Source organism: Microchirus variegatus (genome assembly GCF_963457635.1).
Source record: "Microchirus variegatus genome assembly, chromosome: 16".
In the NCBI taxonomy this organism is placed as follows: Eukaryota; Metazoa; Chordata; class Actinopteri; order Pleuronectiformes; family Soleidae; genus Microchirus; species Microchirus variegatus.
The window spans coordinates 24,696,991-24,826,920 of NC_139817.1; the positions used below are offsets into that span (position 1 = coordinate 24,696,991).

The 129,930-nt window shown below is 41.1% G+C and overlaps 4 protein-coding genes and 1 long non-coding RNA gene across 5 annotated transcripts; 2 read left to right on the forward strand and 3 right to left on the reverse strand.

The window, feature by feature from the left end:
- Window positions 1–9,840: 9,840 nt before the first annotated feature.
- Window positions 9,841–18,145, forward strand: lgi3 (leucine-rich repeat LGI family, member 3; the record flags this gene model as incomplete). Its single annotated transcript, XM_083902120.1, has 9 exons — window positions 9,841–10,043; window positions 10,511–10,582; window positions 11,498–11,569; window positions 12,283–12,354; window positions 12,434–12,505; window positions 13,343–13,512; window positions 15,386–15,550; window positions 15,639–15,729; window positions 17,416–18,145. The coding sequence occupies 9 exons, from the start codon at window positions 9,841–9,843 to the stop codon at window positions 18,143–18,145; spliced, it is 1,647 nt and encodes a 548-aa protein (XP_083758246.1).
- Window positions 18,146–21,749: 3,604 nt separating this feature from the next.
- Window positions 21,750–30,245, forward strand: piwil1 (piwi-like RNA-mediated gene silencing 1; the record flags this gene model as incomplete). The annotated part of the gene is made up of 20 exons (XM_083903285.1): window positions 21,750–21,818; window positions 22,924–23,023; window positions 23,650–23,778; window positions 23,885–24,099; window positions 24,765–24,886; window positions 25,060–25,140; window positions 25,483–25,680; window positions 25,793–25,901; window positions 26,200–26,329; window positions 26,853–26,970; window positions 27,220–27,334; window positions 27,438–27,625; window positions 27,702–27,774; window positions 28,209–28,409; window positions 28,547–28,650; window positions 28,767–28,837; window positions 28,916–29,069; window positions 29,249–29,374; window positions 29,457–29,604; window positions 30,129–30,245. 20 exons carry the CDS (start codon window positions 21,750–21,752, stop codon window positions 30,243–30,245), a joined length of 2,568 nt encoding a protein of 855 aa, XP_083759411.1.
- An 11,723-nt stretch (window positions 30,246–41,968) lies between these two features.
- On the reverse strand, window positions 41,969–49,305 carry LOC310938513. The gene is made up of 3 exons (XR_014593031.1): window positions 49,254–49,305; window positions 47,746–47,888; window positions 41,969–42,319 (listed from the first exon to the last, which is right to left on the reverse strand). It is a non-coding gene; the product is annotated as an uncharacterized lncRNA (long non-coding RNA).
- A 3,489-nt stretch (window positions 49,306–52,794) lies between these two features.
- LOC310938018 (uncharacterized protein) lies at window positions 52,795–56,431 on the reverse strand (the record flags this gene model as incomplete). The annotated part of the gene is made up of 5 exons (XM_083902409.1): window positions 55,894–56,431; window positions 55,633–55,776; window positions 55,390–55,524; window positions 53,930–54,001; window positions 52,795–52,860 (listed from the first exon to the last, which is right to left on the reverse strand). Exons 1-5 carry the CDS (start codon window positions 56,341–56,343, stop codon window positions 52,795–52,797), a joined length of 867 nt encoding a protein of 288 aa, XP_083758535.1. The 5' UTR covers window positions 56,344–56,431.
- Window positions 56,432–67,040: 10,609 nt separating this feature from the next.
- rflna (refilin A) lies at window positions 67,041–76,819 on the reverse strand. Its single transcript, XM_083902249.1, has 3 exons — window positions 76,235–76,819; window positions 70,447–70,556; window positions 67,041–69,634 (listed from the first exon to the last, which is right to left on the reverse strand). Exons 1-3 carry the CDS (start codon window positions 76,454–76,456, stop codon window positions 69,301–69,303), a joined length of 666 nt encoding a protein of 221 aa, XP_083758375.1. The 5' UTR covers window positions 76,457–76,819; the 3' UTR covers window positions 67,041–69,300.
- Window positions 76,820–129,930: the final 53,111 nt, after the last annotated feature.

Sequence of the window (129,930 nt, forward strand, 5' to 3'; positions counted from 1 at the left end):
GTGATCATGTGGATCACATCATGTGCAAAATGCAAAAAAAATGCTTCGCTTTAAGATCTTGTTTACCACAGATGTCTTTGATTTATTCCAGTTGAGGATTATCACCTCCATGTCCAGAGAGAAGCCAGAGCCGCTGCATTAATCTCTGGCCCCGGCGTGTTTCCCGTCAGCAGTGATGGACGACCTGCCCTTCAACTGTGGGGCCACCAGGGCACAGGAGACACATCGTCCATCAGAGAGTCAGAGTCTCAGCGTCACAGGAGAGGGGGATGCAGGTGATGGCACTCGTGATGCTGTGTGTGTGTGTGTGTTTGTGCTGCTGCTGCTAATCCTGCTCACAAATTATTACAACAGATTATTTATGGGAAGGAGGGAGGAGAGTTTAGAGCATTGGTTCTCAAAGTGCGGCCCGGGGCCCAATGGCGGCCCGCAGAAACATTTCTGGCGGCCCCTCAACGAATCACAGTTGATAGTTTTAATCCAGGAGCGACTAAGCTTGTTAAATGTTTATTGGACATTACTGGATACAGACCAATAAGTGTAGAGCTGCAACTAACGATCATTTTCGTAATCGATGAATCTGTCGATTATTTTCTCGATGAATCGATGAATCGTTTGGTTCAGAAAATGTCAGAAAATGTTTAAAAAGCATTGATCAGTGTTTGTCAGACCTGGAAATCACGATGTTCTCGAACGTCTTCTTTTGTCCACAAACCAAAATGATTCAGTTTTAATGATTTCTTTGCTTATGTGGAGCAAAGACTAAGAAAATATTCACATTTAAGAAGCTAAAACAATCAGAAATCTTGTTTTAATCATGAAAAAAGCTCCAAACCGATTAATCGATTATCAAAATAGTTGGCGATTAATTTAGTAATCGATTAATCGTTTCAGCTCTAAATAAGTGTAAACAAAAATACTGGGTATTTACCTGGTTTCTATATGGTGAATTTTAGTGTATTATTGTGTTATAAGCTGGTAATAAGCAGGTAGCTACAGCCCTCAATTACTAGCCATTTACCCAGTAAATATATGGTAACAGAAATGTGTTACTTGGTATTAACCTGTAATTAGAAGGTAAGAACAATGGCCAAAATACTGGGAAATTACCCAGTAAATTATAAAGCGTTATTATATTAATGCTTAAATTACATTATATTAACGCTTATATTACTTAACGCTAAACTGTAAAACTGCAATCTGGTCATTAAAATTATTACAAATGGGATTTATTTCTGTTTTTTACCCTTTTTTTTTCCTTTGGAGGCCCTCAGTCCAATGTTGGGTTCCTAAATTGTCCTCAGGTGTCAGAACTTTGAGAACCCCTGGTTTAGAGGAAGAAGGAGTGACGATGCAGATGAAGGGAGAACACTGCGTCTGTGTGTTTACGCTGAGGAAGACTTGTTCTCGTCCTCGCGTTCCTCACACGTACAGTTGAGACATGAAGTTACCACAGCCACGACGGAGACGCCCACCGATTACAAAACAGGAAGCATTTCATTTGTCTTTTGTTTTTCCAGATTCCTCTTCGACAATAGCCCAGATGACAAACGGCTGCTGTGGTGACGGCGGTTTCGTGTGCAGCAGAAAACAAAACGCCCGCACTTTGACACTCGGTGTCAACATTTTGTTTTTGCTGACTCTCACAGAAGCAGAGCAGGAGTGTTGACCCTGGTTTCTCTGGCTGCTCTGTGGGTCAGACATGAGTGAAGGGGGGAGCACGACCTCACGCTCACTGCTTCTCCCACTGCAGTATTGAAGGCTACATCCAGATTAGCCGGCAGAAGTGACTCGGATCTGAATGTTTCTGCATCGTGTGACTCAGATCTGATTCACTGTGATACTCATTTCTCGTCGTACGAGTGTTGACATCATTATTATTGACCGAAGCTCAACAGCAGAGTTCAATCTGACCCGCTCATTTGCTGCAGTAACTCAGATTGGCCTCACAAATGTGCCTGTCGTTGCACATGAGCAGGACCATTGCGACAAGGCAGGCAAACCAAGCAATTGCTTGGGGCCCCGAGCTGGTCTGGGGCCCCCAAGACAACGACAAATGCAACGACAAACTGTGTGAGCACCCCTTTGATAGTCAACGCAGTAAAGTGCAATGGCGCCGTTATCGGGATCGCCCTATAGGGGGCCCCTCTCAGTCGTCGCTGACAGCAGCCAGTCAGGTTCATCTGCAGCCGGCAAAATACAAAAACTCTGCAGTAATCATGAAGCGGAATTATGCATCAGGAAGCCAGAAAAGAAAGGAAGAGGAGGGTAAGCGTTAAAAGAAAAGACAGTCTCCAGGTCCATATTATGGATTACTGACGTCATTGTTGAGTAACATTTATTTTTATTTGACCATCTTTTGTCAATAGTCGGCCGGTGTGGTTTACTTTTCAATAAGTCGTGGTGTGTGGTAACTGTCAGCTGAATATTTGTATGAGTATCATCTTATAACTGACTGACAACCTAATAACTTGACTGACAAACGGATCAGAATAAATAATCCTGACGTAAATGTCTTCTTCTTCTTCTTCTTTTTTGGAGTTGACAGACTGGACGCAGCTTTGGCGTTATTCTGCCCCCTACAGTCTGAAGACGTATCTGCATTTAAGGGGTGTCCCATTTCTAAGTGACAAAATAACCCTCAACACTTGGTTTCGAGGCCAGTTAAGATTAAGGGTTAAGATAGGAATTCGGAATTGGCCCCTATACTACATGTCCATTTTGCTTGGGGCCCCCAAATCCCTTCAAACGGCCCTGCACTCACTCACAGTTATGAATCAGTGAATCAGATTTGAGCAAAGTGCCCGGTAAACGAAGCCTCATTATCCTTTGTCCTCGTCTTCTTCGTATCACCGACAACAAAAAAAAAAGTGAAGATGACTTGTGAAAATGTGTTTCAAACGCTTCTGGACGCTCTCGTTTGTAAAGTATATATATCTGACATGACTTGTGGAATATGGTATTTATGGTGTCTGGAGGCGCGGGTGTGGTCAGGTAAATGAGATGGGTGAGGGTGTTTGTTTAGTGTGGAGGCAGCAGCAGCAGCAGCAGCGATGGAGAGGGGGGGGGGGGGGGGTGTAGTGGTGTCTGCCCTGACAAGGTGTGTGTGTGTGTGTGTGTGTGTGTGTGTGTTGGCGTTGATACAAAAACTGACGCCTAAAGGCACATGGCCCCGCCTCTTTCCCACCGGATCGACTTTCTTCAGTGCAGGAATGAGACACAGACACCTCCTCCAGGCTGAGACATATAATCGGGGTCTGTCAGGGCCTTTATCAAACAGGATCAACTGGTGCGCTGGGCCTTTCTCCACCGTCCCCACAGGCAGATGGAAACCCGCACACGCATTCCTCCGACACATCCCTGTCCCGGGAGGCGGATCACCTGTCCTTTATGGCAGCTCGGCTCGAGGCTGGAGGGTGGACGGGGACGGCCGTGGCTACAGTTGCTCCTCCGCTTTGTCCCGGCTGAAAACTAAGATGGCGACGTCGCCTTTAGGGTTTAGAGGGATTCTCCATGAAGATCCATGTGTTTTGAGGAGAAGAGCGCGGAACACAGAGTGTCCACATGCGTTTGTGATGTAGAGATAAAGACATAAAGTCAAAGAAACACGAGTTAAATACAAACAAAAGTAAAATGAGACGACTGCAAACAGGTCGGAGAAGGTTTCAGAAGTGATTTCTCTGCTGTTTGACGGGATTAATGTTCTTGTCGCTGCAGCTGCTGCTGCTGCTGCTGCTGCTGTATACACACAAACACTCCCTCAGCCAGGCCACTTTATCTCTGCTCACATGCTGCGTTCCAGAGCCCATCCAAACAAATGGGATGGGGGACTTATCCTACCTGAACTGTACTAGCTCCTACTTCAAAGCGTTCCAGCAATTGAAGTCGAATGTTAGAAAACTGTGACGATCGCGGCGCTTTAGATTTATGTTTGAAGAGGCATTTTGACTGTCAGCCATTCAGTCTACTTACATACACAAGCGAGCCGTTCACGTAAAAGCGTTACATATAACGTCATGAGTATACTTTTACCGTAGCCCTACATATCTTCACGCTGACGGATAACAACGACGACATAATTTCACGCCATAACATGAAAAACAAGTTGTGATAAAATTGCTGTGTTTAAAACAAGTCTACACGCAGAAAAGTAAAGTTTATAGCCTAGTGAAATTATGTCGTTGTTATCTGTCAGCATGAAGACATGTAGGTCTACGGTAAACATATACTCATGACGTTACATATCGATATGTAACGTCATGAGTATACTTTTACCGTAGCCCTACATGTCTTCGCACTAAAGGATAACGACGACATAATTTCACGCCATAACCTGGAAAACAAGATGTGATAAAATCGCGGTGTTTAAAACAAGTCTACACGCAGAAAAGTAAAGTTTATAGCCCAGTGAAATTATGTCGTTGTTGTTATCTGTCAGCACGAAGATATGTAGGGCTACGGTAAACATATCCTCATGACGTTACATATTGATATGTAACGTCATGAGTATACTTTTACCGTAGATCTACATATCTTCGTGCTAAAGGATAACAACAACGACATAATTTCACGCCATAACCTGGAAAACAAGATGTGATAAAATTGCTGTGTTTAACACAAGTCTATACACAGAAAAGTAAAGTTTATAGCCTAGTGAAATTATGTTGTTGTTGTTATCTGTCAGCATGAAGATATGTAGGTCTACGGTAAACATATACTCATGACGTTACATATCGATATGTAACATCATGAGTATACTTTTACCGTAGCCCTACATGTCTTCGCACTAAAGGATAACGACGACATAATTTCACGCCATAACCTGGAAAACAAGATGTGATAAAATCGCGGTGTTTAAAACAAGTCTACACGCAGAAAAGTAAAGTTTATAGCCCAGTGAAATTATGTCGTTGTTGTTATCTGTCAGCACGAAGATATGTAGGGCTACGGTAAACATATCCTCATGACGTTACATATTGATATGTAACGTCATGAGTATACTTTTACCGTAGATCTACATATCTTCGTGCTAAAGGATAACAACAACGACATAATTTCACGCCATAACCTGGAAAACAAGATGTGATAAAATTGCTGTGTTTAACACAAGTCTATACACAGAAAAGTAAAGTTTATAGCCTAGTGAAATTATGTTGTTGTTGTTATCTGTCAGCATGAAGATATGTAGGGCTACGGTAAACATATACTCATGACGTTACATATCGATATGTAACGTCATGAGTATACTACTGTAGCCCTACATATCTTCATGCTAACAGATAACAACAAAGACATAATTTCACGCCATAACATGAAAAACAAGTTGTGATTAAATTGCTGTGTTTAAAACAAGTCCATACACAGAAAAGTAAAGTTTATAGCCTCGTGAAATTATGTCATTGTTATCTGTCAGCATGAAGATATGTAGGGCTACGGCAAACATATACTCATGATGTTACATATCGATATGCTCGATTGTGTATGTAAGTAGACTGAATGGCTGACAGTCAAAATGCCTCTTCAAACATAAATCTAAAGCGCCGCGATCGTCCACGTTTTCTAACATTCGACTTCAATTGCTGGAACGCTCTGAAGTAGGAGTTAGTACAGTTCAGGTAGGATAAGTCCAACATCCCATTTGTTTGGATGGGCTCTGGAACGCAGCATTAGCAACAGCAGAAATCACAGCAGCTTTAAGAGTGTTTCTGCTCTCAGGCTCATCACTGTCACCCACTGCAGAACAGAGGACATGCGTCACCGTTATAATATCAGTCGCCCCTGAGCCGTACGTCTTTGTACTCTCCTTGATTGAATCGAGTGCGGGATGAGATTGGCTGACATACCTTGTGGTGACTTACAGGGCGAGCGAGGCAATAACGGCAATTTGCGTTGGTTGTTTTCTTGGCACAAAGTCCCGGAGGTTCCCCCGCAACCTGCGTTTGCCCCTCACAGATGAAATCATCGTGAGTTTTATTGCCGTGTTTGCAGCAGCAGCAGCACGATCGCTTATTAAAGGCAAGAGACTCGTCAAGCAGGACAGAACTCAGTTTACAGGACGTGTGACGTCATCTCGTCCTCAGCCTCGGCCACGGCAGTCGCTGACATCTATCAAAGCTCATGAAGACACATAAAGAATAAGTTTTGCAGATTTAATGGCCTGGTTTACCTCCGTTAATCACACATAATGCCTCCATAACTCCACCTCTACAGTATCTACGCGACATGTGCGAACACGTCCGACTGAAAGCTTTGGCGCCTTTGTGAGTCCTGTGTGAGACACATTCCCCGGAGCTGTTGGGACTTTCCCTGAACACACATTTTTTACCTTTCTCCCTATTTTTGTTTTCCCTGCTTCCTGTTTCAGCCAAGACAAACTGAACAGACGGACGGACACAGAGGCCTTTTCAGGCTCCTTGGCTTGTGGGTTTGATGGAGCCAGCGTTTTTAAACGCGCTGGTGACGTAGACTTAAAGCTGTTCAAACAGCGCTGAGGCAGGAGGTAAAAAGCTCTGCTTTTAGAACACATTCACCTGCCAGACAGCAGAGGACATGATGAGACAGAGTCTGGCACGGGAAACAGGAACACTCTCAGAGTGAGTGGTGACTTGGCTGAACTCTCCTTTATTACTCGAGACGCTGATATGAAACAAGGCAGCTGTTAATGCCATAATACAGAGTCTGACTGAGAGATGCATTAAGCACAGCCACTTCTCCACGTGTCCTTGTTGCTGGAAAGGACACATGTTTAGTGACCTAATGACCTACAGAGGACATATGCAGGATTGTAGTTTTGTGTATGAGGTTCTTATGCAGACTCAGTTTATTGGAAACACTTAAAGGGACACTGTGTAGTATTTTTGGGTTTATATGACCCAAAATCCACTTTTTTATACATATTATGTGCTCCTGCATTGTCTAGTCGCTGTATAATAGTTTTTGTTTCATTTTCGTAGTGTTTCAAAAAGTCATGTTAAATAACATGGTCGCGCGCCGCGGTTGCATAGCCACTGTTAGCAGAGAGACGCCATGTTTCTACAGGAGCCTGTAAGGACAAACGCGAGAGAACAAATCAAGCGTCTCTTTACTTGTAGCAGAAGTCCCGCCTCCACTCTCTCCACTTCGAAAGACGACGAGGATGACATTTGACCGGCTGAGGACACCGTAGCGCTCAGGGAAGGGAGGGGGTGAGCAGAGGAGCAATTCTTTGTTGTAAATTTCAGCCTCTCCTCTAGATGGCACTATAAACTACTTACTCTACCTTTAAAGGTGCCATATGTTAGAATGTGGCCAAAAACAGTTACTACACTCAAATTCAAAACACCGAGGTCTTTTAGGTTTCGTTTTTTTGACGTAACTGACAACCCGTGGTTGCTCGGCAGCTGAGACTCTACTGACTGCAATGATTGGTAGACGGCGGTAGGTGGCGCCACATGACGCCAAAACATGATTTCAAAACATAAACATGATTTGCAGTCTGCAAAATATATTTTTAATGCAAATATTTTGTCTGTACTGTTGTTGTTGGTGAGTTCAGTTTGTTATATGAACATTATTCCTGAGTCTCTGTGACATATTAGGAGGATTTTATCATTTATTACATAATGCACCTTTAAATGCTCTTTATCTTGCAGTGAGACAGCGTTTACAGACAGAAAGTGAAGTTAGTGTTGCTCTGTAAAGGAAGTCACTGTTTTAAGCTGGTGTAGTTTTTGACTGATTTACATTGGAATTCGATCACAGATTGACTCAATTTGGTCAAGAAAATGTAACCATTGAGTTGAACTTCAATATACACAATGAAGAAATTGAAATAACAGAGCAGCTTAATGCAGATAATGCAGCAGGTTTATTGAGCTTTTATATTTTTATCACTCTACAGTAGCTTCTGTAAAAGCAGTTGTTTCTGCACACAAAGTATAATGGAAACATTTCACACTGCACATTTCCCATGTGAATTAGTGAGTGCACTTGGATGGGGAGCATGGAGTGGATTAATCTGAGCAGTGTGGTCAGATTCCTCTGCCCAGCACAGGGCATGTTAGGGTCTCCAGCTGCTGCTGCTGCTGCTGCAGCTCTCTCCAATCTCTGTGCCATGCAATTACGCTCTTTCCCAGCGGAGGTTTGCATTGGGTGGAGCTCTGCGAGGAATAAGCTCAGGCATTAACTGCTCCAACACTGAGAAACAAACCCCCCCAGAGGAGTCCAGGCGTACGCAGACAGACGTGCTGCAGCAAAGCATAAAAGAAGATAAAACGTAAAAATAGCTGCCGCACAGGAAATGACATTCCTTAACTGGATAAGGCTCGAGGAGGCACCGCCCCATCATTTTCTGACTGATTCATGTTTGAATTCACTCCAGAAATGTGCAAGAAAGAAAGACAGTTGTGCTAAAGATCACAGAATGCTCTGCGTCATATGTGACACCTCTGTTGTCTGTGACGATGAGCTGAGACGTGAACACACAGCAGTTACAGTGTCTCTGTCTCTGTCTCTGAAACAACTGAGTGGTTGTGCAGGAAAGGCTGGTGATGCCTGGCACTGACATCCAGCCTCTCACTCACTGGACTCCACTTTGGCCTCTGCACTCCACTGACTTTATCTCACAGCCGACGGCGCCCTCTGCTGTTAAAAAGTCAGTAACACTTGTAGTTGTTGTATGAATTTACTACTATGTACATAGTATTTTTTGGGGTTTTTTTCCACCCAAATTTTAAATGATTAACTGGTTCCTCATTGTTTTTTTGCTTCTAAGATCAGTTCTGTGTGAGCTTTATATAAAAAAAATATACGCTTCATGATGTCACCACTGTTGGACGCACATAGACAGACTATAGCATAATAACTTATAACATAAGTACTTTTCATTCATGTTTTACTCACAACATCAGATTCTGGTACAATGAACATTAAATATATTTTCACTGTCAATGGCTGTTTATGAAATGCATATGTTTTAAAGGTCCAGTGTGTAACATTCATGAGTGTCTATGTAATTGATGTAAATGAAATATATTATCCATAACATAAGTATGTTTGTATAAGGGTACTTTAAAATAACAATAGTATTGCATATTTACGCTAAGAAGAAGCCTTCATTTTTGCCAGAACGTGCGTTTCACATATTAAAGTACAAATACTTATTTATTTATTTTTACAATGGGCAGTTTCACCATTAGATGGCACTAATACTTCCACACTTTTAAGCAAATGAAAGTGAGTGTGTTTATTTTGATAGAACGCTCTCTCTGTCTGTGTGTGTGTGTGTGTGTGTGTGTGTGTGTGTGTGTGTGTGTGTGTGTGTGTGTGTGTGTGTGTGTGTGTGTGTGTGTGTGTGTGTGTGTGTGTGTGTGTGTGTGTGTGTGTGTGTGTGTGTGTGTGTGTCCCTTGTCTGCTCTTCCTTGATTGCAGCAGCTTAACACCTGATAAGAGCAGAACATGCAGACTCCTGGCACTTTAATCTTCCTTCAGTGCTGATGTGACCACTTCCTCCTCCTCCTCCTCCTCCTCATCTCCTCATCTCCTCAGTCCCTGCTGCAGTTGTTTTAAGGCTTTCTGCCCGTGCAACAGTAAATAATTCATTGTCAGCGACGCTGCCTACAAGTCCTGGTGCGGAGAAACAGCTTTGCTCGTCATTCCTGCAGTGTGCACTCTGGCAGCAGCTCCTCACACTCACAGCAGAGAGAAGCTGCAGCAGCAGCAGATCTCCCACTGATCCACGGGACGACTTCCACTCCATCCCTTCCCATCTCTGTGCTCAGCGTTATCACAGGTGCTGCAGTGACCACCATCGCCTCTACACAAACCACTTTCCAGAAGCAGAAACTTCACAGCCTCCTCAGGATGTTGGCGCTCGGACCCGAACGGTTGAGGCTGATCTGCTTGTCCTTCCTGTGCCTGTGCCTCTGCCTGCCGAGGGAGCTGAACGCCAGGAGAGCCCCGAAGATTCCCCGCTGCCCTGCAACCTGCTCCTGCACCAAAGACAGTGCCTTCTGTGTGGACACCAAGGCCATTCCCAAGAGCTTCCCTCCTGGAATCATCTCTTTGTAAGTAGAAAAAATGCTTTGTGTGTCTGTTCCTCACCTGCCTCAACCTGACTACCTCACTGATGTCACCCTCTATTATCTCAACACTGATTGTAGCCAATATAGTATATATGGATATGGTGCACTGTGGTGTGGAGAGGTGCAGAGCAGACAGAATGATGCTGAACTATAGTTTATGTAGGTCTGCAGCAGAGCTGCTGCTCCTATAGCTCGAAGAAAGTACAAAAACATGTTTGATAAATGGACAATGAAATGGAAAGCGTAAGCATTGTGTGGTATCAAGGGACTGGGACACAAGGGGCTGCTGGAGGTGGCCTCATTTTACAAATGAAGAGAAGTAAAGAAGTGAAGAAGGAAGTTGTGTGTCCTAGTTTTTAAAAAAAGACTGATATTTAAAGTGAAGAAGGCATTGAAATGACACCGTTAACTGTCAGTGACACCGTGTTCTGTCGTCTTATCTTGAACAGGACCATGGTGAACGCGGCCTTCACTACTATCCCAGAGGGAGCGTTCTCGCACCTGCACCTGCTGCAGTTCCTGTGAGTGCTGCCTGTGATCTGCACAACACAGCTTTCATTCATTCATTCATTCATTAAAGGTGCATTATGTAATAAATGATAAAATCCTCCTAATGTGTCACAGAGACTCAGGAATAATGTTCATATAACAAACTGAACTCAACAACAACAACAGTACAGACTAAATATTTGCATTAAATATGCATATTCATGTTTATGTTTTGAAATCATGTTTTGGCGTCATGTGGCGCCACCTACCGCCGTCTACCAGTCATTGCAATCAGTAGAATCTCAGCTGCCGAGCAACCACGGGTTGCCAGTTACGTCAGAAAACTGAAACCTAAAAGACCTCGGTGTTTTGAATTTGAATGTAGTAACTGTTTTTGGCCACTTACATATTCCTACATATGGCACCTTTAAGTTACCTTCATATGCAAATACAGTCACAATACTTACACACACACACACCCACACACACACACACACACACACACACACACACACACACACACTCTCTGTCTCTGGCTGTGACAATGAAAGGACTTGAGCTGCTTGAAATGAATGGTTATTGAAAGCAGTGGTGACATAGCAGTAATTAGTGTCTCTGTATCAGTGTCATTTGCCAATGACTGACTCCCTTCAGTTTGTGCTCTGCACAGACAAAGGCTTGTTTATTTCCTCAGATGCGATCACGAGAGTGTGTGTTTGTGTGTTTGTGTGTTTGTGTGTTTGTGTACATTTGAAATGCAGTCTTCTTATTGTTCAAAACGTAACATTTGTTTTTTCCCCTAAATTCCATAAAAGTTTGTGTGTGTTTCTTATAGATCATCTGTGAATTAAAACCAGTCGCTGGTCATTTTCATCCAGCTTTAGAAGAACATTTGCAACTTCAGAGAAAAAATATTTCATCAGGATTTTCTCCATTTTTTTTTACAGACTCTTGAACTCCAACACATTCACCACCATATCTGATGATGCCTTTGCTGGTCTGTCTCACCTTCAGTACCTGTGAGTATCTGTATCACAGAAAATGGGACTACTTTTAAATTCATCTTCCATACAACAATGTACATGGAAACTGCAATTTTCATAAGAAAGACTCAAAGCTCCTCTTCCTGTGATGCTGCTGCTGCATCATGTGATGCTGTACGTGTGCACCTCAGTGAGATGAAGTGATACATACAGAACTTTGGTGAAAATGACAGTTAGTCTAGATCGGCTCATTTGTGGATAGTGAATAAAACCCCTGAAAAAAAGATTTCAGAGGCTTCAGTGAAAGAAACAGTAAATCTTCCCTCAACTGCATCTGCAGAGTGATGAAGCTGCATATGCTGTGTGTGTGTGTGTGTGTGTGTGTGTGTGTGTGTGTGTGTGTGTGTGTGTGTGTGTGTGTGTGTGTGTGTGTGTGTGTGTGTGTGTGTGTGTGTGTGTGTGTGTGTGTGTGTGTGTGTGTGTGTGTGTGTGTGTGTGTGTGTGTGTGTGTGTGGCTGCAGCATCAGGCCTCACTGCATCACCACCATTACTGTTGCTACCCACTGTGAATGCTAATAATCAGTCAAAACTGCATATCTATCTATCTATCTATCTATCTATCTATCTATCTATCTATCTATCTATCTATCTATCTATCTATCTATCTATCTATCTATCTATCTATCTATCTATCTATCTATCTATCTATCTATCTATCTATCTATCTATCTATCTATCCTCGTCCACAGGTTCATTGAGAACAATGACATTCAGTCTCTGTCAAAGTTCACCTTCAGAGGACTCAAATCGCTGACTCATCTGTGAGTGTTTTCTCAGGCTAAGATGATTGTTTTTTTTTGCCAAATACAGACGATGAGAACATTGTCTTCTTCCACACAGATCCCTTTCGAACAACAACCTGCAGCAGCTGCCGAGAGATCTGTTCAAACACCTCGACATCCTCACAGATTTGTAAGTTTGACTTTGACTCTGCAGTCTGTCTCTGGAAGACACTGGTGAACTGTCTCATGAGGGTTCAGTGGACAAACACACTCTTCTGGATCAGATTGGTTAATGTGTCAAGAAAAACCTTAAAGGTGAAGTAAGTAGTAAGTTATAGTAAGTTATAAGTAGTAGTTATAGTGCCATCTAGAGGAGAGGCTGAAATGTACAACAAAGAACTGCTCCTCTGCTCACCCCCTCCCTTCCCTGAGCGCTACGGTGTCCTCAGCCGGTCAAATGTCGTCGTCTTTCTCCGTGTCAGCAGATGAGGTTCTAGTATTTATTCAGATGTATAAGTCTGTATTTTGTATATCGTATTAGCTCCGTCAGTGGAGGCGGGACTTCCGCTACAAGTAAAGAGACACTTGGTTTGTTCTCTCGTGTTTGTCCTTACAGGCTCCTGTAGAAACATGGCGTCTCTCTGCTAACAGTTATGTTATTTTACATGACTTTTTGAAACACTACGAAAATTAAACAAAAACTATTATACAGCGACTAGACAATGCAGGAGCACATAATAAGTATAAAAAAGTGGATTTTGGGTCATATAAACCCATAAATACTACACAGTGTCCCTTTAAGGTCACAAGGTCAGAGCTGCAGTCACTTTTTGGCAAGTGGGAATGTACATTGTATGAGTTGCACTGCTTCTTTAAGTGTATTCTAACATGTGCAATGGACTGGGTGAGGTATAATCTCTCAGATATTTGCCTGCATGAATGAAATCAAGTGATTTCAGGGCATTAAACGTGTTTAGGTTTACAAGGTCAGAGCTGCAATCACTTGTGAGTTCCGTGTGTTACTCAGAGACCTGCGTGGGAACTCTTTTCGCTGTGACTGTAAAATCAAATGGTTGGTGGACTGGATGGAGAAGACCAACACCTCTGTTCCTGCCATCTACTGTGCCAGCCCCTTCGAGTTCCAGGGACGCAGGATCCAGGACCTCGTGCCGCGAGACTTCAGCTGCATCAGCGCAGGTTTTGCTTTTATACTTTCTCCTCTAAACATTTGAATCGTTTCAGTTACATTATCTTTCTGTGTTTCTCAGTATAGCAGTATGTGTGTTTTTCTGTCTGTGGCTGGACTGAGAGTGACACATTTTATGTTATATAATGGTACTATGGCTACAAAATGCCAAGAAGCACCCCTGAAATAGTTTTAGGGCCAATTCCAATTCCTATCTTAACCCTCAAGCTCAAGCCTTAATCTTAACTGGCCTCAAAACCAAGTGTTGAGGGTTATTTTGTCACTTAGAAATGGGACACCCCTTAAATGCAGATACGTCTTCAGACTGTAGGGGGCAGAATAACGCCAACGCTGCGTCCAGTCTGTCAACTCCAAAAAAGAAGAAGAAGAAGAAGAAGACATTTACGTCAGGATTATTTATTCTGATCCGTTTGTCAGTTATTAGGTTGTCAGTTAGTTATAAGATGATACTCATACAAATATTCAGCTGACAGTTACCACACACCACGACTTATTGAAAAGTAAACCACACCGGCCGACTATTGACAAAAGATGGTCAAATAAAAATAAATGTTACGCAACAATGACGTCAGTAATCCATAATATGGGCCTAAACTAAGATCATTTTTATATCTCTATTAACAAAGAAAATACTTCATTTGTATCGCACTTGCTTCGCTGCTTTCGGCGCCATCTTTGTTATATTATATAACACGCAAAGCATTCTGGGTAGCCCTTGCTCCCAAGGGTGGTCTCTGAAAATCTCAATATTGAGGGCGATACAGCCCTTAAACTTGGCCTCAACTTAATTTTTCTGAGAATCAGGACAGAACTTGGACTAGAGGGAGAACATTTTTGAGATTGAGGGTTAAGCAAAGGAATTGGAATTCACCCTTAGATTCTACTGCTAAAAGTAAACCTGCATTTGTCAAATAAAGCTGCTGCTGTTCCTGCACCTCACAGCTCCAAGTTTCCTAGCTGCAGTCTACGTAACGCTGCGTTAAATGACAGATATCCAACCCGTAAAAGAACATAGAAGCAAAAACCGAGTGTCTTGCACAGCAGAAGGCAAAGAGCTGTGTGTGTGTGTGTGTGTGTGTGTGTGTGTGTGTGTGTGTGTGTGTGTGTGTGTGTGTGTGTGTGTGTGTGTGTGTGTGTGTGTGTGTGTGTGTGTGTGTGTTCTTGTACTTGCAGCATACTGAGGACCAGTGAGGGTTTTTAACCAACAAAGTGAGGACATTTTTACGGAGTGAGGACATTTTGGCCGGTCCTCGCTTTGTATTCATTGAAATAACTTCCTTAGGTTGCTATAACATGCTATACTGAATTTGTAAAAAAAAAAAATTAAATTCAAATTTCGGACGACATAGTATAGTATGACGTTTTTGTCAAATTTTAGACCAACATTTTTTTTTTTTTTTTTTTTTCAAATGTGTTTTAAATATTTTTTTCAAAAAAAAGTTCACATTTTTTTTTCATTTTTTTTTCAAATTTTGGAAGACAGTATAGCATGACGTTTTTGTCAAATTTTGGACCAAAAAAAAAAAAAAAAAAAGCCCATTTTGCTCTGGGGCTCCACCTGCAGACATCTTATGGTACTGCAACCACTAGTTCTTTGTAGATATTTGTAATTGTGTTGATTTATAAAGTGGAAATGCTGGTCCTCACTTTGTCAGCAACCCAGTCCTCAGTATGCAGCAAGTACAAGAATGTGTGTGTGTGTGTGTGTGTGTGTGTGTGTGTGTGTGTGTGTGTGTGTGTGTGTGTGTGTGTGTGTGTGTGTGTGTGTGTGTGTCATGTGGAGACGCTGGCAGTGGTTTGGTCATTACTCAGAATTCCACAGGGTATGATTCCAGAGTTCCGCGCTCTTCTTTCTTCCTGCAGATTTTGCAGTTTATGAAACCTTCCCTTTCCACTCCGTGTCTGCCGAGTCCTACGAGTTCGGTGGAGATCAGTACGTGGCCTTTGCTCAGCCCGATACAGGCTTCTGTGCTGTGTATGTCTGGGACCATGTGGAGTTGGTTTTCAGGAAGTTTCACAACATCACCTGTAAGTCGCTTACTATGACAATCTATCCGAACACTGTTTTCATGAGGACAACGATCACGATTTCTATTGGTGGGTGTTTGTGTTACAGCTCGCTCTGCTGTGTACTGCAAACCTGTGGTGATCAACAACACACTTTACATGGTCGTGGCACAACTCTTCGGTGGATCTCATATCTACAAGTGAGACTTGATCTTAATGTTTAAAGCTCATTTATTAATGTGGAAAATTGCCTTATAGGCAATAAATATTACAAAAAGGACAAATCTGAAATACTGTTCTACTGTATATACAAGAGTATGTGATCAGAGAGGAGTGTATAGAAGATTAAACAAATAAGAAATAAATGATATAATAGTAGTAAGAGTCACCTTATCTAATTTCATTATACCAATGTGTGAATTATATGAGGATTAGAGAATAAATCTGCCTGCTGTGAAAAGCTTGGCTTATTTTCAGCACTATCATTTAACGTTGGTGATAATGGTGTTGTTTCAAGAGCTCAGTGTTTTATTTATAAGTTTGAGAACCAATGATTTAATGCACACATAAAAGGTTTATTCTAGTGCTACAAAAATCCTATGATTTTTATTATTATACAGTTAAACAAGCATACTATATATATATTCAATTCTGGCCAATAAACCTGCCTTAAAGGTGCATTATGTAATAAATGATAAAATCCTCCTAATATGTCACAGAGACTCAGGAATAATGTTCATATAACAAACTGAACTCACCAACAACAACAGTACAGACTAAATATTTGCATTAAAAAAAAATGTCTTGCAGACTGCAAATCATGTTTATGTTTTGAAATCATGTTTTGGCGTCATGTGGCGCCACCTACCGCCGTCTACCAATCATTGCAGTCAGTAGAGTTTCAGCTGCCGAGCAAACACGGGTTGCCAGTTATGTCAGAAAACGAAACCTAAAAGACCTCGGTATTTTGAATTTGAATGTAGTAACCGTTTTTGGCCACATTCTTACATATGGCACCTTTAATATTACACACTGGTCCTTGAAATTAAAAAAAAAAAAAAAAAAAAATGTCCATTATGTCATGGACTAATTATTAGCTAGCCTGCTAAGCTCATCAACAGTTGACTGATGCCAGATTCTGACACACATAATAAGGGCGCTTTCACACCACTAGTTGGATTATTTGATCCGCACCAGGCAATACAAGTGTTATTATGTAACATATGACTCCAGTGTGGTCCACTTTCACACCAGCAAACCAACCAAAATTGGCCAAAATTGATGTGTTTATATCTTCCGGTAGAAAAGCGCCAATTTTGACTCACTATGGAGCAACACGTTCACACATTGCTACTTGCTCTGATCTTCGTTTATTACATTCTCTGTATTGGCCATTTTTGGCAAAATATCCAATTTGAGAATGAGTCGCGTCTGGAGAACAATCTGCTGATGCACTGGAGTCGGCGAAGACGTATATCGCGTCATTTCAGGCAGAGGAGACGCGCTATTTTCATGAATGTGGTCGTGCTAACTATGAGACGAAGATTGCTCCAAAGACCTACAAGGTAGACTATGTCCATGGCATTTACTGCAGAATATGGTTTGGACCCGAGTTGGCGTTCTCACCAGAGGGACCGCACCAGAGTCTGACATTTGGTGCGGAGTCAAGCGGACCCAGACCACCTCTTTTTGGCGGTCTAGGTCCGCTTGATTTTGTGCGGACCCGAGTGCGATTGATGCTTTCACACCAACGAAAACCAAACCAACTAGAGTTTTTGGTTCCAATGGATCGTTTGGTGCGAACCAACTGCTGTTGGTGTGAAAGTGCCCTAAGAGTGGTGTCAATCTCATCCGAGCAAAACTAATGAAATGCAATGTTATCACAGGTGGGAAGAAGGTCCACTGCGCTTTGTGAAGATCCAGGACATCGACACCACTCGCGTGAGGAAGCCAAACTTTGTGGAGACCTTCCAGATCGACGACGAGTGGTACTTTGTGGTCGCAGACAGCTCCAAGGCCGGCTCCACCAGCATTTACCGCTGGAACAGCAATGGCTTCTACTCCCACCAGTCCCTCCATCCCTGGCATCGGGACACTCATGTGGAGTTTCTCGACGTGGCGGGAAAGCCTCACCTCATCCTGTCCAGCGCTTCCCAACCACCGGTCGTGTACCAGTGGAGCCGCAGCCAGAAGCAGTTTTCCTTCTTCACCCAGATCACTGAGCTGCCGGACGTTCAGATGGTTAAGCACTTTGTGGTGAGGAGAGTTCTTTACCTCTGTGTCACGCGCTTCATCGGCGACTCGAAGATCCTCCGCTGGGAAGGTCAGCGTTTCACGGAGATCCAGACTCTGCCGTCTCGCGGCTCCATGGCCGTGTATCCCTTCACCGTGGGCCTCCTCCAGTACCTCATTCTCGGAAGTGATTTCTCCTTCTCCAGGGTTTATCTGTGGGATGACCTCACGCAGCGTTTCCAGCCCTTCCAGGAGCTCAACATGAGAGCCCCGAGATCGTTCAGCCTGGTGACCGTCGACAACAAGGACATTCTGCTGTCTGCTACCTTCAAAGGCAACACCCTGGCCTACCAGCACCTGGTGGTGGATCTCAGCGCCAAGTAGACATGTCGCTGTACATGTAATGTGCCAAAAAAAAAAAGATTTGTTGTTTCTCTTGTTGTTTTAAGCGAGGAAAGGAATTAAATTATGCACTATCCCTTAAAATTTGAGTGAATGCCAACATGGATTTTGTGCCACTGTCATATATATTACTGCGTCTGTACAGCCACAAACTGTAGGACAGTTATTTAGAAAACATATTCTCTTGTTTAACTTTAGAATTGTGTGCATGTGCACCTTATTCACTGGATGAGACTGGAAATGATGACTAACTTTAAAACTATGATGATTTTGTAAGTTACACAGTGAAGTTTAACAGTGGAACGATTTGCATGATACAAGTAATGCAGTTTGCATGTTCTCCCTGTGTGTGTGTGCGTGTGTGTGTGCGTGTGTGTGTGCGTGTGTGTGTGTGTGCGTGTGTGTGTGTGTCTGTGTTAGTTTAAACTGACACTCTAAATCAGAGGTCTCAAACTCGCGGCCCGTGGGCCACATGTGGCCTCCCAATCGATGTCCTGCGGCCCTGCACTTACTTTAAAGTGATAATGAAAAGTTTTCAAAATGATAATAATACATTAGGTTGCGTTAATTATATTGTTTAATATTGTTTAATACATTCAACATTTAAGTGTATATAATCGTGTCCTGTGTTGTTATGTTATAATAAATAATTCTATTAACAGATTCATTTTGCATCATAAATGTTTTATTTTTTGTGAACTACATATCAAAACAAACACTTTTGCTTTGAAATGGTAGGCAATTTTATCCTGGATATTTCTTGACTTTGACCGATGCCTGGCCCCGTCATGACCAGCCTAGAAGTTCACTGGCCCCCAGGACATTTTGAGTTTGAGGCCCCTGCTCTAAATGAACAATGAGTGTGTGTGTGTGTGAGTGAATGGTTGTTTGTCTCTATGTGTGCCCCTGTGGTGGACTGGCGACCTGTCCAGGATGTGACCCCACCTTTCGTCAGCTAAGATTGGCACAGCGCCCCCTGTGACCCTCACGTGGAGGATAAAGCAGTAGAAGGTGGATGGATTACGACAAATTACGGTGGCCCTGAGGTGCAAAACACAAACGCAAATCACAAAACACAGCGCAAATCAAAAACACAAACGCAAATCAAAAAAACACAAACGCAAATCAAAAACACAAAAATATTAACTCAAAACGCAAACACAAAAGCAGAAAACACGAAAACATTAACTCACAACGCAAACACAAATCACACAACGCAAACACAAATGCTGAAAACACAAAAATATTATCTCACAACGGAAACGCAAATCATAAAATGCAAAGAAAAAAGCAGACAACACAACAGAAAGGCTTTTCTGCATTTGTGTTTGTGCTGTGAGTTAATGTTTTCGTGTTTTCTGCTTTTGTGTTTGCATTGTGTGATTTGTGTTTCCGTTTTGAGTTAATGTTTTTGCGTTTGTGTTTTTTGATTTGTGTTGTGTTTTTGATTTGTGTTGTGTTGTGTTTTGTGATTTGCGTTTGTGTTTTGCACCTCAGGGCCACCGTAAAACAAATGGATGGATTCTTACAAATAATGCAACTATTTCAAAGTTAAAATCCTTCCTGATGTCTGTCTTTATATTTGAAAATAATCTTTCAGTGTGTGTTTGTATGAGGTTATTTATCACTGACTTTGCCAATCGTGCCACCAAGCAAGGTGGGAGCAATGCGTCAATACCTAACACATCAATAAATCTGAACTGTCCCTTTAACATTTGTCCTTCAAAAATAACCCATAATTAACTGAGTGTATTGTCTGTTTAGTGTAATACTTTGACTGTTTGTTTTGATAGAACATGGGAATGTGTGGGAGCTATGAGATTAAGGAATGTACATAAAAGTTATATTTAAAAATAGTTTTTTGTGGCATCGTCTTTTTAACGTTTAATTTTTGCTATGCACATGAAAGGTGGATGGAAGAACAAATCCAGATGACTCGTGTCCAAGAGAAGACGAACACTCCGCTCAGCGCCATGTGGGCATGGTTACACATTTTAATTTATATTTTGTTGATATTTGGTTTATTTAGTGTTTTTTTCACTGTACATAGTTGCACATTTAGAGATAATAAACACAGTCAGAGATTTGACTTTTTTGTCAAATTAAAATGGGTCTTTTTTATTTTAAAATGATGTATGCCTACTTTCCATGTTACGTTTTTTAATAAATCCATATAATATACATATACATATGCATTATTGTATTTCTTTTTTTACAGTAATTATCCATTTTACACATCATTTGGTAATAAATTAAGCCGGAATTCCGGAATTCCCATCACTAACTGTATTCCATGCTCTGCACAGACATATGGGGTTTTTGGCTCGTCCGATCGACCAATCGTAGCGAACTACAGGTAGTGATGAAGACCCATGATAATAATGGAGTATACTGAAGTGTGTGTTTTGTCAAAGTTCCGCCATGTTTGATACAGTGACTGTGCTGCATGGTTCATTTGATCAGCTTTGGGCCGTAACCCTGTATATTTATGAAAGTAAATAACAAAAACATGCCCTTCAAAAACAAATGCAAACTTTCTATACATTTTTCAAACTGCTTTTTCACTGGAAAACACCACCATGTGTGGATTTGAGCTCTGAGTTTCAGTGGCAGAGAAAAGGGAAGTAAAGTGTGAGCACTGCTGCCATCTAGCGGCCGCAGTTGAGACTGTAGTGATTGAACAGAAGCAGACACAGAACCACTAGGTCAAACGGATCAATCCGCTTACAAAAGTAGTCCGCTGGCATTTCGGATTTCAGAACTGCCCACAAACGCATTAATCGGAAGCGTCCAGTTGGAACTATTGCACCTGTTGTAAACAATAATCAAACATTCAAACAGTTTTTCATTCATAAAAAACAAAAAACAAGTTGGGTGGAAACTGCGGAGGCGCATTAATTTTCTCGGTGAAGTGGCTTTGACACTACGTTCGCGGTTGCAGGTTCTTTCACCGCCTGCGCACCTGGAGGAAGGTTGTCAAACTGAGGAGTGAAAGAAAAGAACTATCTCAAGGGTGAGCAGTTCTGTTAAAATTAACATTTTTCGAAGGCAACTAGTTCGGGAGAACTCAACATATTCTTTATCTAATTTGCATAAAATGGAATCATAATTTATCAGCCAGCTAGCTAGGCCCTGTCGCTGCTAATCGATGCTGATTGGCTCAATATCAATCCGGAAAGTCAATATTACAGTATTTCAGTCTATTGCTACTACAGTGGGTCTCGTGTTTCAAATTAACGTGCCACATAAACACACCATTTTCGGTGTTGTCAGTCAAAGATGGTGGAAAAAAACGTGCAATTTGGTGGTAGCATTTGTTAGCATGCTAGTCTGTACTGGATGCGCAGCGCCCTCACTTAATTAGCAGGCGCCATTTTGTCTGCAAGAGGAAAAAACGTCATTTCTGTTACAACTCAGGAACGTTTATAGATCTTGTGATTAAAATCAACGTATTCAATTGTAATTGTTTCATAGAAATTATGAAATGTTTATTATTATTATGAATATTAATAATCATAATAATCTGTATTGTATTTGCTAAATGTTTGTTTTTGGTGGTCGCTGTATTATTTGACAGGATACCAAGATGACTGGTCGCGCACGAGCACGATCCAGGGGCAGGGCACGCGGTCAAGAGATCACGGCACCTGGAGCGGTAAGAGCAGTCTTAATTTAAATCTGTGCCGATGGATAGATTGACTCATTTAAAATGTGCATTTAGAGTTAGAAAATAAAGTTTTAACTGGAATTGGCACACGTTTTTATTATGAAATCAATGTAAGCTTTCTCTTCGTTTCATTTATGTAGTTGTGTTTATAATTCGTGAAGGTGTTCCTTCATAACACAACCCTCATCTCACTCTCGTTTTCGCTCCAACATTTCAAGTGCGCCTTTATTGCTAATTTTACGGTAAATGCTTTGTCTAGCTTACTGCAGCTCGTGGAAACTTCCGGTTTTCAAAATAAAACGTGGGTATTAAATGTTTATTAAAAGAAAACAGTGTTAAAATGTATTTTTTGGGGCGGGTTGAAAAAAAAGAAAATAAAGATGTGTGTCTCATTAAACAAGTGTAACCCTGCATTGATTTTGAGCCAGCTGGTGAAATAACCTGGAGGCTATTGAGCTATAATTCTCATATGTACCTGTGTGTGAATTTTTTTTTTTTAAGTGTTGAAATGTGACAAAAAGAGGTGTGTCTGATACAGTACATGAAGCTCTACTGTTCTACACTGATTTTGACCCAGTAAGTCACATGACCTGAAGCTATTGAGCTATAATGCTCATATTTACTGCATGAAATGTATAAATAAAATCATAAAAAAATTGAAATGTATTAAAATGTGGTTAAAAAAAAGGTGTGTCTCACACAGCACATGTAGCACTTCTGTCCTTCACTGATTTTGACCCAGTAGGTCACATGACCTGGAAGCTATTGAACTATAATGCTCATATTTACAGTATGAAATGTAAAAAAAAAAAGTGTTAAAAAATAGGTGCGTCTCATACATCACGTGTAGCACTACTGTTATACACTGATTTTGTAAATAAACACTCGAATCAACTTCATAACAGTATTGTGTAGGAGAGGTAGCCTTTAGCAGAATATTATGTTATTGCTGTTGGTCAAGATAGATTATTTGCTCTATTACAAAAACCTAAAAGGGAAGATCCTGTAAATGACGCCGAACTGATTTATGTCCCTTTCAAAGCATCCGACTGCCTCTGTATTACCAGATATTTTTTCTTTACTTTCCCTTTAGAGCCAAGCTCGAGAGGCTGAACCTGCACCTGCTCCTAAAGCTGAAGGAGAGCTTGTTGGTCGTGGGAGGCAGAAAGGTCCGGGGCCATTCACTGCAGAAGGTACAGTCAAAACCAGTGTGAAAAGCCTTGAGGAAATGCAAATAAACACTAACTTACTGTGATAGGCAGTGAACTATAGAACTAAATAAGAAGATATATTAGTTTACTGCTTTATACTGAAAACTGGTATTCGTATAGTGGGAGAATCCTCCATCAAGGCAATTCTTCACTGTCAATATACTGACTGCCAAATCTGACTGCCCCAAATGTTGGCTGTTGATTAAAAAAAACATTCTTAATCTGGATTTTGGCCAGATTACCACCAAAATGTAACCTTTTCATCATTGGCTCGTAACTGCATTCCCAGAAAATGTTATATTAAACATTATTATTATTATATAATATTAAAATGCATCTTTTATTCACCAAGGTAATGTACTCACTGGAATAATGTTTGTACTGAAACTGCACTGCGTTATGTTCATGGATGTATAATATGAACTGGATAGAGCTCCGCCCCTTCGCTTCCGTTCATCCCTATGAAGCTGCTCACCCAACGCATATGCCAAAAAAGTTTTTGTGTATATATATATATAACATAACATATGTGTGATGGGACCACTCTATGGCCGCTTTAAAGTTTTGTCTGAATAAGGGTCTTTACCGTCTCGATTTCTGTTCATCAGCTGTTGTGGAGATATCGGCTGGGTTTCAGCAGGTGAAACTTGGAGAAAGAGGTGGACGCCGTCGTGACTTTAATGATGTAGGGGTCAACACCCGGCAGGCTATGGTGCATGTGAAGGACTCCAAGTCTGGTCTGTCAACACTTGCTATTAATATTCAGAAGCACTTTCAGCAAATAGACATTTTGTAACTGTGGAGTTAGTCAGTCACTTATTAGACCCGTGTGTACCTCTTCAGGAACAAGTGGAAGGCCTATTCACCTGTCAGCCAACTTCTTCCGGATCATGTCCCGTCCCCAGTGGGTTCTGTATCAGTACCACGTGGACTTCAATCCACCAATGGAGTCTCGTCGTTTGAGATCTGCTCTCCTCTTCCAGCATGAGGAAACTCTTGGCTCAGCACGGAGCTTTGATGGAGCTCTGCTCTTTCTGCCTCACAGATTGCACAACAAGGTATAATAATACTTAAACAGGGTATCTGCTGGGTCTTAAAAAGTCTTAAATCCAATAATTTGAATTTAAGGCCTTAAAATGTCTTAAATTCCCCTAAATTCTTTTAAAAGGTCTTAAATACAATTTTGAAAGGTCTTAAAAATCTATTAACGTGACTTTTATTTAAAACATGCATAAACTTCAGTCTCGCTTTGAAATGTTTCTATTATTGAGGATGCAATAACAGAACTACAACACGGAACTAAAGTAGGCCACCTGTGCTGCCCGGTGAGAATTTATCCAGCACCACTAGCTAGTGTGCTGTGCGTGCGCCATGGTGTGTTGCAGTTTAGCATAGCAGCGGAAAAAACTTAATGAAAGCCCACAGCTAAACCGAATTGCAAGTTCAACTATTTGTGGCTCCAATTTTCCTTCATGTCTTTTGTACTTTTTTGCCAGTAAGGATGTGAAATGGGTCATAAATTGTATTCATTATGGTCTTAAAAAAGTCTTAAAGTCTTAAATTTGACTTGTTGAAACCTGCAGAGACCCTGTTAAAGCAAAGGTTTACCACACATTTCTTACCTTCTTGTTTCTTTGTAAAGTGAAGAGTACTCTGAAAAAAGCACAATATGTCTTATGTTAATAGTAATAAAGTGATAAAATGTCTTTTGCTCAAATGTCAGGAGACTGTGCTTCACAGCGAAACAAGGAATCAGGAAAAGGTTAAGATAACTGTCACACTGACGAATGAACTTCCACCGACATCACCAGTATGTCTTCAGTTGTACAACATCATCTTCAGAAGGCAGGTCGCCCCTCTCAAAATAAATACTCCACAGTAAAGTGTGTAGTGGTTGCATGTTGATACAGAACTGTATTATTGAATCCAATAACAAAAGCTATGCTATGCATACATTTTCTCAATGTTTTTGTCAAAATATCAAACATTTCATGAAGGATGTCATTTAATTTCTGCAGGATCTTGAGGATTCTCAACATGCAGCAGATTGGACGCAACTACTACAACCCCAAAGATTCACTCAACATCCCACAACACAGGTTATTTAGTTTTCTCTGTTATTTAGAACCATCTGGAACAGTTGTTCAGGGTTTCCCCCAGAAAACCTGCCAAGCCCCCGTGGTGGGGCCTCTCGGGCAGCCCACGTAGGCACGGTTTTATAAATCTGACACTTTACTGACACCTTACTAAATTTAAATGAACATTTTATTGTAAAAATGAGGAAATTCAATCAGACTTTGTGTCTTGAAAGATAATTTGTGCTTTTTAAAATTATTAAACTGAGATCCTGCTTTTGTTTCCTTTTGATAGAAAATAAGATTTGAACATGGCCACTTTTAAGTGCTTATGGGCAGTATTTGAGATTCAGTTTTTTATTTCAGACTGACCATCTGGCCAGGTTACTCCACCACCATTCTGGCATACGAGTCATCGATCATGATGTGCACTGACGTGAGTCACAAAGTCCTCCGCAGTGAGACGGTCCTTGACTTTATGATCAACTTGAGGCAGCAGTGTGGAAGTCAACGATTCCCAGAAGCCTGCACCAAGGAGCTTGTTGGACTCATAGTCCTCACAAAGTAGGACAGTTCACACAAATATGTGTATCAGTATTCATCATTTTAAATACAGGGTGCAGAATGCAACTCATTGTAAAGATCTGTGGGGTCACTCACTTTTTTCTTTTTTTAGGTACAACAACAAAACCTACAGGATTGATGATATTGCATGGGATCACACGCCCATCAACACATTCAAGAGGGGAGACACAGACATCTCCTTCAAGAACTACTACAAGACTGTAGGTGTCATTTATTCTATAAAAGTACAACTGGGAAAATAATAAAATCTACCATGTGCTGGATCCTTTTTTCAGCACAACCTTTAGGCTGATGTGGAAAAAAAAAACTATGCAAACAAACCTGAGCAAAAAAAAAAATACAATTATGTCACAGTCCAGTTTGCTTGGCTCGTTTTTATGAACAAAAATCCGCTCGATTTTGCGAGTTCTGCACAATTATCGCTACTCTTAAAAAAATTAAATATGCGGTACATAATTATTCATAACGGACTTGACACATAATTTTTTTTATTTACAGCAATACAACCTGGACATCACTGATGTGAACCAGGTGCTACTGGTCAGCCACGTGAAGAAGATGGTGGGTCCTCCAGGAGCTGCTCCACCTGGTCCTGCCATGCTAATCCCAGAGCTGTGCTACCTTACAGGTTACTGCCTTCAGGGTTTCACACTGACTTTTTTTTTTTTAGTAACATTTGGGTGCACCCAAATTCTTCCAACGTACTGCCTTCACCGCCACAATCTCAAGGCCTGCCTTTTTGTCATTTCCCTTACAAATTCATACTTACTCATACTTGTTATAGACCTACAGTATTTTTCAACTTAAAGGGGTGGTGCAATGAGCTGCACACAAACACAATGAACAATAATTGGCAAATACTCAACTCAGTAATTACTATTGAATATGTGTCTGTGTGAGAGGGAGAGCTGCGGGGCAAAGGCATGAGTGAATGTAATGATTCGTTGTGGGTTTTTTTTTTTTAATCTTGTGATGGTCAGTGTTCACTGTGTTGCCACATATTAATCAATTTATAGGAAACGGTTCAACCAGTGTGACCAAAACAAAATATTTGATTTTTATTTTTTTTTGGGAGGCTCATTATAGTTGGTTCATGTCCATGGTGAATGATGTTGACCATCTGTGATGAGTTTCATTGGTGTGTTTGACAGGGCTGACTGATAAGATGCGAGCTGACTTTGTGATCATGAAGGACTTGGCCACTCACACCAGACTGGGCCCAGTGGACCGAGAGGGACGCCTCACCAGATTTGTCTCTAACATACAGAAGTAGGTGATGATCATTGTCTGAATTCACTGGGTTGTATTTGTTGAATATCTCACATGTTCACAGTGATACAATTTCAAGGAATATTATGTTCATGTTAATATAAATTCAGTCAAGTCTACATTTTCCTGCCAGGGAATTCATTTCAGCAGTTTTGTGTATTCAAATGCTGGGGAAAACACATTCTGTCAACACCTTGAGACATCAAAATCCAAAGCTTTGATTTTAAACCCTTAAAATTATTTTTGCAGGGATGCTGATGCACAGTTGGAGCTGGATAAGTGGGGGCTCAGCTTTGATAAGCAGCTCCTCAATCTGAATGGCAGAGTTCTCCCGGCAGAGAGGATTTTCCAGGGCTCAAGATCGGTATACTATGCTTGTAGTTTTTTAATGTGTCTTTTTAATGTACTAATCTGAAGTGTTATGTGATCCTAATTGAGAGAGTGACGCAATTAATTATGTCACCTAGTATGAGTACGACCCCCTGTCAGCTGACTGGACCAAGCCCATGCGTGGGTTGCCTATCATCTCCTCTCCTCCACTAAACAACTGGCTCCTTTTTTACACCCGTCGGAATGGCAATGAAGCCCAGTCTCTCTTGCAGACTCTTGGCAAAGTGTCAGGTCCACTTGGTATCCGCATGCAGAGAGCAACCATGTGAGTGCTAGCTGGAATATTGGCTTTATTTGTCAAGGCAGAGATTTTTTTTAACTTGAGCTGGTCTTGTGTTCAGGATTGAGTACCAGGATCATCAAGAGTCTCTCTTCAGAGCTCTGCAGCAGAATGTTGGACCTGACACACAGATGGTTAGTGACTGTTAAGTTACGGATATTTGACAAGAATATCCTTATGAAAAGTTCATGCTACAGTGATATTCTACCATGAAAGCAGGGCATTTAAGTAGAAGGATGCAATGGTAATTTATTTATCTCAAACAGGCTTTTAGCCAGCAGGGCGTCCTGCTTTGAGCTGTTAACTAAAGCGATCAGCTCATCTGATGCATCTGTTGTTCCCTTAATTACAGCGCTAAAGCGACTTGAGGCCACGGCATGAAAACAATAAAAAGTGCGCTCTTCAGATGTCAACACATTTTTCTAAGATCTACTTGGATCTGCTGTATTTCATCGCGACTGTACTCGATCCTCGTCATAAAGAGCATTATGTACCTGTCATATTATATGGATGTGTGGATGTATTCACAAAACAGTATGAAACCTTCCACTGTTTTATCATGCGTCAGGTGGTGGTGGTCCTACCCAGCAACAGGAAGGACAAGTACGATGGTGTCAAGAAGTACCTCTGTGTGGACTGTCCCACTCCCAGCCAGTGTGTGCTGGGCCGTACCCTCAGCAAACCTCAGGCCCTCATGACTGTGGCTACCAAAATCGCCCTTCAAATGGCTTGTAAGATAGGAGGGGAACTGTGGAGTGTGGAAATCCCTGTAAGTAAAAAATAATAATAATGATGATTTCTAGGAAAATGAGAATTCATTTCATTTTATTTCTTTTTTTCTTGGGCACTGTTGGCTGAAGAAGGAAAAAAAAAGCGATGTAATACTGTTCTCACCTTTTTGTGCAGCTCAAACAGCTTATGATCGTTGGCATTGACTGCTACCATGACATTGCTGCAGGGAAAAGGTCCATTGGGGCTCTGGTGGCCAGCCTCAACCAGAACATGACCAGGTTAGTTTCTGCAGCAGAGCCAACTGACTGACAATTAACCATATCTTTATTTACAGTCTACGTTAGGTTGTTTACATTTACAGCTCTGTGGTTGTTTGTTTGTTTTCTTTGTTCAGATGGTTCTCAAAGTGTGTGCTGCAGCACAAAGGTCAGGAGATCATGGACGGACTGAAGATGGCTTTGAGTGGTAAATTGTTAAACATTTTTCAAATAAACATTAGTTCTTTGTCAACATTGAAGAATAACTAACACACCTGTTTTCTAGCTGCACTGAAAGACTACCTGAAGTTCAACAGCTGCCTGCCGTCACGCATTATTGTGTACCGAGATGGAGTCGGTGATGGCCAGCTGGCTAGTGTGGTCGACTATGAGGTTTCACAGATCATGGACTCTATCAAGTCCATGGGGCAGGACTACATGTGAGCTTACCATGTTCAAGTTCAAGTCTACAATTTGAATAATGTGACAGCAGCCACAGAAACAATCATGTAAACTACCAAGTAACTGATTTTGATGCTGATTTGCATGTAGTTAAGTGGGAAAATTCACACATCCAAGTAATTTGACCACGAGTTTTCTCTCCTTCTGCTCCTTGTAGGCCAAAGCTGAGTGTGGTGGTGGTGAAGAAACGCATCAGCAGCCGATTCTTCGCCTTCATCAATGGCAAAGTCGCCAACCCTCCCCCAGGCACCATCATCGACATAGAGGTCACCCGTCCTGAGTGGTATGTTTCTCTGCTGATTCTATATCGTTTCACCGTGTGTGTGTGTGTAGAGGTAGTGGTTAATTGTCGCCACATTTGTCAGGTACGACTTTTACATCGTCAGTCAGTCTGTCCGCATTGGAACCGTGTCCCCAACCCACTACAATGTCGTGTACGACACCAGTGGACTGAAGCCTGATCACATGCAGCGGCTTACCTACAAGCTGTGCCACATGTACTACAACTGGCAGGTAGGCTGAAGTCGACATCACTGCTGTTAATGAACCTGTGGGTGTGGCAGAAGACATTTTCACAACCCAAATTAAAATGGGTGCAATTTTACTGAAATGTGTATATGTTTATTGGGGTGCAACAGTTCAACAAGCCCACAGTTTGGTTTGTATTGTGGTTTGGAATTCCAGGTTTCAGTTTGTATTTTTTTGGGGGGGTTTTTTGCACACAAGAAGAAAAACATTTGAAAAGTTCACCGTTTGTGATAAAATAACATGTTCTGTTCAGACATGATGACTCATGAATGCTTCCACCAGTGTTCACAACATAAAGAGCAAAACAAATTCAGCCAGTAGTGGCATTACATCTAAATGAAAGTGACGTTTATGGTTTCATACACATTAAATGTACTGAAATATTGCAGTTTACGCCCCCAAGCTGAACTGTGGCTTGTGTATTGAACGGTTCAGTTTTGCACCCCTAGTGCATATACATATATGTATGTGTGTGTATAATAATGTGCTGTACTTTCAATGGGCTTTAGGGAATCATCCGAGTGCCGGCTCCCTGCCAGTACGCCCACAAGTTGGCGTTCCTTGTGGGCCAGAGCATCCACAGAGAACCCAACATGCATCTGGATGACCTTCTGTTCTACCTGTAAGGGCACAAAGATGACAACTCTGAAGTTCTTGAGTTATTCTGAGTTGACTCTAATAAGTTGGTGTTTGAAAATGTTTTTGTAAAAGTTTTGTATTTATCTTTTCAGTGTGAGTTAAGAGAGCTGTGTGTGTGTGTGTGCAAGCAGCAGAGCATTTGCATTACATGTTGGGGTCTAATGTAAAGACAGTTGTGATGTGAAATGTGTTCAGAGTGAAATGGAACACAAGGAACCTGGAATCCTTAATTTAATGGTTTTTGTTTGTTAACTGAAGTGTTAACTTTTTTTGGTGGAAATTTTGTTCATGAGACTTGTTCAAGTTCCTGAAGCTGTTTGTTTGGAGCAGTTCTAATAAAAAGTTTTGTCATCTCTTCCTGATAAAGTAAGCCCAGACATATGTTATAAAATATCAAATTTATATACACTTTCTCCATATATATATATGAATGTTGTGTGTATATATAAATGATTGCACATGCACACCCACTTGATAATTTGTAACCATCAATATAGGCTGATAGTTCTTACCATACAGCAAGCACACACATCAGCTGTGATTCTGACAACATCAACAGTACATTGTGTTTGTACATGGGCGGAATATTTGTTTATCAAGTTGCCATCTAGTGGACACAAGAAGGACTGTTAATCACCTAACAACAAATTGATACTTTCTTCCTTTATGCACTTAAAAATTATCAGAAAAATAGCTTTGTAGCCTTTGTTCTTTAGATAAAAGGCACCATGTACACTTTGATATCTTTGCCGGCTATGATACAAAGAGGCATTGAGAGATATGTACTGAGAATATCTAGCAGGTTAGGGCTTATGTGTCCGTTTTAGGTGTACTAAGTTAGGTGTAATATGTGTTTTTGACCATCAGGTCACTACGTGATATTGGATTACGTCGTCTTACTGTTTGAACCTATTGATCGTCATTCACAATCTCAAACATTTAAAGGAATATTTCTATGCATTGGTGATAACTTCACGATTGGTACCTACGAGTCAAGCCCATTGGAACCTTACTACAGCTGAAGACTTTCAGTGGCTTTGGAATTAAGTGTCAAAAACCTCACAACGATTTGGATCTGGGTGCGGACACGATCACCCAAGAAGAAGGATTATACTGCAACGAGAGCAAGGAAAGCCAGAGTCAGCTGCCGGATAAGAAAGGAAGCCGGTGAGTGTGTTCACTCCCTGCTGTTACTGACACGAAACCAGCAATGGCAGATTCGCAGACCGGCGATGAGGAAGGCTCATCAGCCACGGGGATGCGCACATCTACAGAAAAGGGTCCCGGCCTGCTTCAACGCATCACTGCAAGAAGATCAAAGCTAAGATCAATAACCACAAAATCGAATCAGATAGAATGTCTTACGGTAGACGACGGCCACGTCAAGCAAGACGAAATGAAAAGCTACAGAAAACTCCATGATGAATTTACTGATCTAAACCAGGACGTGATCCAATACATGGACGATGACAAGCTGGAGGTAGACCAGACATCCTGTTTTGAGCCCAAAGCATCCGGCTGCCGAGACTTTGTGGCAAAAGTGGAGGCCTGGGTCGAAGAAATAGAACTCCGCGAGGACTTGATTATTAGACGAAAATCCAGCAGGGCTTCCGGTCGCAGCAGCCGAGCGAGTTCTCGCATATCCTCCATTACTTCAATACGCATGAAAGTGGAGGCCGACAGAGCAGCTCTTGTCGTAAAGGCAGCAGCATTGAGAGAAAAGCGGGCGATTGCAATGCGAGAAGCCCAGTTACAGGCGGACAAAGAGCGACTGGACATCGACACAGAGCTGGCAGCCCTGTCTGCACGACTCAAGATATATGCAGATTACGACGCTCCTGAGCAGCGGTCTGGTGGAGGCCAGGTCAGGGACGAAGCATCAGCTCCCAGTCTAAGACGCCAAAAAAGGCCATTACCCTCAATGAAGGAACCAGTGGTCAGACTTAAAACACGCACTGACCAGGGACCAGGGTCCGTACCTGCAGCAGAGCCGCAGCAGCAGAATGACGGTGTCGCGGAGCTGAGCCGTGTGATGAAGTTGCTCGTGAGAAACCAGCAGTCGTCACGCTGGCCACAAATAGACATTCCTCTGTTCCATGGTGATCCACTCGAATTTCGGCCCTTCCTAAAGGCTTTCAACCACACTGTCAAGTATGGAGGCGACAATGATGTGGACAAATGGTACTTCTTGGAGCAATATACAAGGGGCGAGCCACGAGAGCTGGTAAGGAGCTGCCAGTACAAGCCAGCAAGGCACAGATATGACTGTGCGATGGAACTCCTTAAAGAGGTCTATGGAGATGAGACAGTGATTTCGTCGCTTGTATTAAAAAAGGCGTACGACTGGCCCAAAGTCAAGTCGGAGGACAGACAGGCCCTCCACGACTTCTCCTTTTTTCTCTTGAGCTGTCACAACACCATGGAGGACCTCGAATACCTGGAGGAGCTGGACACCCCCGGCAACATGAGGACAGTAGCATCAAAGCTGCCATACATGCTCATGGAAAGGTGGGGGAGGCGTGCATATGAGACGGAGGTTAAACGAGGAAGCAAGGTCAGGTTCGCTGATCTCGTGGAATTTGTGCGCCACGAAGCCAAGGCCGCCATGCACCCGATATTCGGTGGTCTACTGGAGTCCTCATCGGCCAAAAGCGAAGACACGGGTAAACCCCGACATTGACACGGCGCACAAAACCAGAAGGAAAAGCCAAAACTGAGCGGTTCAACACTCACCAGTCAAAGGGTGATGGGTCACGTCTCAGCAGTGCTTCCTGTAAACAGTGTCTGTTCTGCGAGAGAAACCACACTTTGGAAGAGTGCCCCAAAATGGATCTGTGTGTGGATTGAAACATCCTACCATTTTACATGTAACTAAACCAGAAGGTTCCAGCAACGAAAGAGAAGGCGATTTAAAGGTGCAAGACGACGCTGCCCCAAACCCGACAGCAACAAACAGGGGGTTGTTGTAGGCTCCTCTTGCTTTCTTTTGAGTAATTGGTAGCCTCGGTGCCTCCCAATTAGGGGCTGGGAAATGTAGGAGCCAGTGAAGGGGTTAGGCTTTGTTTGGCGGTTGGTTCGGGTGTGATTTGTAAATAGTTAATGTCAACTGTTGGCCTTAAGCCTTTTATTGAAACCCTTCGTACGACTTTCTCTTGCCTTCGTGATTGATGATTTAAAACAGTACTTACGAGTCAAGCCCATTGGAACCTTACTACAGCTGAAGACTTTTAGTGGCTTTGGAATTAAGTGTACAGTGTGTGTATAGTGTTCGCCACTACACATTGTTCAACAGTTTTTTGTGCATAATGATTTTTCTTTTTCATTATAACCCACTGTATAATAGCAAGAACTGTTTATGAAACTGAAGAGATGTAAATATTTATGTGGCTTGCTTCAAGGTTTGTATTACAAAAAAGAAAGAAAGAAACATACTATACTATGTCGTCCAAAATCTGATAATTTTTTTGAAAAACGTTTTTTTGGTTCAAAACTTGACAAAAACGTCATACTATACTATGTCTCCAAAATGTGACCATTTTTGGAGAAAAAAAAAATTTGGTCCAAAATTGGACAAAAACGACATACTATACTATGTCGTCCAAAATCTGACAATTTTTTTGAAAAACGTTTTTTTGGTCCAAAACTTGACAAAAACGTCATACTATACTATGTAGTACGTCATACTATACTATGTCTACAAAATGTGACCATTTTTGGAGAAAAAAAATTTGGTCCAAAATTTGATAAAAACGACATACTATACTGTCGTCCAAAATCTGATAATTTTTTTGAAAAACGTTTTTTTGGTTCAAAACTTGACAAAAACATTATACTATACTATGTCTCCAAAATGTGACAATTTTTGGAGAAAAAAAATTTGGTCCAAAATTGGACAAAAACGACATACTATACTATGTCGTCCAAAATCTGACAATTTAAAAAAAAACGTTTTTTTGGTCTAAAACTTGACAAAAACGTCATACTATACTATGTCTCCAAAATCTGACCATTTTTGGAAAAAAAAATGTTGGTCCAAAATTAGACAAAAACGACATACTATAATATAGTATGTCGTTTTTAAGAATGTACGCACAACGTCTCCCACCTCCTGTACTGCCACCTCCTGGCCGTATAAGGGAAATGTACAAAATTAATGAGTGTTTTCATTTCACTGTAACTTATTTTTGCTGTAATGAAATGTCTAAGATGTTACTTTATATATGATTTTTCAAACGTAACTGTTGACTTTTTGGTAAACTGTTGCACGTGTGACTTTACGTGTTCTTTAAACAGAAAATGTGTCAACGTAAATGTTGTCGCGTACATAAGGTCATTTCTTCTTAAACTGCCGTCACTGTACGAACGTTCACTCCTGTACGAATGTTTACAGCGCTCTTAACGTGAGTTAAATAACAGTCTCTTTTGTTCATAACCTGCTCGTTTATTTCTTGTGTTCATCAAGAAATAAACACTAGCTCTTCTTTCATTATGTTGTAATTTCCCAATTCTGCTTATTTATTTCAATTGAATTAAAAACCATGTGTAATTGGTGTTTAAATGAGAGTTTGTGTTTGTGTCTTTCTCATTTCTCACATGAAGATCACTGTAAACTGAACACATTTACAAAGTTGTGTTTTGGAAGCAGCCGAATAAAAAAGTCTGATACTTTCTACACAGTGAATGAACTATTTCAACAATAACATACACGTTTATAATATAGTGATAAATAGAGTTTATATTGTTTTTGTTTGGAAGTGGTTTTAGTTTAAAAAGAGAAGCACGTGAGGTCACGTGGAGCGGAGGCCACGCCCCCCCAGGCGGCCAGGTGTCACAGGTGACGTAAATGAGCAGGTGATTAGGCCAACCACCCACACCTGTGTGTGTGTGTGTGTGTGTGTGTGTGTGTGTGTGTGTGTGTGTGTATATAAGTCAACTCCTTCAGATGCTTCATTCATTCTCTGCTGAGCCTCAGTGAAGCATCACCTGAGCAGCTGAGCCTGAACTGAAGGTGAAGTAAAAACACTGATCTGATCCTTTTGTCTTTAATCCTCTTCACATTTTAACGTGTTGTTTTGTGTTTTCTCAGACTCTGCGACTGAAATACTGCTCATCAACCCGGCGTGATGTCTGCTCGGTGAGTGCGAGAAACCAAACCCTGTTCATATTTTTCTGCCACTTTTGTCAACTTCCGCTTTAATTAGTGACTTTCTTTCCAAAAACCTTGTATCTAGGATTTGTTCCGGCTCCGTTGGATCAAGTTGAACAATTCGTCTCCTCGACGTTTGTGAAAGAATCCCATCTTTTACGAACATTTTAACTTTTATTACGTTCATCTCTTAACAGGTTCGGTTAGCGTGACGAACCAGTCCAGACTCCAGCGGTAACACCGAGACTCACGAAGGAGGTGTGTAGAAAATGACTTTAGATAGAAAACTAGTGGAATTACTTTTGTTTACGTGTGTTTTTGTCATTAACTTACATCATTATTCTTCACCAGGTGAAGGAAAGACGCCATGACACACGGCCTGAATCCAGCCTCCTCACTTCCGGTTCTTTTTATTCCGCTTCCTCTCAGAGTCGGCGTCACTTCCTGTTCAAGTGAACCTGAACAAGGGACGGACTGCACACAGGTGAGAATGATATAATGTTTATATTGTAATAATTCTTAAACTTTGTCTTTAACGTCTTCTCTTTGCTCGGCTTCAGAATCCTGGTTAAACTGAAGGCCGTGATAAACAAGGTCCACCATTCAACTCTAGCTCCAGGTAACTACAGCATTGTCTGCATGTTTTGTTCTAATCACGTTTGCTGTCATAACGGTGTTTTCTCTAACCTTTATCTTTGTTTTTAACTCTCTCACAGGTTTCAGAAGCTCCATCCTGAGTCACTGCAGGAGACTTTCATCAGGTGACTATTTCCCATGTGCTCACAGCAATGGAAGCTAATGTGGCTTTTAGCATCTTAAACTTACTCCCTGCACCATTTTCCACAGAGAAATGATTGTTTTTACATCATGGCACACAGGTGTTAATCCACTGCTGCCTTGAATAGTGACTTAAATGTTTGGGATTTCCTTAACGGCATTAAATCACCATTTAATAAAGTTAATTTTAATGACAGGTTAAGCTACATTTCCTCTGTATTCATGTTTTTCTCTTGATCTCATTCAGGTGCCAAAGAATGATTCTAAAGACAATCCATCTATTCAAGTCCCTGCAGCCAGAGGTATGAGCTGCAAAACTCAGTTTTGTTTTTAAATTTCACATTCTCCTCTTGCAATGTATTTTTCTTTAAAACTTGTTTTTCTTCAGGATTCCTGATCCATGTGCTGACTTTTCCTGCAGCAGTGGAAGCTTGGCCAACAATCTGACAATCTGAACCTTTTTTGTCTTTATTTCAGACTCTGATGTTTGAAGGAGTCATGCAGGAAGTGAACCCTCTCAGGTACATGTCATGGAAAGTGTTTGCAGTTGTGTTGAATAAACATTTGCTCAAAGGCATTTAAACAAAGTTACTTGTTGGTGTTTATTTTAGGTCAGGCAGTTTGCCTTTATTCAGTGTGCAATCTATTTTTCACTCGCTACCTTAGTCGTTCCTGTTGGACACAATCCAAAAGACACTGAACATTAGTGCTAATGCTGTAGGCTAACATGTAAAGATGTCCTTTTTAAAATGTAGTCTTGCAAAATTTAGGTTTAAATTGCTTCAAGTGTAACTTTAACTGCTTTAGAAATTGTCCAGAAGTTGGAGTGACTTAGTCCTTCCTGTTAGTCACAATCCAAAAAGGTTATTAGCTTTGAGTCATTCATGCAACAAGCTGCTAATTTGGAAGAAGCTAATGCTAAAATCTGAAGATGCCATTTTTAAATGTCTTCCATTATCCCCTTGCCAAATTTGGAGTAAATGGCATCTTCCCTTCACTACTATAGTCCTTGTGTCTTTCCTGTTACCAACAATCCAAAAAGCCCATTAGCTTTGAGTCATTCACGCAACAGCTGCTAATTTGGAAGAAGCTAATGCTAATATCCGAAGATGCCATTTTTAAATGTCTTCCATTATCCCCTTGCTAAATTTGGAGTAAATTGCATCTTTCCTGTTACTAACAATCCAAAAAGCCCATTAGCTTTGAGTCATTCATGCAACAAGCTACTAATTTGGAAGAAGCTAATGCTAATATCTGAAGATGCCATTTTTAAATGTCTTCCATTATCCCCTTGCTGAATTTGGAGTAAATTGCATCTTCCCTCCACTACTATAGTCCTTGTGTCTTTCCTGTTACTAACAATCCAAAAAGGCCATTAGCTTTGAGTCATGCATGCAACATGCTGGATATTTAGAAGACTCATCTTTTAGTGCTAATGTTTGCTAACATCTGAAGAAAGTCAAATTTGTTTGACTGCAGACTTGTTGTGAATACTCAGCCCTATGACTGTCATTCATCTCTATTAGTGTTCTACTAAACAAGGGTCCATGTGTCTCATACCCTTGAGCAGCTTCCACTCATTCATGCAACAAGCTGCTAATGTTTGCTAACATCTCATATCCTGGCTGAGTGACTCTTGTAGCCCTTTATCTCCCATGTTTAACTTGAATTGCTTTAGAAATTGTCCCCATGTCAGAGTGACTTATGTTGTGTCTTCTGCAGGATCTGTTGATGCTGCTCCACTTGGCTGAAGAACCAGAAGCTCCTTGAAGAGACAAGTGCACCATCATGCGAGTATGTTGTGTTGCAGCATGTCACCACGTTAGTGGTGTTTGTGTTGAACTTGTTGTTCTTTGTCTTCCAGGATGAAGATGGAGTCATGGAACAATTGTTTCCTCCAAGCTGTACTACAAATAGTAAGAGATCTGGCCAACCCCTTTCACTCCCTAGTTTAGTTAGTCTTCACCATGTTTGCATTTGTTAAGTTAAATAAAAGGTCAAAGGAACTTGATTTGTGTGTGTCTTTATTTGCTGCAATATTTTGAAGAAGAAGAAGAAGAAGAAGAAGAAGAAGAAGAAGAAGAAGAAGAAGAAGAAGAAGAAGAAGAAGAAGAAGAAGAAGAAGAAGAAGAAGAAGAAGAAGAAGAAGAAGAAGAAGAAGAAGAAGAAGAAGAAGAAGAAGAAGAAGAAGAAGAAGAAGAAGAAGAAGAAGAAGAAGAAGAAGAAGAAGAAGAAGAAGAAGAAGAAGAAGAAGAAGAAGAAGAAGAAGAAGAAGAAGAAGAAGAAGAAGAAGAAGAAGAAGAAGAAGAAGAAGAAGAAGAAGAAGAAGAAGAAGAAGAAGAAGAAGAAGAAGAAGAAGAAGAACCCTTCGAGCGTTTTTCACTAAATGTCTGGAGAGAAACATGTGTTTAGATAGTGCAATGCAGGGGTTTTTGTGTTTCAAAAATAAAAACTTCAACTATACTTTGTTTCAATTGTTCTTTCTAAACAATTCAATCACACAATTTTCTTTATGCCATGAGTAAATTTATTTAAAGACAAACTATATATTATAAGTACAAACATTTACATTCAATGAACCAGTTACAACTGGAGCTAAAGACAGAATACATTCTAACAAAGAACAACCAGAGGATCTGTTGAAAGAAGTTAAACACAAAGTGGAAAAATTATAAAGTAAACATTTACTAAAGTGACACAAAGAAAGACAATGACAGAGTTAAAAAAAAGAAGCTTAAGTACCAGCTCAATATAACAAACAGCTAGTGTCAGTCAGCAGAGAACACAGATTATCAGCTGAGACGACAAAGAAACCACAACAGTTAACTTTGACAGAGACATCTTCAGTGATCATAGTGACACAACTTTAGTGATAAGTGTAAGACTACACCACCTCTGAAGTTGTGTCACTATGATCACTGAAGACGTCTCTGTCAAAGGTTACAACTGTTACTTTGAGGTTAAACTTTGTCGTCTCAGCTGATAATCTGTGTTCACCTGCTGACAGACACAACTTCACTAAACCAAATCAATATAGCTAATAAAATAGAAATGGACTTTTAGCACAAAATATTACCAACACGAAATGTTTGTCATTAATTTTTTAGCTTTATTTAGATAAACAAATCACACTACAACAGTAAACATGTGCATTAGTTTATGGAGATGTAGGGAAGCGAGGAAGAACAGAGTTTCTTCTCCACTGTTTGGCTACATCTCCACGCTCATGGAGCAGACTAAACACAATAAAAATGGACGTGAATACTCATTGTCTCAGAGCGGTGGAAGAAGCAGCCGACGTCATGGAGAAGATGATGGACGTCTCCAGTTTCTGCAGATGAGAAGACAGGACATGGTTTAACTTGTGCTCTTTCAGAAGTCAAGTAAAAAAGGTCAGAACAGACTCGCTACATCAGTTTGTCTACATCTACTGTGTCATAGTTTAGAGGCTCACATTATTTCGATTTTACATTAAACGGCCCATTTTTACACTTTAATTTGGATATTTTGTTGTTTTGTTGCAAAAGTATATATACAAAAACATCGTAAAATTGATTATAAATGTTTATGTTTTGACAAATTTTAAAAAGTGACATTTCAGTCATTTAAAATCCGGGTGTCTACAGGTATAAACAAGTTAAATGTAAGCCTTTTTAATACCACCTCTAAACGAAAGACCAAACTTACAATGGAAATACATATCAAAAGGGGAACATTTTTACGACATATGATGCAGCTAGCTTCATACGCGCTGCAAGGCACCGACCTCAACCAACAATACTCATTATTTTTAAGCCATTTGTGATTAAACTTGCACTTTTCCATGTTGTCGAGTGGTTAATCAATGCTGCCCGCCACCTGTAGACGCTTTAGCCAAGACACACACATATGTAAGGCCTTATTTTTAGGAACATTGATTGACGACTTTTTAAGGACCCGCGGCCACACTGTTATTTTTAATGATTCGTTCAATTACATCGTTTTATCTGGTGTTTTTTCACCGCGTATATGGGGAGCGACGTGAAGCTAATAAGCTAATAGCATGCTAACTAGCCACCTGGAGCCTCGTGCTAAAGACAGAAAACGATTTAACCTTAGTTCCTCCGCTGTTCATGCTGCTGCTCTGCTGCTGCTGCTGCTGAAGTCGGAGCCACACGATGACGACGGTCTTCAAATTCGTTTAAAGTCGCTGGCAGAGATGACATTCGCTGCTAACAGCTGCTCATATGTCGATGCCAACGTGGAGACAGCTAGCAGACCTCCAGAAGACTGGAGGCGGGCGTAAACAGGGGGTATTTATAAACAAAAAAAACCGCCCCAGGTAGAAAGTGACCAATCACAGACTAGAAGAACATCTGACAGCGAGTAAAGCTAAGAAAATGAGATCAAACTAAACCGGAAACACCGTGTAGTAGCGGAACATGTCAAAATAAAGGCAACGCATTTTATTACAAAGTACAATGAACATGTCAAAAGGGATGCCGTCACTTTGCGGGTAACGCAATCGCCGTGCATTGTGGGAAATGTAGTTTATGGTCAACGCACGCCTTAAAGCAGCATAGACCTATTTTAACACAGGTTTTTAAGAGCAATTAATCACTTGCTGTGCTGTCTGTTACTACATATGCTGTCACTTTTTCTAGCATTGTACATTGTTGCCTCATTTATTTATCCTGTATTTTGATTTCACTTTGTTCCTGGTCTTATTTCTATTTTTTATTTACCTTTCATTACGTTATACTGCTTCCCTTTGTGCTGCTGTGGGGGATCAATAAAATCTTATCTCGTCTTATTTGATCTCATTCCCTTGAATGGAGCTGCCTAAGGCTGTAAAAAGGAGTTCAGTTTGAGCTGACAACAGAGTTGTGTTGTGCCTCAAACACACTGAATCCTACAGCTCCCATAATACTATGCAGTATAAACATCGTTCAAATATATATATATATATATATATATACATATATGGAAGCAGTCACAACATTTAAATAATTTCACTATTATTTTACAATTCTCAGACAAAAAAACTATGTATAATTGTCTGGTTAATTAACAATACAATATAATCCTATCAGTTTTACTGACTGTGGTATTTTCTTTTACTCTGAAGGTGTAATTACCTTACATCCGGTATCACTGTGGTCACTGTGGTTGACTTGAGTCATCAAACCTCCGTCTTCCTTGTCTCGCCCATCGACCACTGTTTGCTACTATGACTGCGGACAACATTTCCCGAGATGCCTTGCGTGTCTCCAGGGTTGCAGCAGTCACAGATCAACCATCAGCAGCAGCAGCTAATTATCTTAGCGTATATTTGATTTAAGTTTTAATAGTTGTTTTTATTTGCGTTTGTGTTGTCGGTACAGCACTTTGGTCAGATTATGTTGTTTTTTAAATGTGCAATAATAATAATAAAAAAATATTTACTGATTTACTTAGTCTTAGGTGCTTACAGCAATATAACATATATAATAATAATAATAATAATAATAACAACAACAATACTTATTATATAGCTCTGTTACCAACAACAACGACTACCTGTTGAAGCTGTCACTACAACTATTAGCCTGCTGTGCCAAATCTACTGTACTGTAGTCTACTATACTATACTATAATAATAATAATGCATTATATTTGAAGTACTATACTATGCTATACTATACCATAGATTGCTATACTATACTATAGTCTACTATATTATACTATACTATACTGTAGTCTATCAATCAATCAATCAATCTTTATTTATATAGCCCACAGTTTACAAAACATAGTTTGTCTCACGGGACTTCACAGGGTTGGTAACATCCTCTGTCCTTAGACCTTCGACCAGGGTAAGGAAAAACTACCAGGGAAAAAAAAACCCTTGTAAAAGGGAAAAAGGGTAGAAACCTTAGGGAGAACCACAGGTGAGGGATCCACTCCCTGGACGGACAGACGTGCAGTAGATGTTACCCAAAACATACAATACACAATGACAAGAATAAAAAGTGAAAAAAAAAGTCTTTAAATGCCAGGATCATCTGGATCACTGGGTTTATCACAGCCTGTAGTGAAGACTGTTGTGGTCAGAGACTTGAGGATGACGGAGTCTTCTTTCCTGTCCTGACCTCATGTCGTTCACTGGTGTCAGCAGAACTGTAAGAGATTAAAATCAGTTAGAGATGTGCTATATGTAGATTTATGTGCTACATCTCATGGGGGTACATCGGGTAAGTGGTGAGGGATGAAAAATCGAGGACGGGGTAGAGAAAGTGCGGCTCGTGCAAAGTCTGTGTGCTCATTCTAAGTGCATGATGGGAAATTCCCCCAGTAGTCTAAGCCTATGGCAGCATAAGATAGACTATTCTAATCAGGACATACCTGATCTAGCTTCGACTATAGGCTATGTTAAAAAGGTAGGTTTTCAGTCTCACCTTAAAGGCAGAGACCGAGTCAGACTGTCTGACTGAAAGCGGAAGTTGGTTCCACAGGAGAGGAGCCTGGTAGCTAAATGTTCTACCACCGATTCTACTTCTAGTTATTTTAGGAATAACCAGTAGACCTGAGTTCAAGGAGCGCAGCGGTCTATTCGGCTGATATAAAGTGATTAAGTCACAAATGTAAGAAGGTGCCTGATTGTTCAGGGCCTTGTATGTAAGTAGAAGTATTTTAAAATCGATTCTACTTTTCACTGGGAGCCAGTGAAGAGAAGCCAGGACAGGAGTTATATGGTCACGTCGTCTGGTTCGAGTCAGTATCCGTGCTGCTGCGTTCTGGACCAGTTGAAGGCTTCTCAGGGACTTACTAGGACATCCAGACAGTAAGGAGTTACAGTAATCCAGCCTAGAGGTTATAAAGGCGTGGATAAGTTTCTCAGAGTCTTGTCTTGATATAATATTTCTAATTGTCTTGATGTTGCGAAGGTGGAAGAAGGCTGTTCTACATATATGCTTAATATGTTCATCCAGCGATAAATCCTGGTTGAACAGGACTCCTAGGTTCCTTACTGTAGTGCAAGGGACTGGAGTGTTACTGCCTAGGTTTAGAGCTCCAAGTGCTGCTCTTATATCTTTTGGCCCAAGGACCATGACCTCAGTTTTTTCTGTGTTAAGCATCAGAAAATTACGAGTCATCCACGTCTGTATGTCTATGAGACAATCCTGGAGTTTAATAGATGGGTTTGGGTCGTCCGGTCGTGCAGATACATATAGCTGAGTGTCATCTGCATAACAATGAAAATCTATGTTGTGTTTCCTGATAATGTTGCCTAATGGCAGCATGTACAGGGTAAAAAGAATAGGTCCAAGCACAGAACCCTGAGGAACTCCGTAGTTAACCTTAGTGAGTATGGAGGATTCCTCGTTTACACTAACAAACTGAAATCTGTCCGATAAATAGGACTTGAACCAGACAAGTGCAGATCCTCTAATCCCAACGTCTTGTTCTAGTCTATGTAGCAGGATCTCATGATCTATAGTATCAAATGCTGCACTGAGATCCAACAGAACCAGTATAGAAGCCAGTCCTTTTTCAGAGGCCATAAGAATATCATCTTTTACTCTAAGTAGTGCAGTCTCTGTACTGTGGTGGGTTCTAAACCCAGACTGGAACTTTTCAAATACATTATTGCTACACAGGTGATTACACAACTGTGTGGCTGCAGCTTTTTCTAAAATCTTTGAAATAAAAGGAAGGTTTGAGATCGGTCTATAGTTACTCAGAATGCTACTGTCGAGAGAAGGCTTTTTAAGTAATGGCTTAATTACTGCCATCTTAAAGGCCTTTGGGACACAGCCGCTCAGTAAAGACATATTTATTTGATCTAAAAAAATATCCAACTTGTGGTAGAGCCTCTCTAAGGAGTCTAGCTGGTATAGGGTCCAACTGACATGTAGTTAGTTTAGAGGAGGAGACCAGTGAGGTCAGCTCCCGGAGGCTTATAGGAATAAAATGATTCAATACATGTAAAGCTGGAGCCGCAGTTAAGTCTAGGCTCGCTGTACTAAACTGGTTGGTAATTCTATCTCTGATCGTTTCTATCTTATCGTTAAAAAATGTTATAAAGTCATTACTACTCAGCGATCGAGGGATCGATGGATTCGTTGTATCATGGCTCTCCGTCAGCCTGGCTACAGTGCTGAAAAAGTTCTTGCATGTCTAAGAGCTTTTTTATATATATCAAAACTGTTCTTCCACAAGACATAGTGACTGTCATTATGTGTGGAACGCCACGTTCTTTCTAACTTCCGTGTACTGAGCTTTAACGCTCGAGTTTGGGCTGTGTACCATGGGGCAGACTTATCCCGGGTGATAACCTTTCTCTTAAGAGGAGCAACAGTGTTTAGAACTGTTTGCAAGGTTAAATTTGTGTTATCCACTATTCCATTAAGTTCCGTGGGAGAGATGTTTCTATAGTCATCCTCTGTGATAAAACATGGCTGGAGGGCAGACGAGAGCTGTTCAGTGAATTTTTCAACTGAACTGTCGGATAAACAGCGACTGTAATAATGCTGCTGTTTAGGATCAGTAACATTAGTAAGTACAACCTCGAATGAGATCAGACAATGGTCCGATATCAAAGGATTCTCATCAAATACTACCAAGTTACGTATGTCAATACCATACGTCAAGATAAGGTCAAGTGTGTGTCCATAACGATGTGTTGGTTTGTTAACCTGCTGCTTGAAGCCAATTGATTCAAGCAAAGCTTTAAAAGACGAGCCAAGACTATTATTGGCTACGTCTACATGAATATTAAAATCACCTACTATGATGATTTTATCTGAACAGAGAACTAAATCAGATAAAAAATCTGCAAAATCACTTAAAAAGTCGGAGTAGGAGTTCGGTGGTCGGTATACAACGATAAGCTGGAGTCTGTTATTCTGTTTAATACTTGAGTCTAACAGACTTAGAGTAAGGTGCTCAAATGATTCATAAGTACACGTGGGTCGAGAGGTGAGCGAAAGTATACAGTCAGATATAGCTGCGACCCCTCCACCTCTGCCATTTCCTCTAGGGGTATGAACATTGGTGTGGGAAGGAGGCGTTGCTTCGTTTATAGATACATAATCATTCACTTGAAGCCATGTTTCTGTTAAGCAGAGCAAGTCAAAATCCTGTTCGTGTATCAGTTCATTCACAAGCAACGCTTTTGAGCGGAGAGAACGAATATTTAACAAACCACACTTAAAACTGTTCGTTCTCGGCTGGGAGAATGTCCTCGTGTTTATTCTAACGAGGTTACTATGAATGACTCCTCTCCTGTTTCTCCATGACTGTCTAATGTATGGAGCCCTAGAGGCAGACACTGTGTTAATCCTAAATCTATGTTCATATATAGCTTTATCTTTATATATAGCATAGTCATTATCTATAGGGGGCGACTGAACGAGTGGGAGCACAGAGAAGCGTGTTAAACTGCAACTCTGTTTCCTGGTCCCGACTGGTTCCTGGTCTACCATACTATACTATACTGTAGTCTACCATACTATACTATACTGTAGTCTACCATACTATACTATACTGTAGTCTACCATACTAAACTGTAGTCTACCATACTATACTATACTATACTGTAGTCTACCATACTAAACTATACTATACTATACCCTAGTCTACTATACTATACCCTAGTCTACTATACTATACTGTAGTCTACCATATATGTTACAAGTTTCAAGCTTGTGAAACTGAAGCAGCAAAAGATAATTGTCTTCAGTGTTCCGCTCTCTCTCCAGTCTGGGAAAACAGAGTTTTGGGAGTCATAAGTCAAGAGAGCGAACCACCATCTTTTCCTCTGAATATTGATCTCATGCATTACAAAATCAACATAATGAATAAACAATAAACATTCCCTCATGTAGTCACATTTCACGTTTCAATGTCCGTTAGCTGGTTCATATAACATTACACTACAACAATTGTCTCTGTTTCAGTCGGTGACATTTTCCTCACACACACATGCCAAAAATAACCATCATTTTATGAAAATAAACACCCCTCTTGCTTCAGGTGCAACAATCCGCAACAACTAGGCCTTATTTGTATTATATTTGTATTATCTAAATAACTATATTTTTCATACCCATGTACTGTTAAACAAAATAAATCTACCATTATATTCATATAATATATAGCAAACCCGCTTTAAATTAATGACATGAAATATATTACACATAGGGAAAACATGTTCAATTTAATTAAATCAAACCAGACAGAATCTACTCCTGCCTAACTTCGGGATAAACATAATATGTGCAATTAGTAAATAAAACAAAATAAATAATACCGGGGGTGGGGACACCTGCACAGAAAGTTACACTTACACTGTCACACGCACGCACACACACACACACACACACAGACACACACAAACGGTCGCTCGCGTCGTTTACCCCTTTTTTTCTCTAACGCGATTAGAAACGTGGCTCTAAAACCCGGTTTTTCACCTCGAGAATCCGACTTCGGACCTCTCACAGATATAACATACAGTTACATACAGTATAAGAGGACCCATTTTTAAACTTTCACCGAGTACCGACCTGGGAAAACAGAGATCTGAGGGCAGAGGGAGCGGTCCCTCACCTTTGAGCTCCGGGGTGATCAGGTACCCATACTTTGGTTCCGCCTCATTTTCCTTGGTCCCCCAGCGGTTTATCTTCCGCAATAATTAATAAAATGTTACCGAAATTAAATTGTCATTGAGCTGGTTAATAAAATAATATGTAATATTAAACACTCATGTAAACAACAGACCTGGACGGTATGAAACAAAAGGTGACTAAATATATCTATAATATACTATAGTATATTAAACTATACTATACCGTAGTCGACCATACTATACTATACTGTAGTCTATTATACTATACTGTAGTCTATGATACTATAATATATTACACTGTAGTCTACTATACTATACTCTACCGTAGTCTACCATACTATACTATACTGTAGTCAATTATACTATAATATATTATACTGTAGTCTACCATACTATACTATACCATAGTCTAACATACTATACTATACTCTACTATACTCTTATTATATTACTTATTATTACATTTGGAAAAGTTATATTTTAGTCACAGCCTGACTTTCAAGTCATAGGAATAGCAAGAACATTTCAAGACTTAAAAGGGGAAGTATGGTTTTTAGCACCCTCAACCCCCAACAAATGAGTTTGTTGACGTCATATTCGACAGTCGTCTGCACACGATCAAATATCACTGTTGAAATGAGTCAATGTGGCGTTAAGGATGGGACACGTTCCCCACATCTGGAACCAGAGACTAATAAGATAAGATAAATAAGACCCTAACAGAGGGATATCCTGTATTTATGACCATACTCATGCCTCGTCTTTGAGACACAATGAACATGTGTGTGTAAATAAGAATGTACGAACAACGTCTTCCACCAGGTCTTCACAGAGCGAGTCGAGTTCCTGCGTCTGGCCATCGTCACGCTCCAAGAAAGTCGTCATCTCTGGCAGTTTCTGGCCCCCGAGCATTCGCGCCCATGTATGGACGTAGTCTCTACATCTGCGCAATCATACGTTTTCATTAACAACTCACTTTTCCCGACGTTTGAACCCACGATGGCTCTCCGGCGGTCCACCTGCAGGACATCGGGAAGAGCCTCCATTACATGGACATCAGAGAGGAGCTGCAGGACGCCACGGGGTCCGCGTGACCCCCACCTCCTGTACTGCCACCTCCTGGCCGTATAAGGGAAATGTACAAAATTAATGAGTGTTTTCATTTGACTGTAACTTATTTTTGCTGTAATGAAATGTCTAAGATGTTACTTTATATATGATTTTTCAATCGTAAATGTTGACTTTTTGGTAAACTGTTGCACGTGTGACTTTACGTGTTTTTAAACAGAAAATGTGTCAACGTAAATGTTGTCGCGTACATAAGGTCATTTCTTCTTAAACTGCCGTCACTGTACGAACGTTCACTCCTGTACGAATGTTTACAGCGCTCTTAACGTGAGTTAAATAACAGTCTCTTTTGTTCATACCCTGCTCGTTTATTTCGTGTGTTCATCAAGAAATAAACACTAGCTCTTCTTTCATTATGTTGTAATTTTACAATATTACAATTTCCCAATTCTGCTTATTTATTTAAATTGAATTAAAAACCATGTATAATTGGTGTTTAAATGAGAGTTTGTGTTTGTGTCTTTCTCATTTCTCACATGAAGATCACTGTAAACTGAACACATTTACAAAGTTGTGTTTTGGAAGCAGCCGAATAAAAAAGTCTGATACTTTCTACACAGTGAATGAACTATTTCAACAATAACATACACGTTTACAATATAGTGATAAATAGAGTTTATATTGTTTTTGTTTGGAAGTGGTTTTAGTTTAAAAAGAGAAGCACGTGAGGTCACGTGGAGCGAAGGCCACGCCCCCCAGGCGGCCAGGTGTCACAGGTGACGTAAATGAGCAGGTGATTAGGCCAACCACCCACACCTGTGTGTGTGGGTGTGTGTGTGGGTGTGTGTGGTGTGTGGTGTGTGTATATAAGTCAACTCCTTCAGATGCTTCATTCATTCTCTGCTGAGCCTCAGTGAAGCATCACCTGAGCAGCTGAGCCTGAACTGAAGGTGAAGTAAAAACACTGATCTGATCCTTTTGTCTTTAATCCTCTTCACATTTTAACGTTTTGTGTTTTCTCAGACTCTGCGACTGAAATACTGCTCATCAACCCGGCGTGATGTCTGCTCGGTGAGTGCGAGAAACCAAACCCTGTTCATATTTTGCTGCCGCTTTTGTCAACTTCCGCTTTAATTAGTGACTTTCTTTCCAAAAACCTTGTATCTAGGATTTGTTCCGGCTCCGTTGGATCAAGTTGAACAATTCGTCTCCTCGACGTTTGTGAAAGAATCCCACCTTTTAGGAACATTTTAACTTTTATTACGTTCATCTCTTAACAGGTTCGGTTAGCGTGACGAACCAGTCCAAACTCCAGCGGTAACACCGAGACTCACGAAGGAGGTGTGTAGAAAATGACTTTAGATAGAAAACTAGTGGAATTACTTTTGTTTACGTGTGTTTTTGTCATTAACTTACATCATTATTCTTCACCAGGTGAAGGAAAGACGCCATGACACACGGCCTGAATCCAGCCTCCTCACTTCCGGTTCTTTTTATTCCGCTTCCGCTCAGAGTCGGCGTCACTTCCTGTTCAAGTGAACCTGAACAAGGGACGGACTGCACACAGGTGAGAATGATATAATGTTTATATTGTAATAATTCTTAAACTTTGTCTTTAACGTCTTCTCTTTGCTCGGTTTCAGAATCCTGGTTAAACTGAAGGCCGTGATAAACAAGGTCCACCATTCAACTCTAGCTCCAGGTAACTACAGCATTGTCTGCATGTTTTGTTCTAATCACGTTTGCTGTCATAACGGTGTGTTCTCTAACCTTTATCTTTGTTTTTAACTCTCTCACAGGTTTCAGAAGCTCCATCCTGAGTCACTGCAGGAGACTTTCATCAGGTGACTATTTCCTATGTGCTCACAGCAATGGAAGCTAATGTGGCTTTTAGCATCTTAAACTTACTCCCTGCACCATTTTCCACAGAGAAATGATTGTTTTTACATCATGGCACACAGGTGTTAATCCACTGCTGCCTTGAATAGTGACTTAAATGTTTGGGGTTTCCTTAACGGCATTAAATCACCATTTAATAAAGTTAATTTTAATGACAGGTAAAGCTACATTTCCTCTGTATTCATGTTTTTCTCTTGATCTCATTCAGGTGCCAAAGAATGATTCTAAAGACAATCCATCTATTCAAGTCCTTGCAGCCAGAGGTATGAGCTGCAAAACTCAGTTTTGTTTTTAAATTTCACATTCTCCTCTTGCAATGTATTTTTCTTTAAAACTTGTTTTTCTTCAGGATTCCTGATCCATGTGCTGACTTTTCCTGCAGCAGTGGAAGCTTGGCCAACAATCTGACAATCTGAACCTTTTTTGTCTTTATTTCAGACTCTGATGTTTGAAGGAGTCATGCAGGAAGTGAACCCTCTCAGGTACATGTCATGGAAAGTGTTTGCAGTTGTGTTGAATAAACATTTGCTCAAAGGCATTTAAACAAAGTTACTTGTTGGTGTTTATTTTAGGTCAGGCAGTTTGCCTTTATTCAGTGTGCAATCTATTTTTCACTCGCTACCTTAGTCGTTCCTGTTGGACACAATCCAAAAGACACTGAACATTAGTGCTAATGCTGTAGGCTAACATGTAAAGATGTCCTTTTTAAAATGTAGTCTTGCAAAATTTAGGTTTAAATTGCTTCAAGTGTAACTTTAACTGCTTTAGAAATTGTCCAGAAGTTGGAGTGACTTAGTCCTTGTGTCCTTCCTGTTAGCCACAATCCAAAAAGGTGATTAGCTTTGAGTCATTCATGCAACAAGCTGCTAATTTGGAAGAAGCTAATGCTAATATCTGAAGATGCCATTTTTAAATGTCTTCCATTAGCCCCTTGCTAAATTTGGAGTAAATTGCATCTTCCCTTCACTACTTTAGTCCTTGTGTCTTTCCTGTTACCAACAATCTGCTAATTTGGAAGAAGCTAATGCTAATATTTGAAGATGCCATTTTTAAATGTCTTCCATTATCCCCTTGCTAAATTTGGAGTAAATTGCATCGTCCCTTCACTACTATAGTCCTTGTGTCTTTCCTGTTACCAACAATCCAAAAAGCCATTAGCTTTGAGTCATGCATGCAACATGCTGGATATTTAGAAGACTCATCTTTTAGTACTAGTGCTTATGTTTGCTAACATCTGAAGAAAGTCAAATTTGTTTGACTGCAGACTTGTTGTGAATACTCAGCCCTATGACTGTCATTCATCTCTATTAGTGTTCTACTAAACAAGGGTCCATGTGTCTCATACCCTTGAGCAGCTTCCACTCATTCATGCAACAAGCTGCTGATGTTTGCTGCTAACATCTCATATCCTGGCTGAGTGACTCTTGTAGCCCTTTATCTCCCATGTTTAACTTGAATTGCTTTAGAAATTGTCCCCATGTCAGAGTGACTTATGTTGTGTCTTCTGCAGGATCTGTTGATGCTGCTCCACTTGGCTGAAGAACCAGAAGCTCCTTGAAGAGACAAGTGCACCATCATGCGAGTATGTTGTGTTGCAGCATGTCACCACGTTAGTGGTGTTTGTGTTGAACTTGTTCTTTGTGTTCCAGGATGAAGATGGAGTCATGCACCAATTGTTTCCTCCAAGCTGTACTACAAATAGTAAGAGATCTGGCCAACCCCTTTCACTCCCTAGTTTAGTTAGTCTTCACCATTGTTTGCATTTGTAAAGTTAAATAAAAGGTCAAAAGAACTTCAGTTTTGTGTGTCTTTATTTGCTGCAATATTTTGAAGAAGAAGAAGAAGAAGAAGAAGAAGAAGAAGAAGAAGAAGAAGAAGAAGAAGAAGAAGAAGAAGAAGAAGAAGAAGAAGAAGAAGAAGAAGAAGAAGAAGAAGAAGAAGAAGAAGAAGAAGAAGAAGAAGAAGAAGAAGAAGAAGAAGAAGAAGAAGAAGAAGAAGAAGAAGAAGAAGAAGAAGAAGAAGAAGAAGAAGAAGAAGAAGAAGAAGAAGAAGAAGAAGAAGAAGAAGAAGAAGAAGAAGAAGAAGAAGAAGAAGAAGAAGAAGAAGAAGAAGAAGAAGAAGAAGAAGAAGAAGAAGAAGAAGAAGAAGAAGAAGAAGAAGAAGAAGAAGAAGAAGAAGAAGAAGAAGAAGAAGAAGAAGAAGAACCCTTCGAGCGTTTTTCACTAAATGTCTGGAGAGAAACATGTGTTTAGATAGTGCAATGCAGGGGTTTTTGTGTTTCAAAATAAAAACTTCAACTATACTTTGTTTCAATTGTTTTTCTAAACAATTCAATCACACAATTTTCTTTATGAGTAAATTTATTTAAAGACAAACTATATATTATAAGTACAAACATTTACATTCAATGAACCAGTTACAACTGGAGCTAAACAGAATACATTCTAACAAAGAACAACCAGAGGATCTGTTGAAAGAAGTTAAACACAAAGTGGAAAAATTATAAAGTAAACATTTACTAAAGAAAGACAATGACAGAGTTAAAAAAAAAAGCTTAAGTACCAGCTCAATATAACAAACAGCTAGTGTCAGTCAGCAGAGAACACAGATTATCAGCTGAGACGACAAAGAAACCACAACAGTTAACTTTGACAGAGACGTCTTCAGTGATCATAGTGACACAACTTTAGTGATAAGTGTAAGACTACACCACCTCTGAAGTTGTGTCACTATGATCACTGAAGACGTCTCTGTCAAAGTTAACTGTTGTGGTTAAACTTTGTCGTCTCAGCTGATAATCTGTGTTCACCTGCTGACAGACACAACTTCACTAAACCAAATCAATATAGCTAATAAAATAGAAATGGACTTTTAGCACAAAATGTTTGTCATTAACTTTTTAGCTTTATTTAGATAAACAAATCACACAACAGTAAACATGTGCATTAGTTTATGGAGATGTAGGGAAGCGAGGAAGAACAGAGTTTCTTCTCCACTGTTTGGCTACATCTCCACGCTCATGGAGCAGACTAAACACAATATAAATGGACGTGAATACTCATTGTCTCAGAGCGGTGGAAGAAGCAGCCGACGTCATGGAGAAGATGATGGACGTCTCCAGTTTCTGCAGATGAGAAGACAGGACATGGTTTAACTTGTGCTCTTTCAGAAGTCAAGTACAAAAGATCAGAACAGACTCGCTACATCAGTTTGTCTACATCTACTGTGTCATAGTTTAGAGGCACACTTTGAAAATAATGAATCACATTATTTAGATTTTACATTAAACGGCCCATTTTAACACTTTAATTTGGATATTTTATTGTTTTATCTCTGACGTTCAGCTCTTGTTTTGTTGCAAAAGTATATATATATATATATACATATATATATACATACACATATACATACACATATATACATATATATATATATATATATATATATATATATACATACACATATATATATACACATATATATATGTATATATATATATGTGTATATATATATATATATACATATATATATATACATATATATATGTGTATATATATAGGGCAGCTGTGGCCTAGTGGTTAGGGTTAGAATTGAATTTCCCCTTGCGGGACTTAAAGGGTTCTTAATTTAATCTTAATCTAATCTAAAAACATAGATTAAAAATGTTTATGTTTTGACAAATTTTAAAAATGACATTTCAGTCATTTAAAATCCGGGTGTCTACAGGTATAAACAAGTTAAATGTAAGCCTTTTTAATACCACCTCTAAACGAAAGACTAAACTTACAATGGAAATACATATCAAAAGGGGAACATTTTTACGACATATGATGCAGCTAGCTTCATACGCGCTGCAAGGCACCGACCTCAACCAACAATACTCATTATTTTTAAGCCATTTGTGATTAAACTTGCACTTTTCCATGTTGTCGAGTGGTTAATCAATGCTAACCGCCACCTGTAGACGCTTTAGCCAAGACACACACATATTTAAGGCCTTATTTTTAGGAACACAGATTGACGACTTTTTAAGGACCCGCGGCCACACTGTTATTTTTAATGATTCGTTCAATTACATCGTTTTATCTGGTGTTTTTTCACTGCGTATATGGGGAGCGACGTGAAGCTAATAAGCTAATAGCATGCTAACTAGCCACCTGGAGCCTCGTGCTAAGGACAGAAAACGATTTAACCTTAGTTCCTCCGCTGTTCATGCTGCTGCTCTGCTGCTGCTGCTGAAGTCGGAGCCACACGATGACGACGGTCTGCAAATTCGTTTAAAGTCGCTGGCAGAGATGACATTCGCTGCTAACAGCTGCTCATATGTCGATGCCAACGTGGAGACAGCTAGCAGACCTCCAGAAGACTGGAGGCGGGCGTAAACAGGGGGTATTTATAAACAAAAAAAAACGCCCCAGGTAGAAAGTGACCAATCACAGACTAGAAGAACATCTAACAGCGAGTAAAGCTAAGAAAATGAGATCAAACTAAACCGGAAACACCGTGTAGTAGCGGAACATGTCAAAATAAAGGCAACGCATTTTATTACAAAGTACAATGAACATGTCAAAAGGGATGCCGTCACTTTGCGGGTAACGCAATCGCCGTGCATTGTGGGAAATGTAGTTTATGGTCAACGCACGCCTTAAAGCAGCATAGACCTATTTTAACACAGGTTTTTAAGAGCAATTAATCACTTGCTGTGCTGTCTGTTACTACATATGCTGTCACTTTTTCTAGCATTGTACATTGTTGCCTCATTTATTTATCCTGTATTTTGATTTCACTTTGTTCCTGGTCTTATTTCTATTTTTTATTTACCTTTCATTACTGAAAGTACTGCTTCCCTTTGTGCTGCTGTGGGGGATCAATAAAATCTTATCTCGTCTTATTTGATCTCATTCCCTTGAATGGAGCTGCCTAAGGCTGTAAAAAGGAGTTCAGTGAGCTGACAACAGAGTTGTGTTGTGCCTCAAACACACTGAATCCTACAGCTCCCATAATACTATGCAGTATAAACATCGTTCAAATATATATATATATATATATATATATATATATACATATATGGAAGCAGTCCCGACATTGAAATAATTTCACTATTATTTGACAATTCTCAGACAAAAAAAAACACACAAAAAAAACTATGTATAATTGTCTGGTTAATTAACAATACAATATAATCCTATCAGTTTTACCGACTGTGGTATTTTCTTTTACTCTGAAGGTGTAATTACCTTACATTACCTCCTTGTTTTTAGGTCAGGAAACAAGGTCAGGAAACAAGGAGGAGCTGAAGACTGTTCAGAGGGAGCTGAGGAGAAAGATCAGGGAGGGGAAGGACAGCTACAGGAAGAAGATGGAGGAGCAGCTGCGGCAGAGAGATGTCAGTGGAGTCTGGAGAGGCCTGAAAACCATCTCCGGCCAAAACAAGCTGGACTCCCAGACTGTAGGGGACCAGAGGTGGGCTAACGACTTGAACTTATTCTTCAATAGGTTTGATCAGGCCCCCACCTCTCCCCCGACAGCCCTGCTGGAACCTCTTTCATCTGGATCACCAGTAAACTGCCCGACCTCCACCCCCCTCCCTTCATCTCCAAGCTCGTTCAACAACACACAACCCCCCTGCTCCAATCTGTCCTTCACACCTAACCAGGTGAGAAAAGAGCTCAAAAAGATCAAGGCGAAGAAGGCTGCAGGTCCTGATGGCATCAGCTCCAGGCTCCTCAAATCCTGTGCAGTTCAGCTGTGTGGGATAATGGGGACCATCTTCAACATGAGCCTGAAACTGGGGAGAGTACCACACTTATGGAAGACGTCCTGTGTGGTACCAGTGCCAAAAACACCGCACCCCAAAGACTTTAACAGTTACAGGCCGGTGGCACTAACATCCCACCTGATGAAGATCCTGGAGCGTCTGGTGCTGTCTCATCTGCGCCCTGTGGTGAGACCAGCGATGGACCCACTGCAGTTCGCCTACCAGCCCAGCATCGGGGTGGATGACGCTGTCATCTACCTGCAGGACAGAGCTCTTTCTCACCTGGAGAAGTCGGGGAGCACTGTGAGGATCATTTTTTTTGATTTCTCCAGTGCTTTCAACACCATCCAGCCAGCATTTCTGAAGGACAAGCTGGAGCATGCAGGAGTTGATCCTCACCTCACATCCTGGATTGTGGATTATTTGACTGATCGACCCCAGTATGTGAGGACTCGGGATTGTGTGTCGGACATGGCTGTCTGCAGTACAGGGGCCCCACAGGGAACAGTTCTGGCTCCGTTCCTCTTCACCCTGTACACTGCAGACTTCTCCTACAGCTCCCCCTCCTGTCACCTGCAGAAGTTCTCTGACGACTCTGCCATTGTCGGCCTCATCACAGACGATGACGACAGAGAGTACAGAGAACTTGTTCAGGATTTTGTGGACTGGTCCCTGCGGAACCGCCTCCAGCTCAACGCGGGGAAAACTAAGGAGCTGGTGGTGGATTTCCGCAGAAGACGACACTCTCCTCCATCGCCGGTGTGCATCCAGGAAAAGGACATAGAGATGGTGACATCTTACAAATACCTGGGTGTTCACCTTAACAATAAACTGGACTGGTCTGATCATGCTGCTGCGCTCTACAGGAAGGGTCAGAGCAGACTCTACCTGTTGAGGAAACTAAGGTCTTTTGGAGTTCAGGGAGAACTCCTGAAGACCTTCTACGACTCAGTAGTGGCATCAGCCATTTTTTACGCAGTGGTCTGCTGGGGCAGTGGCATCACAGCCGCAGACAGGAAGAGGCTGGACAGGCTGATTAAGAAAGCCAGCTCTGTCCTTGGATGTCCCCTGGAACCAGTGGAGGTGGTGGGAGAGAGGAGAATGGCTACCAAGCTATCATCTCTGATGGACAATCTCTCCCACCCCCTGCAGAACACCATCGCAGCACTGGGCAGCTCCTTCAGTCACAGACTAAAACATCCAAAATGTCTGAAGGAGCGTTATCGCAGGTCGTTCCTCCCTGCAGCTGTTAGACTGTACAACAAGTACTGCTCTAAGTAGACCCCCCACACACACACACACACACACACACACACACACACACACACACACACACACACACACACACACACACACACACACACACACACACACACTCCACTCTCCATGTGCAATATACTGTTAACTCTCATTGGTGTAATATACTGTATATATTTTTTCATAATGTAAATTTTTTTTAGAAGTGCAATATATTGTCGTTTTTCATACTGTCAAATTTTTTATACTGTAGTTTTCTCATCAGTGCAATATCCTTATCCTTATTTATTATCCTTATTTAATAGCTCAGCCTTGTTTCCTTACACTATAAATACCATGTGCATACTGTGTATATTCTGCAGACCGGTTGTAATGTACATTCTATTTTTAAACCTATTTTTATAGTCAGTGTTAATATCTTTATATATTGTACTTTATATATTCTATTTCTTTTTGGTAATGCATGTTTATTATTTATTATCCTTATCCTTACTGTCTTGCTGCTGTAACACTGTAAATTTCCCCACTGCGGGACGAATAAAGGACTTCTTATCTTATCTTATCATCCGGTATCACTGTGGTCACTGTGATTGACTTGAGTCATCAAACCTCCGTCTTCCTTGTCTCGCCCATCGACCACTGTTTGCTACTATGACTGCGGACAACATTTCCCGAGATGCCTTGCGTGTCTCCAGGGTTGCAGCAGTCACAGATCAACCATCAGCAGCAGCAGCTAATTATCTTAGCATATATTTGATTTAAGTTTTAATAGTTGTTTTTATTTGCGTTTGTGTTGTCGGTACAGCACTTTGGTCAGATTATGTTGTTTTTTAAATGTGCAATAATTTTTTTTTTTTTTTACTGATTTACTTAGTCTTACACACACACACACACACAGACACACAAACGGTCGCTCGCGTCGTTTCCCCTTTTTTTTTCTCTAACGCGATTAGAAACGTGGCTCTAAAACCCGGTTTTTCACCTCGAGAATCCGACTTCGGACCTCTCACAGATATAACATACAGTTACATACAGTATAGGAGGACCCATTTTTAAACTTTCACCGAGTACCGACCTGGGAAAACAGAGATCTGAGGGCAGAGGGAGGGGTCCCTCACCTTTGAGCTCCGGGGTGATCAGGTACCCATACTTTGGTTCCGCCTCATTTTCCTTGGTCCCCCAGCGGTTTATCTTCCGCAATAATTAATAAAATATTACCGAAATTAAATTGACATTGAGCTGGTTACTGCAGGCACTAATAGAATAATATGTAATATTAAACACTCATGTAAACTACAGACCTGGACGGTATGAAACAAAAGGTGACTAACTCACATTAAGGTGTACCACATATACTATACTATACCGTAGTCTACCATACTATACTGTAGTCTATTATACTATACTGTAGTCTATTATACTATACTATACTGTAGTCTATTATACTATACTATACTGTAGTCTATTTTACTATACTATACTGTAGTCTATTTTACTATACTGTAGTCTATTATACTATACTATACTGTAGTCTATTATACTATACCGTGGTCTACTATACTATACCGTAGTCTATTATACTATACTGTAGTCTATTATACTATACCGTAGTCTACTATACTATACTGTAGTCTATTATATGCTATGACTTCTATTATATAGGCCACGTTTACATGATATTTTTAAAGGTCTCACGTAAACACGGCCATAGTCACATCCAGACATTTGCCTGATGAACTCACACCATGATTGTGGTTTCTTTATCTAAATGCTGACACAGTTACTTTGTCTGTTTACTTCTAGTCTAGCCTTGATTAATATTGATTACCACTGTTAGAGTGACAGTAGAATAAGGTCATGCACATTGTATACATTTCTGTGTAAATCTCCCTTTGTTGTTGTTCTGACTGAGCTTGTTAAATTGGGGTGAGGCAGCTTAGGCCGACCTCAACACTTCCTGTGTCGGCCCAATCTGTACATTCTCACGATCGTCTCATATAGGCTGCACAACAACTGAAGTATCTTAGATGAACACAATAACACAGCAAAGTTCTATTTTTTTTACCACGTTTAAGATGTGCATTACATTGCATTAAGGGTCTACGACAGGGGTTCTCAAAGTTTTGATACCTGAGGGCCAATTTAGGAACCCAATGTTGGACTGAGAAATAAATCCCATTTTTTTTTCTATCCCAGGTTCGGTTAGCGTGACGAACCAGTCCAAACTCCAGCGGTAACACCGAGACTCACGAAGGAGGTGTGTAGAAAATGACTTTAGATAGAAAACTAGTGGAATTACTTTTGTTTACGTGTGTTTTTTTTGTCATTAACTGACATCATTATTCTTCACCAGGTGAAGGAAAGACGCCATGACACACGGCCTGAATCCCATTTGTAATTATTTTAATGACCAGATTGCAGTTCTACAATTTACACGTATTGGTCTGTATCCAGTAATGTCCAATAAACATTTAACAAGCTTAGTAGCTCCTGGATTAAAACTATCAACTGTAATTCATTGCGGGGCCGCCAGAACCCCATTAGGAACTTACTGGTCCCATTAGATGCCATTAGGATAAAAAAGTATTAGAAAAACATACTGAGAACCCTACTCCTGCAATAGAAATACAAACATGGAGTCCTAACACTGGGCACTGGGATGAATGAACAATCAAGAACAAAGTTAAAACATATTGAACAAATATAAACAGACAAATATGGGAGGGAGACTGGGACAAGGGAAGTGCTGACCCCCACTAAAAGAACCTCCCAGCGTCCCTGGAGGGAGATGAAGTCGAGCGTCTGCAGGGAGAGCAGTTCACTTCAAGTGTTGTGTGTCTTTTGGTTTTCCCTGGAGAGGAATCGAAAAAATATATATATTTTAGTCACAGCCTGACCTTCAAGTCATATAAATAGCAAGAACATTTCAAGACTTAAAAGGGGAAGTATGGTTTTTAGCACCCTCAACCCCCAACAAATGAGTTTGTTGACGTCATATTCGACAGTCGTCTACACACGATCAAATATCACTGTTGAAATGAGTCAATGTGGCGTTAAGGATGGGACACGTTCCCCACATCTGGAACCAGAGACTAATAAGATAAGATAAATAAGACCCTAACAGAGGGATATCCTGTATTTATGACCATACTCATGCCTCGTCTTTGAGACACAATGAACATGTGTGTGTAAATAAGAATGTACGAACAACGTCTTCCACCAGGTCTTCACAGAGCGAGTCGAGTTCCTGCGTCTGGCCATCGTCACGCTCCAAGAAAGTCGTCATCTCTGGCAGTTTCTGGCCCCCAAGCATTCGCGCCCATGTATGGACGTAGTCTCTACATCTGCGCAATCATACGTTTTCATTAACAACTCACTTTTCCCGACGTTTGAACCCACGATGGCTCTCCGGCGGTCCACCTGCAGGACATCGGGAAGAGCCTCCATTACATGGACATCAGAGAGGAGCTGCAGGACGCCACGGGGTCCGCGTGACCCCCACCTCCTGTACTGCCACCTCCTGGCCGTATAAGGGAAATGTACAAAATTAATGAGTGTTTTCATTTCAACTTATTTTTGCTGTAATGAAATGCCTAAGATGTTACTTTATATATGATTTTTCAAACGTAACTGTTGACTTTTTGGTAAACTGTTGCACGTGTGACTTTACGTGTTCTTTAAACAGAAAATGTGTCAACGTAAATGTTGTCGCGTACATAAGGTCATTTCTTCTTAAACTGCCGTCACTGTACGAACGTTCACTCCTGTACGAATGTTTACAGCGCTCTTAACGTGAGTTAAATAACAGTCTCTTTTGTTCATAACCTGCTCGTTTATTTCGTCAGTTCATCAAGAAATAAACACTAGCTCTTCTTTCATTATGTTGTAATTTAACAATATTACAATTTCCCAATTCTGCTTATTTATTTAAATTGAATTAAAAACCATGTATAATTGGTGTTTAAATGAGAGTTTGTGTTTGTGTCTTTCTCATTTCTCACATGAAGATCACTGTAAACTGAACACATTTACAAAGTTGTGTTTCGGAAGCAGCCGAATAAAAAAGTCTGATACTTTTGTCACAGCTGGCTCGAGGCCATGACAAACAAATGGAGACGCACCGTTAAAGGAATAACAAAACATATTTATTTAGATCAATAATAAAGATAAATCAGGAAATACAATAACGCGAGGTGTGAAAGTCAGTCAGATCAGTCATGTAAGGTGTGCATGCATGGTAAATATGGTGTGTGTGGATGTTGTATGATGCATAAAAGAAATCAAAAGAACTAAGGATTAAGGCTGCCGCGTCACCCGGGGAGACAGGCGTCTGTCTGCAAGGGGAAAAAGAGAGAGAGACACAATGAATGAGAACCTGCTTATATGGCAAACCCGAATACGGCCCAGGTGTCCCCAGTTATCAAATTGCCAAACTGGCCCAGCCCCCTGCCATCCAACAACTTACTCCCAACTACTGTCAGACACCAGCAGGAGTCGCCACACTTTCTACACAGTGAATGAACTATTTCAACAATAACATACACGTTTACAATATAGTGATAAATAGAGTTTATATTGTTTTTGTTTGGAAGTGGTTTTAGTTTAAAAAGAGAAGCACGTGAGGTCACGTGGAGCGGAGGCCACGCCCCCCCAGGCGGCCAGGTGTCACAGGTGACGTAAATGAGCAGGTGATTAGGCCAACCACCCACACCTGTGTGTGTGTGTGTGTGTGTGTGTGTGTGTGTGTGGTGTGTGTATATAAGTCAACTCCTTCAGATGCTTCATTCATTCTCTGCTGAGCCTCAGTGAAGCATCACCTGAGCAGCTGAGCCTGAACTGAAGGTGAAGTAAAAACACTGATCTGATCCTTTTGTCTTTAATCCTCTTCACATTTAAACGTGTCGTTTTGTGTTTTCTCAGACTCTGCGACTGAAATACTGCTCATCAACCCGGCGTGATGTCTGCACGGTGAGTGCGAGAAACCAAACCCCGTTCATATTTTGCTGCCACTTTTGTCAACTTCCGCTTTAATTAGTGACTTTCTTTCCAAAAACCTTGTGTCTAGGATTTGTTCCGGCTCCGTTGGATCAAGTTGAACAATTCGTCTCCTTGACGTTTGTGAAAGAATCCCACCTTTTAGGAACATTTTAACTTTTATTACGTTCATCTCTTAACAGGTTTGGTTAGTGTGACGAACCAGTCCAAACTCCAGCGGTAACACCGAGACTCACGAAGGGGGTGTGTAGAAAATGACTTTAGATAGAAAACTAGTGGAATTACTTTTGTTTACGTGTGTTTTTTGTCATTAACTTGCATCATTATTCTTCACCAGGTGAAGGAAAGACGCCATGACACACGGCCTGAATCCAGCCTCCTCACTTCCGGTTCTTTTTATTCCGCTTCCGCCCAGAGTCGGCATCACTTCCTGTTCAAGTGAACCTGAACAAGGGACTGACTGCACACAGGTGAGAATGATATAATGTTTATATTGTAATAATTCTTAAACTTTGTCTTTAACGTCTTCTCTTTGCTCGGTTTCAGAATCCTGGTCTAACTGAAGGCCGTGATAAACAAGGTCCACCATTCAACTCTAGCTCCAGGTAACTACAGCATTGTCTGCATGTTTTGTTCTAATCACGTTTGCTGTCATAACGGTGTGTTCTCTAACCTTTATCTTTGTTTTTAACTCTCTCACAGGTTTCAGAAGCTCCATCCTTAGTCACTGCAGGAGACTTTCATCAGGTGACTATTTCCCATGTGCTCACAGCAATGGAAGCTAATGTGGCTTTTAGCATCTTAAACTTACTCCCTGCACCATTTTCCACATCATGGCACACAGGTGTTAATCCACTGCTGCCTTGAATAGTGACTTAAATGTTTGGGATTTCCTTAACGGCATTAAATCACTGTTTAATAAAGTTAATTTTAATTACAGGTTAAGCTACATTTCCTCTGTATTCATGTTTTTCTCTTGATCTCATTCAGGTGCCAAAGAATGATTCTAAAGAGAATCCATCTATTCAAGTCCCTGCAGCCAGAGGTATGAGCTGCAAAACTCAGTTTTCTTTTTAAATTTCACATTCTCCTCTTGCAATGTATTTTTCTTTGAAACTTGTCTTTCTTCAGGATTCCTGATCCATGTGCTGACTTTTCCTGCAGCAGTGGAAGCTTGGCCAACAATCTGACAGAAGCAGATAAATCACTCATCTGTTTACCACAAGATGGCGCCAGAGGAGAGATTGTAATGTTCTGTTTACCTTAATTGACCTGGACAAAATGTGCTTGAACCTTTTTTGTCTTTATTTCAGACTCTGATGTTTGAAGGAGTCATGCAGGAAGTGAACCCTCTCAGGTACATGTCATGGAAAGTGTTTGCAGTTGTGTTGAATAAACATTTGCTCAAAGGCATTTAAACAAAGTTACTTGTTGGTGTTTATTTTAGGTCAGGCAGTTTGCCTTTATTCAGTGTGCAATCTATTTTTCACTCGCTACCTTAGTCGTTCCTGTTGGCCACAATCCAAAAGACACTGAACATTAGTGCTAATGCTGTAGGCTAACATGTAAAGATTTCCTTTTTAAAATGTAGTCTTGCAAAATTTAGGTTTAAATTGCTTCAAGTGTAACTTTAACTGCTTTAGAAATTGTCCAGAAGTTGGAGTGACTTAGTCCTTGTGTCCTTCCTGTTAGCCACAATCCAAAAAGGTGATTAGCTTTGAGTCATTCATGCAACAAGCTGCTAATTTGGAAGAAGCTAATGCTAATATCTGAAGATGCCATTTTTAAATGTCTTCCATTAGCCCCTTGCTAAATTTGGAGTAAATTGCATCTTCCCTTCACTACTATAGTCCTTGTGTCTTTCCTGTTACCAACAATCTGCTAATTTGGAAGAAGCTAATGCTAATATTTGAAGATGTCATTTTTAAATGTCTTCCATTATCCCCTTGCTAAATTTGGAGTAAATTGCATTGTCCCTTCACTACTATAGTCCTTGTGTCTTTCCTGTTACCAACAATCCAAAAAGCCATTAGCTTTGAGTCATGCAACATGCTGGATGTTTAGAAGACTCATCTTTTAGTACTAGTGCTTATGTTTGCTAACATCTGAAAGTCAAATTTGTTTGACTGCAGACTTGTTGTGAATACTCAGCCCTATGACTGTCATTGTCTTGCATTCATCTCTATTAGTGTTCTACTAAACAAGGGTCCATGTGTCTCATACCCTTGAGCAGCTTCCACTCATTCATGCAACAAGCTGCTAATGTTTGCTAACATCTCATATCCTGGCTGAGTGACTCTTGTAGCCCTTTATCTCCCATGTTTAACTTGAATTGCTTTAGAAATTGTCCCCATGTCAGAGTGACTTATGTTGTGTCTTCTGCAGGATCTGTTGATGCTGCTCCACTTGGCTGAAGAACCAGAAGCTCCTTGAAGAGACAAGTGCACCATCATGCGAGTATGTTGTGTTGCAGCATGTCACCACGTGAGTGGTGTTTGTGTTGAACTTGTTGTTCTTTGTCTTCCAGGATGAAGATGGAGTCATGCAACAATTGTTTCCTCCAAGCTGTACTACAAATAGTAAGAGATCTGGCCAACCCCTTTCACTCCCTAGTTTAGTCTTCACCATTGTTTGCATTTGTAAAGTTAAATAAAAGGTCAAAAGAACTTCAGTTTTGTGTGTCTTTATTTGCTGCAATATTTTGAAGAAGAAGAAGAAGAAGAAGAAGAAGAAGAAGAAGAAGAAGAAGAAGAAGAAGAAGAAGAAGAAGAAGAAGAAGAAGAAGAAGAAGAAGAAGAAGAAGAAGAAGAAGAAGAAGAAGAAGAAGAAGAAGAAGAAGAAGAAGAAGAAGAAGAAGAAGAAGAAGAAGAAGAAGAAGAAGAAGAAGAAGAAGAAGAAGAAGAAGAAGAAGAAGAAGAAGAAGAAGAAGAAGAAGAAGAAGAAGAAGAAGAAGAAGAAGAAGAAGAAGAAGAAGAAGAAGAACCCTTCGAGCGTTTTTCACTAAATGTCTGGAGAGAAACATGTGTTTAGATAGTGCAATGCAGGGGTTTTTGTGTTTCAAAATAAAAACTTCAACTATACTTTGTTTCAATTGTTCTTTCTAAACAATTCAATCACACAATTTATTTATGCCATGAGTAAATTTATTTAAAGACAAACTATATATTATAAGTACAAACATTTACATTCAATGAACCAGTTACAACTGGAGCTAAAGACAGAATACATTCTAACAAAGAACAACCAGAGGATCTGTTGAAAGAAGTTAAACACAAAGTGGAAAAATTATAAGTAAACATTTACTAAAGTCACACCAAGAAAGACAATGACAGAGTTAAAAAAAAAAAGCTTAAGTACCAGCTCAATATAACAAACAGCTAGTGTCAGTCAGCAGAGAACACAGATTATCAGCTGAGACGACAAAGTTTAACCTCAAAGTAACAGTTGTAACCTTTGACAGAGACATCTTCAGTGATCATAGTGACACAACTTTAGTGATAAGTGTAAGACTACACCACCTCTGAAGTTGTGTCACTATGATCACTGAAGACGTCTCTGTCAAAGGTTACAACTTTGAGGTTAAACTTTGTCGTCTCAGCTGATAATCTGTGTTCACCTGCTGACAGACACAACTTCACTAAACCAAATCAATATAGCTAATAAAATAGAAATGGACTTTTAGCACAAAATATTACCAACCAAAATGTTTGTCATTACTTTTTTAGCTTTATTTAGATAAACAAATCAAACTACAACAGTAAACATGTGCATTAGTTTATGGAGATGTAGGGAAGCGAGGAAGAACAGAGTTTCTTCTCCACTGTTTGGCTACATCTCCACGCTCATGGAGCAGACTAAACACAATAAAAATGGACGTGAATACTCATTGTCTCAGAGCGGTGGAAGAAGCAGCCGACGTCATGGAGAAGATGATGGACGTCTCCAGTTTCTGCAGATGAGAAGACAGGACATGGTTTAACTTGTGCTCTTTCAGAAGTCAAGTAAAAAAGATCAGAACAGACTCGCTACATCAGTTTGTCTACATCTACTGTGTCATAGTTTAGAGGCACACATTGAAAATAATGAATCACATTATTTGGATTTTACATTAAACGGCCCATTTTTACACTTTAATTTGTTGTTTTGTTGCAAAAGTATATATACAAAAACATAGTAAAATTGATTATAAATGTTTCTGTTTTGACAAATTTTAAAAAGTGACATTTCAGTCATTTAAAATCCGGGTGTCTACAGGTATAAACAAGTTAAATTTAAGCCTTTTTAATACCACCTCTAAACGAAAGACCAAACTTACAATGGAAATACATATCAAAAGGGGAACATTTTTACGACATATGATGCAGCTAGCTTCATACGCGCTGCAAGGCACCGACCTCAACCAACAATACTCATTATTTTTAAGCCATTTGTGATTAAACTTGCACTTTTCCATGTTGTCGAGTGGTTAATCAATGCTAACCGCCACCTGTAGACGCTTTAGCCAAGACACACACATATTTAAGGCCTTATTTTTAGGAACATTGATTGACGACTTTTTAAGGACCCGCGGCCACACTGTTATTTTTAATGATTCGTTCAATTACATCGTTTTATCTGGTGTTTTTTCACCGCGTATATGGGGAGCGACGTGAAGCTAATAAGCTAATAGCATGCTAACTAGCCACCTGGAGCCTCGTGCTAAGAACAGAAAACGATTTAACCTTAGTTCCTCCGCTGTTCATGCTGCTGCTCTGCTGCTGCTGCTGAAGTCGGAGCCACACGATGACGACGGTCTTCAAATTCGTTTAAAGTCGCTGGCAGAGATGACATTCGCTGCTAACAGCTGCTCATATGTCGATGCCAACGTGGAGACAGCTAGCAGACCTCCAGAAGACTGGAGGCGGGCGTAAACAGGGGGTATTTATAAACAAAAAAAAACGCCCCAGGTAGAAAGTGACCAATCACAGACTAGAAGAACATCTAACAGCGAGTAAAGCTAAGAAAATGAGAACAAACTAAACCGGAAACACCGTGTAGAAGCGGATTATCCTGTATTTTGATTTCACTTTGTTCCTGGTCTTATTTCTATTTTTTATTTACCTTTCATTACGTTATACTGCTTCCCTTTGTGCTGCTGTGGGGGATCAATAAAATCTTATCTCGTCTTATTTGATCTCATTCCCTTGAATGGAGCTGCCTAAGGCTGGAAAAAGACATTAATGAAGACAAAATTAAATGTGCGGTGAGCAGGAAAAACACAAGAAGTTTGACTCGGAACAACAGCGCTGGGGGTTGGGAATTTCATGTTTTTATTCATTTATGATATACATCTTTTTTAAATTATTTTCCTCGATCAGAACAGGAGCAATTATTGACGTAGAAAAATATAAAGAGAATTATGAAGTGCCTCGATGCCACATATACAACAGGAAACATATTTTACAGTAACAAAATCAAGTGTTAGGAAACACAAAAAGTATCTCACACAAAACACCAGCGACGTGTTAAACTCCTCGACCTCACACACAACTCTTCACCGTCTGACCATGGAACTTTAAAAGTCAGGACACAATATTTCCTCTTCGTTTCTTTTGAAAGAGCAGATTGTGCTCTGTGTTTCCAGTGAACTTCCTGTTCCCCTCATTAAAGCCCAGAGGCTCCACCTGCTTCTTGTTCGTTCTCCTCCACATACCCCCCCAAAATACAAAACCGAACAAATTCACAACCTCACAAACACCTCAACTGAGAAGTAGGGAATAAACTTTTTTTTTTTTCCAACAAAATAAAAGTGATACCTAAGAAACTGTGAGGTAAAAATCTGAAGTCTCGACATTTGCAATGTTTTCGGTAAACTGTACAGACGCGCATGAGAATGTAGAGGAAACGCTGAGTAAAAACAAAATCGTACATCTTTAACAGGGAAATCAGAGTTTCAGAGTTTATGTTTATGCTTCCACAAAACGACCTGTAACACCATCAGCTGCACCAGCAATTCTAAAAGATTAATATGTTCAGTAACCTGTGAGGACCACGTGAGGCTGTGACTAATATTTGTATAAATAACAACACGACTGAAACACCTCACACCCGAAACCTGGTGATATTTTAATTAACGTCTTTTTAAAACATGCTTTAAATTAAATGTTATTATAACACTGACTCTTTCTCTACAAATGCACTCATAAACAAGACGTATTACCACAAAGATTAGTTGTTACAAAAAAAAAAAGGTTTCCGTGGTGCGGCGTGATTTTTAAATCTTAAATAAACAACTGCGGCCACTTTATCGTACTGTGTGATGTGTTTACGAGCGGCTGGTTTTTACGGAAGTGTTTTATTTTGAGAAGCAGTCGCAGACGGTGACGGACGGGCGAGCGTCTCTGCGAGGGCAGACGACGGCACCGCGTACCTGCGATTGTTGTGAGACTAGCAAAAGAAGTCAACCTTGTCCTTAATCAGTTTGTAACTAACAGGTGATGTGGTCCTATGATGATTTAGTAGTTAATCGAGTGAGTTTTTAAAGGTGCCATATGTAAGAATGTGGCCAAAAACAGTTACTGCATTCAAATTCAAAACACAGAGGTTTTTGAGGTTTGGTTTTCTGACGTAACTGGCAACCCGTGGTTGTTCAGCTGCTGAGACTACTACTACTGTGGTAGGTGGCGCCACATGATGCCAAAAACATGATTTCAAAACATAAACATGATTTTTTTAATGCAAATATTTTGTCTGTACTGTTGTTGTTGGTGAGTTCAGTTTGTTATATGAACATTATTCCTGAGTCTCTGTGACATATTAGGAGGATTTTATCATTTATGACATAATGCACCTTTAAAGCATCACTCTCTTCATGAATTGAGACCAAATAATTATCTGACAGAACACTAATTAACATATTCAAATTAAGTTTAACCAAAACTCCACTGACCCAACACGGTGGAGCGTTTCACATTATTTTAACCAGATTCCTCAGACGCTTTAAACCAGGCTCTCAGTATTAACTCGACACAAACCGCCGAAACGAAATTGCTCGATCGAACTAAACGAGCTGTTGTTGTAGAAAGTGTCTTTAAAGCTGTCGTTCACGTTTGAGTTCAGAAACAGTCTTTGGTCCAATTCTTTTCACTGGATTTCTCCCCCTGCAAACCGCGAGTCCACTGAGCCGACTGCGATAGAAAGAAAACGAGTGCAATAAAGCCACGTTAGCAAGCTTTGCATTGGTGCGATGGGGTTTGTCCTCGCGACCGCATCATCGTCTGCGCTCCGACTGTTACCTTCACCGAGGTTAACAATCCAACTGGAAGAACGGCAACGGCCACCAATTTGTCAGCTCTTGTATTAAATAAGACATAAACCATTCAAGTGCAGCTTGAGACCACCAGAGGGCAGAGTCCCTTTTTTAAAGACCGCGTCAGTAGAAAAGTCTAAATACACTCAGGTGAAACGTCACTAAAGGTTCCCAAAGCTTCCTCCACGGCGAGCAAAGATAAACAGGCAGGGTTTTTTACAGGCTTTCAAGACGACAAGTTCCTCGTCTCACTTCCCTCTGTGTGTCTACAGGTCTTCAGTGTAGATGATGCAGGGACTCGAATCCTCGCTCGACTCCAGCTGCACAGTGGAAACAAACCAGCGGCGTGAGCCCGCGGCGTTGTAGTTGAGCGTGGTGCGGTAAGTGTTCTTGGCGTGTTTGGGGTAGATGATGGTGGTGCTCTGGTAGCTGATGGGCCTCTGCCGCGGCTCCAGGTACACCTGGGACTTGTAGCTCCTCCAGGTGCAGTTCCGCACCGCCACCACCGTCTCGCTGAAGGAGGTCGCCGTGGGAACCGGAGCACAGTAAACCCGGTCCCGGTAATGCTTGTCGGAGTCATACTTGACCTCAGAGCTGCACCTGGGAGAGAGAGGAAAAAAAAGGGGTAAACATATTTTTCGTTCACACTTTCTTAAAAGTCATGTTGAAAATATAGAAAAACAAATCTCCTGAGACGGAAACTCGGCAAAAACATCATCGGTGCACAGATATTATAAGGTAACAGATGATATTAAAGGCGCCATATGTAAGAATGTGGCCAAAAACAGTTACTACATTCAAATTCAAAATACCGAGGTCTTTGAGGTTTCGTTTTCTGACGCAACTGGCAACCCGTGGTTGCTTGGCAGCTGAGACTCTACTGACTGCAATGATTGGTAGACGGCGGTAGGTGGCGCCACATGACACCAAAACATGATTTCAAAACATAAACATGATTTGCAGTCTGCAAAATATATTTTTTTAATGCAAATATTTTGTCTGTACTGTTGTTGTTGGTGAGTTCAGTTTGTTATATGAACATTATTCCTGAGTCTCTGTGACATATTAGGAGGATTTTATGGCCAGTTGATTTAGATTTATTATTATTATTATTATTATTATTATTATTACATAATGCACCTTTAAGTATAAGTCACTTATACCTGTTCTTATAATCATAATGTTTGCACAGATGCAGCATGAGTGACAGTGATGTTTGTGTTTCTAGTTGAACTAAGTTTGTGTTTGTGCACAAGCTTCAGGTTTAATTTCTGTGTATGAAATGGGGACACCGTCTAAAAGTGATCACTAGATGGCAGCGTTGAGAAGACAAAACAAATGCCTCGAACGCCGCCCGCTGCAGCTGCAGCTGCAGCTTACTGTCGTGTCCTCGCGTGTCAGAGTTCCCTTACTTGATCTCCTGCTCTGGTTTGGGGTTGACCTCGATGCTTTCTCCGAAGAACACGGGGAGCATGCGAGTCTTGGGGTCCGTCCCCGTGGAGTTGAGCAGCAGGTAGGGCAGCTGTGTAGAAAACACACACACACACACACACAGTCACCACCACACACTGAAAGAAACATCCACCAACTGCTGAGCTGTTTGTCATCAGTCTGCCAACGTGTCCATTCAAGGAATTCCAGTAAAAAAAAAATCCCAGCATGGTTGTGGAGGGTGTGTGTGTGTGTGTGTGGGGGGGGGGGGGGGTTCAGCAGAGCCAGCAAATTAAAACCACACTCCACCTCGTCGCAGGAGAGCACACGGCACCAATGCTACTACAGGAACAATCAGACACAGCAGCCGGAGCAACACTTCCATTTTAGTTGTGATAATTACACAGTGTGGGTCGGACAGATGAAGTGTTGGCGGTGACGCTCCTGCGTGTGAGACACACACACACTCACACTGTGTGTGTGTGCGGGAACTGAAAATAGGTCCTGCATGCATGTGTCGGGGCCTACAGGAGTTCATGAAACTGGAAAATTCACTCACAAGAAGTCTGCAGAGCAGCTGTCATTCAGGATATAATAAGGATGGACGCTCTTTGAAAACGATGATAGTGCACTCACGCAGACTTTTTACTAAAGAAAGAATCTAAACACAGACGCACAGACGTCTCATGGCCGCGTAGTGTTTCTTCTTGGCTGCTGTAAGCTGTGATTTTATGGCTCTGGTTCTGGTCGTCCTCACTACGATACCTCCTTAAGGATTAGGGTTGAAGATCAATCACAAAATCATCAAACTTGCAAAGACCAAGTACAATAAATAGACTCTACAAAAATGTCTAATTAACATAAGGTTATACTGTTTGTGAATGAAATGCAACGTTGAAGGCTACAAATTAAAATACAGTGCAGATAAAACGTGGTAAAAATATCTTATGCTAATTTTAAATCAATATTATTAAACTTACATTTAATCATGATACTCACTGGTATTGACCCTATTCTAATGCAATTTCCAATTTAGTATGCTACTAAAGACAAATATGACTGTATTACCCTGTCATTTCCAAATATCCAAGTAATAGTATCTGAAACCCATCCTCCCTGATGTGTCGCACACAATTTCTTTTGTATTACCGAGCCATACCGAGTAATTACGTAATAAGATGGCATTAGTATTACATCCCAGTTTGACATATTATTACTTGTTTTGGTAACTTCAGGTCACGTCTTGGTCCCTCGGAGCTAAAACTGAAGGTTTACAATGTGAGTGTCTGAGAGTCTCAGTGTCTCTTGTAGCTTAGGTCCAGAGTTGGCAGAGGCCAAAGAACACGGGAGCATTGTTAGATACAAAGAACACACAGAACCCGCTGAAACAGACCGACAACACACAAGCTGACAGACGCTGATATCATAAATGCTGGACTTGTATCGCACGCTGCTGCTGCCAACATCATCAATAAAACAAAACAAATATCACTCAGCCCTGATAAAAAGGACCAACGCTGAATCCACATTTCATCCATGGCTGCAGTTCAGTCTTCAATAAGCTACACATAGATTTTTCTCTATTAATTTTTTAAAGCTCCCATAGAGTGGTCCTGTTGCACATATATGTTAGTTATGGAGGTCTACTTACATACATTAACTTGTTTTTATGCTCAAAAACCTCCTAGTTGCTGTAAACGAGCCGATAGAAATCCTCTTTTCTGATGCTGTTCGCCAGCCGCGATATTTCAGACTCAACTCTCTCACCCAGAAGACAGAGTGTCTTGTGATTGGCCAGTACCCGGAAGTGACATATTCAGCACCTCTCAGAAGCACAGCTCCCCCCTCTGGAACGGTGGATGCACTGCTCCTCATTATCAAAACATTGTTTTAACAGTGTTTAAAAATGGCTTCTTCACGACTCCCCGCCTCAGCCCCTTTGACGACCTTTGACCCAGAGTCAGACCCAGAGTCAGAAGACACTGTCGCTCGTGAAACACCTCCACAACGGACGTTATTCTTCTTCTGCGGTTCAATGTACGCAACCTGATGTGCCCGGACTAGTGCCCGAAGCAGGAGGATCTGCTGTTCAGGAGAACCGCTGTTTACGTAACCGGACCGGGTTTTTTCAGAGATCTCTCTGAGCCTGAGATTACAATAAAACACAGCGTTCTCAGCAGTGGCTGAACTGTTTGTTTAGAACCTTCAGGGCTTCATAAACAAGGTAATGACGCAGATACACACTAAAAAACAGCCTTAATAGGAACTTCCGGTCTATGTGAGCTTTTAAAGTAAAGCACCTGATGACCCAATGAGGTCAAAACTGTGCTCGACTGTTTGCATGTTGACCCTTGACCTCTCACACATCTACTCCAGGTACTGTCAAACACTGTGGTGACACCAAAGGTTTTTCCTGAATCTGAAGTCTGCAGCTCTCAGGTTACACAGTGGAGATGTCACGCGCTGCGTTTGGTGCCACGAGCGAGAAGAAGGCCAAGGCTGCAGCAGACGTCTGATCTACAGCACGGCCTGTAGCAGTCATCACCACACACTGTGGTGTGTCTACATAAGACGAGAGGTAAAGTGGGGATGCATCAGCACTCTATATCGGCAGCTGTCGTGACATATATGACTGAAACCTTTCCCTCATATGCAGTTCTGTTGGTTTTGTGCTGCTGCTTCTTTACGACCTGGAAATTCTGCACAGGGACGTAATCGTCCTGTGCCGCCGCAGCACGGAGAGCATGTCAGGTATTTGTGCACGCTGTGTTTCTGGCTTCTTCTTCTGCAGAGTAAAACAGCGGTAAATGGACGGTCGGCCACCTTCAGTGCAGTGGAGACACACAGAGCTTAAGAAAAGCCCTGCTGCTGGTGAAGCCTGCAGCTCAGTAACACACACACACACACAATGCACAATGTACAATGCACAATACAAATACTGCCTCTACTGGATGTTTGGTGCACAGCAGTGAAGCTGGGTTTTTCAGTCCTTTTTCCTCCCTCCATTTAATGACATATAATAGGTAGAGCTGCAATTAACGATTAGTTCCATCATCAATTAATCTGTTGATTATTAGTACTAGACATTACTATGTCTAGTACTAGACATAGTAATGTCTAGTACTAGACATAGTAATGTCTAGTACTAGACATAGTAATGTCTAGTACTAGACATTGTAATGTCTAGTACTAGACATTACTATGTCTAGTACTAGACATTACTATGTCTAGCAGATCTGAATGGGCTTTCCTTCTGAACAACCGCAAAGTCCTCAGGTGCCTGCGTTAAGTCGACAAACTAATGATTTTTTGCACTAATTTTTGCACAAAAAACGAAAAAAATTACTCCGAAAAACAGAAAAAAATTTACTCAGAAAAAAAATTACTCAGAAAAACAGGGAAAAATGTTTTCAAAAAATCAAACTGAAAATTAATTACTGAGAAAAACTGGATTTTTTTTTTTTCAAGTGAATGCAATACGCTTCCGTAGTATATAATAATAATAATAATAATAATAATAACATAATAATGTAACTGCATCTGACAAATGAAGTAACATAGCAGCATTTGTAAAGTTTCTGAGAACAAATGTGTAAACGTACATAAAAACACTCTTGTGCCTGCAGTTTAGCGTGAGAGCATCAGTGTCACACAGTGAGGCAGATTTAGAAAAGGTAATGAGATCCGTCTCCTGTCTGTCCTCCTCTGCTTAATCCACTGACAGTTGAGACACCTCCTTGAACTGGATGTGGACATAACCTTAACCAGCTCTGGACGACTCAACACGACGCGCTGTGAGACGCAAATACACAAATATATCATCAATTAGCCGGCGTTTGCATGAAGTTAAAGCTCGTGGGCGAGCGTTTATCCGCATTTCACTCAGAAGTGACAGCTCATGGAACGATTAGAGCCGCTCTGACGAGGCTGCTGCACCTCAAAATAGGACCTGAGGATTGTTCTTACACAAAAACAACACAAAAATAGACAGAGAGAGAGAGAGTGTCTCCCTCTGTCTCATCTTCAAAAAAAGATGTTTTAGAAATACAAGGAGCAGGAGGAGCTGGAGCTGAACTTTAAAAGGCAAAAACCACAGAGCAGAGGACACTAGCTACTAATCTGAACCTCCACGGGATTAAAGATCTCTCTCTCTCTCTCTCTCTCTCTCTTTTCATGCTTCAGCAAACTGATGTCGTGCAACGTCAGACACTTGAAAAGCCACCCTGACCTGCACAGACACGCTCTCACCACTTCTGAAGCTGAACCTGTCACTCGTGGCTCGTACACGTCACAGCGCGCTGTTTCAATCAAAGCACCAGAAATCGAAGTTTCCGTTGAGTTTATTTGGAGGAAACTTGTTGTTTTTTGTTGCGAAACAAGCACTAACGTTGACATATTGTGCAATTACTCTACAATTCTTTCACACTGCTGGGAAATTGTGCTACAATTGTGCAATCTTTCATTAGACAAGTGCGCGACTTCACAGCAGAGAGAGCGTTCAGTTGCAGTCGTTTTCTGCTGAGATTACAGTAAAAACTGAAGAGAACTAAAATGAACAGGATCTGTTATTTTACTCCACAGACAGAGATCTGAACATGAATAAATCATGAAAAACACAGACTTCCAGATGCTGGTGTATTTTTAGCTTTCAGCAATCGTTCATTCTGGGATGCATGAATACATTTAAAGTCTCCTTTCTCTTACTCGGCAACTCTATTTTGAGACTTTTCAGCTTCTGGATGTTTCCATAAGTGTGTTGAATGTATAATTGCTTTAAGGTTTACATAGCCTTACCTATGACTGTATAGATCATTTTTAGAACACATTTGTGTGTGATTCTCACACTGAAACCAAATCTTACGACGTCAACAAAGCGGAACCTTCCTAAAGGCCACCGTAGTTTCCTGTTTTGTTTTGTCTCACCAGTAGATGTCACTAATTCTTACAAACTGGAACCTTCAAAGTTTGAAGGATGCAACACTTTCCGGAATCACTGTCTTTAACGCGACTGACAAACGTTAGCCCGCACTTTAGTGCTCCATTGTTACGTTCCGTTGTTGTCTGTGTTAAAGGTGCATTATGTAATAAATGATAAAATATGTCACAGAGACTCAGGAATAATGTTCATATAACAAACTGAACTCACCAACAACAACAGTACAAACTAAATATTTGCAGTAAAATAAATACGTATGATACAGATGTATCCAGTCAGAGCAGTAACACAGTCTGATCACTGTGATCTCCACACACCTTTAGCCACCTTTAAAGCTCTCTGACAGGTTGAACCCCTCTATTTTCCTGCCCAGGCCTCCTGGGAGTCCCCGGACCCCAGGTTGGGAAACACAGCTGGATCCAGCCTGATCAACTCACTGACCCTGGTGACACCAGCAGCACCAGCAGCAGCTGATGCACCAGCGTGGAGACACAAGGTATTTACTGGACTGTTGGTGAGGCCAGTGATGGCATCTTCTTCTTCAACAACAGAACAACAACAACAACAACAACAACAACAGCAGCAGCAGCAGCAGCAACAGTCTGCTCTGTTGAGGAATTCACAGAGAGAGAGAGAGAGAGAGAGAGAGAGAGAGAGAGAGAGAGAGAGAGAGAGAGAGAGAGAGAGAGCTTCCAGATGTGCAGAGACTAAAAAATCACTTTTTGGACATAGTACAGATTATTTGAAGATTCTCTCGTTTTGACAAATCCTGATTTTTTACAAAGTCAATAATAACCACATGCATTAGTCAGTCACAGCGTTTCGTTCCTCACCAGTTTGCCTTCTTTGTTTTCTTTTTTATAAAATCCATGATGACCATGGTCCACGGGCGTCGCGCAGCTGCTGGAGCGCGACTCGTTCAGACCCGGGGACAGTGAGCAGAAGGGCGGACTGGGACTGGGGGGCAGTCCGGAGTCCGGGCTGTCGAGGAGCCCTTCCCGGTTCTTTCCTTTCAGACTATCATCCATCGCCTGAAGGTGAAGGTGCCCCACCATTTCTGGGACGGCGCAATTCAAAAAGAAAAAGACGGAGTCTCCCCGACGACGTCTTTATGTTGACATTTAGGTTTTTGTATCCGCTCGAAAAAGCTCAGAACAAACAATCCCAGACTCCTGCAAGCGGAGGAGAAAGCGATCAGACCATGAACAGACTGTTAGAGTCTGTTAGAGTCTGTTAGAGTCCACGCAGACGAGTCTTTCCTCCTCAAACTTTACTGAACCTGCGCGTCGAGACCAAGAAGACTTCGCGCACCTTTAATTCCCACAGTTTATTCCTCAGAAGAGTGGAAATACATAACACTTCAGACACACGCGACACAGACGCGCGATATAAACGAGTCCCAGAGTTCAAATAGAAACGAAATCACACAAAAACTAAAAAAAAAAAAAAGGCGAGCGCGCGTCTGGCACTGATCTGGATCTGGATGAGAGCGGCTCTGCTCTGTGTGTGTGTGTGTGAGTGTGTGAGTGTGTGAGAGAGAGAGAGAGAGAGAGAGAGAGCTCTTTTTCTCTGCACCTGGACCCGGTCCAGCCCCCATGATCTGGATCACTTCCATGTTCAGCCGACAGGGGAGAACACGTCCTCCTCTTTCTTCTGTGGGTGTTTATGATCCACGGCTCTGCTCACACACTCATGTCCTTCAGCAACTTCACCAAATCCCAATCTAACCTCTGCTCTTTATTTCATCAGATCAAACAGCTCAATATCAACTTAATTAGTTACTTTTCTCTTCAATGTACTTTTGTAGATGATTACATAACAATAAAGAACATATTCAGTTCATTATTCACTAATGTTTTTGTTCTGCAGAGAGAGTTGTAAGAAGCAGTCGGTAGAAATCTGTACAGCTTTGGTACAGATTGATTTGGACTGGTGCGATTACAACAGGGGTGTCAAACATACGGCCCGTGGGCCAGAAACGGCCCATCAGAGGGTCTGATCCGGCCCACAGGACTAATTTGTCTGAACTACCTGTAAAATTCAGGGATAATATTATTGAAATTGCAGTTATTTTCCATATGATTTTATGCTATTATTTTACTGGTTCGGCCCACTTGAGATCAAATTGCGCTGCATGTGGCCCCTGAACCAAAAATGACTTTGACACAAGAGACAACAATGGAGGACATCTCAACAAGACGTTAAGCTTTGTGTGAGAAACACACACTCTGTCGCTCCAATCAGAGCCTGTCGAAGAGCCTCTGCGTCGTCTCCGACTGCAAAACTCCGAAATATTTTTTAAGTGTCCGTCACTCCGTCAAGGGACAACGGAGACGGCAAGAGCTGTGATTGGTCCTCAGGACAGGCCGAGCTAACGCTGCTCTGTGCCGGCTCACAGTGAGCACTGAGCGTCCACAGAGGCGGAGCTGATCACCGCCGACAACGTCGCTGCCAAACTATAAATACGTCATATCTTAACACACACAGCACATGTTTAGACTCTAAATGGACAATTTCTCACCTCAAATTATCTTAAATCTGTTTCAACAACAACAGTCTTTCTCTCTCTTTCTCTCTCGGACACCATTGCTCACTGTAGCCTGAAGCACAACAACCTTGCGCAGCGACCCCTACTGATCGGGCGGGAAATTGCAGCGCGTGTGCGTCACCACGACGCAGAAGTACGAAGGCTCGAGTTGTCTCCGTGGTGACGCAGACGGAGAACGCATACGCAGTCGGAGAAGTATAATGTGGCCTAAAGCAGGACTGAGTGAACAATGAAGCAGACAGCGTTGATCAGAGGAGGCTGAGGAGAAAGATCTACACTCTGCGTTCATGTCGTTGCTCTCACCGACAGCAGCTCTGCCAAAAGGGAAACCAGAGCATAAATAAGTGCAGAGCAGCACAGAGCGGCACTGTGTCATGACTGGTTGATTATATCTGTGATGGTCCAGCAGCTCTCCACGGTGATTGCCACAGTTTACCAGTCTTCTTCTTCTTCTCTCATGAAAACGTAGATAAGTCTTTGTGAGCCTTTGTTGTTGTGGAGGATGTACGAGCTTGTGCTGCTGCTTGTGTTATTGTTTGAAATCTGCGGAGCTTTTACTTACTCGTGTTCTCCTGCATCACAGGTGTGTTTCCGTGTCATCGTTGTTCGTCTTCAGGAGCCCAGCCCCGCTGATCCTCAGTCATTCAGGGGATTAGTGTAGAGCTCTGGTGTAGTTTAGTTACTGGGACACAGATGAAGAGTGTGTTAGTGTTCGTGGGTGTGATCGTGTTACGATTACATTCTCGCTGCTGGAAACGACCAACTTTTACTGGCTTTTTACACAAAATGGAAACTTTGATAGTTTTCTCATATTCATTGTATGGAAACTTTGAAAAAAATGTTTTTATGTTTGCTGCTGTAATACACAGACCTGGAAGAACAGTCGTTTTCCACTATAGTACGATTTAGGTTGGTTTTCCACTACAAAATGTGGGCGGAGTCATCACTGCACGGTTGCATGAAACTGCCGTGACACACACACACAAACGAGTGACTGGTGACTTGTAAAGCAGTTGTTTTCAGTGTAACTGAATCATTAGAATCAGTTGATTAACAATATTATGTCATTAGTCACTGGACTGAAATACAGCAGTGCTGTCACTAAACACACCAGACTCCAATGTTAACTAACTCTGGGTCTGACTCCGGGTCAAAGGTCGTCAAAGGGACTGCGGCGGGGAGTCATGAAGAAGCTATTTTTAAACACTGTTAAAACAATGTTTTGATAATGAGGAGCAGTGCATCCACCTTTCCAGATGTCACTTCCGGGTACTGGCCAATCACAACACACTCTGTCTTCTGGGGGTGAGATTTCAGTCTGAAATATCGCGGCTGAGGAGAGCATCAGTAAGGAGATATTTCTATCGGCTCGTTTACAGCAACTAGGAGGTTTTTGAGCATAAAAACAAGTTAATGTATGCAAGTAGACCTCCATAACTAACATATATGTGCAACAGGACCACTCTATGTGAGCTTTAAATATTGAGATTTTAGACATTTCCCTGGTAATTGTTGGAGATTAACCCACGTTTTTAGGATTGTTACGTCTTTTCTAACTGATCTAAAGTTCGGCATTGTTCAGCTTGATTCTCGTGTCGGACACTCTGACCAATCAGTGACCGGCAGTCTGACAACGTCACCCATATTATCAGCTCAGCTCACTGAAAAACCTCGCCAGAGCAGGTACTTGTACCAGGTACTTTTACTATGCTAGAGGAAACACAGAGGGCGAGGTGAGTCGAGCCGGTGGAAACATGCCATTTTTTATTGGTACTAATTATGGAGGGAATTGAGAGACACACACACACACACACACACTTAATACGATTCAACTGCTAATGCAAACTTACACAGTCTTTACACAGTCACTGCACAGCAGGTTCTCTCATTATTTCCTTCCATAATTGGTACTTAATTACTCGTTCTCCAGAAAAACCTGCCACGAAATTTGTAGGGAAAATTACAGACATTACAGAGTAAAAGAGTAAAACTTTTCATTACAGTAATGTAATAAATGTTCACTATAGATATGAAATAAACCTTTAAATGAGTGTTAAGCTTTAATGAAATAAACTTAACAACAGCATTAGTGCAGCAAGACGTTCTTGTTCAGGAGTTACTGTAACAACATTATGGACTAAACGCCAAACATTACATTATGTTGTCATCTGACACACTTTAACATCTGTGTTGTTTGGGGTTTGGTGTGGATGTGTCAACATGCATCACGCCATATGGCTCCACACAGTGATTCAGTCTGGTGGTGAGTCCTAAAAATATATTTAAAAAACAACGTCAGAATGTTTTATCCATGTGGTCTCACCCATCACCTTCGGAGAGATGGATTATTCTTTGAAAAACTACCTGCGTTATCCTTCATTCATTCACTCTGACACCGGAGAGGAAACCACTGACCTTTCCACTGCAGATGCGAGGTCTGGGACATTATGGATATTATGGAACATGCTCCTTTACCGTTTGGCCATGACCACAGTCGCCCCTGTGATGTAGGAGCTGAAATCAGGACGCCTGAGTGTCCCAGGAGGCTCTGAGGCAGACGCAGGGGTGGAGAGGACGGACGAACTGTCTGCTGATGATTCATTTTTCACTGCTCAATCATCCTCCCTCACAGGGCAATCACTCACATCCTGCAACACACACACACACAAAGGTCAAAAACACACAAGGATACAAACATGTTTATACACACACACGCACGCACGCACGCACACACACACATTCTTGATCAGTACAGCTTTCTGGCTCTGTGTCATCACATTCATATAACTTTGCCAAGACAGCTGTGTGAACTGGTCCTGGAGACGAGGGGGCTAATACAGGTGTGTGTGTGTGCGTGTGTGTGTGCGTGTGTGTGTGTGTACTCGTCATCCTTGTCAGAACCCGTTCGTCCTCACAGAAACCAAAACCTGGTCCTGATGAGGCACAGGGGGTGTCAAACACTAAAACCTACCTTTTTAGAAAAGCATAGCTAATTTTAATTTCATTTATATTTATATGTATATCTGTATATGTGTGTGTGAGCTAAACACTACTCACTGGGGTTCAGGAAGGACAACAAGATCGGTTTGAGTGAGTACAGTCCGGTTTATTGCAACAGAAATAATCACACGAACAAAGGAAGCCAGCTGTTGCTGTGGTGTCAACCTCTCTCTTTCTCTGTCTCTTTCTCTGTCTCTTTCTCTGTCTCTTTCTCCGTCTCTTTCCGCGTGCGTGTGGACCCAGCCTACTGCAAGAGACCAGAACCAGGTTACAAACATGCTTATATAGCTGACTAATTACCTGATTCTGTCCAGCTGTTTGATCACCGGCTGAGCCACTCCTCCCTTCCCTCCAGCAGCCGCCGCTCTAACCAAGCCCCACTGCCACAGTGTGTATATATATATTTATATGTGTGTGTACGTATATGTATATGTATATGTATATGTATATGTATATGTATATGTATATGTATATGTATATGTATATGTATGTGTATATGTATGTGTATATGTATATATATATATTTTTTTAAACTGTCTTTTATCTTGTTTTTACCCTGTAGCACTTTGAGGTTTGTTGCTCAAATACAAAGTGCAATACAAATAAAATCTATTATTATTATTATTATTATTCAAATATCCAGAACTGGCCCACCTGACTGATTACAGTCTAATCATAATGTTAAATACTACATTTGTCAGTTCCAGATCCCTGTAGATCCACTGTGATGTGTACGTCGTGTAAATGGTAAAACTGAGGCATAATATTGTTTAAATTGCACTTATTTTGCTGCAGAAATGTCATGTTGTTCATAACAAAATACTTCATTAAATGTCAAACAAAGGGAAACATTTGGAGAACTTGTTGTTTATAGGTTATTATTATGCTATTATTTTACTGGTGTGTGTGTGTGTGTGAGTAGGAGGACAGACAGACTGATCTCACCCCCACGGCTGATTTCTTCAAATGTGTTTTTGCAGTATGTGGCACACATCTTGTCTGAAGCTGTGCAGTGTGTTGTGTGTGTGTCGTGCGCGCGTCGCCGTGTGCACGTGCTGTCTGGAATAATCTGGAATAACTCTCAGTGTAAACAAACCGCAGAGAGGCCGGTGTTTGGCAGCGAGGCCGTTTTAAGCTGACGGGGACGTCACTGTGGTTTGCACACACACACACACACACAGCGCTCGGCTTCACAGTCCCAGCTGTGAATCTTCTCCGTCTTACAGATAGGTGACTATTCTTCACCAATAAACAGTGGCCACTTGTTCAGTGTACTCACAGGGCCCACACACACACACACACACACACACACACAGCTCTGCCCTGGTCCCTCTGGCCTGCTTGAAAAGACATTATGAGCATGTTTTGATTGATGATGGACGAGTCTGGCAGATCCAAATATGCCAGCCAGACCTCAGAGTTCAATCCATAATGCACCTCACTTGACTGGGGCCCTGCTACATCTGGTTTTAATGTGTGGAGACTCTGCCAGGATAAAGAAGACTCGCTCTCTATCACCACTGAGCGTCTTCTCCTCCGTTCCTTTCTTTTCTAACCTTGTGCTGCAGAGCTAGACGTCGTCTGACAGCAGCCACGACACCAGCTTAATATATCTCATTTATTCTAGGTCCAACGTTGCTTTAAAAGGGACGAGAATCATTCTAGAGAAACAATTTCCAGCTTTTTTTGCTGCTCTAAGTCATATTCACTGAGGACATTTTCCTCTGGTGAATACAAATGTGTTGAAAGATGTTATTCTCACTATTATGTTATGACATTTTCAGCTTCACAGAACCACTTTAGCATGGAATTAGATTTGTGTCAATATTTTCAAATTTAATTATTATTGTTTGAAAATACACTTGTTCTTTGCTAACCCTTTACACTGTGTTTTTTTTTTTGTGGGTGGGCCTTTGGATGCTGCCTGCTGATTGGCTACTGAGTTTTGAAGCGACAGGAAGTCGTCACAGGCTTGTCCGTCTGGAACTCCAAGTTTCCCCAAGTCCCCCCCCCTCGACATCAGACAAAATAATTGTAAATATCTGTGTAGTGGCATTCTTGCTACCAAAAGGCCACTTGAGGGAATTTGAAGCCATTTCCAACGCGTGATGGTGTACAACAATAATGTCCTCCATTGGCTTGAGTTTGACACTTTTATTAGCTTGCAAATCTTTTAAAGTCAATAACAAAAGCTGGATCCCACAAGACCTAAAACCAGACTTGTGTATAAAAGACTAAAAGTACTAATACTGTGACACAAAACAATTCAATTGCTGCACACACAGACACGGTTGAAAAACTGTGTGGCTTTCCTGATCCTAATTCCCTCCACCTCCTCAGCTGTGTCTCCCCTATCTAACTTTTGTGTGACTAATTACCCAACCCATGCTCACAGGTGTGCAAGTAACCCATAACAACCAGTGCTTCACCACCGACACACCCACATTCACTCACACAAGCACACAGATCCAAATTGGCCACAACAATCTGATATTTGTCAGATTATTACGGAAGTGCATCGCATTGAATAGTTTCTAGAACCTTCAACCTGCAAGCGATTTCCCTGTGTTTAACCTGGTTTACATTTTCTGTGTGTGTGTGTGTGTTGCTCTCTGCACACTCTGTGACCTCCGTTCTGAGATTTCCCCAAGGCCTCACAGCTGTTTTGCGTCGCATGCTAGCAGCTCATCCACTCTCAGCCGTAATCGGTGATTCACCTGCTTCCTCTGACATTTTCACTTCCTCACAGCTTTGTGTGAACAGGCCATAGGTAAACACCAGCACTGCCGTTGTTTAATGTGTAATAAATCTGCTCAGTGATGCAGATGCAGTCCGGGGATCTTTATCAGCACCTAACGTCTATGGATCCATATTCCTCTGAGGAAGAAAAACAAAAAACATGCAAGGCTGCATGGAAAACATTTATCTGATTTATCTGCGGCCTGTCAATCAGTGACATAAGATCAGAAATGCAATCTGTGTTTTTCAATTTTCTGTTACAGATTGACGAACAGAGAGAGCCACAGGCTCAGCAGGGGAGCAAACACAGGCATGTGAGAGAGTTGAAGGTAGGTCACAGCGAGGGCAGAAGGATGGACAGATAAGAGCTGTTTATGTTTCTTGTCTCATTCATCTCCATTCAGATGCATTCGTCTCTACAGTCAGAGGAGAAAAAAAAAGGTTGGTGCCCTTTGCCCCCGTCTCTTAGCCTGACGAGCCAGACCCACATCAAGATGTAGGGTCTGGGAGGTTCTCTCCATAGTCAGGGCTCAATCTGAGCGGTGGGATAAACGCTTGTCCTTCAAATTCCCTCTCCACGCAATAGGACAGCGCTACAAACAATCAGAGCGACGGAAATGAGGTGTGGGAGTGCTCTGTGTTTATGTGCTGAAGACGTGCCGTGATCAAATGTTGTAATGGAGACATCTTTCAAAGATAGAAGGAAAAATAAACTGTTGCCGAGAGATTACAACATGTTGGAGTGGCGATAGGTGACACATCGGCAAAGTCGAGACTAGAGCGTGACTTGCCGGTGTACTGGAAATGGGTGGAGGACGAAAAGGACGTGGAAGCCTCCGCAGCAGGAGGTCGTGCAGATAAAAGAGACCGTGAGGGATATTTCCTGTTCTTTTTCGCAAAGAAAAGTTCAACTTCAAATCGTCCAGAGTTGCGCTCAAAGAAACTTTTTCGCCAGCGTCAGCCATCTTCCTTGTTTTCGAGTTGCAGAATGCGGAATTCTGTCACTACTTAAGGTCGTCATAACGTTAAGCCTGCCTACCGCGATGCGATTGGGCCGTCCGTTTCTCGGTTTCTCAGCTCCTAAGCTCAATGGAGCGTAGCTACGCTGCCCCGCCAGTCAAATCACATTTGCTGCCGCTAGGGGGCGTCTAGATTTCAGAGACGGCTACCCGTCTCTGTGCGTTTGAACATAAACAAGTCCCGCTCTCGTCGTCTTGAAAACAGCCCCGCGCCTGTTTGCTCAGTGTGTTTGCTCAGGCCTGTGGTGCAGGACTGTTGAGTCGAGCATAAGCCACCAAATCAAATGCAGCGGCGGGTGTGACAGCAGTGACACACACAGTATTTATTCACCTGCAGTTTGTGAGAGAGAACAAACAAGAAGCAGGGACTTCCTCTTCCTCTGCTCTGTGATTGGGACACTTCTGTCTCTGACTGAGACACCAAATCTCCTGCAGCCAGATTGACAGCTCCTCTGCTGCTCTGCCGTCAGGAAGGCTGTGTTTCCCATGGTGCTCTTGTGTTTGCCCTCTTGCCTGCAGGGATATAATGACAAGCACGGACCACCCAAGTCTGCTTAGACCTGAGAGTGTTATTGAAGGAATTCCCCCAGCTTCAGTGTGTGTGTGTGTGTGTGTGCGCGCGTAAAACCATCAGCTTAAGTTCATGTTTGGGTGCTTGTGCTTGAGCCTCAGTGATGAGCCTTTATTTTCAGAGCTTGTCACAGTGATTTAATGTGATCACGATCACTGATAACTGATATTTTACTTGTCCATCACACAGTGGTTTGTAGCCTTAATAATGATAATAATAATAATAATTATAAGTGTAGGCTTTATTTATATAGATCTCAAATTGCTTTGATAGATGAACTGAACACTGTGTACACGTGTTTCTTCGAGGAGCTTTCAGTCATATTTTATACTTGTATATGATATACAATAGCCACCAAAATATGAAATACTTTGAACCACAAGATGTGGTTAGTGTAAGTAAATATCAGTCAACTAAACTTTTTTAAAGGGTGCACGTTTAAAATGTTTATAAATGTATTTCTCTAAAATTACACATTTATGACTCAGCAGAGGTGGAAAAAGTACTAAAATATTGTACTCAAGTAAAAGTATCAATACTTTGATGAAATATTTCTCAAGTAGAAGTAAAAGATAGTTCATTTGAAATGTACTTTAAGTAAAAGTTGCTTAGTTACTTTGCATGGGGTGTGAGGGTAGTATAGAAATACGTACGTAAAGTAAAATACAAAATCCTGACTTTAAATTGTACTTAAAAAATACATAATACACAAAAAAAGTATTCAATACAGTAACTTGAGTAAATGTATTTCGTTCCACATCTGTGACTCAGTAAGAAAGAGCCGGTGTTTGAGAGGTTAAACCAGCTGACGTCAGTTAGATTTAATTGTTAGTAAATTGTTGGTGATTGGTGATTGATCATTAAGTCAAGCTGCACCGCTTCAGACCAGCGGACACAAATACACTGATTATCGCTGACATCAGGGAATCATGTCATGTTGATCTCAAAGGTTGAATTTGTTTATATGCATCTCATAAAAGATAAAATATCAACTTTATTATTTAGCAGTAAAAAGGGAATCAGTCTAAATTCACTCACGTGTTTCTCTCTGGGTGGATTATTGTACGTCGCTCTCTCTCTGTGCAGAGTCTTTTCTCTGTAGGACACTTTGCTGTAACCTGGTGACGAACCACATCCTGACTTGTCTCGTCGTCTCCACAAACTGCTGTCCGTGTGTTTCTTTTTGCAGCGTTGCCTCCTGACGTGTGTTTCCAACTGGGTGAGCGTCCTGTGGGAGACGGTGAATGAGACACTTGTGTGGCGACTGCTTCGCTCTTGGTCCTGCAACAACAATAAATAACAATAACACAACGTTATTGACATTGAGATAAAAAGGTTCTATGTCTCAAAACACATGGTTTGATGGGATACAGTCATGTAGTTACATAGTGTTGTTTGACAGCAATAGATGCTTCACTGATGATCAACAAATAGAGGCAGAATTAATAACATCCTCAACAACAGAAATCACCAAATGTTACACACTGCAGTTTTAATATCAGAGAGACCAAAAGGAAGCTTCCATCATTTGTAACAAAAAAGGAGAAAAATATTTTCACCTTTAAATGGGAAACAGCTACAGATTAAATATGATCAAGTGCTTGACATTCATGATAGAACTGTGTGTATCTTTGCCAAAAAGTGAGCAGTTTTCAAATTTGATTTTTTTCAAACACATTTTTCAAACAGAATAACAACATGAAACATGTTGTACTCCAACATACACATAATAATAATAATAATAATCTGCCACACCAGGTTCCATAATATTAACTTAAACCATAAACTTAACTTAAAATCCTTTGTGATTGTCAGTGCACCTCCACATGGAAACGTAAGTAAGAGAGGATACAGCATGTGTAATTAAATAAAGAAATGCTTATTTACTTAATTAAAAAGACAAACAAGCAGGCAAATAAATGAGCAGCACTTTTGCAAAGCTTCCCTTCTTCTCTCCTCCTCCAAAATCCTAACAAATCTGCTCCATATCTCAATAATAATAATAATTATGATAATCTGCTTGTAATCTCTGTCTTGTAGTCGAGCTCCAGAGATTGGTGACGGATTGTTTTGCTTGTAAGCAGCAATATATTATCCTTTTATCTTGGTATTGAATGTTGGTGAGTCAGATTCCTTCTCACAGTTTATCTCTCTGTCACTGACTCGTACACCACGTCTCCATGAGCCCATGTTGTTTTCACACCTTCTGTCTGACAATAAACCTCTTATTACAGTGATGCTCCCCTCCTCCTCCTCCTCCTCCTCCTCCTCCTCTTCCTCCTATTCCTCCTCCTCCTCCTCCTTATCCTCCTCCTCCTCTTCAACTCAAAGAACCAAAGTGAGAGAGCTATGCAGTCACCTGACCGTACCATCCAGGCTGTCACATGATCGGAAAATGGATCCAAAAAAGTCACACACATGCACGCACATGTACCACACACATGCACGCACAAACCTCAGCTGTTGCTCAATGCAAGTGTGGGTAAATAGGATGTGTTTGGATGCCTGTGTCTCAACCTGTACACACACACACACACACACAGTGTGGGTGTAGAGTATTTGCGGTGCCACACCAAACTCTCTTGCCACAACTTGTCAGACGTGCTGAGATTGCTGCCTCACACACACACACACCCACCCACACATACACACACACACCATAATAACACTTTTATGTCATTGCATGTTTGCATGTATGTTGTTTTCAGATGTTTTTTTTCTGATTTACGATATCACCACCTGATGACATGACACGCGTTTGACCGCACTTAACAACGTGTTTTGTGTTTTATTGTGGATGTTTCTGTGTGAGTTTAGCATGTGTGGACAGGGTTATCTTCTGTCAACACAGCTGACTTGTTTTGAATAAGATGTTCTCCTCGTGCGTTGGGGTTTCTCCAAAAATATGCAATATGGGGATTGGGTAAATTGGACACACTACATTGACTGTAGGTGTGAGAGTGAATGGTTGTTTGTCTACGTTTGTCCCTGTGATGGACGTGTCTGGAGGATAAAGCAGTAGAAAATGGATGGATGGAAATCTACAGTGTCACATCAGCAAAGACAGGTAAGATAAAGGTAATTTATTCAATAATAAACATGCGTTTTCACATCTGTGAATATACAAATATTCAAAGAAATATTGACTATGAACTATGAAAAATGTCAAATGCAGGCCACGCCCCCTGATTAGCCACCTGTTCCTCATCATCCAATCAACACACAGCATAAAAAGCTCCTGCCAGAATGTGTGGGGGTCACTTCTGACAGTTGTGTCCTACATTCTTTGAAATAAAAGCATAGAACCATATATAAGGTTCTTCGGCTTGTCCTCATAGGAGAACCCTTTTTGGCTCCAAGTGGCTCCTTTTGGAGGGTTCCACCGAGAACCCTTTGAAACCCTTTATTCAGAAAAAGGGGTTTTGAAGGGTTCTCTGGATCAAAATGGTTCTTACTGGAAGGTCTAAGGTCTAAGGACAGAGGATGTTACCAACCCTGTGAAGTCCCGTGAGACAAACTGTGGGCTATACAAATAAAGATTGATTGATTGATTGATTGACTGGAACCATTAGTGTTACCAAGAACCAAATGGTACCAAATGGTTCCAGGTAGAACCTCAGCCCTCGTAGAAGGACACTTTTGGAACCCTTATTTCTAAGGGTGTACACTTGCTTCACTGTCAGGTCATGGCATTACATGAATTCTGCAGCACTGCAGATCAAAGCTAAGGCTGAAATTGCAGTTTGACATGTAAACATCTCTGAATATCTTCTTGGAAAACATTCTTAGAACAAATTGGTGTCTGAACTCACTCGCTATACGTTACGTTCTGCAGCTCTGCTCGTTTACCTGGCTGCACCATCTGTCTTTGTGTTGTAAAGTGCATGGGTTTTTAATTGGAAAATACTTTTTCCAATTGTCACAAAGAACAATCACTTAACTGTACTCAATAATGAAGGACAGACCCATCAGCAGTTGTGTCAGAACGTGTGCACTAAAGCTAAAACCTGTCGTCTGAATGTATCTGAGTGCAGCTCATGTGGTTGTGACTCACTGGGGAAACACAACCTGTTTGTTATCTCTGATTTGATCCGTTTGTGATGTCAGACAGAACAGAGTGACCTTATCAAGCAGCCACAAAACACTGTGAGTCACTGACAAGCGACTTCTTTACAGGGCTTTTCAACTGTTTTTCATACGATTGCGTTATTTTTCTGGCCTAAAATCTTCTGGAGATATTATTGAACCAGGTTGGAAAACGATCCTCTGTCGTCCTGTCTAGACAAACTGCTGCAGTCTGGTTTCCTCAGATCTGTCCTGCAGTGATTAAAGGAGAAGGAGATACTTGGTTTTTGAGGCTGAGCTGAGGTCAGGTCCTCTCCACTGTGCCACAGGAGCAGGTTGACCTTCACTGACCTGAGGTCAGTTCATCAGCTGTGATGACGGGTCACTACAGTGAGAAAACTGGACATTCACGGGTCATTTCCATTCACAACCATATTTTCACATCAAAAGGTTTGCACATATGTGAGCCTTGAATGTTGTGGCAAGTGCAACTCTGCCGTTAAGCCGGGGGGGGGGGGGGGCCCTGTTTAAGTTGAAGAGGAGGGATTTGGAAAGCTGTGTTTCTATTTGCTGCTCTGAGTCGTGAGCCAACCAGTCCACTTTCACAGGCAGCTTTTATCCCTCACAAAGCCCAAATACCACAGAGAAAATGGTCTGGGCGGAGTTCAACTGACGGCTCAGGTTTTATGTTCAGTGGATCTAGAAATGACTTTTTAAACGCTGGTTTTCTGCTCTAAGAACTCTGTTAATGGATGTAATGTCCCACGTTTGGCACAGGCGTGTTCACTTTTCATCTTTGATTAAAAACATGTCATTGATTTATGGCTGCAGTGGGAGTCATGTGGGGACATTATTATTATTATTATCATCATTAACGGCACTGGTCTGACGGTGAAATATTGCCTTTCATTCAGAACGTGAAAGTCTGACTGACGTGTTCATGGCACTGGAGGTCTGAGACTAAAGCTTTACGGCGTCAGCACATTTCCCCGTTTCACTCTCGTGTGACCACTCTCTAAAATAGTGACTGTGTTCCATGTCGACAGAAAACAAAGACATGACTTTGCCTCCTTTAAATCAACTTCTGCTGAGGCCAAACGTCCTAAACCTATAGTTTTCTTTATTAATACACAAGTGAGTAATGACTCTGAGCTCTACTCCACAGTCACTCAGACTCCATCATGATTGTACATTGTCCTCTATGTAATTCTAATTTCTCCTGAACATTATTGTGTTCTCACCTCATCACCACGGCCTCATCATGTGTTGCAAGGATATAAACACATTCAAGTGTTTTTATATCGGTAACTTAAATATTACAATGATGCAAATAACCATCACTGATGGTTATTTAAAGATCACAATAAGGATCTTTATTGTCATCCTGCAAATGAAATTGCACAACGTGATTACAAGGTCAGACGGAGAGTCAATATTTTCAAACAACACTTTTTAAGCAGCAAATAAAATATCGATTTCATCATTCAAAAATATTGTGTTTTATTGGTTGAAAACACAGTCGCCTGCTGATTGGCTACTGGACTGGAAGTCGTCACAGGCTTGGAATCGCTGTCCGTCTGGACAAACTTTTGTAAGTATCTAACTTTCATAATCTGACAAACTTTGAAAAGTTGATCAATGAAATGTTAAATTAAATCAGCTCCACACGATTCCCTCTGTGTTTAGATCTCATGTCGCCTGGCAGCGTTCGTACGCTGCACACAGGAAGTGATTTTTTCCTGTTTTAAATGAAATAAAAACTGTTTGGAGAATGACTGAAAACACAAGGATAAGTTGACTTGAGTCACTCAGTAGTTTGAAGCTTCTTGTCCCCACCCACCCCTGCGCAGCTGCTGTATACACACAGACGCTCCCTCCGTCAGGTCTGTTAGTTTTGCTTAAAGGTGCATTATGTAATAACTGGCCGTAAAATCCTCCTAATATGTCACAGAGACTCAGGAATAATGTTCATAACAAACTGAACTCACCAACAACAACAGTACACACAAAATATTTGCATTAAAAAAAATATTTTGCAGACTGCAAATCATGTTTATGTTTTGAAATCACCTACCGGCGTCTACCAGTCATTGCAGTCAGTAGAGTCTCAGCTGCCGAGCAAACCACGGGTTGCCAGTTACGTCAGAAAACGAAACCTAAAAGAAAAGTATTTTGAATTTGAATGCAGTAACTGTTTTTGGCCACATTCTTACATATGGCACCTTTAACAGAGCCTGTGTTCAGCATACAAATAATGTGACATATTTTCCTTTCTACAGGAACAAGAACAGGCAGAAAGACCACCAACAGTTGTGCGGCTTAAAATATCCACTTACTTGACATGTTGAAGGCATAGTTTTAGACTTTTGGTGAATTCCAGTTTTGACTTTGTTGCGTTTCAGGCTGCAGCTGCATTGGGAAAGAAGAAAAAAAAAAGATGAGTCGAGGGGATTTTTAAAGACACACTCTCTCACCCATGTGCTCGCTCAGCACCAGGAGGCCATAAACATGATGAGGATTTACTACTGATGCTGCTGAAGGATATATTTAAAGGTAACACTCGCTCACTGCCAACTCCTTGTCCTGAGGGCAAAGCTGAGTGAGGCGATGGCTGCGTGATGAACAGTTTATCTGACGGCAGCTGACGGGGCCATAGCAGAGAGATCAGTCTGCTCATTACGTATCAGACTGCACACCACTGACCACACACATTTCTATTAGTTTAGTTAAAGGTGCATTATGTAATAAATGATAAAATCCTCCTAATATGTCACAGAGACTCAGGAATAATGTTCATAACAAACTGAACTCACCAACAACAACAGTTGTTATATTTTGCGGATGTTTTGGCATGTGGCGCCACCTACAGCCGTCTACCAATCATTGCAGTCAGTAGAGTCTCTGCTGCCGAGTTACGTCAGAAAACGAAACCTAAAAGACCTCTGTGTTTTGAATTTGAATGTAGTAACTGTTTTTGGCCACATTCTTACATATGGCACCTTTAAGTTTATTATGTGTATATTTCCAAATATTTTTTGTTGTTGGTGATATTATTATTCTGCCTCTGTCAAGCAAAACTATCAGACCTGACTTGTGGAGTGTGCAGGATTAAGAAGCACTAATCTTGATTAAACTGCTGAATGACTATTTTTGGTGTGATTTCAGTCAATCCAAACGCATTTTTTGTTTGTTTGTCTCAGGACAAAACATTGCGCACACGCACAACAGCTACTAACTGACCACTGTTTTGATTCTGAAGTCACGGTAAATCACGCGAGTTTCGGTGGAATCTCCTCCATGAAATTGTCTGATTACATGCCAAGTATGTGGTTCTGTGCTTTCTCAGGATTAAAACATTTAAAATCGAAGATTAGATTTGAAAAACCAGGCTTTAGCTAAACTAATTAACTGAAGATGGTGTGAATCTCCTCGTCTAACCTGTGGTAACTGTCAGATGAATATTTGTATGAGTATCATCTTATAACTAACTGACAACCTAATAACTTGACTGACAAACGGATCAGAATAAATAATCCTGACGTAAATGTCTTCTTCTTCTTCTTTGGAGTTGACAGACTGGACGCAGCTTTCGCGTTATTCTGCCCCCTACAGTCTGAAGGCGTATCTGCATTTAAGGGGTGTCCCATTTCTAAGTGACAAAATAACCCTCAACACTTGGTTTTGAGGCCAGTTAAGATTAAGGGTTGAGCTTGAGGGTTAAGATAGGAATTGGAATTGGCCCAAAGTTATTGTTTGCAGCCAGTCATGTATTAGTTTTATCGTGAGGCGACTTGTTGACTTGACTGCACCAGGAGGAAAACACACCGTTGATTCAACACACTGTTGAATATGCCCATATTTTCCTGTCATTTTTGGACCAGCATGTGTTTTCATTTGCCCTGAAAGAAATGTGGCATAATAATGCAAGTTATCTTCAAGTGGTTGGATTACTGCACCCTAATACACATTTAATTGTGTGTGTGTGTGTGTGTGTGTGTACTCAGACATGCTGGCACAGGCAGATAGGGAGTGTAGCTGTAACTGAGCTAATGTTTTTGGTGCCCGAGTCTCAGCCATGTGAGCTGCTGCTTTATGGAGCACTGATGCAGACTCTGCATCGATGTCCACAGTGTCACAGCTTTTGCATAATATGTGTTGCTGTTCTGACGCAAAATACTCCAAATAAATCGTGCTTGTTAATCCCTTGTGGCAAAGTAAGAGGTTTATACAGGGACCAAGAAGGATTTAACGGTTGCACAGGTGAAGCCTGCATTTCTATCGATTAGTCCATCGATTCCCTGAGTGATATGTCGAGCTTAATGGGCCTTGCAGCACTTCCAGAGCCAAATGTTTCCTCTACATGTGCAAACATCTGCTGATAGCATGTGGCTCCGTTTAATGGTTCCATTAAATGTCATAGACACATAAAACAACAAGCAGGAAGCATTAAAAACCAACGCGAGACTGTGAGACCTGACTCCATTCACCCTACACACACACCCTACACACACACACACACACACACACACCCTACACACACACACACACACACACACACACACACACACACACACACACACACACACACACACACACACACACACACACACACACACACACACACACACACACACACACACACACACACACACACACACACACACACACACACACACACACACATACAGGTTTCTATGACTTCAGAGGACGTTGAATCGACTTGCATCCATTTCCTGGAGATTTAATCTTACCTTAACCATAATTAATACTAAACTCTAAAACATGTCCTCAAACTATAATGTAGTAATTTACATTATGTGACAATGTAAACAGATTCAGGTCCCCACAACATAAGGAATATACACACACACAAACATACCTATTCAAGCAATTAGACACACCTGTTCTCCATATTGTAATAAAAATAATAATAAAAAATATATACAGAGTGAGGGGTGCTGCAGTAAATATTAGAATAACCACCACAGATCAGCCATATATTTAAAAGTGAATGTCCTGCGCTCAGCTGAGATGAAGCAGGCCGACTTTTTTTTTTAAATGTGCTGATTTGATGAATCCCACTTCTCAGAGATGCTTGTTTTAACTACCGTTTGACCCGGGCGCTGGCAGAGGATATCATTTATTCTGTGACACCCAATAACGCAGACGATGCCTAATGACACCCCCTCCATGGTAAACAGTCATAAAGAGCACATGATTTAGTTGCACAAACACAAATAGCGGACTATTCATAGCACTAATGAGAGCTGCCAGTGAACCCAGCAGACCTTGATACGCACGACTGCCTCTCACTGAGCTATGGCAGCTGGACCAGACGCTGGAGGTGTGAAGGTGTTCTCAATAAAGCGTCCTTTTTTTCCTTGAGTTTTCTGCTTTCTCTTCCTCTCTTTTCATTCAGCCTCTGCCCTGTAACATGTATAACCTGTGACCCCCTCTGCTCTGTTCTCTGCAAACTCATAACAGGCATTTAGGGCCAATTCCAATTCCTATCTTAACCCTTAATCTTAACTGGCCTCAAAACCAAGTGTTGAGGGTTATTTTGTCACTTAGAAATGGGACACCCCTTAAATGCAGATACGTCTTCAGACTGTAGGGGGCAGAATGACGCCAAAGCTGCGTCCAGTCTGTCAACTCCAAAAAAGAAGAAGAAGAAGAAGACATTTACGTCAGGATTATTTATTCTGATCCGTTTGTCAGTCAAGTTATTAGGTTGTCAGTTAGTTATAAGATGATACTCATACAAATATTCAGCTGACAGTTACCACACACCACGACTTATTGAAAAGTAAACCACACCGGCCGACTATTGACAAAAGATGGTCAAATAAAAATAAATGTTACGCAACAATGACGTCAGTAATCCATAATATGGGCCTAAACTAAGATCATTTTTATATCTCTATTAACAAAGAAAATACTTCATTTGTATCGCACTCGTTTCACTGCTTTCGACGCCATCTTTCTTATGTGAAAACACGCAATGCATTCTGGGTTTTCTCGGAAAATCTCAATATTGAGGGTGATACAGCCCTTAAACTTGACCTCAACTTAATTTTTCTGAGAATCTGGACAGCACTTGGACTAGAGGGAGAGCATTTTTGAGATTGAGGATTAAGAAAGGAATTGGAATTCAGCCTAAATCATGACAAAGATGTTTTCCAGCAGCACACACACATACACACACACACACATATATATTATATGGTAATTAATGCCTGTGTTTGTTAGTACATATCCTCACTGTCCTCACATGACCTCACCATGTGAACCACGCTCTAAATTACTAAGGCGTGGGGTCTCGTCCTGATGGTCAAAAGCTATTTGATGATGAAGACATTAACTGAACATTACCTCCCACAAACCACACGGTGGACGAGTGGTGTAATTCAATGTAGTGATTGATTGGTCTGTTTGTTTTTTCATTTTGGCCTGACAGGAATTTAAGTCTTCAACTTTCAAATTCTTTGCAGATGGCCAGCCGAGCGTTTGAAGCCTCACTGTAATTAACCTTTGGAGGAGAATAACAAACCAGTACACAGGGGGCACTGTGAGCAGGCCCCGCTGCTTTGATGTGGTTCCTGTGTTTGCTCTGCCGTGCGCTGAATTGGAGTTGAACTCCACTGACATGAGGGGCACGTCACGCCCGGGGGGGGGGGGGGGAAGGTCTGCCTCCACCACCACCACGGAAAGATCTGTTATCAGCCCTCTGAGACGCTGGCTACATTTGCTGCCAGGAGTTTGGCCGTCAGCCATCGTCTTAAAAGCACAAATCATACATACAGTATATACGTCGTCTCTCCCTGAAGCATTCAGGTGACCGGACGAAAAATAAAACAAAAACATTTTAAACTGATGATTACACAATAAAAAAAAAAAGTCAAGTTTAAGTAAAAATAAATACATTTTAGCACAATTTCTGAGGCAAAACCCAATATTTTAAGGCTTCCTGTACACTGAGACTAAGGGTGAATTCCAATTCCTAAACCCTCAATCTCAAAAATGTGCGCAAGTTTAAGGGCTGTATCGCAGCCCTGTATTTTTTCTGAGACCACACTTGGGAGCAAGGGCTACCCAGAATGCATTGCATGTTTTTTGACAGTCCAAAGATGGCGTCGAAAGCAGCGAAGCGAGTGCGATACAAATGAAGTATTTTCTTTGTTAATAGAGATATAAAAATGATCTTAGTTTAGGCCCATATTATGGATTACTGACGTCATTGTTGCCTAACATTTATTTTTATTTGACCATCTTTTGTCAATAGTCGGCCGGTGCAGACAAGCGACAAGTACGGATGACGTAAATGTCTTCTTCTTTTTTGGAGTTGACAGACTCCAACAGACGCAGCTTTTGCGTTATTCTGCCCCCTACAGTCTGAAGACGTATCTGCATTTAAGGGGTGTCCCATTTCTAAGTGACAAAATAACCCTCAACACTTGGTTTTGAGGCCAGTTAAGATTAAGGGTTGAGCTTGAGGGTTAAGATAGGAATTGGAATTGGCCCAAAGACTCAAACAAATGTTATTTTCAAATTTAACACCCAAAATCTGGTGTTCGTATGGTCCGTGCAACTACAGCGATCATGCTAAGTCAAATTTCATTTTAAATTGTTAATACACTATTTTAACATGGCAGTAAACTTTAAATAACTGCCAGATATTGAAAGAAAAAAACACTTAACTCACAGGACTAGATGGACATTTTAATGCTCAGGTGTTGAAGGGTTAAAAAAGCAAATATCTCATGTTACATTATGCTTTTACATTATAATAGTGTTGTATTGAGGATAGCAGCTCAAGCTGTAAACAAAACACTCATACAGCATAATATTATCTTCCAATGAAGTTGATAAGTGCTTATGAATCATCAGCAGATGTATGGTGCAACATAATAACGTGCTGAATACTAGCCCGGTGTTTACTCTCACACTTTTAGCTCTGTTTTGACCTCCACCATCTCCAGAGGAAAAGTTTGATTCTGTAGCTGCTATAAAAAGACTCCAAACATGTTTACTAAATAGTTGCTATGTTTTTATTAATTCAGCTCCCTGAGTTCTGCCAACAACAATGAGCGGGAAAGCGCCTTCAGGTGATTCTGGATAAATAGCGAGCGGCGACCTTTGTTTTTACAAAACAGACCGGAGGCTATTTTTGCTCTGTGTGCGGCGGCTTCTTTTAATTGTCTGGGGCTTTAGTGGGAGCTCCATCATCAGCAGAGTGTTTTTGAACACATCGGCGTTTCCGCGCTCATTAGGACGACAGAGCAGCTTTCCGACACCTCATAAGCTCTTTTATCATTCGCGCAGCAGTCGCTCGGCTTATTTACAGCACGGGCCGCTGCTGTGATATGAGAGCAGTCAGTCATCAGAGTTAATGCTCTGTACACCTTTGACTCTGGACTGAGTCCTTGGGCTGTTTTGCTTCTTGCACAAATAGTGAGTTAAGTTGAGTGACGTGCAAATTCTTGTCAAGACTGATGTCAAGACTGGTTCAAATGACTTGATAAAAAAAACAATCATATACAAGAGAGATGCCGGCAATTAACATTGATTTTAATCAAAAGTAATAATATAAACAAAATATAACCTATGTCTGTAATCAGGTGAATCAGTTGCTTGGTTATTTGTTATTTTAGATAGTTATTATCACAACAATATGTTCAAGTATGTTTATTTCCCCTGCTAAGGTGGTTTTAATTGGTTATTTGATTCTATAAAACCTCAAGGAGGCTCCTAGATTTAGATTTAGAAATAACATTTATATTTAGAATTTAGATGTAACACTTAAAGGTGCATTATGTAATAAATGATAAAATCCTCCTAATATGTCACAGAGACTCAGGAATAATGTTCATATAACAAACTGAACTCACCAACAACAACAGTACAGACAAAATATTTGCATTAAAAAAAATATTTTGCAGACTGCAAATCATGTTTATGTTTTGAAATCATGTTTTGGTGTCATGTGGCGCCACCTACCGCTGTCTACCAATCATTGCAGTCAGTAGAGTCTCAGCTGCCGAGCAACCACGGGTTACCAGTTACGTCAGAAAACGAAACCTAAAAGAAAAAATATTGAATTTGAGTGTAGTAACTGTTTTTGGCCACATTCTTACATATGGCGCCTTTAAGTGTGCTTTTTTGGAAGTATTGTAATTCGCTAAGTTAAAAAGTAACCAAGTAACTTTTACTCTGAGTAAATTTTAAAACAAGCTACTTTTTTACTTTTACTTGAGTACATTTTTATCAAAATAGTACTACTTTTTTTTTACTTCAGTAGAATATTTTAGCATTCTTTCCTACGGTGGCCGACAGGGGCAAACACACTGCAAACCCCAAAACACCAGCAAATAACAAAACATGTCTAATAACCTGCCAGTTATTTACAATTTACTGCATGTAGTTGTACACAAACACCAGATTTTGAATGTTACATGTGTATAGTATAAAACATATCTAAAATAACATTTGTTGACGCTGATTCGCCGGCTTCCTGCAACTTTGACGTGCAACTTATTTTTCCAACAGCACAAACTGTTGCATAATTTGCTCAAATGTATCTCTGATACGCTCAGAGTTAAAGGGTTCATTCACCCACTGAACAGGCTGAATTCTCACCCACAGTGATACAGTATGTTTTCTCCTGCATGTGCATTTACAGACCCCGAGGAACAATGTCGGCCTTGTGAAGGCTTTTCCATGCGTTTTCTGTCAAGGACGTGGCATTTGAGAAAAACAGATTCCTATGAATGCCCCACACTGGCAAATGGACTTCTGTGTCTCAGAATGTGAGCAACATGGGGCCATCGTCATTTTGGAAAAAAAAAGTAAACCGATACAGGCTCCGTGCTTTTAAGGATGCACTGTGTGTGTGTGTGTGTGTGTGTGTGTGTGTGTGTGTGTGTGTGTGTGTGTGTGTGTGTGTGTGTGTGTGTGTGTGTGTGTGTGTAGGTGTGTGTGTGTGTGTACAGTATGTGTGGAGCTGTGGGAGAAGAGCAGTGTCTGTGAGCTGTGGACAGATCGCTGCTCCGTTCTATCTGATCTTGTGTAGCTGACATTCTGGCTCAATGGGCCATTTCAACACCTCGACACTGAATCCACATGGGATTGCACACAGCTCGCTGCTCTCTCTCTCTCTTTGCCATCTCTCTCCACCTACTTTTTCCATCTACATGGACAAATGTGCTTATTGTTTTGTTTTCACATCCAGTTTGATAAACCCTAGACCTGTACAATGAGCGACATGATCATCTACACAACACTCATTATTATTTTAAGGTTCTAATTGATGTTTCTATGTGTTTTTACACAGCAAGTTTGTTGGAGCAGGTCAATGTCTAAAAACATGCAGGGCTAACAGTTATTTCTGCATACCTGGATAACAGGTGGACAGATCTCTTAATATCATAATCATTTTCTGACAGAGGCCGAGGCAAAGCACAAGTGAGGGAGTGCCCTTTTACTTGCACTGCACTCTTTTTATAACTCTGCATGGGTTCACAGAGGCTGGCTCCTGAATGGCTGCCCACCGCATTCGGTTTCCCAGAAGAATCTAATGTGTGCAAGCTTACATCAGGGGCCACCGGCTGCAAGTCTATGACTGCGTGCAATCTGATGTTGTGACAGCATGTGTCACCTCCTCTGACAGCAACGATTTTGGGGAGCATGCACTGAAGCACTGAAGCACTCGAGTGGGTTCCTGAAAAAGATTCAATTTCTAACTCAGCTCGGTAGATGTTTTTCTTTCTCCTTCCTGAATATCAGTGTCAGTACAGGTTTACAGTATCAGTTAGATATTAAGCTGAACATATAATACACTGATATAAACTTGATATGGTAAAATGTGGTAGCAAGCTGTTACCTAATGAAACAGCAGACTTGGAGTAACAGCCTTTCAGTTCTTAGCTACTTGAAGAATGTACACAATGTGAAACTGTTCAGACAAAATAAGTTCTCGACATTTCCCGGAGTTAGTTGTTGACGTATAAAGAGTGTAACAGCAGCTATAGTCTCCATCACTTTGATTCACAACAACAACAGGAAACTCCTGAGCAGATGATTCTTAGTTGAGCATCTGGGAGGCAGAGACGTTCATGAACTAGATTCTCCTGCTTTATGCGACATCTTTCTTTAATATTTCAGAAACCCTGCATGGACTCTGCAGCAATGGTCACAAGCTGTGGTGACTGAAAGAACGAGATCACGGATACAAGCGGTCGAAATGGGTTTCCTCTGCATGGTGTCTGGGTTTCTCTCTTAGGGTGAGAAGCTCGGTCATCCGGGAGAGGTTCAGAGTAGAACAACTGCTCCTCCACATTGAGAGAAGCCAGATGAGGTGGCTTGGGCACCTGGTTAGGATGCCTCCTGGACGCCTCCCTGGTGAGGTGTTCTGGGCACATCCCACTGGGAGGAGGAGGCCCCGGGGAAGACCCAGGACTCGCTGGAGAGACTATGGGTGAATTCCAATTCTTTGCTTAATCCTCAATCTCAAAAATGCTCTCCCTCTAGTGCAAGTTCTGTCCAGATTCGCAGAAAAATTAAGTTGAGGCCAAGTTTAAGGGCTGTATCGCCCTCAATATTGAGATTTTCCGAGACCACCCTTGGGAGCAAGGGCTACCCAGAATGCATTGCATGTTTTTCACATGAGAAAGATGGCGTCGAAAGCAGCGAAACGAGTGCGATACAAATGAAGTATTTTCTTTGTTAATAGAGATATAAAAATTATGAAAACCATTGTATTATCTTAGTTTAGGCTCTTGCCGTGTCCGTTGTCCCTTGACGGAGTGACGGACACTTAAAAAATATTTCATGCAGCCGGAGACGATGCAGAGTGCTCTGCGTAACCTACGTAGAGCACTTTACGCAGGAGTATAAATTGGGCTTAAGACTTATATATCTGTGGTTGTGAGTTCAAATCCTCTGATGAAGTGAATTTTTGAGTTCAAGATTTGATGCAAACAGTCAAAAGTGGACAAGAACACTGATTCTTCCAAAGAACAAGGCAACTTAAAGTTCAACATATAGGGGGGTGGAGTCATCCTCTGCGTCGACTGCACAGGATCCAGCCCTTGGATTGAGACACAGCTCGTATGGAGGGGTCTGAGCAGGGCTCAGGTTCTGGACTGTTAACGTCCTCTTGCACAATCAGCAGACGACCTCTGCCCACCCACACACACATGAACTCACCACTCTACACAGAGTACACACACACACACACATCTAATGATCACAGTCTCCTCATGGGCGTCACTGCATCCTCATCTTCCTATTTAAGCCTCTTTTTTTACCTCTTCTTTTCCTCATTGCTAGCATTCATTTCCTCTCACTGACTTCATCCCTAATTTGTCTCTGTGTGCGTAACAGGAATCTCACTTTGTGGCCTCACTGAAACTGAATCCTGAGAATGGGAGTGGAAGGGCAGCTCGGCAGCTAAAGGGGAGGTCGTGCAGGTTTATGGAAGGTCACGCCGGCGCCAACATGATCAAACAGATGGAGATGTGCTTTGATCGTGTGTCACTTGAGGTGCTGCCACATCCAATGTTCCGCAGCAGCTATGTGACTTTACATAAGCGCTACAAGAAGTGGATCCACCTCCGGGTCGAGGCCTGACCACCTATCACACCTGAGTCTTGTGACTACAAGGCATGGGAATGGTGGCGGGGCATTTGAGTCACGCAGGAAAGGTGACCCCTGGTGCCAGTGTTGGGTTTCAAACTGTGAGAAGCAGAGGCCAAGTACCGCTGCTGTCAGGGCGGCATGTGAAAGAAGGGATGAGAGAGAAAGAGACCAGAAAAAGATGAGTAAAAAGTAAAGGAGACGCTTCCAGCCCTCTGTGCTGCTGCATGCTGGGTACGAATGTGTTTCAGCAGAGAGCTCGAGTCCTCACCACTACTGACAGACCACAAACCCAAACACTGAGGGAATGCTTCAGTTCTGGGGTCACGATGGTTTCTGCCTTTAAATTCACAGATTTTATCCATTTCAAATTGGTTTCCCAACTTGTTATGAAAACATTGGCTCTGAGTAAACATTTGACTGAGTAAATTTATTCTCCACCGTTTATTAGGATTGGGATAAAAGGATTAGTTTATTTCACAGTCCTAGACCTAGACCGGAAGTTCCTATTAAGGCTGTTTTTTAGTGTGTATCTGCGTCATTACCTTGTTTATGAAGCCCTGAAGGTTCTAAACAAACAGTTCAGCCACTGCTGAGAACGCTGTGTTTTATTGTAATCTCAGGCTCAGCGAGATCTCTGAAAAAACCTGGTCCAGGTTACGTAAACAGCGGTTCTCCTGAACAGCAGATCCTCCTGCTCCGGGCACTAGTCCGGGCACATCCGGTTGCGTACATTGAACCGCAGAAGAAGAATAACGTCCGTTTTGGAGGTGTTTCACGAGCGACAGTGTCTTCTGACTCTGGGTCTGACTCCGGGTCAAAGGTCGTCAAAGGGACTGAGGCGGGGAGTCGTGAAGAAGCTATTTTTAAACACTGTTAAAACAATGTTTTGATAATGAGGAGCAGTGCATCCACCGTTCCAGAGGGGGGAGCTGTGCTTCTGAGAGCTGGTGTGCTGACTATGTCACTTCCGGGTACTGGCCAATCACAAGACAGTTGGGAAAGCTCTACGCTGGCTGGCCAATCACAAGACAGTTGGGAAAGCTCTACGCTGGCTGGCCAATCACAACACACTCTGTCTTCTGGGGGTGAGATTTATGTCTGAAATATCGCGGCTGGGAAACAGCGTCAGAAAAGAGGATTTCTATCGGCTCGTTTACAGCAACTAGGAGGTTTTTGAGCATAAAAACAAGTTAATGTATGTAAGTAGACCTCCATAACTAACATACATGTGCAACAGGACCACTCTATGTGACCTTTAAGATGAATTTTAGGACATACTATCTTTCCCTTTAGGTTGCATAGAAACACAAAGAGCCAGTGTTTGATTTATTTAGGGCTACAGGGCTACAGCCACTCCCTGTGACCTATCAACAGCTTATTCTCACATAACAAAAACACAACTTGTCTTAATTCTCAGGTGAATATAAATGGAATGGAAAACACAATATGAGTTAATGTAAAGGGCTTTGTTAGATAGCGTTATTGATACACTATATATATATGACTAAAGGACTATGGAGCACAGCTGGAAACTTCCCTCCAGTGCTGCCTGATCTGCTCTGCTTCACAAGACCAGAGCAGATAGATGTGATTCCCAACAGGTTGATTCAAACACAATCCACACACACCCACCACTGCAGGAATGTTAGGAATTAATTCCTCTCCCACATTCTCTGTTGTCATCCTGGGAAACTGGCGATGAGTGTTATGTGTGTGAGGAAGGAACACTTTTAGTAAGACTAGTGTGTGTTTAAGCAGGTCAAGGTGTTATTTACAAATCAAACTGTACTGACTCGATAGAGTGAGGCTTCCACACTGACACGGCCTCACATGCTGCATGCTCTGCTGCACATATCATTTGAACTGCATTAGCGCCGATCAGAAATGAGCTGCGGTGTCCACTTGCACACACAGAATAGTGCGCTCTAATGTGTCTAGACAGAGGACAGCAGCTAAAGCATTAGTCACATGCACAATTTATAAACAGCAAATAGAAAGAGACATGATACGGTGATACAGCACTGCTGTTTGTGTCTCTCACACAGGCATTTACTGGCTTGCTCAGTCATGTTACCCCCCCCCCCCCCTCCGTTAGCCCTGTGTATGATTGTTGCTGGGGCCTCCGTGGTTGAGCTAAACTTAACTCCCTGTCTACCATGGATTTTGAACATTCATCACCACACCCTTCCTTGTCAGTGCTGCCGCCTTCTCCCTCAAACACGTGTGTGTTTGTGCCTGCAGCCAAACCAAATCAGCAGCCAGAGAGGCATGGGAACGACAGAATAAGACACGGACACATGCCTGTTAAATATACAACCAAACAAGCTGCTGAAAGGGAAGCCGCGTAAAAATAGCCAGGAACTGCCCTTATGTTGTCAGGAGAGGTGACAGAAGGGTGTACATGAAACTAACGCTTACGAACAAGAAGGGGAAAAATGCCGTAGTTATACCCTCACGTGAGAATGACAACGGTGGGAGTGACAGACTGTTTACATATCCCATAGTTCTTATCAACTATGTCGACTAGAGGGAAACTTAAGCTCACCTTGACCTTGAACCTGCGTGGGATAGCTCTGTTAACAGATATGCATTAAGTACACACAGCAGATAACACATCATTTTAGCAACATTATCGACCCTGATGTGCTATCTTGGCCTCGCACAAGGAACCTATTGTTATCCTACAGATCATTATTATATCCATGGGTTTGCTGTCATTTCTGAGGGGGTTAATGTGCATAAAAACTCTTAAAACTGTGCATGGAGGTTAGGTCCGGCAAAAATGCGATATTGGCATAGTTCCTGAACTCAAGGACTCTATAGCCTTAACTTTTACAGGCGTCTCTTTTACTATTGCGTTCAATGGGAAAGTTGCTTTTTGGGCTTTTATGGGTTTTTCTGTTGCAGTACCCACAGTGGCCACCATGTAAAAATCGTCTTCCAGGCAGAGGGGGCGGTGCTCTATCCAGTTCATATAATACATCCATGTGTTTAAATCTCAGACTTCCTGCTCCGTCAGTGGAGGCGGGACTTCAGCTACAAGTAAAGAGACGCTTGATTTGTTCTCTCGCGTTTGTCCTTACAGGCTCCCGTAGAAACATGGCGTCTCTCTGCTAACAGTGGCTATGCAACCGCGGCCAGCAACCATGTTATTTTACATGACTTTTTGAAACACTACGAAAATGAAACAAAAACTATTATACAGCGACTAGACAATGCAGGAGCACATAATATGTATGAACAAGTGGATTTTGGGTTATATAAACCCATAAATACTACACAGTGTCCCTTTAAGAGGCAGCACATTTTCAAACTTTTGCCTTATTTAGTTGAATAACAATTGCTGCACACGCACAACTCGACACTGTGGGTGTGTAAAAACAGCTAGTTTACATCACTGTCGGGTGGTGAGAAATCAAGTGCTGCTGACAGTCATGTACTCAACCAAGACTCAGAGATGTTTTTGGGAATAAGAGCCACTCGTTAGATTCGTTAGAAGAAAAAAAAAAGAAAGAGACTGTGCTTCCAGTGATATGTCCTCGTGTTTCTCTGTCAACACCAGCGTGTCCGGTCAAACTGTGAGAGTGGATGTTTAGTGGGCCAGTCAGGCTGTGGGTTTACTTTCACTTCCACAGTAGCTGTGGTTCATCAGCGCTTCTGTAATGTTTGATTCCTCTGCAGCGGGAGAGTAAGAAACGTTACTGAGAAAGTAGCAGCTGTGCAAACAAAGTTAGGTCAGCAGAAAATATAGTATACAAAGACAGTACAGACAATATCTGGACACAAGACCATGTTCACCATGACACCCCTGGATTAGACAAAGCCTCCTTAGCTGATGTCCTCTGACCCTCTTCTACTGCTTCATCCTCCAAATGCATTCACACAGCATCATTTTAACATGATTTTGTTCTCACAAACAGACGTGACGTCCGTGTGAATCCAGGTGTGATCACATGTGGTCACAGGAAAATGCACCCAGGTGTTAACCTCCATACTTAACACTCTTCTGCTTCTGCTAGGATCACTCTGGACACATATTAATGCCAGAATGAGGCTTACAGTGGATTAAGACTGATGGATCCTTCTTGCCACCGTCTGAAAACTGGCTAACGACAGCCTTCACAGGGGAACACCCAGGTTTTTTTCCATGTAGCTGAAACACAGTCGGGTCTGATTATTGAAATATGAAGAACAGGTGAGGGTAAGGAAATCTGTGTTGCATTTAGATTTTATGGAAATTATGTTTCTACGTTGATCAGTTTGACCCCAGTGAGAGGGAAAAACTTTATTTCTATGCCATATTCCTCTTCCTGCTGGTCGCCAAGAAGTCTTGTGACCACCTCAGTGCACATTTCCCCTTAATCATTTCCATGCATCTCACAGGCATTAAAGAAAAAAAAAGTTGCTGTCATAAATATACAGGCATATGCTGCTCCCTCCATGTCAAAGTAAACACGGAGGAAATGCATCCTGTTTTTTGTTTACCCGTCTTTTTCCAGTCACCAAACAAACACGGCAAGTTGGACCTAATAGAAACATTGTGAACGTGCAAAAGACTGTTGAACGCAGTAATCCCATGTGGGAAGTTTGACTTCAGTAAGTAATGGATTGCATCTCCGTGTCCTCTAATTCTCCAGCCCACACAAACGTTTGTGCCCAGCCCAGCCTCTCATTTCGCTCAGGCCACGGTCATTCATTAGCACCCGCTTTGCCGATAGAAAACAGACGACTCTTAATAAATCAGGGTCACATTTTTGATTTGCTTGAATACTTCTATTCCAGGCCTGATGTGGCACCATGAAAGCATTCCTCTGCAACTCAACGGCCAAAATTCACAGAGATTTGAGAGTGGCAGGACAGCTGGGGGAAGAACTGTGGACCCACATACTTAGCAAGTCCCTGGTTATCCTTTGGGCCACATTGTTTTCCTTTTCCAAGGCACAGGATCTTATTTTGATTTATCGCACACTAAGAGCCTACATTTAAAGTAATGAATGCCACTCGGGCAGTTACTCCAGATTAAGGTCAGGCCCAGTTGCCGTATCATACCTTAACCCCAGCTTTTTCCCATGGAGTCGACTCCTTCCAGACATTTTGTGGTTTTCAGCTCATGTTCTCCTCCTCAGTGAGAGTTTCCTGATTAGAGTCGCAGAGCTTAGAGAATAAAATGGCAGACATTCCTCTGCTTCCTCAGAGTGCCAGGCCTTCAGGCCCCGCACAGCTAAATCTTCACGGTCCTCCATCATTTACATCTGAAGGATTTGTCATGCATGCACTGCTCCTAACCAGAAGCAAAACAACTGTGACTATAATCCTCCTTAAATAAGTCTTTCCCAATGACACATTGTGTTCGTTCACTTCCTTAAAGATTCATTCTCCCCCCAGTAAATTCACAAGCGTGAAACTCTGTGAAACGTCAGAGTTGGACGACAGGCGGATAACTCCTGAAGGACTTAAGTGCATAGGTGTTCACTTCAATGCTGGAAATATGCAAACCAATACTATTTAGCTGTTATTCTGGACATACATTAAAGTGGACCTAGACCGGAAGTTCCAATTACGGCTGTTTTTTAGTGTGTATCTGCGTCATTACTTTGTTTAAGAAGCCCTGAAGGTTCTAAACAAACAGTTCAGTCACTGCTGAGAACGCTGTGTTTTATTGTAATCTCAGGCTCAGCGAGATCTCTGAAAAAACCCGGTCCGGTTACGTAAACAGCAGTTCTCCTGAACAGCAGATCCTCCTGCTCCGGGCACTAGTCCGGGCACATCTGGTTGCGTACATTGAACCGCAGAAGAAGAATAACGTCCGTTGTGGAGGTGTTTCACGAGCGACAGTGTCTTCTGACTCTGGGTCTGACTCTGGGTCAAAGGTCGTCAAAGGGACTGCGGCGGGGATTCGTGAAGAAGCTATTTTTAAACACTGTTAAAACAATGTTTTGATAATGAGGAGCAGTGCATCCACCGTTCCAGAGGGGGGAGCTGTGCTTCTGAGAGCTGGTGTGCTGAATATGTCACTTCCGGGTACTGGCCAATCACAAGACACTCTGTCTTCTGGGTGAGAGAGTTGAGTCTGAAATATCGCGGCTGGGAAACAGCGTCAGAAAAGAGGATTTCTATCGGCTCGTTTACAGCAACTAGGAGGTTTTTGAGCATAAAAACAAGTTAATGTATGTAAGTAGACCTCCATAACTAACATAATATGTTAGTTATGGAGGTCTACTTACATACATTAACTTACTAATTATTTAACTTTTCCAAAAAAATCACATTTTACACATTACATATAGCAGTCTATATAAGCATTTGGCTATTGTATAGAAATCAATTTATACACATACCAAGAGCCTTAGCCGACCTCATGTATTGACGCCACACTGAGGCCTTGGACACATGGGTTGGCAGCAACTTCACATGCCAATCCTTATGCCCAGGATTCTGAAAAAAAATAAAAAAATACTTGTTTCAGATCATGGTTCATGTTAACAGGCACTTTATCACTGAATCAGTATAGATTGATCAGTAGTATTGCTTGAATTATGTGTGAATGCCACACCTTTATGTGCATGAATTGCACGTGTAATTAACACGTTCATCACACATTGTGTTAATCATGTGTGATTCATGCATGCAAAGGTGTGGCATTCACACATCATTCAATGCAATGTTAGGTTTCGAACACGGGGTTTCGTCTCAAAGCATTTGAATTATCAAACTGAACCTGCGGGTGTACAAAATCTCAAATAGGGCCGTGACATGCTCCTCTTACGGCTTATAATACACTCATCTGACCGAACAAAAGTTTCGATGTGCGCATCATTCTCATTGTAATAATACAGTACCGAGCTAGCGAGCTAATAACAATGTAGCCAAACGGCGTTATGAAACGCACAGTGGATTATTAAAAGACAGCGTCCCTATGTGCGTCTGTATGTGACTTTGAATGAACACGAACATAACATCGATTAACAACGTTAATGAAAACTCACCCCATAATAACTCCAGTGCCTCCGATCAGATAAGAGGTCCGTGCTTGCTTCCTTTTTCGTTGCAGTTTTACGTCTGTTCGCCTCCAAAAGTCCAATTCGATAGGAGATAGAGCGGTGCTGGCGTCATGTCATCATCTCAGACAACTACCGTGTGTGTCCTGCTCTCTTTCAGCCGCGGAATAATCATCTGTTTGTTGTTTTTGTGACGATGAAGTCTGCTAACACGTTAGCATAAAGATCGCTAGCTTAAAATGCTAACAGTCCACACACCAGCAGTCTCTGTGCTTTCTCTGTCCCTGTGAAGAAGCTGCTCAGCCACAGACTTATTGTCCTTTTCTCTTTGTCTTCCTTTGTCAAACAAAGCTTTGATGATAATCACGCTTTAATTTCGCACTGCACACACACACACACACTGCACACATACGCTGGACATTCGACACACTCTCTCTCCCGCTCCCTGTCTCTCTCTCTCTCCGTATAATTAGCCATGTGTATTCTCTGTGATCGTCAGCTGATTGGCTGAAAAAACAACAAAAAGCTCTGGAATGTGAGATCGTCACACCCAAACAAGGAGCGATTCACAGCGATAAAACAACCTTAATTCAAACACAAAGTTTATGGTTTTAAGACCCACAATACTGTGATTTGAAGCATGTAGTGGCTTCTTCAAAACTTCAACTTGTGTAATTTTGAAAAAAACGAAAATCCCTAATTTTGAAAAAAAAAACGTTTTCCTGTTTTTCTCGTTTTGCCTCGGCCGACTTGTTGTCTTTTTGTCCGTGGCGGGTCACATATATGTGCAACAGGGTCCGGGTACTAAAGTATAATCCGTTTTTTTCACAATACCAACAAACGAGAGAACGGAAATTTCCTTGTTTCGTATTGAACCAAAATACGAAAAAACGGAAACAGCGCCCCTATTTCCTTGTTTCGTATTCAACCCAAATATGAACAAACGGAAACAGTGCTCCTTTTTTCGTATTTAACCAAAATACGGAAAAACGAAAGACACAAAACAAAATAACGGCCCAAATTTGTTTTTTGCAAATTCCTTCTTTTGTTTTTCGTTTCTTAATTCTCGAGACGGCGGCTGACAGACCGGAAGCATCTAAGATACTTCAGTTGTTGTGCAGCCTATATGAGACGATCGTGAGAATGTACAGATTGGGCCGACACAGGAAGTGTTGAGGTCGGCCTAAGCTGCCTCACCCCAATTTAACAAGCTCAGTCAGAACAACAACAAAGTGAGATTTACACAGAAATGTATACAATGTGCATGACCTTATTCTACTGTCACTCTAACAGTGGTAATCAATATTAATCAAGGCTAGACTAGAAGTAAACAGACAAAGTAACTGTGTCAGCATTTAGATAAAGAAACCACAATCATGGTGTGAGTTCATCAGGCAAATGTCTGGATGTGACTATGGCCGTGTTAACGTGAGACCTTTAAAAATATCATGTAAACGTGGCCTATATAATAGAAGTCATAGCATATAATAGACTACAGTATAGTATAGTAGACTACGGTATAGTATAATAGACTACAGTATAGTATAATAGACTACGGTATAGTATAGTAGACCACGGTATAGTATAATAGACTACAGTATAGTATAGTATAATAGACTACAGTATAGTATAGTATAATAGACTACAGTATAGTAAAATAGACTACAGTATAGTATGGTAGACTACGGTATAGTATAGTATAATAGACTACAGTATAGCATAGTATAATAGACTACAGCATAGTAAAATAGACTACAGTATAGTATAATAGACTACAGTATAGTATGGTAGACTACGGTATAGTATAGTATATGTGGTACACCTTAATGTGAGTTAGTCACCTTTTGTTTCATACCGTCCAGGTCTGTAGTTTACATGAGTGTTTAATATTACATATTATTCTATTAGTGCCTGCAGTAACCAGCTCAATGTCAATTTAATTTCGGTAATATTTTATTAATTATTGCGGAAGATAAACCGCTGGGGGACCAAGGAAAATGAGGCGGAACCAAAGTATGGGTACCTGATCACCCCGGAGCTCAAAGGTGAGGGACCCCTCCCTCTGCCCTCTGCCCTCAGATCTCTGTTTTCCCAGGTCGGTACTCGGTGAAAGTTTAAAAATGGGTCCTCCTATACTGTATGTAACTGTATGTTATATCTGTGAGAGGTCCGAAGTCGGATTCTCGAGGTGAAAAACCGGGTTTTAGGTCCGGGTACTAAAGTATAATCCGTTTTTTTCACAATACCAACAAACGAGAGCACGGAAATTTCCTTGTTTCGTATTGAACCAAAATACGAAAAAACGGAAACAGCGCCCCTATTTCCTTGTTTCGTATTCAACCCAAATATGAACAAACGGAAACAGTGCTCCTTTTTCCTTTTTTCGTATTTAACCAAAATACGGAAAAACGAAAGAAACAAAACAAAATAACGACCCAAATTTGTTTTTTGCAAATTCCTTCTTTTGTTTTTCGTTTCTTAATTCTCGAGACGGCGGCTGACAGACCGGAAGCGGAAGTGAAGTGTAAAAACTTCAAAATAAAAGCGTGCTAATTTATTGTCATACAGATTATATACCATTCTCTTTATACACTGTAATGTAGTACATGTATTTTCGTGAAAAGTGAAACTATAACAGCTGGTTGTTTGGGAGAAGGACATGTAGGCTATAATTATTATTTTAGCTGAGTGTGTGAATGGATATTGTAGAAAACGTTTACCCTGCCGAAATAAGCTAGCATCTAATGTCACCAGCAGAGGTCGCCATCAGCCGCAGTCAAGACAGACATGGCCAATAATAGTGTTAATAATTATTAGAAAATCAAAACTTGTGATTAAGTTCTGATGACTTCAGCGTCGATGTTTAGCCACAAGGTGGCGCCCGCATCCACCCAGGGATTTATTATGTTTTGTCTTATAGTCTATAACCCTGTATGATTTGGAATACAAATATGCTGAGATGGAGCTATAGTATGTAAACTGGCTCATGACAGGTCATCTGGAATACAAAGCAAACGTACCTGTCTCAAATGGATCAACATCTATGGAAGTCTTGTATTGTCGTCCCAGGGCAAAATACAGTAATGTAATAATATATATATTTAAATGCATAGTAATTATTGAATGTTTTTATTATTTAATTAAGGGTTTTCTTATTCACGCTCAAGTTCAGTTTTGTTCCCTCTGTTATAAACTCTTCCAATTGGTAATATTGTGTTGTGATCAGTTCAGTAATTAAGTAAGTAAGTCATTTGCATTTGACAAATGCACTTTTAGACAGAAGTCAAGTGGAAAAGGTCCCGTGCTCCTCACTGTTGGGTCCATGTCTGGATCGCTGGAGATTACAGTAAAATACACCTGACATACAGTTAAGGGTGAACATAACATGTTTTCATGACAGGACAATAACAGGGATTGAGGAGACCATAGGAATTCTGTAAGACACTATTTGTGATTAATTCACTGAAAATATTAATTTGATTTTTTTATAATTGTTTGTTTCTTTTACTTGTAGTTTTTGTTAGTTATAGTTCAAAACAGGAAAGTTAATGTATGTGCTGTATACAGTAGTTCAGTTGAGGTTATGGATTAGAGTAATGACAATTTGTTTGTAGTCTTTTGTTGACTGAGTACTTATTTGTTTCCTGGGTTGTGCGTTGGGGTTCAAGTGCTAGTTCTATTAGTTAATCACATAATACACAGATATGAATAGCCTAAAATTGCTTTGTTTTCACACATTCAAACCATTGAAATGATACTCCACTTTGTCAGTACACCTGCAACCTTTAAGCTGTTTTCAAATGAGCAAAATGTACGGTCACATTACAGGCTCTGACATGTTCACTCTTAACTGTATGTCAGGTGTATTTTACTGTAACAGGCTCTCAATACCATCATGTGTTGAGAGCTCCTTGGCATTCTGTATCACAGTATGGTATTGGACCTGAGACCAACAGGAAGAGGCTTCAGGGTGTAATCAAAGCAACACTGAAGATTGTTGGGTTCCCTCTCACCTTGTGTCACACTCCAGTGACACAAGGTGACCTTTTCCACTTGACTTCTGTCTAAAAGCGCATTTGTCAAATGAAAATGACTTACTTACTTAATTACTGAACTGATCACAACACAATATTACCAATTGGAAGAGTTTATAACAGAGGGAACAAAACTGAACTTGAGCGTGAATAAGAAAACCCTTAATTAAATAATAAAAACAATCAATAATTACTATGCATTTAAATATATATATATTATTACATTACTGTATTTTGCCCTGGGACGACAATACAAGACTTCCATAGATGTTGATCCATTTGAGACAGGTACGTTTGCTTTGTATTTCAGATGACCTGTCATGAGCCAGTTTACATACTATAGCTCCATCTCAGCATATTTGTATTCTAAATCATACAGGGTTATAGGCTATAAGACAAAACATAATAAATCCCTGGGTGGATGCGGGCGCCACCTTGTGGCTAAATATCGACACTGAAGTCATCATAACTTAATCACAAGTTTTGATTTTCAAATAATTATTAACACTATTATTGGCCATGTCTGTCTTGACTGCGGGTGATGGCGACCTCTGCTGGTGACATTAGATGCTAGCTTATTTCGGCAGGGTAAACGTTTTCTACAATATCCATTCACACACTCAGCTAAAATAATAATTACAGCCTACATGTCCTTCTCCCAAACAACCAGCTGTTATAGTTTCACTTTTCACGAAAATACATGTACTACATTACAGTGTATAAAGAGAATGGTATATAATCTGTATGACAATAAATTAGCACGCTTTTATTTTGAAGTTTTTACACTTCACTTCCGCTTCCGGTCTGTCAGCCGCCGTCTCGAGAATTAAGAAACGAAAAACAAAAGAAGGAATTTGCAAAAATCAAATTTGGGTCGTTATTTTGTTTTGTTTCTTTCGTTTTTCCGTATTTTAGTTAAATACGCAAAAAGGAAAAAGGAGCACTGTTTCCGTTTGTTCATATTTGGGTTGAATACGAAACAAGGAAATAGGGGCGCTGTTTCCGTTTTTTCGTATTTTGGTTCAATACGAAACAAGGAAATTTCCGTGCTCTCGTTTGTTGGTATTGTGAAAAAAACGGATTATACTTTAGTACCCGGACCAAAGGGAAGCAGTATAACGTAATGAAAGGTAAATAAAAAATAGAAATAAGACCAGGAACAAAGTGAAATCAAAATACAGGATAAATAAATGAGGCAACAATGTACAATGCTAGAAAAAGTGACAGCATATGTAGTAACAGACAGCACAGCAAGTGATTAATTGCTCTTAAAAACCTGTGTTAAAATAGGTCTATGCTGCTTTAAGGCGTGCGTTGACCATAAACTACATTTCCCACAATGCACGGCGATTGCGTTACCCGCAAAGTGACGGCATCCCTTTTGACATGTTCATTGTACTTTGTAATAAAATGCGTTGCCTTTATTTTGACATGTTCCGCTACTACACGGTGTTTCCGGTTTAGTTTGATCTCATTTTCTTAGCTTTACTCGCTGTTAGATGTTCTTCTAGTCTGTGATTGGTCACTTTCTACCTGGGGCGGTTTTTTTTGTTTATAAATACCCCCTGTTTACGCCCGCCTCCAGTCTTCTGGAGGTCTGCTAGCTGTCTCCACGTTGGCATCGACATATGAGCAGCTGTTAGCAGCGAATGTCATCTCTGCCAGCGACTTTAAACGAATTTGAAGACCGTCGTCATCGTGTGGCTCCGACTTCAGCAGCAGCAGCAGAGCAGCAGCATGAACAGCGGAGGAACTAAGGTTAAATCGTTTTCTGTCCTTAGCACGAGGCTCCAGGTGGCTAGTTAGCATGCTATTAGCTTATTAGCTTCACGTCGCTCCCCATATACGCGGTGAAAAAACACCAGATAAAACGATGTAATTGAACGAATCATTAAAAATAACAGTGTGGCCGCGGGTCCTTAAAAAGTCGTCAATCAATGTTCCTAAAAATAAGGCCTTAAATATGTGTGTGTCTTGGCTAAAGCGTCTACAGGTGGCGGGCAGCATTGATTAACCACTCGACAACATGGAAAAGTGCAAGTTTAATCACCAATGGCTTAAAAATAATGAGTATTGTTGGTTGAGGTCGGTGCCTTGCAGCGCGTATGAAGCTAGCTGCATCATATGTCGTAAAAATGTTCCCCTTTTGATATGTATTTCCATTGTAAGTTTGGTCTTTCGTTTAGAGGTGGTATTAAAAAGGCTTAAATTTAACTTGTTTATACCTGTAGACACCCGGATTTTAAATGACTGAAATGTCACTATTTAGAAGTTGTCAAAACATAAACATTTATAATCAATTTTACTATGTTTTTGTATATATACTTTTGCAACAAAACAACAAAATATCCAAATTAAAGTGTAAAAATGGGCCGTTTAATGTAAAATCGAAATAATGTGAGCCTCTAAACTATGACACAGTAGATGTAGACAAACTGATGTAGCGAGTCTGTTCTGACCTTTTTTACTTGACTTCTGAAAGAGCACAAGTTAAACCATGTCCTGTCTTCTCATCTGCAGAAACTGGAGACGTCCATCATCTTCTCCATGACGTCGGCTGCTTCTTCCACCGCTCTGAGACAATGAGTATTCACGTCCATTTTTATTGTGTTTAGTCTGCTCCATGAGCGTGGAGATGTAGCCAAACAGTGGAGAAGAAACTCTGTTCTTCCTCGCTTCCCTACATCTCCATAAACTAATGCACATGTTTACTGTTGTAGTGTGATTGTTTATCTAAATAAAGCTAAAAAATTAATGACAAACATTTCGTGTTGGTAATATTTTGTGCTAAAAGTCCATTTCTATTTTATTAGCTATATTGATTTGGTTTAGTGAAGTTGTGTCTGTCAGCAGGTGAACACAGATTATCAGCTGAGACGACAAAGTTTAACCTCAAAGTAACAGTTGTAACCTTTGACAGAGACGTCTTCAGTGATCATAGTGACACAACTTCAGAGGTGGTATAGTCTTACACTTATCACTAAAGTTGTGTCACTATGATCACTGAAGACGTCTCTGTCAAAGTTAACTGTTGTGGTTTCTTTGTCGTCTCAGCTGATAATCTGTGTTCTCTGCTGACTGACACTAGCTGTTTGTTATATTTAGCTGGTACTTAAGCTTCTTTTTTAACTCTGTCATTAGTAAATGTTTACTTATAATTGTTCCTCTTTGTGTTTAACTTCTTTCAACAGATCCTCTGGTTGTTCTTTCTTAGAATGTTTTCTGTCTCTAGCTCCAGTTGTAACTGGTTCATTGAATGTAAATGTTTGTACTTATAATATATAGTTTGTCTTTAAATAAATTTACTCATGCATAAAGAAAATTGTGTGATTGAATTGTTTAGAAAAACAATTGAAACAAAGTATAGTTGAAGTTTTTATTTTTGAAACACAAAAACCCCTGCATTGCACTATCTAAACACATGTTTCTCTCCAGACATTTAGTGAAAAACGCTCGAAGGGTTCTTCTTCTTCTTCTTCTTCTTCTTCTTCTTCTTCTTCTTCTTCTTCTTCTTCTTCTTCTTCTTCTTCTTCTTCTTCTTCTTCTTCTTCTTCTCTTCTTCTTCTTCTTCTTCTTCTTCTTCTTCTTCTTCTTCTTCTTCTTCTTCTTCTTCTTCTTCTTCTTCTTCTTCTTCTTCTTCTTCTTCTTCTTCTTCTTCTTCTTCTTCTTCTTCTTCTTCTTCTTCTTCTTCTTCTTCTTCTTCTTCTTCTTCTTCTTCTTCTTCTTCTTCTTCTTCTTCTTCTTCTTCTTCTTGCAAATAAAGACACACACAACTCAAGTTCCTTTGACCTTTTATTTAACTTAACAAATGCAAACAATGGTGAAGACTAACTAAACTAGGGAGTGAAAGGGGTTGGCCAGATCTCTTACTATTTGTAGTACAGCTTGGAGGAAACAATTGTTGCATGACTCCATCTTCATCCTGGAACACAAAGAACAACAAGTTCAACACAAACACCACTAACGTGGTGACATGCTGCAACACAACATACTCGCATGATGGTGCACTTGTCTCTTCAAGGAGCTTCTGGTTCTTCAGCCAAGTGGAGCAGCATCAACAGATCCTGCAGAAGACACAACATAAGTCACTCTGACATGGGGACAATTTCTAAAGCAATTCAAGTTAAACATGGGAGATAAAGGGCTACAAGAGTCACTCAGCCAGGATATGAGATGTTAGCAAACATTAGCAGCTTGTTGCATGAATGAGTGGAAGCTGCTCAAGGGTATGAGACACATGGACCCTTGTTTAGTAGAACACTAATAGAGATGAATGACAGTCATAGGGCTGAGTATTCACAACAAGTCTGCAGTCAAACAAATTTGACTTTCTTCAGATGTTAGCAAACATAAGCACTAGTACTAAAAGATGAATCTTCTAAATATCCAGCATGTTGCATGACTCAAAGCTAATGGCTTTTTGGATTGTTGGTAACAGGAAAGACACAAGGACTATAGTAGTGAAGGGACGATGCAATTTACTCCAAATTTAGCAAGGGGATAATGGAAGACATTTAAAAATGGCATCTTCAGATATTAGCTTCTTCCAAATTAGCAGCTTGTTGCATGAATGACTCAAAGCTAATCACCTTTTTGGATTGTGACTAACAGGAAGGACACAAGGACTAAGTCACTCCAACTTCTGGACAATTTCTAAAGCAGTTAAAGTTACACTTGAAGCAATTTAAACCTAAATTTTGCAAGACTACATTTTAAAAAGGACATCTTTACATGTTAGCCTACAGCATTAGCACTAATGTTCAGTGTCTTTTGGATTGTGGCCAACAGGAACGACTAAGGTAGCGAGTGAAAAATAGATTGCACACTGAATAAAGGCAAACTGCCTGACCTAAAATAAACACCAACAAGTAACTTTGTTTAAATGCCTTTGAGCAAATGTTTATTCAACACAACTGCAAACACTTTCCATGACATGTACCTGAGAGGGTTCACTTCCTGCATGACTCCTTCAAACATCAGAGTCTGAAATAAAGACAAAAAAGGTTCAAGCACATTTTGTCCAGGTCAATTAAGGTAAACAGAACATTACAATCTCTCCTCTGGCGCCATCTTATTGTAAACAGATGAGTGATTTATCTGCTTCTGTCAGATTGTTGGCCAAGCTTCCACTGCTGCAGGAAAAGTCAGCACATGGATCAGGAATCCTGAAGAAAAACAAGTTTCAAAGAAAAATACATTACAAGAGGAGAATGTGAAATTTAAAAACAAAACTGAGTTTTGCAGCTCATACCTCTGGCTGCAGGGACTTGAATAGATGGATTCTCTTTAGAATCATTCTTTGGCACCTGAATGAGATCAAGAGAAAAACATGAATACAGAGGAAATGTAGCTTAACCTGTCATTAAAATTAACTTTATTAAATGGTGATTTAATGCCGTTAAGGAAACCCCAAACATTTAAGTCACTATTCAAGGCAGCAGTGGATTAACACCTGTGTGCCATGATGTAAAAACAATCATTTCTCTGTGGAAAATGGTGCAGGGAGTAAGTTTAAGATGCTAAAAGCCACATTAGCTTCCATTGCTGTGAGCACATGGGAAATAGTCACCTGATGAAAGTCTCCTGCAGTGACTCAGGATGGAGCTTCTGAAACCTGTGAGAGAGTTAAAAACAAAGATAAAGGTTAGAGAACACACCGTTATGACAGCAAACGTGATTAGAACAAAACATGCAGACAATGCTGTAGTTACCTGGAGCTAGAGTTGAATGATGGACCTTGTTTATCACGGCCTTCAGTTTAACCAGGATTCTGAAACCGAGCAAAGAGAAGACGTTAAAGACAAAGTTTAAGAATTATTACAATATAAACATTATATCATTCTCACCTGTGTGCAGTCCGTCCCTTGTTCAGGTTCACTTGAACAGGAAGTGACGCCGACTCTGAGCGGAAGCGGAATAAAAAGAACCGGACGTGAGGAGGCTGGATTCAGGCCGTGTGTCATGGCGTCTTTCCTTCACCTGGTGAAGAATAATGATGTAAGTTAATGACAAAAAACACACGTAAACAAAAGTAATTCCACTAGTTTTCTATCTAAAGTCATTTTCTACACACCTCCTTCGTGAGTCTCGGTGTTACCGCTGGATTTGGACTGGTTCGTCACGCTAACCAAACCTGTTAAGAGATGAACGTAATAAAAGTGAAAATGTTCCTAAAAGGTGGGATTCTTTCACAAACGTCAAGGAGACGAATTGTTCAACTTGATCCAACGGAGCCGGAACAAATCCTAGATACAAGGTTTTTGGAAAGAAAGTCACTAATTAAAGCGGAAGTTGACAAAAGTGGCAGAAAAATATGAACGGGGTTTGGTTTCTCGCACTCACCGAGCAGACATCACGCCGGGTTGATGAGCAGTATTTCAGTCGCAGAGTCTGAGAAAACACAAAACGACACGTTAAAATGTGAAGAGGATTAAAGACAAAAGGATCAGATCAGTGTTTTTACTTCACCTTCAGTTCAGGCTCAGCTGCTCAGGTGATGCTTCACTGAGGCTCAGCAGAGAATGAATGAAGCATCTGAAGGAGTTGACTTATATACACACACACACACACACACACACACACACACACACACACACACACACACACACACACAGGTGTGGGTGGTTGGCCTAATCACCTGCTCATTTACGTCACCTGTGACACCTGGCCGCCTGGGGGGGCGTGGCCTCCGCTCCACGTGACCTCACGTGCTTCTCTTTTTAAACTAAAACCACTTCCAAACAAAAACAATATAAACTCTATTTATCACTATATTGTAAACGTGTATGTTATTGTTGAAATAGTTCATTCACTGTGTAGAAAGTATCAGACTTTTTTATTCGGCTGCTTCCAAAACACAACTTTGTAAATGTGTTCAGTTTACAGTGATCTTCATGTGAGAAATGAGAAAGACACAAACACAAACTCTCATTTAAACACCAATTACACATGGTTTTTAATTAAATTTAAATAAATAAGCAGAATTGTAAAATTACAACATAATGAAAGAAGAGCTAGTGTTTATTTCTTGATGAACACAAGAAATAAACGAGCAGGTTATGAACAAAAGAGACTGTTATTTAACTCACGTTAAGAGCGCTGTAAACATTCGTACAGGAGTGAACGTTCGTACAGTGACGGCAGTTTAAGAAGAAATGACCTTATGTACGCGACAACATTTACGTTGACACATTTTCTGTTTAAAAACACGTAAAGTCACACGTGCAACAGTTTACCAAAAAGTCAACATTTACGATTGAAAAATCATATATAAAGTAACATCTTAGACATTTCATTACAGCAAAAATAAGTTACAGTGAAATGAAAACACTCATTAATTTTGTACATTTCCCTTATACGGCCAGGAGGTGGCAGTACAGGAGGTGGGGGTCACGCGGACCCCGTGGCGTCCTGCAGCTCCTCTCTGATGTCCATGTAATGGAGGCTCTTCCCGATGTCCTGCAGGTGGACCGCCGGAGAGCCATCGTGGGTTCAAACGTCGGGAAAAGTGAGTTGTTAATGAAAACGTATGATTGCGCAGATGTAGAGACTACGTCCATACATGGGCGCGAATGCTCGGGGGCCCGAAACTGCCAGAGATGACGACTTTCTTGGAGCGTGACGATGGCCAGACGCAGGAACTCGACTCGCTCTGTGAAGAGGGAACAAAACTGAACTTGAGCGTGAATAAGAAAACCCTTAATTAAATAATAGAAACATTCAATAATTACTATGCATTTAAATATATATATTATTACATTACTGTATTTTGCCCTGGGACGACAATGCAAGACTTCCATAGATGTTGATCCATTTGAGACAGGTACGTTTGCTTTGTATTCCAGATGACCTGTCATGAGCCAGTTTACATACTATAGCTCCATCTCAGCATATTTGTATTCCAAATCATACAGGGTTATAGGCTATAAGACAAAACATAATAAATCCCTGGGTGGATGCGGGCGCCACCTTGTGGCTAAACATCGACGCTGAAGTCATCATAACTTAATCACAAGTTTTGATTTTCAAATAATTATTAACACTATTATTGGCCATGTCTGTCTTGACTGCGGCTGATGGCGACCTCTGCTGGTGACATTAGATGCTAGCTTATTTCGGCAGGGTAAACGTTTTCTACAATATCCATTCACACACTCAGCTAAAATAATAATTATAGCCTACATGTCCTTCTCCCAAACAACCAGCTGTTATAGTTTCACTTTTCACGAAAATACATGTAATACATTACAGTGTATAAAGAGAATGGTATATAATCTGTATGACAATAAATAAGCACGCTTTTATTTTGAAGTTTTTACACTTCACTTCCGCTTCCGGTCTGTCAGCCGCCGTCTCGAGAATTAAGAAACGAAAAACAAAAGAAGGAATTTGCAAAAAACAAATTTGGGTCGTTATTTTGTTTTGTTTCTTTCGTTTTTCCGTATTTTGGTTAAATACGCAAAAAGGAAAAAGGAGCACTGTTTCCGTTTGTTCATATTTGAGTTGAATACGAAACAAGGAAATAGGGGCGCTGTTTCCGTTTTTTCGTATTTTGGTTCAATACGAAACAAGGAAATTTCCGTGCTCTCGTTTGTTGGTATTGTGAAAAAAACGGATTATACTTTAGTACCCGGACCCTCATTGGCCCATTTACATTATCTGTAATCCACTTAATGTTAGAAGGTAAAACTGTTGCATTTGTGTCCAACTCTCTTTTTGGCCACTCACAACATAACTGAAATAGTCATGGCTGCGTTCAGCTTCTGGATTCTGTCGCTTTTCTTTTTCTTTTTCCAAAGAAAAATGAGTTTGCGTTCAGTGGAGAGAAGAATATCAGCAGGAGAGCTCAGCGCTCACAGTCTTTACTGTACTCGCGACACCAACTGCACACTTTTATTCTCCTAATGAGACAGATCGTTTCTTGGCTCGTGCTGAATGTGGGTACTCTTTCTAACTGGACACCTTTGGCTCGGTAATGTTTGGCATTTTATAACACCATAAACCACGGGAATTAGCCTTAACTGTTTGAGCCATTGACTTTTGACTTGGTTACTGTTTCTGTGTGAATTGATGGCCTCTTCACCCACATGTTTCTGGTTGAGGTAATTAAGTAAGAAAGTAGTGTATTTAACACTAATTATGGGGTTAAATTAATTATCCCACCTCTTTGCATTGCACCATTTGCAGAATATGGTTCATGCATGTGTCTGCAGGTTCACCCGTTATAGCAAAATATAACGTTTTGTCTCTACCCTCCGTGTTGCTGGGAACTGGCACCTTCACAATGCTTCAGTTTAGTTGTATTTAGTTTTCCCCACAGCTTCCTGTTCCCACACTGTCAGTCATTACCTTCTCCCTTTTACTGCTCTAAAGAAGAGAAAGGTACCATATGCAGGCTTTTTTTTTTATTGCCTGCATATGGTACCTGATATGGCACCTGGTGATATTTATTTTATTGTCCATGTTCACTAATAATATTCAACGTATGGTAAAGTAGCTAGTAAAATTTCAAACTGAAAGCACATTGCATCTTGGGTGGAGGAGGAATGTGTGCACAAAACCCTACCTACTAAAATAATGTCCAAATCAACAGAGGACAGAATGCAGCGCACAGCCTCAGGAATGGGTGTTGCACGACAACAATATACGTTCTCCTCACCTGATCATCTCATCAGCTGTTGGCAGACCCACACTAAACAAATATACAAACCAGTCTCGTCCTGTTTTGCTTCCTCTCCCTCCCCTAACTATTTCTCCTGGCTCTGATGTCCCTTGACTTTGTTCTGCTAAGTCTTTCGACGCTAATTCTCCAAGGTTAGGACAATAAACATTGCACCGATGGGCCCGAGCCCAGAGGAGGCCTTGTTTCCTGTCTGCGTGAGCAGGTCTCTGGGACACAGACCAGAGGATTGACAGGAAAGAGGGTCAGGGAGATGGAGGGAGAGAGGGTGGACGAGCCAGAACCAAACGTGGACAGAGAGAGGGGAGAGAGCAAGAAATTGCATAGCCACTGTTAGCAGAGAGACGCCATGTTTCTACGGGAGCCTGTAACGCAACCGCGGCCCGCGACCATGTTATTTTACATGACTTTTTGAAACACTACGAAAATGAAACAAAAACTATTATACAGCGACTAGACAATGCAGGAGCACATAATATGAATAAAAAAGTGGATTTAGGGTCATATAAACCCATAAATACTACACAGTGTCCCTTTAAGAGAGTTCGCACACGTGTTGCAGCCTCGATGAAGAGCTGCGAGCTGCCTTCTCTCTCCGTCCGTCTTCCTCTCCGTCTTTAAGACATCTGGCATCTTTAGGATTCCATCAATACCACACTAAGGGGGGAAAACCCCCACAGCTGAAAAATGGCAGCCTCAGCAGTTTGAGTGTGGGCCAAACTCTTACTGACTCCAACAACCTCTCAGTCATCCTGCAGAACTCTCTCAGCTACAGATCTGCACCAACAGTGAGGGAGTCAGGAATGAGGGGGTGAGGTTCAAAGAGTGGCACTTCCATCTGGGCAATTAGCTCTTTATTAGCTCTCTGAGCGCTCTGTGTGTGTGTTTTAATACACTTTCACACTGGCACTCTGTCCACTGCTCCTCGTACACACACTCCTGCTCTCACACCTGAAGTTTTAAGTCATACTGTGAGGTACAGGACGCCGTGTAAAACTGGAGTATGAACACAAACATGAGTATTTATGCACTTGTGTGTGTGTGTGTGTGTGTGTGTGTGTGTGTGTGTGTGTGTGTGTGTGTGTGTGGTTGTTTGCAGCCAGGACTCTCTGGGCCTCTCCAGCCCGTGGCTCTTACTGTGTTCAGGCTTCACCATGTGTTGCACACATGTTCCCATCAGTGCAGTGAATCAGTCTTTGTGCAGAGCAGCATCCTTCACAGCCGTTACTGTACTTCCCCCTCGTTACAAACGCTGACCTCGTTCTGCCTTTTCACCTGAGCGGAAAGAACGCTTTCACCACAATGCGCTGGAGTGAGTGGGCGTGTCGGTCCACGGTGACCTGCAAGTATGTGGAGAAAAATTGGTTACATAGAGCAGAGGTGATCGCTGACCTTTTCCCAGACCTGCTGTGACCAGTGAGTCTCCTCTGTCTGTGCCCTCAGTGTGTGTGGGCCAGGTCGGTCTGCAGAGTCACCTCAGGGGTCACTGCAGCTGCTGAATAAAAAGGGAGCAGAAAAATTCCGCTCCCAGCTCCTATAAACAGGACTGAGATAAGGCAGAATTTAGATTTTCTTAGACAGGAAGAAATGCGTGCACCTCGCTGCCTGCAGGGCACTCATGTTACAGATATGTGCACATACTTGCAGAGTAATTGACATATTTACCTACAATTAACCATACTATCACACGTGTTTCAACAGTCCATGATGGTGCAACGACAAGGTTATCGGAGTGAACCAGCCATGAGTGCAGCCCTGAGGTCGGCTCCACCCACATTTATTCATTCATTTATTCCTGGTTAGTAGCTTGTGGTTCCTGTAGCTTGTCTGCACTTGAGTTTTGCTAAAGTTATTAAATTGTTTTGGTCAAATTGCTTCATACGTCTATATTTAGAGTTATGAAATGTGTTTTATTTCATCTGCTGCGCACTGTCCTCTGTTGTCTGTTTTGCTTGTATAATTTTGCTGGGTGACGTCTCCACCCTTTTACACATGTGCGTGTAAGGACACTGGGCAACTATTTGTTGAGGTTTGCTGTGCTGCAGTATGCTGAGTATTTGTATCCTAGCATCACTGAGCAATCCTCTGAATAGTTTCTTCAATTCGTTTTGTTCTGCTTAGACATTCATCCCTTCAGTTTCTGATACTTTTGCACCAAAGTCCACAGACAAAGGCTGAATTCCAATTCCTTTCTTAATCCTCAATCTCAAAAATGTTCTCCCTCTAGTCCAAGTTCTGTCCCGATTCTTAGAAAAATTAAGTTGAGGCCAAGTTTAAGGGCCGTATCGCCCTCAATATTGAGATATTCAGAGACCACCCTTGGGAGCAAGGGCTACCCAGAATGCATTGCATGTTTTCACATAAGAAAGATGGCGTCGAAAGCAGCGAAACGAGTGCGATACAAATGAAGTATTTTCTTTGTTAATCGAGATATAAAAATGATCTTAGTTTAGGTCCATATTATGGATTACTGACGTCACTGTTGTGTAACATTTATTTTTATTTGACCATCTTTTGTCAATAGTCGGCCGGTGTGGTTTACTTTTCAATAAGTCGTGGTGTGTGGTAACTGTCAGCTGAATATTTGTATGAGTATCATCTTATAACTAACTGACAACCTAATAACTTGACTGACAAACGGATCAGAATAAATAATCCTGACGTAAATGTCTTCTTCTTCTTCTTCTTCTTCTTCTTTGGAGTTGACAGACTGGACACAGCTTTGGCGTTATTCTGCCCCCTACAGTCTGAAGACGTATCTGCATTTAAGGGGTGTCCCATTTCTAAGTGACAAAATAACCCTCAACACTTGGTTTTGAGGCCAGTTAAGATTAAGGGTTGAGCTTGAGGGTTAAGATAGGAATTGGAATTGGCCCAAAATCAGTGTTTCTTTCTCACAGGAGCAGTTTGTCTATTTCTGCATTGTTTTGGTTTATATTAGTTGGATAAATCCAAGAAAGTAACTTAGTTCACTGATTTTACAGGCAGGTATATTAAGATATAGTCTTAGAGTGTTTTAAGTTTAAAATCCCCATGACAGCAACACGAGGTAACGTGAGTGTTGACTGTGTTGTTATCTCATAACACTGCAATAAAAACTTGAGCTGTCCCTTTAAAGTAGCTGCATTAGTTACTGTTGGCCAGCGTTTATCTGCCTCTTAACGGCCTCCTGAACCTGAGCCGTCCGTCTCACATCTCCACATGCTCGTCACACACACACACACACATATCCAGGCCCAGCTGACTCATCTTAAACACACACACACACACAAAGTGAATCCTAACTCTCCCATCTCTGACCCACAGAGCAAATAAGAAGTCAAGTATTCCAGTCACACCAAATACAACATTAGCTGACTTAGGATCAGTGAGTGAATGGATGCACAGACTATTATTACATTTCTGCCTCAGTCGACTGTATGTTTGATATATTCACGCCTAAAGTTATGACTCTATCTTATATTGTGGAATAGAAATAAACCGCAGCCAGTGAGGTGATAAAGAGAAGTAAATATATTTGCTAGCAATATTTTTGTATGCATGGTCATTATAAGACATCCGGCTGTAATTATCACATGATTAAATGTATTGCACTCAACATTAAATTGCGCATATATGAGCTTGTTTAATATTTTAACTGCAGTTGCCCGAGTTATTATTTACTTCATTTTAGATTTATGTCTCTGCTTTTGACTTTAACAGATTTGTTACGCTTCGTTTACATCATTCCATATGAAATGATATTATTTTTTACATTAAAACGCCGTGGAATATCTTCATGAATATTTTTTACTTTATTGTGATATCATGATGGAATTATGTGTTTTAATTTTAAGCTCATATTGCCCACCCACGACTGAACAGTTGACTGACCCCATCCTCAAAACTTATAAACTATATAATGCAAGTATTAAAGGTGCCATATGTAAGAATGTGGCCAAAAACAGTTACTACATTCAAATTCAAAATACAGAGGTCTTTTAGGTTTGGTTTTCTGACGTAATTGGCAACCCGTGGTTGCTCGGCAGCTGAGACTCTACTGACTGCAATGATTGGTAGATGGCGGTAGGTGGCGCCACATGACGCCAAAACATGATTTCAAAACATAAACATGATTTGCAGTCTGCAAAATATATTTTTTATTGCAAATATTTTGTCTGTACTGTTGTTGTTGGTGAGTTCAGTTTGTTATATGAACATTATTCCTGAGTCTCTGTGACATATTAGGAGGGTTTTATCATTTATTACATAATGCACCTTTAATTGTGATATTGTACAAATAGAAGATATTTGCAGGTGATATATAACTCCTCTGTGCGTTTAAACTCACATTTAGCCTCATTTACAGTCAGCGCATGTCTTTTCCTGTATGTTTTCACTACATCTCACGGTCTATAATGAACCTGCCTCATTAGCAACAGCTTGTTGTGACCCAGGTCTATAAATAGGCTTCCTTGCGCGTTGGGCCTCTCGGGGCGGTCTGAGAAAGTCTTCACCAACATTGTGGGGCACAGGACAGCTAATGTCAAACATATGTGGACAGGAAAAGGGTTTAGAGCGAAGGCAAGTAGAGACGTTTCATCTTTCAGGTGATAATTACCTGATTCCTTTATCTGCTGCTGTCAGTGTGTTGGCCTTTGATCGCCTGCAAGACAAGATGAGTTTAAAAGGCCCTTCCTCTTTTCTCTGCTTCATCCCACGTCTCTCTCTCAATAATCTGTCCTTTGACACTTGTTTCTTCCAAATGTAATTGCCATGTGTGTGTGTGTGTCTTTGTGTGTGCAGCACACATGCCTCATGACACATTCACTGCTGACTGTGGCGTGACTCAGATGCCAGTGGGGCAGGGTGCGTCTCCCGCTGCCAACTGCACATATTTCTGGAGTCAAGATTTGCAAGTGTCTTTCATAGCCCCCTCACTTTGTCAATAGAAGGAAGGGCCGTGCGAACAAAGCCGTGAACTATGAGCGTTACAAACAACGCTGAGCACTGAGTGTTTGGTGAGGAAACTCTCTTTATCACTGAAAACCTGTGATGGTTCAGTTAAAGTGATAGTTCGGAATTTTGGACATAAGACCTATTTACCAACTCAGTCGGTGTGATGGAGACGTCTGGAGACGTTTTCAAGAAATGTCATTCAGTTCTTCTAGTTGCCGAGTTCGCTGATGCTATGGCTAGCGCAAGTCAATGATACAAGTTAGCATGGCATTAAAAACACTCATACCGACTCCACAGTGCACCCGAGGCAAATCAATTGTAACGGCAGACTATCGATGTACATATCTGTGTTGATAGAATGTTTGAAATAAAACCAACCTTGCAATTTGAAGGATTTATGTCTCAGCAGCAGCAGCAGCAGCGCGTCATACTTCCGGCAGCAGTGGACTGATTCCGCTGCCGGAAGTATAGTGCTGAGAAAGTAGTCTCTCAAAAATCCATGTGATGCGACGTTAGTTTTATTTCAAACATTCTATCAACACAGATATGTACATTGATAGTCTGCCGTTACAATCGATTTGCCTCTGGTGCACTGTGGAGCCGGTATGAGTGTTTTTAATGCCATGCTAACTTGTATCATTGACTTGCGCTAGCCATAGCATCAGCGAACTCTGCAACTAGAAGAACTGAATGAAATTTCTTGAAAACGTCTCCAGACGTCTCCATCACACCGGCTGAGTTGGAAAACAGGTCTTATGTCCAAAATTCAGAACTATCCCTTTAATTTCTAATAGTACAAATGAAAAGCTAGAGCAGTTTAAATGGTGTAATAATATATCATCTCTGTTCCCCAGCTTTTATCGAGTCAGCACCGTGTGCACATTCAAAGGCGCTGAGTCCAAGACAGAAAGCTTCAGAGGACATTTAGTGCTGCAGGGCTCAGGCTCTGGTGTTTCTCCTCCCCCTGTCCTTCCTACCTCTCTTCATCCCCTGACCACTTCCTGCCGCCTTTGAAGCCAGGCGCCTTTCTCAGCTGCTGCCAGACAGGATACCCCACATCCTGTGAGAGACAGGAAGGAGCCCTGCTCCTATAGCCCCAGACACAAAACTCATGTTCCTGCAGCCTCCAGCACAACTCTGCTCAGACGGAGCAACATAAACTTCAACAGAGCTTAGAGAGAGAGAGCAGCAAACGCATTCTTATCACTCCCAAAGAAAACTTCTCTAAACCGAAAGACAAAAAAAAATGAAATAATTTCTCAAATCTGTGTGGATCTCAGCAGCTGACACTAATTTGCCTTAGCCTCTCTTGGACGAGCTCGCCCACGGTTCAGTGAACACAGGCCAGACCTCCATCTGATGCAGACAGAGCTCGTAGTGAGCGGTTTTGGTGGCTGCACTGATAAACCACATGCAGATCAGGAATTTGTTTTTTAGCGCTGTTTGCAGAGCTTTGCTTCTCTGCTCATTCAAACGCACACTCGGTGTGTTTGTCAGAGGATCAGCTGAGGTGAGGTGTGTGCGTTTGGCTATCAAGATGCAGTGAAGGCTGAGGACAAAGCTCCCTCCCGGCTGCTGGACGTGTTCTATGAAGTAAAAAAAAACGTGATTAGTGCTCTATGAGATTAGTTAGAGTTAAAGGGATACTTCACCTTTGTTTTACTAGAATAGCAGTATTATTTTTTAGAAAATGTGCTTCCCTCCCGCAGTTTTTCCCTGACTTGTAAAAAAATCTGTTTTCCCTTATCCAAATGTGCCCTACTGTGAGTCAAATGACACGTTTTGCATCACAGTAGGGCACATTTTGAAAATGGAAAACAGATTTTTTTTACAACTCAGTGAAAAACTGAGGGAGGGAAGCACATTTTCTAAAAAATATTACTGCTATTCTAGCAAAACAAAGCCATGTTCAAATCGGTGAAGTATCCCTTTAAGAGACTTGTTTCACCCTCCAGCACTGACCTCCCACTCTGCTGACTCAGGTTCCCCCAAATGCTGGAGTCAGAAAAGAGAGATGGGTTGCTTCAGGTTCACTTTTATTTAAAGACCGCTTTATTTTTTGATTTGTTGACTTCTATTTAGATTTTACTGCTAACTTTGCCCTGTGCAAGTGCCCTTTGCACTCGCTTAAGTTGTCCGTTGAGTGCACGACGTGGAACTCCACTTACTTTACCGTCCACCTGAACTTTGAGGTCAAAACACCACCCTCCCCAGCCCTCCCCCGCTTTGAAAAACCTCCCCTAACTGTCAACTGCTCCTTGTTTTGTGATGGGTGTGTCAAGTTTGTCAGAATATTGCTTTT

Bases quoted from the DNA above. Each gene is read 5' to 3' on its own strand.
- rflna (XM_083902249.1), bottom strand. From the start codon at position 76,456: ATGGTGGGGCACCTTCACCTTCAGGCGATGGATGATAGTCTGAAAGGA. The intron at 70,557-76,234 runs GTGAGGAACGAA...TTTTCTACACAG, and splicing joins AAAACAAAGAAGGCAAACTG to CTGCCCTACCTGCTGCTCAA. The intron at 69,635-70,446 runs GTAAGGGAACTC...TCTCTCTCCCAG, and splicing joins AAACCAGAGCAGGAGATCAA to GTGCAGCTCTGAGGTCAAGT.